We start from the raw sequence: 123105 nt of genomic DNA, 5'->3' as shown, positions 1-123105 counted from the left end.
GAACTGGAAGGAACCCATGTCTGTCATATCACCAGGCCTAAGCCTTTCCCCTCTGCCATGCTGCTCCACCCTCATTCACAAGGGACAATGCCCTTTTAATCCAGGGATACTTATAAAGATGTAATCTCAGGCAAAATGGAGACCCCAATGGGGAGATACCTTGAGGTCTTTGTATTATCACATGGATCATACAGCCATATTTAGGATGCACCACCCAAAGGATCTTCAATGAATGCACCATCTCTTCCTGACCCTGTGGGGTGGTCTCTGGTGAGAGAAAACTTGAATGATGGGGCTCCTGGCAGAGCTACTGATCAGGAAAGTAGTGTGGGGAGGAAGGAGTCCTGACACTGGTAGGATGCTGGGGAGACCCTAAACCTCCTCCCCCAACACTGGCCAGGGGAATCAAGTGGAAGATCCTAAAACTGTCAGTGGGGTTGGGTGCACCCTGCCCCCAGAATTTTCTTCCCCTCCATAGATTTCACCTCCTGACAGTTCCATTTACATCAGAGTTAGGCAGGCAAAGCCAGAATATGATAAGCCAAGCAGCATCCTGGGACATGCAAGAGAAAGAGTCCCTAGTACTCAGAAGAGTCAGCTCACTGCAGACCTACTGTGTGCTGGGAATAGGGAGGCAGCTTAGAGTAGTAATTGTAGCCACCACACCAGCATTTTTCAACATAAGCCACTGAAGCTGTTTTAAGCCCCTTCCCTGGGTAGGGAAGACTCCTGGAAAAGGGACTGGCTGCCCACTCCAGTATTCTTGCCTTGAGAATTCCATGGACAGAGGATCCTGGTGGTCTACAGTCCATAGTGTTGTAAAGAGTCGGACACAACTGAGAGACTAACACACACACAAGTACATTAACTTTTTTCATTTCATACAGTTGAGGAAACTGAGACTTGAAAATCATGTAAGTGACTCACACAAAGCCATATACACCTGGTGGAACCACACTCTGCCCCAGGCTTCACAGTGGGTACTCTGAACCACTAAGCTCTGCCTCTTCCATATCTGTAAATGGGCATTTCATTAGCACCACTTTCCAAGATGGTGGAAATCACTGAAAGAGACCACACGTGTAAAACACATAGGATGGAGGAAGGGCTCAATAGAGGAAGTCATTATTGCTGTTGTCATTGTTTTTGTTGTAATCATCCGACAGCCCTGCAAGATCAAATTCACTACCTGTTTTTACAGAAGAGGAGCTGGAGATTTCAGAGAGGTGAAGCAACTTGCTCCACCTCACCAGCAATTTAGGTAAATGTGATAGGACGGGTGACAGCAAAGCTTGGCACATAGTACCTACTCATTAAATATCTGGGGAAGAAATATTTTTGAACTATGGTTGGTTTTATTGTATATCTTGAAAGGGGTCTTATAAATCCTTCAACTATTATACATTGCTCTTTTCCAGAAATATATTGGCTATTCTGAGTCCCTTGCATTTTCATGTAGATTTTGTGATCAGCTTATCTATTTCTACAAAAAAGTCCTTCTAGGATTGGGATTACTTAGAATTTGTAGATCAGTTTGAGGAGACTTAACATCTTAATGGGGCTTCCTTGATGGTTCAGTAGGTAAAGAATCTGCCTGCAGGAGATGTGGGTTCCATCCCTGGGTCAGGAGGATCCCCTGGAGAAGGAAATGGCAATCCACACGAGTATTCTTGCCTGGAGAATCCCATGGACAGAGGAGCCTGGTGGTCTATAGTCCATGGGGTCACAAAGAGTAGGATACCACTTAGCCACTGAGAGGGTAACAGGCAGGAAGGCCAGGGGTCTCCAAATGGAGGAAATAGGCTGCAAATGTCAGACATTTTTATCTCTCTTAAGTGGCAGGAGGAAACAAACTAGCAATATTTTTTTCCTTCTCTATACAAATTTAAAAGGAGATTTCTCGTAAAATACTGTGTTGCCATAATGACACCTGGTTTCACCTGAAGTTAACTATTCTCAAACCTTGAGTTAACCAATGCATTTTTCTTATGGAAATGTTTGTCTTAAGCTATGTTAATGTGCTATGCATTTACCCCAAACTCTGTCTTCAAATCGGTTCCACCTAATGGCTCAGAACCTACTTGACAAACCAGTATGTTATACACAGATACTGTTCCCCTAATCTATGTAAATGAAACTACTTGTATGGTAATCTGCCTTTCTACAAGATTCAAGTCAATCGTTTTACGGCCTGGGATGAATCATCTGGTGCCAAGATTATCTCAAAATGCCTCTTATGGATGAGGGGCCTGGTGCCATTCTGAGTTTTAAGACATTCCTTTCTTTCATTAATAGACTGTTAGTGACTATATAACATCCAGCTGAAGATTAGCAGGGGGACACTCTTTCTGCCCCCTTCTGATGCCTATGTCAGAAGCTTTCTCTATCCCCTTTATACTTTAATAAAACTTTATTACACAAAAGCTCTGAGCGATCAAGCCTTGTCTCTGGCCCCAGATTGAATTCTTCTCCTCTGGAGGCCAAGAATCCCGGTGTCTTTTTGTTCAGTAACAACCTTTCACTACTAAACCACCACCACCCAACATCTTAATGACATTGAGTCTTCTGCTTTATGAAGGTTTTTAATCTTTCCACTCACTTGGGTATTTATGGATTTCTTTCATCTGTGGCTTGAAGTTTTCATCCTGGAATTCATGAACATATTTTGTTAGATTTATACCTGAATATCCCACTTCTTCCAGTGAATGATTCTTGAAAAATGGTGTGTGAAAACATTTCCCAATTGTTTGCTGCTAGTGTATAGAAAGAGAAAGTGAAAGTGAAAGTGAGGTAGCTCAGTCGTGTCTGACTCTTTGAGACCCCCGTGGACTGTAGCCTACCAGGCTCCTCCATCCATGGGATTCTCCAGGCAAGGATACTGGAGTGGGTTGCCATTTCCTTCTCCAGGGATCTTCCCGACCCAGGGATTGAACCCCGGTCTCCCACATTGCAGGCAGATACTTTACTGTCTGAGCCACCAGGGAAGCCCCTAGTGTATAGAAGGATGATTCTATAATTCCATATAGTAAATATTTTAGTGCTTGCAAGTCATGGTCAGGAACTCCTCCTTCTCTTCCTCCCCCTCTTTTATAATCCTTGAAAAATATAGAAGAATTACTTTCTTGCATATCTTTCAAAGATAAGCCATAAGCCAGGTTTAGTCCATAGACCACAGTTTGATAACTCCTGGAATACAGAAATAGAATTAATTTTTGTATATTGAACATGTATCCTGAAGTCTATTGGATCATTCCTAATGGAATACAAATGATGTTTTTACCTCAATCTTAAAAAAAAAGAACAAAACCACTTTCAATTGACCCTGTAAGAAATAAAAAGCTTTAAGTGGTCTATTTTTAAAAATAGCTAGCTTTGAGTGACAGCTTGCTGATGTAATAGCTGATAGCCATAAGGCTTACAAAACTGGAAAGTCCAGGCAAAAAAAGGGAGGGTGGGATGCCTAGAATTTTCAAAGGGTTCATTCTGTTGGTGACTTCAAAACACAAGAATGGGAATAAGTGCACAGAAAAGGAGGAAACAAGATGTCAGGGAGGGGCCAGGCTTTAAAGAGGAAGGGAACAAACCTAGGAGACATCTGGGAAGATTGTTCACCCCATAATACTCAGCCAGTGAGGAACTGGCAAATCCTGGAGGGATTTGCGTGCTAGGATTACTTGCTCTGTGCAATGACTCTGGGTGTGCCTGCCCACCAGACACCCGATCTTGCAAGACCATCATCAAAGCCTTGCTTCCCGCTGCATCTCATGTCTCCAAGTCCATTCTTTTGAGTTTGGGCTGGTGATCGTCTTTCTCACAACCCCATTTTCCCATCAGTTAATACACTATGTTTTTCCCCCACTGTGGAGATAACCCCTTCAAAGAGTTGTGTATACTTGGGTGTCAAATGTCTCCCCTTTCACTAGACAAAGGCTTCGACTTGCCACTAAAGGCTGTGATGGTGAGTGAATGAGACAGAGGGAGGAGGAGAGGTGTGGCCCCTGTGGGGCCCCAGATGGTGCTGCACCTGTGGGTTTAATTTTCAGTACACATCCAGCCCTGGTTCTGACACTGGCTGCTATGAGGGTGTCCATTCCTCTCCTGAGTGTTTTGGAGGCTCCTTCTGCTGGAAGATTTGGAAACAACAAGCTCTAAGACATTTGGTCTCCAAGTCAAGTTTTCTTTTATGAAACCTTTAAAATTTTGTATTAACGATGTTGTGATAGTTTCAGGTGAACAGCAAAGGGACTCAGCCATACATATTTGTTGTTGTTGTTCAGTCATCAAGTCATGTCCTACTCTTTGTGATCCCATGGACTGCACCACTCCAGGCTGCCCTGTCCTCCACTACACGTATCCATTCTCCCCCAAACCTCCCTCCCATCCAGGTTGCCACGTAATATTGAGCAGGGTTCCCTGAGCTATACTATAGGACCTTGTTGGTTATCTATTTAAAATATAGCAATATATTCATGTCCATCCCAAATTCCCTAACTATCCCTTCCCCTAATCCTTTCCCATGCAACCATAAGTTCTATTATTTTATTCTCTAAATCTGTGAGTCTATTTCTGCTTTGTAAGTAAGTTAATTTGTATCATTTCTTTTTAGATTCCACTTATAAGGGATGTCATATGCTATTTCTCCTTCTCTGTCTAAAGTCATGTTTTCTGGTCCTAACAACTCTTCTCTTAAGTATCGGCCTGTTGTATAGTGAGGAGTATGAGCTTGGAACCAGTAACATCATTGTAGCCCATTTTATTATCCTGGGTCAGTGTCAGGTCCACATGCCCTTGTAGACAGGAGTTTACTCACCTGCTGTATACCTGGCCAGTGCCTTTGCCCATTAACTAAGCAGACACCCGAATTAGGATAAAAATTCTGTCTCTCCCCCTGCAGGCTCCTTCCTCTCCTTTTGAGTGATGGAGAAGGGAATGGCAACACACTCCAGTATTCTTGCCTGGAGAATTCCATGGACAGAAGAGCTTCATGGGCTACAGTCCATGGGCTCACAAAGAGTCGGATATGACTGAGCAACTAACACTACTCTTGCAGCTTACCCACATTCATTTTTTGGGGAGTGGTGGTGAAAAACACCCTTCCTCCTCCACAGGAGGAGTGGGATGCCATTTCCTTCTCCAATGCATGAAAGTGAGAAGTGAAAGTGAAGTTGCTCAGTCGTGTCTGACTCTTAGTGACCCCATGGACTGCAGCCCACCAGGCTCCTCTGTCCATATCTTGCCCCAAACCTCTGCTCTTAAAGCTTGGACTCTGTAACAAGGCTACCTCCTCAGGGAGGCTGTCTTTGATTGCTCCATTCAGAAGAACCCCCTCAGACACTTTCTAGCAGGCCACACTATGACTTTCCATCATCATTACCACCTTCTTCAGCTCAGTTCAGTCGCTCAGTCATGTCTGACTCTAGGCAACCCCATGAATCACAGCACGCCAGGCCTCCCTGTCCATCACCAACTCCCGGAGTTCACTCAGACTCAGGTCCATCGAGTCAGTGATGCCATCCAGCCATCTCATCCTCTGTCGTCCCCTTCTCCTCTTGCCCCCAATCCCTCCCAGCATCAGAGTCTTTTCCAATGAGTCAACTCTTCGCATGAGGTGGCCAAAGTACTGGAGTTTCAGCTTTAGCATCATTCCTTCCAAAGAAATCCCAGGGCTGATCTCCTTCAGAATGGACTGGTTGGATCTCCTTGCAGTCCAAGAGACTCTCAAGAGTCTTCTCCAACACCACAGTTCAAAAGCATCAATTCTTCGGCGCTCAGCTTTCTTCACAGCCCAACTCTCACATCCATACATGACCACTGGAAAAACCATAGCCTTGACTAGACAAAGCTTTGTTGGCAAAGTAATGTCTCTGCTTTTCAATATGCTGTCTAGGTTGGTCATAACTTTCCTTCCAAGGAGTAAGCGTCTTTTAATTTCATGGCTGCAGTCACCATCTGCAGTGATTTTGGAGCCCCCCCAAAATAAATTCTGACACTGTTTCTCCATCTGTTTCCCATGAAGTGATGGGACCGGATGCCATGACCTTCGTTTTCTGAATGTTGAGCTTTAAGCCAACTTTTTCACTCTCCTCTTTCACTTTCATCAAGAGGCTCTTTAGTTCCTCTTCACTTTCTGCCATAAGGGTAGTGTCATCTGCATATCTGAGGTTATTGATATTTCTCCCGGCAATCTTGATTCCAGCTTGTGTTTCTTCCAGCCCAGCATTTCTCATGATGTACTCTGCATAGAAGTTAAATAAGCAGGGTGACAATATACAGTCATGACAAACTCCTTTCCCTATTTAGAACCAGTCTGTTGTTCCATGTCCAGTTCTAACTGTTGCTTCCTGACCTGCATACAGGTTTCTCAAGAGGCAGCTCAGGTGGTCTGGTATTGCCATCTCTTTCAGAACTGTCCTCAGTTTATTGTGATCCACATAGTCAAAGGCTTTCAATAGTCAGTAAAGCAGAAATAGATGTTTTTCTGGAACTCCCTTGCCTTTTCCATGATCCAGTGGATGTTGGCAATTGGATCTCTGGTTCCTCTGCCTTTTCTAAAACCAGCTTGAACATCTGGAATTTCATGGTTCACGTATTGCTGAAGCCTGGCTTGGAGAATTTTGAGCATTACTTTACTAGCATGTGAGATGAGTGCAATTGTGTGGTAGTTTGAGCATTCTTTGGCATTGCCTTTCTTTGGGATTGGAATGAAAACTGACCTTTTCCAATCCTGTGGCCACTACTGAGTTTTCCAAATTTGTTGGCATATTGAGTGCAGCACTTTCACAGCATCATCTTTCAGGATTTGAAATAACTCAACTGGAATGCCATCACCTCCACTAGCTTTGTTTGTAGTGATGCTTTCTAAGTCCACTTGACTTCGTATTCCAGGATGTCTGGCTCTAGGTCAGTGATCACACCATTGTGATTATCTGAGTCATGAAGATCTTTTTTTGTACAGTTCTTCTGTGTATTCTTGCCACCTCTTCTTAATATCTTCTGCTTCTCTTAGGTCCATACCATTTCTGTCCTTTATCGAGCCCATCTTTGCATGAAATGTTCCCTTGGTATCTCTAATTTTCTTGAAGAGATATCTAGTCTTCCCCATTCTGCTGTTTTCCTCTATTTCTTTGCATTGATCGCTGAGGAAGGGTTTCTTATCTCTTCTTGCTATTCTTTGGAGCTCTGCATTCAGATGCATATATCTTTCCTTTTCTCCTTTGCTTTTCACTTCTCTTCTTTCACAGCTATTTGTAAGGCCTCCCCAGACAGCCATTTTGCTTTTTTGCATTTCTTTTCCATGGGGATGGTCTTGATCCCTGTCTCCTGTACAATGTCATGAACCCCCATCCATAGTTCATCAGGCACTCTATCTATCAGATCTAGTCCCTTATATCTATTTCTCACTTCCACTGTATAATCATAAGGGATTTGATTTAGGTCATACCTGAATGGTCTAGTGGTTTCCCCTACTTTCTTCAATTTAAGTCTGAATTTGGCAATAAGAAGTTAATGATCTGAGCCACAGTCAGCTCCTGGTCTTGTTTTTGTTGACTGTATAGAGCTTCTCCATCTTTGGCTGCAAAGAATATAATCAATCTGATTTCAGTGTTGACCATCTGGTGATGTGCACGTGTAGAGTCTTTTCTTGTGTTGGAAGAGGGTGTTTGCTATGACCAGTGTCTTTTCTTGGCAAAACTCTATTAGTCTTTGCCCTGCTTCATTCTGTATTCCAAGGCCAAATTTGCCTGTTACTCCAGGTGTTTCTTGACTTCCTAGTTTTGCATTCCAGTCCCCTATAATGAAAAGGACATCTTTTTTGGGTGTTAGTTCTAAAAGGTCTTGTAGGTCTTCATAGAACTGTTCAACTTCAGCTTCTTCAGCATTACTTGTTGGGGCATAGACTTGGATTACTGTGATATTGAATGGTTTGACTTGGAAATGAACAGAGATCATTCTGTCGTTTTTCAGATTGCATCCAAGTACTTCATTTCAGACTCTTTTGTTGACCATGATGGCTACTCCATTTTTTCTGAGGGATTCCTGCCTGCAGTAGTAGATATAATTGTCATCTGAGTTAAATTCACCCATTCAGACCATTTTAGTTCGCTGATTCCTAGAATGTCGATGTTCACTCTTGCCATCTCTTTTTTGACCACTTCCAATTTGCCTTGATTCATGGACCTGACATTCCAGGTTCCTGTGAAATATTGCTCTTTACAGCATCGGACCTTGCTTCTATCACCAGTCACATCCACAACTGGGTATTGTTTTTGCTTTGGCTCCTTCCCTTCATTCTTTATGGAGTTATTTCTCCACTGACCTCCAGTAGCATATTGGGCACCTACTGAGCTGGGGAGTTCCCCTTTCAGTATCCTATCATTTTGCCTTTTCATATTGTTCATGGGGTTCTCAAGGCAAGAATACTGAAGTGGTTTTCCATTCCCTTCTCCAGTGTACCACATTCTGTCAGACCTCTCCACCATTACCCGCCCATCTTGGGTGGCCCCCCGAGCATGGCTTAGTTTCATTGAGTTAGACAAGGCCATGGTCCTAGTGTGATTAGATTGACTAGATTTCTGTGAGTATGGTTTCAGTGTGTCTGCCCTCTGATGCTCTCTTGCAAGACCAACTGTCTTACTTGGGTTTCTCTTACCTTGGACATAGGGTACCTCTTCACGGCTGCTCCAGCATAGCACAGCCACTGCTCCTTACCTTGGACGAGGAGTATCTCCTCACCGCCACCCCTCCTGACATTGAACAAGGAATAGCTCCTCTAGGCCCTCCTGCGCCCACGCAGTCACCGCTCCTTGGACGTGGGGTTACTCCTCCCGGCCGCAGCCCCTGGCCTTGGGCCTGGGGTAGCTCCTCTCAGCTGCCGCCCCTGACCTTGGACTGGGGTAGCTCCTCTTGGCTGCTGCCCCTTGGGCATGGGGTCCTCCCGGCTTCTACCCCTGACCTCAGACGTGGGGTAGCTCCTCTTGGCCATGCTAAGTGCGCCAGTGGCAGCCGCCCGCGCTAAGACCACCTTCTTACTTGGTCTTATTTCCTATTTGCTTCCCCCATGAGACATGAGCACACAATCCAGAGACCTTGTCCGTCTTGTTCATTCTGTGTTTGGGCCCCAGCGCTGTGCATGGTACAGAGTGAGTGGTCAGGTACAGTTTGTTGCTGAGGAGTGAACGACCTGGGAGGTATAAGCCCACCTCTCTATTTACACAAGAGGACGTGAAGATCAGAGAGGACAGTCGACAGGCCCAAGGTCACACAGCCAGCAAGTGGTAGAGCTTGGATTTGAACTCAGTTCTGCTGAAACTAGTGCTTATTTCTTCACTGCAGCCAAGGAAAGGAGAGATGAAATGCCAGCCAGCAGGCATTCCGCATGCTTACTCTAGAGAGACCCCTGACTGATTCTTGGGAAGTGTGTCTTTATGGTGACACAAAATAAGAACTGCTCACCTGTTTGGGCTCCGAAATCACTGCAGACAGTGACTGCAGCCATTGAAATTAAAAATACACTTGATCCTTGGAAGAAAATCTGTGACAAAACCTAGACAGTGTATTAAAAAGCAGAGATGTCACTTTGTGGACAAAGGGCCATATAGTCAAAGGTATGGTTTTTCCAGTAGTCATGTACGGATGTGAGAGTTGGACCATAAGGAAGTCTTGAGCTATGAAAAATTGATGCTTTTGAATGGTGCTGGAGAAGACTCTTGAGAGTCCCTTGGACAGCCAGGAGATCAAACCAGTTAATCCTAAAGGAAATCAACTTTGAATATTCATTGGAAAAACTGATGCCAAAGCTCCAACACTTTGGCTACTTGATGCAAAGAGCCAACTCATTGGAAAAGATCCTGATGCTGGGAAAGATTGAGGGCAGGAGAAGAAGAGGATGACAGAGGATGAGATGGTTGGATAACATCATGGACTCAATGGACATGAATTTGAGCAAACTCCAGGAGACAGTGAAAGACTGGGAAGCCTGGTGTGTTGCAGTCCATGGGATTGCAGAGTCGGACAAGACTTGGCAGTTGAACAACAACAACAGTTGTACCCCTCACTGTGCCAAATACTTCTTTTTAAGATTGTTTTAGTGATAGAAGTTCTAGCAGTTCAATGTGGCTGAAAAATGTACTAGAGACTTCAATTCTACTTCCTCCAATTCCACCATGATGTGCAGATTCTTCTGGATTTTTTCAATGCATATACAAACACGTTTCCCCCCGCCCCCAACCACACACACACACATTCACAAGTTTTATTTATAGATAGAATCTTTATTCACATACCATTTTGAAACATACTTTCCCCTGCTATTTCTGCCTGTGTCTAATGGGATGCTTGCAACTCTCTGTGAGGTATTATCAGGTCCATTTTAGATTTGAAGAGTGACGTTCAAATGGTTGATGTGTTGTGCCCAAGCTGGTGACTCACAGTGACTGCTCCCACGTGTCTGATACAGGTTTGCCTTCTGCCTGACTCTGAGTTGGGGTGGAAGGACCCATGAAATGGGACAAGAGGCAAGTGGGTCCTCTCTTTCTAGCACTGGCTGAGGAATATTCCATAAGCCAAGCTTGTGTAATTTGGCAGCTGAGATGCTCCTTGTTTTGTTGAAAGTCCTTTGACAATGTCCCAGAACTTTCCTGTCGATGAACAGAATGTCCCTACCTCTGGCTTCCTGCCTCCTGTTCTGGTTCCTTTCCCCTTATACTGAAACCACATACTTCATCTCAGGACTGAAGCTCAGTTTCTTTTATCTTGGTGCAGAAGAATTCTGTGAGAGGCAAAGTAACAGATAAAGAGTGAAATTATTAGCTTCGGATGCTTGTGAGAGATACAAGCGGGCAGGCAGAAGGGCTTTGCCCTTAGAAGCGAGTAAGCTTTAGTTTCATAAATGAAAGAAAAGTGGTGAAGATCCCCTTCTTACTCATTTTTTGAGTAAATGTCAAGTTTTCATCATTAATTTCTCCTACAAGTCTTGAGGGGGAGTTTTTGACCCTATATGGCCCAACTGGGAGTGTCATGGTGCTATGTAAAAGAGCAGAAGGCTGGCAACATACATACATTCATGGTGAATCATCTTAAGTTTCAGTATGATGTCACCTTCCCCTAGTTTCTTTCACCTTTCCCCCACATTCCTATGGAAGCTGTGTATAGGAAAGCGGTTTTTCGGAGTCCATTATCTTATAGACCTCACCAGGCCAAATGCAGATCTCAAATCCATTGTTCTGTGGTATGCCTTATTCCTGATTATATAGACTAGTGGTCTAAGTAAGTCTGTTTAGTTTTAAAATATTTGGATTGTTGTTTAGCTGTCAGATGTTCTGGGCATCTCCTGTTTGGAGTCTAGCTTTTGGTGATCTCCATTAGTCCCTCTCTATCTTCCCCAAGTGGGTTTTCTAAACCAGCAGTGCAACTATCCTCTTCTGTCCCTTTCACTACCACCTGATCTAGGAAATCAGAGGAGCCAGGTGTTAGACGAGGAAGTCCGACACTCATTTATTGCTTCCGTAAGGGGCCAGAATTTGCTGCCCATGTTGGCCTTCCCAAGTGTCAATTACATGATGTCAAATGTTAGACCCAGTGTCAAAAGAATAAAACTCACCTGCTTTTTTTGTGCAGTCTTGGATTTCCACCTTGTTCTGTTCGTGGAGGCTCTCTTTCCTCATTCAGGTCTCTGCTCACCCTGGCTCCTGGACTATGGTAGGACCCCTCCTCAGGCACATAACTCATCACTGTCTGACACATCCTTGGTCATTTGTTCCATCAAAACCCATCTCCCCACAAGATGTGAGCCTCTTGACAGCAGGAATGACATCTGCAGTGCTCACTGCTTCATTTCAAGTGACCAAAATAGTGTCCAGTTCATAATCTTGTTGCTGTTGTTGTTCAGTTGCTCAGTAATGACCGACTCTTTTGTGATCCCATGGACTGTAGCCCCACTAGGCTCCTCTGTCCATGGGATTTCCCAGGCAAAATATTGGAGTGGGTAGCCATTTCCTCCTCCAGGGAATCTTCCTGACTCATGGATCGAAACTGTGTCTCCTGCATTGCAGGTGGAGTCTTTATCTCTGAGCCGCCGGGGAAGCCCAGCTCATAATATGTGGTGCATAATCATATGTTTATAGCCCCAGGAGATATAGATTTTTCTCTTTACTTTATAACTGAAAACAACTCTGAGAACCAAAAGGGTTGAGGCTTTGGCTTCCTGCATCCCTTGCAGAATCCAGACTCCAGAGTCTTAAAGCAACACTTCTAATACTTGAAGAAGTGTACACAGTTCCCCCAGAAGATCTAGTTAGATGCAGTTCTGAGTCTGTGTTTCCACATGGGGGTGTGAGATTCTGCATTTACTGCAAACTCTCAGGTGATACTGATGATGGGAGGTGGGTGGTTCAAGGGTCAGAGTTTCAGCAGCTGAACTTTAGAATTTACTCTTTGAAACTTTTCTATTTTCCCCAGACATTTAATGAACATGTACTACATGCCAGGCTTTTCAGTCACTTGTAATGTGGTATTTACCTACTTTTCCGGGAGGCTGGAGAAAGTTGTTTCACATGTTTGGATTCTCTCTTCTGTAAAAACAGACTCATGGATTTTATCTTGCAGGTCTATTGGGTGATTGCATGAAGAACAACCACAATGACAACAACAGCAAAACAATGGCTTGCATTTATTGGGCCCTTGCTCTGTTCTTTGTTTTTACACTCATGGTCTCCCTGAATGATTTCCACCATCTGTGGAGGTGGTGCTAATGAAATGTCGATTTATAGATATGGAAGGAGCAGAGCTTAGTGGTTCAGGGTACCCAGGGTGAAGCCTGGGCACAGCCTGGTCTGACAGCTGTGTGGCTTTGGGCAAGTCACTCACATAGTTTTTGTCTGTTTCCTCATTTATAAAATGAAAAAATAAAAGGTTAATATACTTAGAGAACTTAAAACAGCTTCAGTGGCTTATGTGGAAAAATGCTGGTGTGATGGCTGTGGTCCTACTATAGGATGCCTGCCTATTCCTGGCACACAGTAGGTCTGCAGTGAGCTGAACCCCTCTGGGCACTGGTTTCTTGTATGTCTCTTGTGTGTCCCAGGACTCTGCCTGGTTTATCATATTCTGGCTTTGCCTGCCTGACCCTGATGTGAATGGGACTGTCAGGTGGTGAAATCTACTCCTGCAGAGGGGAAGGAGATTATGCAGGGGTGGGGATGGGTCCACCCCACACCACTGGGAGTTTTAGGATCCTGCTCTTGAATCCCCTCACCAGGGTTGGGGGGAAGGAGGTTTGGGGCTCCTGATCCTTCCTGTTTTTCCATGAAATCCTCTTTGGTGCCCCTCTCAAGGCTCTCATCCAACAATCCCATTTGTCGGATGGGAAGACTGAGCCCAGGGAAGGTCGGCACAGCCCATAGTCACGGTGAGGCTGCCTACTCAGGATATTTCAGCTCCTCCCTCCCCTATGAGCCCCTTGCAGCCTTACCCTCATGCCTCTAGATGTCCTCTTCTAACTGGGCCCTTTACCCTCTGAATCTGATGAAGGTAATCCACAGCCAGGCTGGATTCTATTCTGTTCCCAAAAGTCATGTTTCACCCCAGGCCCTGGGTTGCTTGGAAATAGGACTTGAGCTCCTGCCAGGCTGTGTGCCCTGGAGACCAGAGGCTTCATAGTTCTGAGCTTCCTGATTTTGCGCCTAGTGGGTCAGTCGCTCAGTCATGTCTGACTCTTTGTGACCCCATGAACTGTAGCCCAACAGGTTCCTCTGTCCAAGGAGTTCTCCAAGCAAGAATACTAGAGTGGGTTGCCATTCCCTTTTCCAGGAGATTGTCCCAACCCAGGGACTGAACCCAGGTCTCTCTCATTGTGGGCAGATTCTTTACCACCTGAGCCACCAGGGAAGCCCATCTGTGCATCATGTCCTTCTGGCCCACAAAGAGTCCAGGAGATGCTTCCCCTGCTCACCTGGCACCCGAACGTTTATGCTTTTGCCTGCTGCACCCTGAGCTTGGAAGGGCAGGGGCGGCTGTTAACTTGAGATTCAGAGTCACCCTTTCCCGCCCCCCATCTTGTTATCATGGGAGGTACTGAGTCCTGCAGATCAATTTTCACACTATGGTACTCTGAGCTGATTTGCAAGACCTCTCTCAGTATAGCCCCTCTTACTCCAAAGTCTATTTGGGCAGCTGCCAGGAATGGGGTGGGGGAGGTAAACAGGCTGTGGGGATTGGCTGGCTGGGCCACCAAGCCCAGCCTCTCCTAGATCAGAGGTCAGGCCAGGGAGAGAGACCTTCTAGGAGGAGGGGCCAGGAAACCCTGTGACAGCAAGCTGCTCCTGACAGAGAGTGCTAGGTTGGGAGACAAGAGGTGGGCAGTGGGTTGGGTGGTGGTGCCATAGCTAGGGGTGGGGCAGACTGCCCTAGGCGGTGGTTCCAGGTAATAAACTGGCCTGGGAAATGAATAGATACCAGTGGGTAACGAATACACACACTCTATCTGTGTGTATGTCTTTCTGTCTCTCTCTCTTTGTTTCTGTCTTTCCTCTGAATTTCTCTGGTTCTCCCTTTCCTCTCCCAGCCTCAGTCTCTCTCTCTCCCTCTTCCTCTAAATTTCTGTTTCTCCCTCCCCTCTCCCAGCCCCTGTCTACCTGTCTCTGAGCCCATCTTGCCCGTCCCCATCACTCCCCATCCCTGCCCCTCATTCCCTTGCTCCTCTCCCTCTTTCCATCTCTGCCTCACAGCTCACCATCACTGTCTCTTCCTTCATCCTCAGGACTCACTCTGCACCCCATCTGACCACAGGATGCTGGAGCTCAGCCTATCCTGGCTGGGACTCAGGCCGGTGGCAGCCTCTCCGTGGCTGCTGCTGGTGCTGGTTGGGGCCTCCTGGATCCTGGCCCACGTCCTGGCCTGGACTTACACCTTCTACAACAACTCTCGCCACCTTCAGTGTTTCCCACAACCACCAAAACGCAACTGGTTCTTGGGTCACATGGGCCAGGTGAGTGTGAGCAGCAGGACAGGTCTCAGGGATCAGGTTGGATGGACTTCATGAATAGGCCTCAGGGTTTGGGCTGGGGTCTAGGACAGCAGAGAAGCCAGGGAGGCCAGGGAGCCCCCTCTTCCCTCCCTCCCTCATTCCTCTGCTCTGCCATTGAGACCTTCCCCACATCCTGTCTTTCCAGCCTTAGCCTGCTTTGGGGTCCATTTCCTGCCTGCCTTGCACACATTAGTGCACCTCAGAGGCTGGGCTGCACAGAATCTGGTCCCTTGGCCTCTCCAGTCTGCATGGTGGCCTTGAGACCTCCTCAAGGGTGCTGTCCAGGGTCTGCTATGTGGCCACTTTCCTGTGTCTTTTCATTCTGGGTTACGGCTTCCTTCCAGGAAACAGCTATCACCTCCCCATCCCCACCTATGGCATAGAGCTACCCACCCCCTCCCTGTTCAGGGACCCCTCCCTCTTCTCTTACTCCCCCCCAACCAAGAGGTCCCACTGGTCCCCTCACCCCATCTGGATAAAGTTGGACAATCATTTCCTCTTTCAAAAGCCTTTTTAGACCTTCCTCTCCTCCACGCCTGCCCACCTTGTGCACCAGACCTTGAACTTTCATTGGCCTTTCTCATGATAATTGAACAGTAAATTGTCCAATTACTTATTAACCACCTCCCAATTTGATGACAGTTCTGGTGAGCAGACACTACAGTGCCAAGTGCGGGGCTGGCATATACTGTAAGCATGCAAAATAAATGCGTGAGGACCTAGGTAATGAACATTCCATCACCTCCCTCGGTCAAAATCAAATGAATGGGTGTCCAGCACCTTCTGCCTAGCAGCCCAGCTAAGAGATGAATGCAACTTTTCTTTCCTGCCTGGGATGAGAACTACAACTTGGGGGAGGACTTACTGCAATTTTATTGTTTATTATGGCAACATTCAGAAGGGAAATACATTCTAAAGCCTGCAGGGAAGATTTCCTGAGATTCTGGGTCTTGAAAGGGTCTCAGCCAAGTCTGGGGAAAGTAGGAATGTTACAAAATCACTGCAGTTCTGCCGTCCCCTCTAACGGCTTGGTGGTGGGGTCTGGTCTTGGTCACTCTTCCTTTCTCTAGCCCCTCTTTCTGTGTGACCTCAGATAAGTGACTCTTCCTCTCTGGACCAATCTCAAGTGCTTTGAGTGCTCAGGTGGCCTTTGGGCAGAGGAAAGCAAGTCACAGAGGTGAGAGTGACTTATGTTCACTTCCCAAGAACATCTGGGGGTATTTGTCAGACTTGAATGGGGCACCCAGACGGGGAGGATTCTGAGGGTTTCACCAGGAGACAACCCTCCACTCTACCCTCTTTGGGGAACATGGCCTCTGTTTCTTCTGTGTAAATGGTACACCCATAGGTTAGACAGGATGCAGAGCCTGGCCAGCAGAGATCAGAGCCGCTTTCCTGATGGTTAAGCAGAGTTCACATCTGTCCCTTGCAGTAGATCAGGACTGGAAGGTCTTAGGTCTGCAGACCCTTCAGCATGCCAGGAACTGGAGACTATGTAGATGGAACAGACTATGAAATAAAGTGAGAACAAACCCAGGGAGGAGTCCTGAGGCCACCCTGCTATCCACAAACCTCCCCGGTGGGCATCTCCTCTATGGCCACCCCCTGGGGCTGAAATCACTCCCAGGTCAAGAAAAACTTGCCTTCTCAAGCCAAGATCAGCCTCCCTGTGGGCAGAAAGCCTGTTTTTTTCCTGTGCTCTGGGGTATATCCTTGGGACTTGGAGATGCTCCAGGACCCTCTCTCCCCCAGAGGGAAGGAGGAAGCAAAAGTTCCCTCCATTTGTGCAGAATCCCACACACTGTCCACTGCGGTGGCTTCTTTAGAAGAGTGATGGCCCTTACTTTGCTTGCAGTACCCCCCCACGGAGAAGGGTTTGCGGGACTTCACCCAGCTGGTAGCCAACTACCCCCAAGGATTTAGGATCTGCCTTGGCCCTGCCATTCCCATCATCATTTTCTGCCACCCTGACATGATCCGGATCGTCGCCAATGCCTCAGGTACCCATGCAGAGCTTGTGATGGTGGGTGCCATGACACACCTCTGGGCTTCCAGCTCCTCCCTGCCAAGCTTCTATGTGGCCCCTACCAACCCCACTCCACTTCCCCTCGTCTGTCTCAGCCATCTTTCTCTTTCCTTCAAATATTCACCAATACTGTTCTTGCTGCCTCTTCCCTCCTCCCAAAGCTGTCTCTACCCAACCCTGGTGTTCTGGGTGAAGGACACCCTTAGTCTTGAGGTCACATATCTGGTGTGGTAGGTCAGGACCTGGCCAGAGGAAGATGTTGGGCTGTGACAATGCAGAGAAGAAGCAAGGCTCTCTGCTGGGGCATGCTGGAAGTCTTCCTGGAGGAGGAGTTTCTGGAACTGGGTCTGGAGCGATGAGCAGAAATTTTTTCAAGCAAAGAGTAGAGGGATGTTATAAGCATCCATGGCCTCCCAGACCCCTTTCCAGGTCTGGCCTCATCCCACCCATCCCCTGTCCGAGAGCAATGAAGGCTCCTAGCTGGTGCAGGATCCAGGTTGCTATTTCCATGACATCTACCTCTCTCTCTCTTTTTTTTTTTTTTCTTTTTTTTAAACGATTCTCGGCCCGTTTGACTTCGTAAGGGCCTTCACCTCGGCCTTTCGGTCAACCACCCAACCACCGCCATCTTGAAACCTGACATCTACCTCTCTGAAGGGTCGGTTTCTTTGACCCAATCCTGGGGCTTGACCACTTCCAGTTCAGTGTCCTCCTTCTCCAGGCCCCAGGAATCTTCCTGAGGAGACTCTACCACACCCTGGCTCCCTTCCTTTGTCCTCTGCCCCTCCCACTCTTCGACAGTCCAAGCAGGCAAGGGGGACAGGAAGCATGTGGCAGAAACCTTGGCTCTGACACCATAATGCTGGGTGAGCCTTGGAAGCACCCTGACTGCCTCTGGCTGCTGAAGTTGTCTTTCATTGTTAGTAGTGGGGAAAAAACCACCCTACTATGAACTTCGCTAAGAAATCAATTGACTTTGAAGTCACCCTCCTTGAGGGTATATTCAGGCCTAGCTGGGCTCCACATACTAAATAATGTCATCAGACATCGGTCTTCATCATTTAGTCCTGAGTTCATCTATGATGGCTTCCCTGTCATCCTGGTTAAGATTAAGCCCAGAAGCTCAATCCCCACAGAAAAATCAGCTCATTCACAACATTTCTAGGAAAATGATAGGATTTCCTTTAATTTCCCTTGCCAGATTCATAGGACCAGTTCCGCAAGCCTCTGAGTGTCTGGTCTTGGAGGCACAGGGTCCTCTGAGCTATTGTTTTGGGATTCAGAGCAGTTTAATGGCTAAGAACTCAAGCTCTGTATTTGGACAGACTTGGACTGCCACCTCAGGCTTACTGTCTTTGAGAATGTTGGCAAATTATTATGTAGAGCCAGAGTTTCTTCACCTGGAATATGGGGATGGAAGAGAAGTTGCATGAAAATGGTGTTTGGGGTCCAAACAGGGAAGTCCCCTTTCTATCATGTATCCTTGCAAGCATGCTGAGTTGCTTCAGTCATATCCAACTCTGTGTGACCCCATGGACTGTAGCCCATCAGGCTTCTTGGTCTGTGGGATTCTCCAGGCAAGAACACTGGAGTGGGGTTCCATGCCCTCCTCCAGAGGATCTTCCTGACCCAGGGATCGAATCCCTATCTCTTACATCTCCTGCATTGGCAGGCAGGTTCTTTACCACTAGCACCACCTGGGAAGGCCATTCTGTACCCAACAGATCCCAGTTCATAAAAGGTGCAGGAGGGACCCTGGGAAGAGACTGAGAACAGAGGAGCAGCTGCTAGAGGTGATCCATGAGTGCAGGTGTCAATTACTGCCTTGCCAGTCTTTGCCTCTGGCAGCCTAGAAGATTGTGAATTGGGTCCTTTTTGTTCCTTTCCAGATTTGGAGCTAAGAGGAAGGTCTCCTGTACACACAGGGCCTGACCAGCACCTATGGGGATGTGTACTGCTAGTGGGTTGGGTCCTGGAATGTGATCATCCGCACCATCCACCCCACCTGCATCAAGCCTGTGCTCTTTGCTCCAGGTAGATGCCTCCCTGGCCACAGCTTGCTTGCTGCCATGGCCAAAGTGTTGCTTTCAGGTGTGTGGGTGACCAGGGTGCAGGCAGAGGGGTGTGTGGCAGAGATACCAATGTCTCTCTCTCACCTGGATCCCTCATCTGCCTGACCTCCAGACATGTCTACTCATGCCTAGGGCATGTCTGTGTGATGTGGGATGCATGGCCATGTCTGGTCAGGTTTATGTTTCTCCCTGAACTCTGGTTACAGCTGGCATACGTTATACTGGTGACACTTGATATATGTTTACACCTGAGGTCAGAGATTCATACCTGAGGTTCAGCTGTGGCCAAAGGTATCTGAGGCATGTTAGGACCTGACTGGTTCTTCTCTGAGATTGTCTGATTCTCCTGCTGGTCATGTTTGGGCCACATTTGGGGTCTGTCTGAGGTCTGGGACTCAGGGTCACTCAGAAATGCTTGAGACCTTATGTGAGTCTTGTCTGATGCAGGTTTTAGGGTATGCTTGGGTCCCCTGGTTCAGGTCATCAGTATATTCAAGTCCTGTCTGGAGCCTGCCTGGGGCACACTGAGGTCAGGTCAGATGGTCTTCAGGTTCATGGCAGAGCTGTTGGGTCATATCAGGTTGTGTCATTCATGTTGGAGCCATGTCAGGACATGTTAACACATGTGGCCATGTCAGATGTCTCAGAAGAGGTCAGTACTGGGGCAGATGTGGTGTCCTTGGTCCCCATAATGATGTTTTGTAAAGTTCTGGGTTATGCCTGTGTCTTCATAACCTGTTGGACCATGTAGGAGCCGTGTCAGGGAATGTTGGGGCATGTTGTGTCATGCTGGGGTGTGTCTAAGCACACAGAGTTGTGTCTATGGACTCTGCTTTGCTCTTTTCTGTTCTGCAGCCTGGTCTGGTCCCTGCCTTCTGTCACATCTCCACCTGGCTTCTGGCTTCCTATGCTCTTGATCCCATTCCTGCTATGGAGGGCTCAGAGTGGGCAGATTCCTGGCTGGGATCCTCTATTCCACACAAAAGATCGTCCCCTCCCCCTCTCCCTGGCCCCTGATGGTCCTCTTTCATGTCAGCTGCTGCTGCACCCAAGGATGTGATCTTCTATGACTTTCTGAAGCCTTGGCTGGGTGAGTAACTGTTTGTGAAGGGGGTTAGGGATGACCCTGGGGACCCAGGAGAAGGTCTTCCTTTGCCCACTCCCCGTGGCTGTCTCTGCTAGGGGATGGGCTCCTGCTGAGTGCTGGTGACAAGTGGAGCAGGCACCGTCGCATGCTGACACCCGCCTTCCACTTCAACATCCTGAAGCCCTATATGAAGATTTTCACCAAGAGCGCAGACATCATGCATGTGAGTCTCTTGAACCCAGGGTCCCAGCTGGATTCTTGGGGATAATGGGGACTCAGAGATATCATTTTGGAATTCTGCCTCTTGTGGGCAGCTTGAGTCCATTGTTCTTTCTGAGCCTCAGTTTCTTCAGCTGTAAAAATGAGTACGCTGTGATCCCTGCTTTGCAGGGGGTTGAGACGTATGGAGCCATGTCTCTGGCACATAGTAGGTTTTAGTTTCTCTGTTTCCATTAGGGAAGCCTTGAAATCTTGGAATATGTTTGGTGATAATGAGGCACACTGTGTAGTGGTTATTCCCAAGTAACAACTTCGAAACAATAAGAGTTTAGTATTGACAACAGGACTGTAAGTCAGTTGGCCGGTCCTTGTGGAGGTGGATGGGGCCGCCCATGTATCTGTGATCAGCTGTGGGTCAGACAGGAAACTTTGCTGAGCCGAAGTTCTGTGCTCTGTCACATTAAGGGCTTGGCTGGCTGCAATTTGATCTAGGATGACCTCGCCTGGGGCAAATGGATTTCCTTTCATGACTGTCTTCCTTTAGAAGGTATCTGAGGCTTGTTTACATCACAGAAGCAGGGTTCCCTCAGATTGAGGGGAACTACAATGTCCTTTGGGATCTAGGTTTGGGATAAGCATCTCATCATTTTCAGCATGGTCTACTGGCCAAAACAAGTCTAGGAGCAGGTCATAAATGAAAGATGGTGAAATAGGCTCCATCTCATAATAGAAGCTTCTGAGAAATTACATTGCAAAGGCTTGGGATATATACATAGGGAAATGAAGGACTAGAAGGCAGGCTTCTGTGAAGTGCTTGGAATTTTTCCTACATACAGGCTTCAAGTGAGCTTGCTACTGTTTCATGGATTCTGCCAGAATACATGAGATCCTGGGTCAGAGACAAAGGACAGTTTCTTACTTTTGGCCCAGCAAACAGCATGTGCTTCTAGTTGGTTGCGTTCTTCCTCCATGTCACCAAATCCCATGCAGATGCCACAAGTGGTCTTCAATTGCTGCCTGCTCATGTAGCATGTTGTATTACTGGGGGTAGGAGTATAGGTTTAGGGACTCTATGAATTTTATAGAATTAGAAGCAAGCTTGATATTTGTCCAGAGGGAGACATAACCTCACCCCTCAAGGTTGTTGCCTATAAATATAACTCTGCAAAATGGTTAAGGTAAAGAATGTAGAGATCTGGCTTTTTTTTTTTTTTTTTTTTTTGCATACCCAACATTAAAGGGCAGGGTTACTCAGAGCTCATGTAAGACTACTTCTTTCAACATAGGGGACATTTTCTTAATCAATTTACAAAAATAAGCAGGAAGAAAGTTAACATTTGCTGTGTACCTACTTTATGCATTAATGTTACCACAGGATACAAAGATGTAGGAAGCAGAGCCAGGATTTAAAAAACCCAGATCTCCTGACTCCTAGCCATGGGGACTTAACGTCCTAACAGTAACAACTTTCACTTCCACCCAAGCCTGGTTCTTCCTGGAAAGGGGATCCCAGGCCCAGGATGCAGGATCTGAGGGAGTCCATCCAAGTGGTTCAGACTGAGGAGAGGCTCAGAGGAACTAGCTTTCAGCCCTAACGCTGTTCCCTTCTCTGTCCAGGCCAAGTGGCAGCGTCTGATCACAGAAGGCCACACCCATCTGGACATGTTTGAACACATCAGCCTCATGACCCTGGACAGTCTGCAGAAATGTGTCTTCAGTTATGACAGCAATTGCCAAGAGTGAGTCTTGGCCAAGGGCCTGGGAACATGAGACATAGATCCAAAGGAGCAGATGAGGGAGGGGAGACTGGCTAGGACAATCAGAAGGGACTTCCTGGAGGAGGCGGGTCAGAGCTCGACATTGAACAACAGGAAGGGAAAGGAGAAGGAGATATCCTTTTATTTTTTCTTCTCTTTTAAAATATAAATTTATTTATTTTAATTGGAGGCTAATTACTTTACAATATTTTAGTGGTTTTGCCATACATTGCCATGAGTCTGCCATGGGTGTACATGTCCCCATCCTGAACCCCCCTCCCACCTCCCTCCCCATCCCATCCCTCTGGGTCATCACAGTGTACCAAGCCCAGGCATCCTGTATCATGTATTGAAACTGGACTGGTGATTCATTTCACATATGATAATATACATGTTTCAATGCCATTCTCCCATTTCATCCCACCCTTGCCCTCTCCCACAGAGTCCAAAAGACTGTTCTATACATCTGTGTCCCTTTTGCTGTCTCACATACAGGGTTATCATTACCATCTTTCTAAATTCCATGTATATGCGTTATTGTACTGTATTGGTGTTTCTCTTTCTGGCTTGCTTCACTCTGTATAATAGGCTCCAGTTTCATCCACCTCATTAGAACTGATTCAAATGCATTCTTTTTAATGGCTGAGTAATATTCGATTGTGTATATGTACCACAGCTTTCTTATCCATTCGTCTGCTGATGGACATTCTAGGTTGCTTCCATGTCCTGGCTATTATAAACTGTGCTGCGATGAACATTGAGGTACACGTGTCTCTTTCAATTCTAGTTTCCTCGGTGTGTATGCCCAGCAGTGGGATTGCTGGGTCATATGGCAGTTCTATTTCTAGTTTTTTAAGGAATCTCCACACTGTTCTCCAGAGTGGCTGTACTAGTTTGCATTCCCACCAACAGAGTAAGAGGGTTCCCTTTTCTCCACACCCTCTCCAGCATTTATTGCTTGTAGACTTTTGGATAGCAGCCATTCTGACTGGCGTGAAATGGTGGTTTTGATTTGCATTTTGCATTGTGGTTTTGATTTGCATTTCTCTGATAATGAGTGATGTTGAGCATCTTTTCATGTGTTTGTTAGCCATCTGTATGTCTTCTTTGGAGAAATGTCTGTTTAGTTCTTTGGCCCATTTTTTGATTGGGTCGTTTATTTTTCTGGAATTGAGCTGCAGGAGTTGCTTGTATGTTTTTGAGATTAATTCTTTGTCAGTTGCTTCATTTGCTATTATTTTCTCCCATTCTGAAGGCTGTCTTTTCACCTTGCTTATAGTTTCCTTTGTTGTGCAGAAGCATTTAATTTTAATTAGGTCCCATTTGTTTATTTTTGCTTTTATTTCCAATATTCCAGGAGGTGGGTCATAGAGGATCCTGTTGTGATTTATGTTGGAGAGTGTTTTGCTTATGTTTTCCTCTAGGAGTTTTATAGTTTCTGGTCTTATGTTTAGATCTTTAATCCATTTTGAGTTCATTTTTGTGTATGGTGTTAGAAAGTGTTCTAGTTTCATTTACAAGCGGTTGACCAGTTTTCCCAGCACCACTTGTTAAAGAGATTGTCTTTTCTCCATTGTATGTTGTTGCCTTTGTCAAAGATAAGGTGTCCATCAGATCAGATCAGATCAGTCGCTTAGTTGTGTCCGACTCTTTGCGACCCCATGAATCGCAGCACTCCAGGCCTCCCTGTACATCACCAACTCCCAGAGTTCACTGAGACTCACATCCATCGAGTCAGTGATGCCATCCAGCCATCTCATCCTCTGTCGTTCCCTTCTCTTCTTGCCCCCAGTCCCTCCATAGGTGCGTGGATTTATCTCTGGGCTTTCTCTTTTGTTCCATTCATCTATATTTCTGTCTTTGTGCCAGCACCATACTGTCTTGATGACTGTGGCTTTGTAGTAGAGCCTGAAGTCAGGCACGTTGATTCCTCCAGTTCCATTCTTCTTTCTCAAGATTGCTTTGGCTATTAGAGGTTTTTTGTATTTCTGTACAAACTGTGAAATTATTTGTTCTGGCTCTGTGAAAAATACTGTTGGTAGCTTGATAGGGATTGCATTGAATCTATAGATTGCTTTGGGTAGTATACTCATTTCCACTATATTGATTCTTCTGATCCATGAACATGGTATATTTTTCCATCTATTTGTGTCCTCTTTGATTTCTTTCACTAGTGTTTTATAGTTATATATATATAGGTCTTTTGTTTATTTAGGTAGATATATACTTAAGTGTTTTATTCTTTTCATTGCAACAGTGAATGGAATTGTTTCCTTAATTTCTCTATTTTCTCATTATTAGTGTATAGAAATTCAAGGGATTTCTGTGTGTTGATTTTATATCCTGCAACTTTACTATATTCATTGATTAGCTCTAGTAATTTTCTGGTGGATTCTTTTGGGTTTTCTATGTAGAGGATCATGTCATCTGCAAACAGTGAGAGTTTTACTTCTTCTTTTCCAATCTGGATTCTTTTTATTTCCTTTTCTACTCTGATTGCTGTGGCCAAAACTTCCAACACTATATTGAATAGTAGTGGTAAGAGTGGGCATCCTTGTTTTGTTCCTGACTTTAGGGGAAATGCTTTCAATTTTTCACCATTGAGGATAATGTTTGCTGTGGGTTTGTCATATATAGCTTTTATTATTTTGAGGTATGCTAATGCTATGCTAAGTCACTTCAGTCGTGTCCGACTCTGTTCGACCCCATAGATGGCAGCCCACCAGGCTCCCCCGTCCCTGAGATTCTCCAGGCAAGAACACTGGAGTGGGTTGCCATTTCCTTCTCCAATGCATGAAAGTGAAAAGTGAAAGTGAAGTCACTCAGTCGTGTCCGACTCTTTGTGACCCCATGGACTGCAGCCTACCAGTCTCCTCCATCCATGGGATTTTCCGGGCAAGAGTACTGGAGTGGGGTACCATTGCCTATTCCTGCTTTCTGGAGGGTTTTTATAATAAATGGATGATGAATTTTGTCAAAGCTTTTCTCTGCATCTATTGAGATAATCATATGGTTTTTATCTTTCAATTTCTTAACGTGGTGTATTACATTGATTGATTTGTGGATAGTGAAGAATCCTTGCATCCCTGAGATAAAGTCCACTTGGTCATGATGTATGATTTTTTTTTTTTTTTTGCTAGTGGTTCTCTATTTATTTATAGTATTTTGCTCCCGCCAATCCCACAAACTACATATTTGATAATAAACGAACATGGAGATCTTTTTAATGTGTTGTTGGATTCTGTTTGCTAGAATTTTGTTAAGGATTTTTGCATCTATTTTCATCAGTGATATTGGCCTGTAGTTTTCTTTTTTGTGGCATCTTTGTCTGATTTTGGTATTAGGGTGATGGTGGCCTCACAGAATGAGTTTAGAAGTTTACCTTCCTCTGCAATTTTCTGGAAGAGTTTGAGTAGGATAGGTGTTATCTCTTCTCTAAATTTTTGGTAGAATTCAGCAGTGAAGCCATCTGGTCCTGGGTTTTCATTTGTTGGAAGATTTCTGATTACAGTTTCAATTTCCGTGCTTGTGATGGGTCTGTTAAGATTTTATATTTCTTCCTGGTTCAGTTTTGGAAAGTTGTACTTTTATAAGATTTTGTCCATTTCTTCCAAGTTGTCCATTTTATTGGCATATAGTTGCTGATAGTAGTCTCTTATGATCCTTTGTATTTCTGTGTTGTCTGTTTTGATCTTTCCATTTTCATTTCTAATTTTATTGATTTTTCTCTCTTTGTTTCTTGATGAGTCTGGCTAATGGTTTGTCAATTTTATTTATCTTCTCAAAGAACCAGCTTTTGGCTTTGTTGATTTTTGTTATGGTCTGTTTTGTTTCTTTTGCATTTATTTCTGTCCTAATTTTTAAGATGTCTTTCCTTCTACTAATCCTGGGGTTCTTCATTTCTTCCTTTTCTAGTTGCTTTAGGTGTAGAGTTAGGTTATTTATTTGACTTTTTTCTTGTTTCTTGAGGTATACCTGTATTGCTATGAACCTTCCCCTTAGCACTGCTTTTACAGTGTCCCACAGGTTTTGTGTTGTTGTGTTTTCATTTCCATTCATTTCTATGCATATTTTTATTTCTTTTTTGATTTCTTCTGTGATTTGTTGGTTATTTAGCAGCATGTTTTTCAGCCTCCATATGTTGGAATTTTTAAGTTTTGTCCTGTAATTGAGATGTAATCTTACGGCATTGTGGTCAGAAAAGGTGCTTGGAATGATTTCAATTTTTTTTAATTTACCAAGGCTGGATTTATGGCCCAGGATGTGATCTATCCTGGAGAAGCTCCCATCTGCGCTTGAGAAAAAGGTGAAATTCATTGTTTTGAGGTGAAATGTCCTATAGATATCAATTAGGTCTAACTGGTCTGTTGTATCATTTAAAGTTTGTGTTTCCTTGTTAATTTTCTGTTTAGTTAATCTATCCATAGGTGTGAGTGGGGTATTAAAGTCTCCCACTATTATTGTGTTATTGTTAATTTCCCCTTTCATACTTGTTAGCATTTGTCTTACATATTGTGGTGCTCCTATGTTGGGTGCATATATATTTATAATTGTTATATCTTCTTCTTGGATTGATCCTTTGATCATTACATAGTGTCCTTCTTTGGCTCTTTTCACAGCCTTTGTTTTAAAGTCTATTTTATCTGATATGAGTATTGCTACTCCTGATTTCTTTTGGTCTCTATTTGCATGAAATATCTTTTTTCCAGACCTTCCCTTTCAGTCTGTATGTGTCCCTTGTTTTGAGGTGGGTCTCTTGTAGACAATATATATAGGGGTTTTGTTTTTGTAACCATTCAGCAAGAGTTTGTCTCTTGGTTGGGGCATTCAACCCATTTACATTTAAGGTAATTATTGATAAGTATGATCCCATTGCCATTTACTTTGTTGTTTTGGGTTTGAGTTTATACGCCCTTTCTGTGTTTCCTGTCTAGAGAATATCCTTTAGCCTTTGTTGGAGAGCTGGTTTGGTGGTGCTGAATTCTATCAGCTTTTGTTTGTCTAAGCTTTTGATTTCTCCTTCATATTTGAATGAGATCCTTGCTGGGTACAGTAATCTGGGATGTAGGTTATTTTCTTTCATCACTTTAAGTATGCCCTGCCATTCCCTCCTGGCCTGAAGAGTTTCTGTTGAAAGGTCAGCTGTTATCCTTATGGGAATTCCCTTGTGTGTTATTTGTTGTTTTTCCCTTGCTGCTTTTAATATTTGTTCTTTGTGTTTGATCTTTGGTAATTTGATTAATATGTGTCCTGCGTTGGTTTACCTTGGGTTTATCCTGTTTGAGACACTCTGGGTTTCTTGGACTTGGGTGACTATTTCCTTCCCCACTTTAGGGAAGTTTTCAACTATTATCTCCTCAAGTATTTTCTCATGGTCTTTCTTTTTGTCTTCTTCTTCTGGGACTCCTATGATTTGAATGTTTGGGCATTTAACATTGTCCTAGAGGTTTCTGAGATTGTCCTTATTTCTTTTAATTCATTTTTCTTTCTTCCTCTCTGTTTCATTTATTTCCACCATTCTATCTTCTACTTACTTATCCTATCTTCTGCCTCCATTATTCTACTGTTGGTTCCCTCCAGAGTGTTTCTGATCTCATTTATTGCATTATTCATTATATACTGACTCTTTTTTATTTCTTCTAGGTCCTTGTTAAACCTTTCTTGCATCTTCTCAATCCTTGTCTCCAGGCTATATATCTGTAACTCCATTTTGTTTTCAAGATACTGGATCATTTTCACTATCATTATTCTGAATTCTTTATCAGGTAGATTCCCTATCTCTTCCTCTTTTGTTTGGTTTGGTGGGCATTTATCCTGTTCCTTTACCTTCTGGTATTTCTCTACCTTTTCATCTTGTTTATATTTCTGTGTTTGGGGTGGGCTTTCCGTATTCTCACAGTTTCTAGAGTTCTCTTTATTGTGGAGTTTCCTCACTATGGGTGGGGTTGGACCCGTGGCTTGTCAAGGTTTCCTGGTTAGGGAAGCTTGTGTCAGTGTTCTTGTGGGTGGAGCTGGATTTCTTCTCTCTGGAGTGCAATGAAGTGACTAGTAATGAGTTATGAGATGTCAGTGGGTGGTGTGACTTTGGGCAGCCTGTATATTGAAGCCCAGGGCTATGTTCTTGTGTTGCTGGAGAATTTGCGTGGTATGTCTGCTCTGGATCTTGTTGGCCCTTGGGTGATGCTTGGTTTCAGTGTCAGCATGGAGGCGTTTGATGAGCTCCTATTGATTAATGTTCCCTGGAGTCAGGAGTTCTCTGGGGTTCTCAGGATTTGGACTTAAGCCTCCTGCCTCTGGTTTTCAGTCTTATTCTTACAGTAGCTTCAGGACTTCTCCATCTATACAGCACTGATGATAAAACATCTTGGTTAAAGATGAAAAGTTTCTCCACAGTGAGGGACACCCAGAGAGGTTCACAGAGTTACATGAAGAAGAGAAGAGGGAGGAGGGAGATAGAGGTGACCAGGAGAAGATGGGGAATCAAAAGGGGCAAGAGCAAGCTAGCTAGTAATCAATTCCGTATGTGCTCTCCACAGTGTGGATCCCTCAGAGATGTTCATGGAGTTACACAGAGAAGAGAAGAGGGAGGAAGGAGACAGAGGTGGCCAGGAGGATAAAAGGGGGAATCAAAGGGTGAGAGACAGGTCCAGGCAGTAATCAGTTCCCTAAGTGTTCTCCACTACCCAGAACACACAAAGAGATTCAAAGTTGAGTAGAGAAGAGAAGGGGGAGGGAGGAGATAGAGGTGACCTGATGGAGAAAAAGGAGAGTCAAAAGAGGGAGAGAGCAGTCAAGCCAGTAATCTCACTCCCAAGTCAAAATGGGTACTGAAGATTGGGTTCTTAAAGGTGCAAAATTGATAACCAATACCAATAAGCAAAGATTAAAAATCTAGAGTAGAGGTTCAGTTCAGTTCAGTTCAGTTGCTCAGTCATGTCTGACCCTGAGACCCCATGAATTGCAGCACGCCAGGCCTCCCTGTCCATCACCAAAATCCCAGAGTTCACCCAGACTCACGTCCATTGAGTCAGTGATGCCATCCAGCCATCTCATCCTCTGTCGTCCCCTTCTCCTCTTGCCCCCAATCCCTCCCAGCATCAGAGTCTTTTCCAATGAGTCAACTCTTCGCATGAGATGGCCAAAGTGCTGGAGTTTCAGCTTTAGCATTATTCCTTCCAAAAAAATCCCAGGGCTGATCTCCTTCAGAATGGACTGGTTGAATCTCCTTGCAGTCCAAAGGACTTTCAAGAGTCTTCTCCAACACCACAGTTCAAAAGCATCAATTCTTCAGTGCTCAGCCTTCTTCACAGTCCAACTCTCACATCCATACATGACCACAGGAAAAACCATAGCCTTGACTAGACAAAGCTTTGTTGGCAAAGTAAATGTCTCTGCTTTTGAATATGCTATCTAGGTTGGTCATAACTTTCCTTCCAAGGAGTAAGCGTCTTTTAATTTCATGGCTGCAGTCACCATCTGCAGTGATTTTGGAGCCCAGAAAAATAAAGTCTGACACTGTTTCCACTGTTTCCCCATCTATTTCCCATGATGTGATGGGACCGGATGCCATGATCTTCGTTTTCTGAATGTTGAGCTTTAAGCCAACTTTTTCACTCTCCACTTTAGATTCTCATAAATACAATATTAAAGAAAAAAAAACAAAGCCACAAAAATTATAATATATATATATATATATGAGGTTTGCTTTAAAAAATAGGGTCTTTTTGTGCAAAGTAATAGTAGGTTATAAAATGAAAATTAAAAGAGTAATAGAGGACTTAAAAATAATTTTATATTTAATTTAAAGAATGATAATAGTAAAGATATATCTAAGACTTTCTCTGGTGTTGTTGTGAACAGTGTGGGGTCAGTTCATTTTCAGATAGTTCCTTGATCCGGCTTATACTTCTCAAGATCTATAGGCCCCTTCCTATGTAGCTGGTGCTAACTACAGGGTTTTAATCTATTGCACCTGTCACTTCCAAGGTGGTTCCCTCTGTTTTATTTAGCTTCTTCTGTTTACTGGTCTCTTCAGTGCCTAATTTCTGCCCTGACACAAGGTGGCGGTGGTGGACACTTTTTTAGGCTCATTCCGTTGTGCTGTGGGGAGCGAGGAACACTGCAAACAAATAACACTGTCGTGTGCTCGCAGTGTCTCAGCCACACTGGGTTTGCCCCAGCTCCCAGCATTTGTGCTTTCCCTGTCTGCACTGCTTAGGCTCTAGGTTGCTCTGCCGGGAACTGTCTGAGGCTGGCCCTGGGTTGTATGCACTTCCCAGGTCTAAGCTGCTCAGGTTCAGGTACTCAGGTGCTCCAGAAAGGTGCAGGCTTGTTTTAGCCTGCATTTTGTGTCTTCCCAGGTCCAAGCAGCTAAGGTACCAGGTGCCTGGCAAGCAGGGTCGCTGCAACTTATCACCTCCCCCGCCCCTGCCACTTGGTTTTCTGGGTGTACAACTAGCGCACCTTCTCAGGTGTGCTGTGTGTCTCTTCTGGGAAGCTGATCTCTGGCTGTGACCCTCCCGGCGGATGTCGACCATCCAGAATATCAAGAAATCTTGGTTAGCAACGAAGCCTGCTTGCAGTTGGTAGATGATGCCTCTCTGGGGCCACGATAGCTCCCTTCCGGCTCTGGCTGCCCTCACCTGCCTGTCTCCAGTGGGGGGTGGGCCAGTCCACAGCCGGCTAGCTCTGCTCAGTCCTTTGTTCTGTGAGTGGGCCTGGTGGTGTCTTAGGTTAGGGCTTTTCGTGGGATAGCTATCCCACAGTCTGGTTTGCTATCTCAAGTTAGTTCCTTCAGATTGCCCTCAGAGCATTCAGGCCTGGTCTTTACCCTAAGCAATGCAGCCCTTGCCTCCCTGCCAAGCCCCTGCTTGCTAGTGGCGGATGCGGGTGTCTGTGCTGCTTGTTCACTGGGGTTACCACTGGGCACATAATCTGTGGCTTTTGATTATTTATTTATTTTTCCTCCCAGTTATGCTGCCCTCTGAGGTTCCAAGGCTTGCCACAGACTTGCCAGTGAGAGTGTTTCCTGGTGTTTGGAAACTTCTCTCTTTTTACAGACTCCCTTCCCAGGATGGATCTCTGTCCCTACCTCTTTTGTCTCTCTTTTTATCTTTTATATATATTTTCCTACCTCCTTTTGAAGACAATGGGCTGCTTTTCTGGGTGCCTGATGTCCTCTGCCAGCATTCAGAAGTGGTTTTGTGGAACTTACTCAGCATTCAAATGTTCTTTTGATGAATTTGTGGGGGAGAAAGTGGTCTCCCTGTCCTATTCCTCCACCATCTTAGGACCCTTCTCCCACTTCTGGAGATATCCTTTTAGGTAGGTAGAATTGCTTGGAAAGTGAAGTTGCTCAGTCGTGTCTGACTCTTTGTGACCCCGTGGACTGTAGCCCACCAGGCTCCTCTGTCCATGGGATTCTCCAGGCAAGAATACTGGAGTGGGTTGCCATTTCCTTCTCCAGGGGATCTTCCCAACCTAGGAATCAAACCCAGGTCTCCTGCATTGCAGGCAGATGTTTTAACCTCTGAGCCACCAGGGAAGCCCTTGATAAAAACTAGCAGGCTAAAATGAGCAAAGTGTGTGCAATAGTGAGGAGACACCTTGGAAATAAGTTTAGAGGAGTGGGCTTAAAACCTTCTGAAACCAAACAAAAAGGATAGGAAATTTATTCTGAGGTTTCCAGAGAGCCAAGGAAGATATTTGAGCACACGAAGGTCATGGTCAAAGTTGAGCTTTGAAGATGTCCAAGAGATCACTTGTCAGATGACTCAAGACCAACTGTGATAGGCACAACACCATTCAACTGTGTTGACACGGGAAGTAAGGAGAGTAAGGAAGCTGTTATCCTCATTGATCAGCTGGGCAAGGTTAAGGTTCTGAATTGAGTGAACACTGTGGGGAAGGAATGGGGAACAGAAACTGGGTGAGAAAGGAGAGAAGCCTGATGTCTAAGCTGTACTCTGGGTGCCTGGGGAATGGAGGCAGCTCACGGAGATGGGATGTGGGTTGAGAAGAGTTTGAAGAGCCACATCTCCTGGCTCATCCCCACACTGTATCTATGAACCATCTGTTTCTGGAGCCTCAGCTTCCTGAAGGGAGGTAGCCCCCAGCTTCTGGGCTTCTGGTATTTTAAGTGGTGGCTTCCCTTCATGCTCTCATCCTTCAGGAAGCCCAATGAATATATTGCCAGCATCTTGGAGCTCAGTGCGCTTGTGGCAAAGCGGAACCAGCAGATCTTCTTGCACATGGACTTTCTGTACTTCCTCACCCCAGACTGGCGGCGCTTCCGCAGGGCCTGCCGCCTGGTACATGACTTCACAGATGCAGTCATTCAGGAGCGGCGCCACACCCTTCCCAGTGAGGGTACTGATGACTTCCTCAAGGCCAAGGTGAAGACCAAGACTTTGGACTTCATCGATGTGCTTCTGTTGACCAAGGTGGGTTCCTCTGGGATCTGAGTTTAGGAAGTAGAATGGACTTTTATCTGATCAGAGAACTTAAATAAGATACAGAGGGTACTGGAGAGTCATGGAAGGTGCTTGAGGAAGGGAAGTATGGGTCAGAGAAAAGTTTTAAAGATGATTGTGTGGAATACTGTCTGCAGGGACTGCTATTTCTGAAACTGTCAAGGGCCTGAGACTTTAGTCTACTTCCAAGTTGATAAGTTAGTCTCTGTGTGTGTGTGTGTTGTATGTATGCAGAACCTTGGATCAGAGCAGAGCATTAATTTCAGTAGTCATAGTAGAATTTAGCTCTGGTTCTCCATTTGTAAATTCTTTTGAGGGCACCATGATACTTGTACTTGTACATGCAGCCATGCTAGCATCACAGCAGAATTACCTCCAGATTTTGAGATTTGGAACCCATACAGGACAGCTAATACTTCTGCCCCTTCTTCCCTAAAGTGGGTAGGGAAAGGTATATGGATAGGCATAGGAAGACGGAGAGAGAGAGGGAGAGAGGAGAGAAGAAAAGAGAGATTGTTTGGAGCTTAAATAAATCATCTTTGGTGAGAAAGCAGTCTATGATTCTATAGGTTTAATACCCATTCCCTATCTCCAGGATAAAAAGATCTTTGAATTTACTCACCAAGCCTGTGAGCAGATGTCTTTGGGGACAAGGCTCAATCTCTAGCTTCCAAAACAAGTTGCTAGTTGAGTTGATCATCCTGTAACCCAGGTGGACATTAACTTTTTTCCTCCAAAATCCCTCATCATATCAAAACATAAAAATATGAATGGATCACTGATTCCTATCACCAGGCACAACATAGGAGGCAAAGAAATAGAGACATTTGGAGTGGGCATAAGAGGTCTAGGAGTTCCGGGTGGGCTTGGGTTTCTGGATCGATGATGGAGATTCAGAGGTTTTTGCAGTTTAGGCTCAGGGACTATGAGCTAGTGTGATTCTGGGGATCTTGCTTTCTCTCCAGGATGAAGATGGGAAGGGATTATCAGATGAAGATATCCGGGCTGAAGCTGACACCTTCATGTTTGAGGGTGAGAGTCCCAGTGTGGGACTACTTAGAAGGCTGGGTCTCTACTCCAGGATGTTGCCAAGGGGACCTTGGACCACTCAACCCCTCCCCATCCTCCCCATGGGAGGGTACTGTCCACCCTCTGGTGCTGAAGTAGCCCAGAGATCCAAACCTCTCTTGATACTCCTCAGGCCATGACACCACAGCTAGTGGCCTCTCCTGGGTCCTGTACAACCTTGCAAAGCACCCAGAATACCAGGAACGCTGCCGGCAAGAAGTGCAAGACCTTCTGAGGGACCGTGAGTCTAAAGAGATTGAGTGGTGAGTGCAGGTCCTCATGGTGTGCTCCTGAACCCCTCTCACTGACTCTGTTTCCTGGCTGGGGATAAGGGAAATTTTGTGTGGATTTTGTCATTATTACTTAGTGGGAATAGTAGCAAAGCTCAGAAGGTGGATCTGTTACTCAGTATGGATAGCAGGGTAAAATTTTCTGGCTTTGAGGACAGAAACTTGGATTTCTGAGATAACTGGTGACAATGTGGGAGGGCAGATGTTGCTACTTAGCACGTATTCACTATGTGAACTTCCCCTTCACTCTGTTACCTTTCTAAAAATCACGTTTTCAAACATCTTCATTCCATGAGTGTTTGCTGATCTCCTGACCCCTATATCCTCATATTATTTAGTCCAGGATTCACATGGAACTCTTAGGGACTAAAGTCATTCACCACCTGTCCAGGGATACCCGCATCTTCCTCCATCCAGTCCCCATTCAACAAACACTGGTACACTGCCTCCTTCTTCTCAGTTCTATGACATCTCCAATTCTTCTAAGTCCCATTCTGTGTCCTGGAGACTCGGGAAGGACCAGACCCAGTCTTGCCTTCCAGGAGCTCTTAGCCTGGTGAGGAATAGTCCCAGGTCAGAACATTACCAGTGTAGATGGCCAGGGTGGGGTTTTTATTTAGAGAGGAAAATCGAGGTTGGAAAAAATGTCCTCAACTTAGATCTTCCAAGATGAGCAGTAGCTATTTTGAGGTGCATTTTAGGTGCTCTGTGGTCAAGAAATAGCAGGGCCAAAATGAAGAGATGGAGAGTAAGAAGGTGTAGGGGAGAAGGGGAGTGAGAGGCAGGAGGGAGGGAGGGGTTCGATTTGTACATGTGACTGACTGTGTAAGGTAGATTAATTCCTAATATCAACACACACTACTCCAGAGTGTGGAGTGGATAACCAATTTTGGATATTAAAATAATGTAGTTTAAATATAGTCTGAGATTTTAGTATGGAGACCGTATGCACATTTTGTTAAATTAACCCTTAAATACTCTCGTTGTTATGGTAAATCATATATTCTACCTGAATAGAGAAACATCTATATGTTCATGTGGCATACAGACACTAACATTTCTTGCTAAATTTAAACCAAATAGTCGATGTCATCATCATCTTTTTTCATCATCTTTTCTATTATTTCTCACAGGAAAGCTAACAATGTATGGATATAAATTTCTTGCCCAGTGAACATGGTAACACTAAAAATATGGAGTGTCATATCAATAGGAAAAATAAAGCCTGTTTAATAAAAGCTCTTGTAACAACTGGAGAGTTAGATGGAAAAAATGAATCCAACTTCTTTCTCAGGTCTTACATGAACGTAACATCGACATGAATCAAAGGCATAAAATATAAAATAAATGTATCTTAAAGGCTCTAGAGGGCTTCCCAGGTGGCAGAGTGGTGAAGAATCCACCTGCCAATTCAAGAGACACAGGAGACATGGGTTCTGTCTCTGGGTTGGGAAGATCCCCTGGAGCAGAAAATGGCAACCCACTCTAGCATTCCTGCCTGGAGAACCCCATGGACAGAGGAACCTGGCGGGCTACAGTCCATGGGGTAGCAAAGAGTCGGACACAACTGAGTGACTGAGGAAGGCTCTAGAGGAAGCCATGGGAAATTATTTGTAGTTCCGCAGAAGAGAAGGCCCTATTCTTGACACAAGTCTAGGAGCTGTACAAGAAGACACTGATATACTGTTACATGAAAAAGATACAGACCAGGGTGTACATTATACAGCATGCTATTAATACTATATAACTTTTAAAATGCAATACACTCTCCTTGGAAGGATACATAAAACAAAGTTACCTAGGGAAACAGTGAGGAGGGGAAATGAGTGTTGGGCCATAGGAGTGTGTAGTTTTCTAATTTTGAACTAGTTAACTGTACCATTTATTAAGAATTTAAATCACCACACAAAATGAAGAGGATTAGGGAAAAAACTCAGTCCCCTTACTGGATCTTATCTTCAAAGTTTATAGAAATTTTCTAGTGAATTCTCTTGTTTTCTAAATATAAAATCATTATCTGCCAAAAATGACACATTTACCCCCACATTCAAATGATATTTCTCTCCTCCCCACCCCCATCTAATTGCATTAACTAGTGTCTGTAGTGCAGTAATAAATAAGAGTAAACATCATTTAATCTGTTTCTTTTGCTTCTTACTCATCTGCCTTTTGATTTCGTTCTTGCTGTAAAGAATAATATATTTCTATACAAATTTTTGAATATTTTTATGGCTAGATTTTGGGTATGTTGCTCAGAAAAGCTGAAAACATCAGACTCAATTTTGTCTGGTTCTTCTGTGATACTGCTTTTCTTTCTATCTTTTTAAAAACCATTTAATTGAGGTACAAGGGATAAAGAAAAAGCTGTATAATTTATGTATATGACTTACTGAGTTTGGAGATATTTGATCCATCTGTGATTTTGTTCTGGGCAGAGAGGATCTTATGGGGCACCAGGAGGGCTGGTGGTGTGTCTCTGTTTTTGCTCCCTGGATAGTTGTCGTGGGGCTTCCTTAGGGACGACCTGGCCCAGTTGCCCTTCCTGACCATGTGCATCAAGGAGAGTCTGCGATTGCACCCCCCGGTCTCGGTCATCTCCCGCCGCTATGCCCAGGACACTTTGCTTCCAGATGGCCGGGTCATCCCCAAAGGTACTCACAATGACTAAGGGAGGAGTTTCCTGGTGAGAAAGAGGGGTCAATGAGGCAGTGAGGACCTAGCCCTGCTGCCCTCTCTTGTTCCACAGGTGTTATCTGCCTCATCAATATTATTGGGACCCACCACAACCCATCTGTGTGGCCAGACCCTGAGGTGATTCCTCCCCCACGTCATACCTCCATCATCCCTGTCCATTCCCCTTGGGAGGCCCAGGGGAGACTACAGAATTCTGATTGGCAAATCAGACATCACCTCCCTCCCATTATACACACATCTGCTTCTCCAAGGATGGATGTCCTGGGAGATCCCATCCAGTAGCCTTGTCTTGTTTTGCCCCCAGGTCTATGACCCCTTCCGCTTCGAGCCAGAAAACATCAAGGGGAGGTCACCTCTGGCTTTTATTCCCTTCTCAGTGGGTCCCAGGTGAGGGTAGTGGGCATCTGAGGTAGGGATGGGGTGGTGTGTTGGAGGTTCTGGGACTGAGATTCCAGACTTGACTCTCTGGTAGGGGAGTGGGGAAAATGAAGATGGTCAGAGTTTTGGTTCTCCTTCCCTCCCCTCCCCTGGAAGTTATAGGAGTGTTTGGGGAATGATAGTGGGTCCAGAAGGGGTCTACATTGTGCTGGGAGTCCTGTTTCCCTGCCTGCTGGTCTGTGTCCCTGAATGGGTTTTCGGTCAGGCTTAGATATTCAAGCCTATGTGGGGGTCCCAGGCAAGTTTCGTATTCTCTATCACTGTGGGTGGGGGTGGGAGTTGTGAGCTAGATTCTAGGAGCGATGGGGCCTGGATGAAGTTTCCCAGCACAGTCAAAGACCTCACTCCGGCCCACAGGAACTGCATCGGGCAGACATTTGCCATGACGGAGATGAAGGTGGTCCTGGCGCTCACGCTACTGCGCTTCCGCGTCCTGCCTGGTGAGGAGCCTCGCCGGAAGCCAGAGCTGATCCTGCGAGCGGAGGGCGGACTTTGGCTGCGGGTGGAGCCGCTGAGCGCAGACCAGCAATGACACAGCAGCCCTTTCTCTCCTGGAATCCTCCCCTGGTCTAGCCACCTCCCTGAAAATTTCCAGGAATAAAAACTATGTGGTCACTTCTGCGCTAGTCTCATCAACAGCCAGCAGGGGGCGCTTGGTACTTTCTAGGTTCAACAGGACCGGAGTGGCTGTGAACTTGGGTGATAGGAGGAATGTGTGCGGGAGGGAACGCTGATGTGGTAGCTGGAGCGCCAACCTGAGTCATGAGGGTAAGACTACTCGTTAGGGAAGGTTGACCAGAGAGCTTGATGTAGCCAGGATCAGATTCACTCCCTGCTATTGTACTGCCAAGGTCACCATCCCTGTCTGCCATTTACTAGCTGTTTTGTTTGGGGGAAATCGTTTCTCTCTCAAAGCCTCATTTTATATTACATAATAGTAGCCATGTCATTGCGCTGTTGCGGAGACTGTATAAACAAGTGTGTGCAAAGTGACTGACTCGATATCTGGTAAGCATCAGTACTCAATAAGAGTTCATTTCCTCCTTTCTTTATGTATCACTTTCTCAAATTTAAAATGCTTCAAAGTCATACAATTCATATTTAAGTTTTGAGACAGGTGGAAACCTGCTGTTGAAGAAAACTATCAGTAGAAGAGTCAGAAAGTAAAAAAATCCCCATAGTTACATCTATTACACAGTTGCCAGGAGCTTTAATGTGAAGCTGACCTGAAGTTAGGTACTGAAAAAACCAACTTTTTCCCTTCACAGAGACGTGACCCAGGATTTCATTTTTGTCTTGCTGTTCTAGGAAGTGGAGGTTAAGCAGGTTCACATTAGTCAGAGAAGATGGAGGTGGCAGGAATGGGACCACTTCCTTCAGCACCTGGGACAGTAGCTGCCCCAGGACTAGGCACACCTTGCCCCACGACTCAGGCCGCAGGGGTTTCTGGGGCAGAGTCCTAGTCTCAGACCCTTTCAGGAGTCTACAAGTTGAGGGACAGAAAACTTAATGGTTAACTAATAAGAAAGAAGCCCTGTAACATAAAAGAGCAAGTATTTAATATATTCTAAGCTGAAAATCACATTTGTTTTTCTTTGCCTTCAGAGTTCTTATTTAAAATGTTTGTCTTGTACCCTAAATGATACCTTATCATAGAAGAAAAATGTGAATAAAAAAATAAGAAGTAAAAATCATGTCCATAGCCCAAACATATCAAAGTAATCACTGTTCATATCCTTTCACACAAATTGCCACGTTTTAAATGTATATGTAATCCTTATATCAGTAAAAATTTGGCTTTACATCTGAATGTATTACAATTACATCATGTAATCGCCTTTAAAAATGCTGTTTTACTGACTACCAAGCACATGAAAGGATGCACAACATCATTAGAGGTTATTGAAATGCAAATCAATGCCAGAGTGTGATACTGAGAGGGTAACAGGCAGGAGGGCCAGGGGTCTCCAAACGGAGGAAATAGGCTGCAAGTGTCAGACATTTTTATCTCTCTTAAGCAGCCGGAGAAAACAAACTAGCGATATTTTTTTCTTCTCTATACAAATTTAAAAGGAGGTTTCTCTTAAAATACTGTGTTGCCATAATGACATCTGGTTTCACCTGAAGGTAACTCTTCTCAAACCTTGAGTTAACCAATGCGTTTGTCTTATGGAAATGTTTGTTTTAAGCTATGTTAATGTACTATTCATTTACCCCAAACTCTGTCTTCAAGCCGGTTCCACCTAATGGCTCAGAACCTACTTGACAAACCAGTATGTTATACACAGATATTGTTCCCCTAATCTATGTAAATGAAACTATTTGTATGGTAATCTGTCCTTCTACAAGATTCAAGTCAATCGTTTTATGGCCCATCTGGTGCCAAGATTATCCCAAAATAAATCTTATGGATGAGGGTTCTGGTGCCATTCTGAGTTTTAAGACACTCTTTTCTTTCGTTAACAGACTGCTAGTGACTATATAACATCCAGCTGAAGACTAGCAGTGGGGGTACTCTTTCTGCCCCCTTTTGATGCCTATGTTAGAAGCTCTCTCTATCTCCTTTATACTTTAATAACACTTTATCACATAAAACCTCTGAGCGATCAAGCCTTGTTTCTGGCCCCAGATTGAATTCTTCTCCTCCAGATGGCAAGAATCCTGGCATCTTTTCGTTCACCAACAACCTTTCAATACCATTTCACACCCACTAGGATCACAAGAATATGAAACAATGGAAAATAAAAAGTTTTGGTGAGGATGTGAGATAATTGAAATCCTTATACACTGTGTTGGGAATGTAAAATGGTACAGCCACTGTGGAAAATAGTCAGTAAGTCAAACCTCGAATTATTATATGATCCAGCCATCTCATGCTTAGGTATATACCCAAAAGAATTGAAAACAGATACTTGTACATGATTCTTTGTAGTGACACTGTCCATAATTGCCAGAAGTTGAATATTTGGGAAACAATCCAAATATCTATTAACAGATGAATGGGTAAACAAAATGAGGTATCATAATAAGGAATATTGTTGGGTCATAAAAACAAATGAAGCACTGATATATACTCCAACATGAATGAACTTTGAAAACATGCTAAATGAAGGGAGCTGGACACAAAGCATCCATATTATATATTTTCATTTATATGAAATGTGCAGAATAGGTAAATCCATAGAGAGAGATTCACGAGATGGAGGGTGGAGTGGGAAATAGAGAGTGACTGCTATTGGGTACCTTACTCCTTTCAGATGATGAAAATATCTTGAAAGCAGAAAGAGGAGATGTGGTGGCTGTACAGTATTGTGAATGTACTAGATGCATGGAATTGAACCTTTTATAGTGGTCAAAATAGTGAATTTTATCTTAAGTGAATTTTGCATCAAGAAAAAAATGCTATTTTATCCTATTTTTTTTCTTGCTAATCTGGGTTTTCATATAATAATATATTATGAACATCCTCCCACAACATACAATCATCATCTGGGGGTCTTTAAAAATCTTTAAGTGTTAAGTATTCAAGTCACTCTTTATTTTTGTAAATGGCACTGTGTTAGGAAAAAGCTTAGTAAGGATTCTCTTTATGCACTTTTTATATCACAAGTTACAAATTGAGTTACTCTTAATTGCATACCTTTGGGTGTAGAAATTTCATTTATATGTAGTAGATACACATACATGAAACACTTTTCATACAGCATGTGGTACCTGGTGACTCTAGACACTGTTCACTTGGTCCTAGTAACAGAGGTAACTAAGACTCATGTAGGTTCACTCCTCCAGTCCCCAAGGGCCTGTGTTTATTACCTTTTTTACTGAGAAAGAATGTGAAGTTCAGAGAGGGCACATCAGCTGGAGAATGGCAAAGACCAGCTTTGACCATGAGCCCTCTGACCCAAAGCCCAGTGTTTGCCCAAGTCCTCATTCTGTTATGAAATCAGGAAACAATGGTAGTTATTCATGCTTGGTGCTGACTCTGAGCCTGGGAGTGTTGTTATAACCATTTAACTCATTTAAATTCATTTAAGAAGAGCATGCCCAAATTTAGTCTGGTGGTCCTGATTTGAATCCTGGAACCTGGAGTCCTTGTATTTTTCTTTTTTTAACGAGCATGCATCTGGCTTTTCATAGTTTGTATATGTTGTATCCTGCTGCATGGAAGGCAGGGCATTAAGTATGCAATAAGCATATTACTACCATAAAACTAAGCATTTTTCTTTTTAATTTTAAAAATTTTGAAAATTAAAAATTTTATAATTTTCAAATTATTTTTTAAATTTATAATCACATAGATTAGCAATTACAATGAAAAACATTTTGCAAGATTCATCTAAGGAAAGAAACAATTGGTTACACATAGACTACTTGTAGTCAAAGGCCAAAGCCTTTGACTGTGTGGATCACAACAACCTGTGGAAAATTCTTAAAGAGATGGGAATACTAGACCACCTTACCTGCCTCCTGAGAAATCTGTATGCAGGTCAGAAAGCAATAGTTAGATCTGGACATGAAACAACAGACTGGTTCCAAATAGGGAAAGGAGAATGTCAAGGCTGTACATTGTCACCCTGCTTATTTAACTTCTATGCAGAGTACATCATGAGAAATGCTGGGTTGGAGGAAGCACAAGCTGGAATCAAGATTGCCGGGAGAAATATCAATAACCTCAGATATGCAGATGACACCACCCTTATGGCAGAAAGCGAAGAACTAAAGAGCCTCTTGATGAAAGTGAAAGAGGAGAGTGAAAAAGTTGGCTTAAAACACAACATTCAGAAAACTAAGATCATGGCATCAGGTCCCATCACTTCATGGCAAATAGATGGGGAAGCAATGGAAACAGTGAGAGACTTTATTTTTTGGGGTTCCAAAACCACTGCAGATGGTGAATGCAGCCAAGAAATTAAAAGATACTTGCTCCTTGAAAGAAAAGTTATGACCAACCTAGATAGCATATTAAAAAGCAGAGACATTACTTTGCCAACAAAGGTCCATCTAGACAAAGCTATGGCTTTTCCAGTAGTCATGTATGGGTGTGAGAGTTGGACTATAAAGAAAGTTGAGCACTGAAGAATTGATGCTTTTGTACTGTGGTGTTGGAGAAGACTCTTGAGAGTCCCTTGGACAGCAAGGAGATCAAACCAGTCCATCCTAAAGGAAATCAGTCCTGAATATTCAATGGAAGGACTGATGCTGAAACTGAAACTCCAATGCTTTGGCCACCTGATGCAAAGAACTGACTCATTTGAAAAGACCCTGATGCTGGGAAAGATCTGGGAGGAGAAGGGGATGACAGATGGTTGGATGGCATCACCAACTCAATGGACATGAATTTGAGTAGGCTCTGGGAGTTGGTCATGGACAGGGAAGCCTGGCGTGCTGCAGTCCATGGGGTCACAAACAGTTGGACACGACTGAGCAACTGAACTGAACTGAACTGAGACACTTAACAGAACCATTGTTCCTTCTACTCCGCCCTCCCATTCCAGGTGTTGGGTGTAATATTTCAATTTTTCTGTGCCTACACAATCAAGGACACTGTCATGGCTGGATTGCTGAGGTGTTCCATCTCTTTGGGGAATGTAATAGTTGGTCCTGATAGGGACCTCAGATGGGCTACTTTGTCGGGTTTAGGTAGGGGCTGTTTACAAAATATGAGCTGTGTAAGCAAGAAATACTTCTCGCTATCTGGTTCTATAAGGATTAAATCATTAGCCACTGCAGTCACTATTCAGCACAGAGAACAGGATGGGGTACTCTGTACATTGGGAAAAGAGGCAAAAAATGCCTTTAGATACTTATACATATATATATATATTTCAGGAAAAAATTTTTATGAGCCTGAATTTTGCATCTTGCCATACTTAGAAAAGTACTTCAATGATTAACTGAGAAATCTGTTCCCTGTGACTGGCAATAACCTTATCCCAAGGTGTATATTGGATTGTCTGTACCCCTTAGCCAAAATCACATGTATGCTGACCTCCCCTCTTACCTCTTTGGAGCAGTTTCTCAGAGCTATGTGAGAGGCTGTATTCTGGGCTACAGTCCCCAGTAGGGTCTCTGAATTAAACTGAAACTCGCTACTCTTACACTGTGTGTTTTTCATTTCAGTTGACAACAGGACCAAGGGGAACCATCAAGTGTAGCACTCTGGGAGCTAGCATCAGTTGAGAGCTGACACAACCCCCAGGACAGGGAGTAGCTGGTCCTGGAATACAGAGAGATGAGCTGAAACTGCAAGCAGGTGGCCACTGGAAAGGATAGATGTCAATCCTCTAACGCTGTCTGATTGCCTGAAGATGCCTTCCACTACCAAATGTCATCTCCTTTCTCGACCCAGAGAGGCTGTAGGTAGATGGCTAAAAACTCCTGTTGTAGCAGGGAAGAACAAACGTGACTTCACATCAGATCTATTCCTTTATCTCTAACCTTTGGTGCTGTGTTGCCAGTGCTTAGGCATGCTGACTCTGCACCTTTGTAAAAGAACATTGCCTATAGCCTGAAATATACATGATATCCCTTTCTCAAGACTTTGCCTCCCAGGATTGACCTTTAAAGCCATAACACTTTTTGTTCACTGGTGTTGTTGTTCAGTCCATAAGTCACTTCTGACTCTTTGCAACCCCATGGACTGCAGCACACCAGGCTCCTCTGCCCTCCACTATCTCCCAGAGTTTGCTTAAATTCAGGTCCATTGAGTTGGTGATGCTATTTAACCATCTCACCCTCTGCCTCTCCCTTCTTTTTTCGCCTTCAGTCTTTCCCAGCATCAGGGTCTTTTCCAGTGAGTGAGCTCTTTGCATCGGGGGCCAAAGTATTGGAGCTTCAGCTTCAGCAACAGTCCTCCCAATGAATATTTAGGGTTGAATCTTTAACTGATTTCTTTTAGGAGTAACTCCTTGCATCCCAAGGGACTCTAAAGAGTCTTCTCCAGCACCACAATTCAAAAGCATCAATTCCTTGGAGCTCAGCCTTCTTTATGGTCCATCTCTCACATCCACACATGACTACTGGGAAAACCATAGCTTTGACTATGTGGACCTTTGCTGGCAAATTGGTGTCTCTGCTTTTTAATACACTGTTTACCTTTGTCATAACTTTCCTTCCAAGGAGCAAGCATCTTTTACTTTCATGGCTACAAGCACCATTTGCAGTGATTTCAGAACCTAAGAAAAGAACGTATGTCCACTTTTCTCTCTTCTATTTGCTGTGAAGTGATGGGACTGGATGCCATGATCTCATTTTTATTTTAAATGCTGTGTTTTAGGGCAGCCTTTTCACTCTTCTTTTTTACCCTTTTCATTCATATACAGATAAAATGCTGCAAAACAGAAAATGCTTGTCTTCTTGTAGGTTTACATAAATATCTTGACAACAGCTGCATGGAGAGCTTTAAGAACAAGGGATTATCACACCTCCTCCAGTGTCTGGCTGGACCCAAGAAGTCTACAACAACCAACCACATTACCTCCCTTTCTAGTGTAAAAGAAGCCTGACTTCTAACTCCAGTAAGATGTTTCTTTGGGTCAGTTGCCCATCTTCTCGGTCTGCTAGCTTTCCAAAAAAGTTACTATTCCGTGCCCCAGCACCTTGTTCTTTGCCTGTCTTGTGGTGAGCAGTAGAAATCTGTACTCAGTAATGCTACTGTAGTCCATTTTCTCAACCTGGGTCAGTTTCAACTCCACATGTCACTACAGATGGGAGTTCACTCACCTCCTGTGTACCTGGCCAGTACCTCTGCCCCCTGACTAAGCAGACACCTGAATGGAGAGCAAAATATTGCCTCTCTCCCTATAGGCACTTTCTTCTCCCTTTGAGTGATGTTTTTGGGGGCTGTCTCCATTGGTTTTTGGGTGAGAAACCCCTCTTTCCCCCTCCACAGGGATGTTCTCTATTGCCCACCCCCCCCCCCCCCCCACCCAGTGAGTGCCTCCACTTCTGAGTGGTTGGAGTGGTCAGAACTAGCATCACCCAATAAATTCCAACCAAGGGAAGTGAATGCAATTTACAATGGGTCTTTTGGACCTTCCTGAAGTTTTCCTTGTGCCTTACCTTTTCCAAAACCAGCTCATTTGTTCTTCTGGTATGTATGCCAAGAAGTTGGCAGCCCCAGTCTACAGATTTGGTCAGCTCAGGCTCCGTGTGCCCTCAGGGGCTGGTTAGGTTTCCTGATCTTTATTATGGTAAGTGAGATGCAATAGTTGCTTCCTGCTTGAGTCTCTGGCCAGATTTCTTCATCAATGTGCCTGTCCAGTACACCTTGTGTGCATGAATTAGTTGTTCAGTCATGTCTGAATTTTTGTGACCCCATTTTCTGTGTAGCCTTTCAGGCTCTTCTGTCCATGGAATTCTCCAGGCAAGTGTTCTGGAGTGTAGCCATTCCCTTCTCCAGGGGATCTTCCTGACCCATGGATTGAACCCAGATCTCCTGCATTGTGGGCAGATTTCTTACCATCTGAACCACCAGGCAAGGCTAATACTTGCTTTTCCCACATAATGACATGGGATGAAACTGCCTCCCTTTCTCTGTGTATTTCAGTGTGTTTGAGGAAGTAAGCAATAATGATACCTTTTTAAAAAGTCTATTTGATTACCCCAACTTGTGCTGGGTCTTTACAGTCCTAGCAAGGCTTTAGGGGGCATGGGTGGTGATCTTTATTCAAGACCCACTACTCCGTGTCTTCAAAGGCTGTGTGCTCATGGAGGACTTCCCTGATTGTCCAGTCTACAGCAGCCCCCTTGGTCACTTTCTAGCACATCTCATGCTGTTGATTTCACTCATTATTGCCACCATCTGACTTGTTCTTATTTCCTGTTGGCCTCCTCCATCAGACAAGAAAGCCATAATCCAGAGATCTTGTCTATCTTGTTTATTCCATGTCGTGAGTTCTAGCAGAGTGTGTGGTACACAGTAGGTGGTCAAGCACAGTTTTGTTGTTGTTGTTGAACAATCAACTACCTGGGAAAATAAACCTACCTTTTGATTTACAGAGGAGGATATGAGACTCAGAGAAGGCAACTGAACTGCCCAAGGTCACACGGTCACTGAGGCAGAGCTGAGACTTTGAACTCAGTGAGTTCTGTTGAAGGCAGAAGTTGTACTTTCCCAAGAGATGAGTGTTGAGTTTAAAAAAAGCAAACAAAAGATGCACAATGTTAGAGCTGTGTGTGAAGGTTTTTGTTTGTTTTTTTTTTGGGGGGGTGTGGAAAAATGAGAACTGCAGCCCTGGAGAGAGCATCTCAGATAGGTCTGAGGAATTTCTCCAAAGAGGTAGTGGGGGAATGAGAATATATGTGATTTTGGTGAAGGGAGAGTTCATGCAATCAAGCGCTTATCTTACAAAAGGTTTTGTGCTAGTCACAAGGAGCTGATGTCACCATGGAGGGTTTAATGCTTTTCTGGATATGAAGAAATACAGGGATTGGGATTATGAAGTCAGTTCCTGAAAATATTTAATTATCTAAGGACCCGTTCCACCAGTTTTCCTGGGGCACAAAGTGCCTCATTCTCCACCGTGAACTCCCTTCAGGGCGTATTGAAGGTCAGCGGTTGTGGCAGCACAGGGTTCAATCTCCACAGAGGCAGCACATTTGCCCTTGGCAAGCCCATTTGCCTTTGACACAAAGAAATGAAATGCTGAGGGCCTGAGGAGAAGGGGGCAACAGAGAGTGAGATAGTTCGGTGGTGTCACCAACTCAATAGACTTGAATTTGAGCAAACTCTGGGAGATAGTGAAGGACAGGGAAGCCTGGCGTGCCACAGTCCATGGGGTCACAAAGAGTCAGACACAATGAGTGACTGAACAGCAACAACATGAGGTAAGAAATGGTGAAATTTCAGGTAGCAGGCAGCCTGCATGCTTGTTCTGATCCTGGGTAGATGGCAGCTGGTGGTACTGAAGCAGAGTTTTAGTTTCTTGCACAGGAATTGAACTTGGATAGCCTGGACAACTTCCCTGGTGGCTCAGATGGTAAAGAATCTGCCTGCAATGCAGGAGACTGGGTTCAGTCCCTGGGTAGAGAAGATCCCCTGGAGGAGGGCATGACAACCCACTCCAGTATTCTTGCCTGGAGAATCCCACGGACAGAGGAGTCTGGCAGGCTACAGTCCATAGGGTCACAAACAGTTGAACACAACTGAGCGACTAACACACATGCAGCCTGGGGGTGGGGAGGCAAAAAAAAAACCCTGGGAATTCTAGCTTCTATACCATCAAGTCTTAGAGACTAAGAAGGAAGATGCCCTATTGTCTCTTGCCCCATTTGAAAAATGAATTTCTCTAAGGCAAGCCTGTAAAACACAGGTACAAAATTTATTATCAGAGACACAGAATAACATGTGGAAAATCACACAGGGAAAGTTTGTTTATTTAGGACAGAAGCAAGGCAGAAGTACACACCCAGAGAGAAACAGTGCAGGTGTCCCCTCTAAAGAGGAAGAGCATGGAAAAGAGGCAGTTAAATCATATTTATGAGCTCCCCTGGTGGCTCAGATGGTAAAGAATCTGCCTGTAATGCAGGAGACTTGGATTCGCTCCCTGAGTCAGGAAAATCCCCTGGAGGAGGGAATGGCTTCCCACACCAGTAAGGCAGTTCTTCCAGGTCTTTATTTACCTTTGGTCCTTTATCTCATTTCTTTGTTTACACCTGACCTTCCCTGTGGTTTTGTCACTCAGTGTCAGACTCTTTGCAACCACATGGACTGTAGCTCACCAGTCTTCTCTGTCCATGGGATTCTCCATGAGTGGATTGCCATTCCATTCTCCAGAGGATCTTCCTGACCTAAGGATTGAACCCTGGTCTCCTGCATTGTAGGCAGATTCTTTACCATTTGAGCTACAGGTAAGTCCTTCCTACAGGGAAGACCTTCACTAGGACCCTCCTCTACACACTTGCACATCTTTTTGTCCGAATGGATACCAGTGCAGAGGCCTGGGGGAGGTTCAACAATACCTATTATGGGGCGGCAACCCCTCCCTTATTGACTCTGTGCGTGTGCAGTGGGGGAGACTTCCTTGACCTCAGGAGCGATAGATTTGCTCATCTTATCTCTTTGTTCTAGCAGAGCTAGTTCCTGCCATTAACTTTGTCCTTGGGGTGTTAGGGAAAACAAAGTTACAATTTATTCTGCTTGACAAAGTCCAGCTGCTCTGCCCAGGGCCCATCTATCTCTTGCCTAAGCTCTAGAGAGATGCCAGGCCGGTTCCTGGGAGACGTGTCTTCATGGCAAGATGAAATAAGAACTGCTCATCCGTTTTATGTGCCAACTGTGTCTTCTCAGGTGGCTCGGTGGTAAAGAATCTGCCTGCTGATGCAGGGGATGTGAGTTTGATCGCTGGCTTGGAAAGATCCCCTGGAGAAGGAAATGTCACCCCACTGCAGTACTCTTGCCTGGAAAAATCCCATGGACAGAGGAACCTGGTAGGCTACAGTCTATTGGGTCCCAAAAAGTTGGACATAACTTAGTGACTAGACAACAATGTGCTCCTCACCATTCCAGATTCCTATTTCTTTTAAAAATTGTGTCTTACTGTTGGTGGGAATGCAAACTAGTACAAGCCATTATGGAGAACAGTGTGGAGATTCCTTTAAAACTGGAAATAGAACTGCCATATGACCCAGCAATCCCATTGCTGGCATACACACCTGGGAAACCAGAATTGAAAGAGACACATGCACCCCAATGTTCATCACAGCACTGTTTACAATAGCCAGGACATGGAAGCAACCTAGATGTTCATCAGCAGACAAATGGATAAGAAAGCTGTAGTATATATACACAATGGAATATTACTCAGCCATTAAAAAGAATACATTTGAATCAGTTCTAATGAGGTGGATGAAACTGGAGCCTATTATACACAGTGAAGTAAGTCAGAAAGAAAAACACCAATACAGTATACTAACGCATATATGTGGAATTTAGAAAGACAATAACGATGACATTATATGCGAGACAGCAAAAGCGACACAGATGTATAAAACAGTCTTTTGGACTCTGTGGGAGAAGGAGAGGGTGGGATGATTTGAGAGAATGGCATTGAAACATGTATATTATCATATGTGAAATAGATCGCCAGTCCAGGTTTGATGCACAATACAAGATGCTCGGGGCTGGTGCACTGGGATGACCCAGAGGGATGGGATGGGGAGGGAGGTGGGATGGGGGTTCAGGATGGGGAACACATGTATACCCATGGCTGATTCATGTCAATGTATGGCAAAACCAATACAATATTGTAAAGTAATTAGCCTCCAATTAAAATAAATAAATTAAAAAAAAATAAAAATCGTGTCTTAGAAATTATAGCAGCTCAGTGTGGGTTATCAATGCATTAGAGTAGGGGGTCCCCAACCCTTTTGGCACCAGGGACCAGTTTTACAAAAGGTAAATTTCGACTGACGAGGTGGCACAAGGGATGGTTTCAGATGATTCATTCGCATGACGTTTTTTGTATACTTTATATGTCCGTTATTATTACATTGTGGAATATAATGAAATAATTACACAACTTACCATAATACAGATTCAGTGAGAGCTCTGAGGTTGTTTTCCTGCAAGTAGATGGTCCCATCTAGGGGTGATGGGATAGCCATGAAAGTGAAAGTGAAAGCAGCTCAGTCGTGTCCGACTCTGTGACCCCACGGACTATATGGTCCATGGCATTCTCCAGGCCAGAAAACTGGAGTGGGTAGCCTTTTCCCTCTCCAGGGGGTCTTCCCAACCCAGGGATTGAACCCAGGTCTCCCGCATTGTAGGTGGGTTCTTCACCAGCTGAGCCACCAGCTGGGAATGCCACGAGGCGTGACTAAATAAAGATGAAGCATCGCTGGCTTGCTCTCCCACCGCTCACATCCTGCTGTGTGGCCCAGTTCCTAACAGGCCAGGAACCAGTACTTGTCCATGGCCAGGGGACTGAGACTACAATTCTACTTCCTCCAATTCCCCCACAGTGAGTGGATTCCTTTGGTTTTTTTCCCAATACATGCGCAAAGTGTGCACACATACACACACGTTCCTGTTTCATTTATGAATGGAACCTTTACTCACATACCATTTTTGAAACATACTTTCCCCTACTCTGTCTTTGCTTAATACGATGTTTGCAACTCTCTGTGACATTCTATCAGCCTATTTAACACATATGAAGAAAGTGGTTCAGAGGGGTGACACCAAGTGACCAGAATAGCTGATGTGATACAAGCTTGCCCACTGAACCATTCTGGATGAGGGTGGAAGAACCCCTGGAGAAGGCACAGTGGGTGAAGTGTTTTCAACACAGGCTGGGGGACATTTCATAAGCCAGGCTTCTGTGATTTGGCAGCTGAGATGTTTGTGTTTGATGAAAAACCATTGGGGATGCTCCAGCCTCCTCAGGTTCTGCACAGAATTTCTTCTTCTGAGTGTGCCTGCCTCCTGTGCTGCCTCCCCTTTCCCTTCTACCACCTGATCCAGGAGTCAGGGGAGCCAGGCCAGTAGACCCTGTCCTTGTGTTGGCTACAGAGACCTGCTGTGGCTTGAGTATTTGGTCCTGGCTACAGAAAGTTAGATACCTGCTTAGAGCTTCAATATGGGGCTAGAATTTGCTCTGCATGTTGCCCTTCATAAGGATCAATTTATTGTTGTCCCATAGCTAAATCACATCTGAGTCCTTGCAGCCCCATGGATTACAGCATTCCAGGCTCCTCTGTCCTCCACTATCTCCCAGAGTTTGTTGAAATTCATGTCTCTTGAGTCAGTAATGCTATCTAATCATCTCATCCTGTGCAGTCTTCTTCTCCTTTTGCCTTCAATCTTTCCCAGCATCAGGGTCTTTTCCAACAAGTCGGATTATTGCATCAGGTGGCCAAAGTATTGGAGCCTCAGCAACAATTCTTCCAATGACTATTTAGGATTGATTTCCTCTAGGACTGACTGGTTTGATCTAGCTGTCCAAGGGAATCTCAAGAGTCTTCTCCAGCACCATAGTTTAAAAGCATCAATTTTTTGGTGCTCAGCCTTTTTTATGGTCCAATGCTTTATGGTCCATAAATGGCTACTGGAAAAAACCATAGCTTTGACTATACAAACCTTTGTCAGTAAAGTGGTATCTCTACTTTTTAATATGCTATCTAGGCTTGTAGATAATTTTAATTTTAGTTTCATGGCTGCAGTCACCATCTGCAGTGATTTTGGGGGCCAAGAAAATAAAATCTGTCATTGCTTCTACCTTTTCCCCATCTATTTGCCATGAAGTAATGGGACCAGATGCTAAAGGTCAATCACATGATCTCAACTTTTAGCACAGATGTCAAAGGACAACACCCACTTGCCATTTTGTGCAGCCTGGATGTTCTACCCAATGTCTGTTCTTGGAGGCTGTTGCTCCTCATTCAGGTCTCTGCCCATCCACACCCTTGGACTAAGGTAGGATGTTCTCTGGACACATCACTCACCACTCTCTGACACATCCTTGGTGATTCATTCAATCATTGCCCATCTCCTCACAAGATGTGAGCCCCTTGACAGCAGGGAAAATATCTGCAGTGCTCACTGCTGCATCCCTGTGCCTGAAATAGTAACAATCATGGTTGTAGGAACAGCTCCAAAGGTATAGATTTTTCTCTTTATAACTGAAAATTAGAATTAGCAGGATGAAGGAAGGCACTGTGCTCCCTGTGTCCTTTTCTGAATCCAGGCTCAGGAGTCTTATGGCAACACTTCCTAAAACTCGAAGCAGTGTACACAGTTCCCCTAGGTATCTATTTAGATGCAGTTTGGAGTCTGTTTCCACACGGGGGTTTCTGTATTTATTTGCAAACTCTCAGGTGATATGGTGGGATGGCAGTTTGAGGACCACACTTTCGGCAGCCTAGCCTTGGAACTGCCTGATGCAAACCTTTCTCTCCTTCCCAGTTTTACAATGAGTGTTATTATGTGTCAGGCTTTGCTATCACCTGTACAGTCTTATTTAACTAATTTGCTGGGGAGCTGCTGCAAGTTGCTTCACGTCTCTGAATTTCCAGCTCCTCCTCTGTAAAACTGGGCCAAGGCTGTTGGAAGATTACGTCAATAACAACGACAACAACAAACAATGACTTGCATTTACTGACCCCTTCCTCTGTCTTCTGTGTTCTGTAAGCATTGTCTCTTAGTGATCCCTCCCATTTTCCATGAGAGGTGATGCTAATGAAATGCCCACTTACACACAGGGAAGAAGGAGAGCTTCATGGTTCAGGCTACCCAGCGTGAGGCCTGGGTCACAGCCTGTTTCCATCACATATATGACTTTGGGTGAGTCACTCACATAGTTTTCAGTCTCAGTTTCCTCAACTCTAAAATGAAAAGCAAACAAAAAAGTTCATACATGAGAAGGCGTCAAACAGCTTCAGTGGCCCCTGTTGGCAAATGCTGGGTGGTGGTTGCCATTGCTGCTCTAGGCTTCCTGCTTATTCCTGGCCCATAGTTGGTCTGCAGTGAGTTGAACCCCTTCAGGCACTGGGGCTCCTTCTATGTGTATGTTGTCATTTCATGGTTTATCATATTCTGGCCTTGCCACTTTAACCCTGATGTGAATGAACTTGCCAGGAGGCAAAATCTACCCCTGTGGAGGAGAAGGTCATTCTTGGGGGAAGATGCACCCCACACCCCTGAGAACATTAGGATCCTCCACTTGAATCCCCCAGCCAGTGTTGAGGGGAAGGATGTTTGGAGTCTCTCTAGCATTCCACCAGTTTCAGGACAGTCCTCTCCCCACTCCCCTGCTCAGTTTCTTTGCCAGGAGCTCCATCCTTCAAGTTCTCTGTCACCTGAGACCACACCACAGGACAATTCTGGACAGGATCAAGGAAGGACCAGGAGGGGACACCAGATCCACTGGGTGGTTCATCCCAGATGTGGGAAGATGATCCACGTGATGATACGAGGACCTCAAGATATCTCTCCACTGGGGTGACCATATTGGCAGAGAATCCACCATTATAAATGCCCCCAGATTAGTAGAGTGTCATCCCTTATGAATGGGAGTGGAACAGTATAGCACAGGAGAAAGGCTTAGGCTTGGCGGTATGACAGACCTGGCTTCTTTCCAGCTTTGCAACTTAGGTTAGAGCTTTACCTCTATGAACTTCAGTTTACTCTTTTGTTAAATAGGTATCTTTCCTTCTGCCATCACTTGGGCCCGTCTGCCTGACCCCAGGGTGCTGGCCCAGAGCCCTGAGGGAAAGGTGATGCATTATCTTGCTGGAAGAACATCCTGCACACAGTGGGATTACTATATGTAGAGCACTGGACATACAGTAGGCATACTATACATGGAGCACTCAGCACACAACAGCTGTGTTTTACATAGATTATCAAAGACACGGTAGGTTTTCTTTACATACCACACCTAACACATAGTAGGTGTGCCTTGTGTAGGGACTCAGCACTTAGTAGGCACGCCTTGTGGAGAATCTTCAGTACACCCTGGCCATGTAGAACACCTCGCATACAGTAGACAGGATTTATGCAGAGTGCTTGGCACACAGTAGGTGCACTTTCAGTAGCCCATCCAGAACATAACAGGCACGCTTTATGCAGAGCTTCTGACACACTGTAGGCATGCTTTTTGAGGGACCCAGCACACAGTATGCACTTCTCATATACAGTTGTCACACAGAGTTGTTTCCTTTATGCAAATCTTATTTCAGGGTCTCATCCAACATCCCATTTCCCAGATAGGAAGGTTGAGATCAGAGAGGGTCTTCAAAGCCCACAGTATGAATGAGGGTGGGTCAGAACTCCACTCCCAGCTCTGCCTCTTCTGTGTGCATACGATTCTCTCTAGGTCCCTTGCAGCCTTACCCTTCATGTCTCAAGATGCCCTCTTCCGACTGAGTCCTTTATTCCTTTGTAATTCTCAGCCGGGGGTGTTTCTCTGCTCCTGCTCCCAGCAGTCATGTCTCAACCTGGGCCCTGGGCTGCTGAGAAGCAGGACTTGAATTCTTGTCAGGCTGTGTCACCAGGAGGTCAGAGAGTTCAGGTCTCCGAGCTCCCTGTTTCTGTACCCAGAAATGTTACATGACACCCTCCTGGCCCAGGCATGGAGAGGAGCCTTGGAAATGACTTCAGACAAGGCTGAGCTAGGCCCTGCTTGCATGATACCTGAATGTTCATGCTTTTATCTGCTACACTGTGCTTAGAGCAGCAGGTATGGCTGCACACCTGGGAGCCCAGAGTCATCTTTACCTGCCCCACGATTTTCCCATTTGGGATGTGATGAGTCCTGAGCATCCAGTGTACAAAATGTGACCCTGAACTTGTTCACAGGCCTCACCCTTTATTTGGACAGCCTCCAGATAGGGAGGAGGTAAGCAGGCAGTGAGGATTGGCTGGCTTAGTGTGGATCCTGGCAGTTTTTTCTTGGGTCAGGGTCAGACCACGCCGTCCCAGGAGGAGGAGGGGAGTTGTGCAGTACAAGCAGCTCTTGACAGAAGGTGAAAAGCTGGGGGTCATGGGGCTGGGGAGCCTGGCCTGGGGTGGGAAAGGCCACTGTTCTAGGCAGGGTGGCTCCAGGGAACAAGCTGGTCTGGGAGATGAGTGGATGTCAGTAGATAACTAACACACAAACATTCTGTGTGTGTGTCTTTCTATCTCTCTCTGTCTCTGATTCTCCCTCTTACCCTGACTTTCCTTTTTTGAGCCCATGTCTGCCCATTTCTGAGCCTGTCTTGCCCTGTCCCCAGCACTGACCCTGCCCTTTGCTCCCTTGCTCCTCCACTCTATCTCTGCTTCACAGCTCACCATCACTGCCTCTTCTTTCACCCTCAGGAGCTCAGCCTTCACCCTGTTTGCCCCACAGGATGCTGGAGCTGAGCCTATCTCGGCTGGGACTCGGGCCGCTGGCAGCCTCCCCGTGGCTGCTGCCGCTCCTGGCTGGGGTCTCCTGGATCCTGGCCCGCGTCCTGGCCTGGACCTACACCTTCTACAACAACTCTCGCCGCCTCCGATGTTTCCTGCAGCCCCCAAAACCGAACTGGTTCTTGGGTCACATGAACCTGGTGAGTATGGGCAGCAGAATGGGTCTGGGGGATCAGGGTGGATAGACTTTCTGAGGGTCAGGAATGGGGCTCAGGTTGGGGGTGGGGTCTAAGACAGCAGACAAGCAAGGGAAGCCAGGGAGCCCCCTCTTCCTCACTCACTCATTCCTCTGCTCTGCCATAGAGACCTTCCCCACATCCTGTCCTTCCAGCCCTAGTCTGTTTTGAGGTCCATTTCCCGCCTGACTTCCATACATTAGTGCACGGAGAAGGCAATGGCACCCCACTCCAGTACTTTTGCCTAGAAAATCCCATGGACGGAGGAGCCTGGTAGACTGTAGTCCATGGGGTCGCAAAGAGTCGGACACGACTGAGAGACTTCACTTTCCCTTTTCACTTTCATGCATTGGAGAAGGAAATGGCAACCCACTCCAGTGTTCTTGCCTGGAGAATCCCAGGGACGGGGAAGCGTGGTGGGCTGCCGTCTATGGGGTCGCACAGAGTCGGACACGACTGAAGCGACTTAGCAGCAGCAGCAGCAGCAGCACATTAGTTCAGGCTGTACAGAGCCTGGTCTCCTGGCCTCTCCAGTCTCCATGGTGACTTTGAGGTCTCCTCAAGGGTGCTGTCCAGGGTCTGCTCTGCTTGTGGTCCATTTCCTGTGTCTTTTCATTCTGGGTTACAGCTGTCCCACAGGAATTGGCTATCAACTCCCCACCCCCACCTATAGGACCACAGCTCCCCATACCCTCTCCCAGGATCCCTTCCTCTAATCTTACCTTCTCTCCTCCCAAGATATCCCAATGGGCTCATTGCCCAACCTGGATAAAGTTCACTTCTTCTTTAAGAAGCCCTCTGTACTTGCCAACTTTGTGCCCAGACTTTGATCTTTGAATTGGTTCTGCTTATGATTAATAAACAGTCAATTGTCCAATTATATATTAATCGCCTTCCAGTGGGGTCACACAGAGTCAGACACGACTGAAGTGACTTAGCAGCAGCAGTTTGATGCTAGTTCTAGGGAGCAGTCACTACAATGTGTACTCCAGGGCTGGCATACTGTAAGCACGCAAAATAAATGTTTGGTTATCTAGGTGACGAACTTGCCATTACCCTCTTCTGTCAAGGTCAAAGGAATGAGTACCCAGCCCTTCCCATCTAACAGCCCGGCTGAGAGATGAGAACATTTTTTCTTTCCTGTCTGGGATGAGAACTACAACTTGAGGGAGGACTTGACTACAATTTTCCTGTTTATTATGGCAAAGTTCAGAAGCCCAGAACAGGGGGCACTCCAAAGCTTGCTGTGTAGATTTCCTGAGAGTCTGGGTCTAGAAATGGTCTCTGCAAGCCCTGGAGGTGACAGGAATGTTATAAAATTACTGCAGTTCTGCTCTTCCCTCCAAGGGCTTGGCTGTGTGGTCTGGTCTGGACTTTTCCTTCCTGCGGCCCCTCTTGCTGTGTGACCTTGGCTGAGTCACTCTCTCTCTCTGGACCAGTTCTCAAAGTGCACTGAACCCTCACCTGAGGTCCTTGGGGAGAGGGGAACAAAGCCCCAAAGTAAAAGTGACGTATGTTCACCTGCCTAGAGCACCTGGAGCACCTTTGTCAAGCTTGAATGGAGCATCCTGATGGACCTGACGCTTCTCTAGGAGCATCATCTTCTTCCCGTTGGGCTGCATATGGTGTCAGTTTCTTCATCTATAAGTGGTGTGATTGAAAGTTGTATCCTGAGGTTGCAGAGGAATAGACAGACAGGATGCACTCTTCACAGAGCCTAGCCAACAGAGAAAGTTTGTAGGTCTGAGATGCTTTCTTGATTAATGTCTGTCCCTTGGGATCTGCCAGGGCTGGAAGGTCCCAGGTCTGCAGACCCTTTACCATGTAAGGAACTGGAGGCCATGTGAACCATCCAGATTATGAAAGGATGTGGGACCCAAACCTAGGGAGAAGTCCTGAGGCCACCCTGCATCCACAAACCTCCCCCATAGGGATCTCCTCCTGTAGGCACTCCTGGAACTGGGACCACTCCCAGGACATGAAAAATCTGACTTCTTAAGTCAAGGTCAACCTCCCTATGGGTAGAGAGCCTGTCTTTTCCCTGTGTCCTGGGGTACATCCTTGGGACTTGGAGATGCTCCATGTCCCTTCTGCCCCCAGAGAAGGAGGAAGCAGAGATTCTCTCCATCTGTACAGAATCTGACATACTGTCCACTGCTCCTTCTGGAAGTGATGGCTCTTCCCTTGCTTGCAGGTGCCCTCCACGGAGCAGGGCCTGATCTACTTCACTCAGATGGCGGCCAACTACCCCCGTGGATATTTGATCTGGTTTGGCCCCATTATCCCAATGGTCATCTTCTGCCACCCTGACATGCTCCGGAGCATCACCAACGCCTCAGGTACCCAGGCAGAGCTTGTGGTGGTGGGTGCCATGACACATTTGAGGGATTCCAGCTCCTCCTTGCCAACATTTGATGTGGCCCCTACAGGACCATGGCCCCTCCTCCCCTCTCTGGCTCAGCCGTTTCCTCCTTTCTTTCATATATTCATCAGCCCCCATTTCACTGTCTCCTTCTTCCTCACTCTGTTATCTATACCCCACTCTGGTGCCCTGTTGAAAGATGTCCCAATCTCAGGACTCAGAGATGGAACAGGATATCCCTGATCTGGTATGGTTGGTCAGGAATTGGCTGGACGGAGATAGGCTGTGGCGACCCAAAAAGAAGCAAGGTCCTCTGTCAGGGCATGTTGGAAGGCTTTCTGGAAGAGGAGGTGCTGGAACTGGATCTGGAACAATGAACAGATATATTTGAAAGCAGAGGGTAGAGTGATGCAGTGGGCATCCATAGCATCCCAGGCCCCCTGGCAGGTCTGCCCTCACTCATCCCCAGATCCCCAGCAATGAAAGTTTATGTCTGGTGCATGATCTGGGCTGCTATTTTTGTGACATCCACCTCTCCAGTGGGTCGGTTTCTTGACTGTATCCTGTGGCTCAGCCACTTCTAATTCTGGGCCTTCCTTCCCGGCTGATCCAGGGTATTCGAAGCGGGGACGGCGTCGGCGACCTATTTATTTATTTAAATATTTTATCAAAGATATAAAGAGTAATAGGATGAGGATAGCTCAGTAGGAAAATTCAGTGGAGAAAAGAGGCTGAGTGGCTTGGTTTACGCCGGAGACCAATAAAACTTCAAGACAAGAAGTTTGCACCACTTACGTAGGCCGCAGGCGTCCTTCCGTTCTCCCGAAGGAGAGGAGACACTGAGGCCTCCCCGGTCGGATCTTAGAAGCCCAGGCATAATTAGTAAGCATGGCGGGTTCCGCGCTCCAGATGGAGACTCAACCAGAGTGAGAGAGAGAGCGACATGGGGAGACCAGTATTTCGAGAAACTGATCCCAATTCTTTATTTTCCAGAGTGTTTTTATACACTGAGATGTTATACAAAAGTCACGTGGGGACAGCAGTCCTGACTTTTATTAAAGTCAGGTGCTTCACACAAATGTATACAGAGGTCTTAGGGATGTTACATCATCTTCTGGCCAGGGGGGCCTGCTGACAATTTACGACCCTCTCCTTGTGACAGTGATCAGTCAGTCAGGACACTTATTTCTCCAGGGCTGATTAGTCTCAAAACAGACGCCACCCAAATAAGGTTACATTCCTACAGGGTGAGGGTGTAGTGGGTTTTAGTTAAGGAAAGAATTTACTTAGCCTAAGGTCTAACGTGATTAATATCAAAGGTTAATACTTATTCCTTCTATATATTCATTAATGTGTGTAAGGGCAGGGGATATGGAGACTTAGCAACAAACGTTGGCTCAACAAATGAAAAACCCTTCACCAACACAATTTCTAATTAGCCCACTATACTTATAGTTTTCTAACTTCTCTAAAGAACCTGTTTTTAGAGGGTTTAAAGCATCTCGTGCCTCTCACGGTTGGGAGGCTGTGAGCAATCACATGTGGCCCGACGAGCCTGTCAGGCAGGCTAGAGAACCTTCAGAGGAGTTTGTAGGTTAAAACACTCTTGTCACACCCAAGAGTTTTTATTGACTGGAGCTCTAGGTTAACTCCTTCTCTGAAAGAGGTGGTGGGGGACAGCCCCCCGTAAAGTCAGAGGTGTAGGTAAGAGCACAAAGTAGTAAAGTAGGCAGGCTCTGGTTATGGGGGTAGATGCTCGAGGAGTTCCAGGGGGACTCCTGAGGCTCGATCCCGCCTTTGCATATGTCGAGCCTCCTTCCTCATGACCTTTGTCACGGGCGGAGTACCTCACTCTGGCCCCCAACATCTCCCCCTTTTTTATTTCTTAAAACAACCAGATGCAGCTCAGTCGCGAGCTTCCGAATGCTCTGCCGGAGAATCCTGACAATACAAGGAAGAATGATTATGAGAAGTAGGATTACAGACTAGGGATATTAGACAGAATATTTTTTCCAGAAATAAAGTTAGAGAAGGTGTTAAAAAAATCATTAGCTGCTCCAGTGGCGGTAAAATCCAGCCAAGAGTGTTCCAAGGTCTGTATTTGATTATGAAGTTTCCCTAAGTCCAGGCCAATATCAGAGCTATTCCAAACACCTGAGACATGATTTTTAATCTTTTCCCATTCATAATCTGTCTCGTTTACCTTCAAAGATGTCACGCATATCCACCTGTAATCAGCGTGGCACGTCAAAGCCATCTTCACCTTTAAAGCCTGTAACTCAATCCCAATATGCATAATTGCCTCTTCTAAGGCATCTACTCTCATCTCTAATTTCCTATCTATAGCTTCCTGAGTTGCTAGAGTTAAAAAGACAATTTTAAACACGGTATCAACATATTGGGCAGTATGCACTTGTTGAGTCAATGATACTGCTGCCGCAGTAACAGAAGTAATTGTTGCTATCAAAGCTGATATTCCTAGGATAAGCAAGACCACAAACCGTCGCGATCGCATTAAATCCTGCAGTTGTTGTAACACAGTAAGACCATAGCTATCAGATAGGCACCATAAGATAGGATGGGCATTGTAACACCACAAAGGAGCAAACATTACATTGAGGGTTTAAACAAGATGAAAGCATACATTGTTCACAAGTCACTACGTTAGGTCCACCTGAATAATTCATGCCTACATTAAGTTTGTTGGAGTCATTAGTAAAAAGGAAAACATAAGGCGAGGGTGGACAAGCTAAAACAGAATAAGTAGAATTATTTTCTGGTTGGAGTTCATGCTGCAGCAGCCCTGTCAGTCTCGCCGGGATCTCGATGTTTATCTTGTCTCCCCTGCTGGCGGGCGTCGCGCTGGTCTGGTCGGCACTTTGCGGGTGCGCTCTCCTCTCTGGCCCTCACTCGCTGCACAAACTTCTTTGCTCTAGGTCGCGGGGTGCAGCGAGGAGGGTGCGGGGCGAGGCTGGAGGCGCAGAGGCGAGGGCTGCCTGGTGGGCGGGGCGAGCGAGTGCACGCCGCGAACCTGGCCTGTCTGGAACCCAAATTGGTGAATCTGCGTCCTGTGGAAAAATACAAGCACATCCTCGACCGCTAATTAATAATGGGTCAGGACCCTTCCATTGTCCGGAAAGGAGGTCCTTCCATTTGACTAATGGTTTTGCATTTAATTGCTCCAGGCACCAATGACGAAGCATTGCAGTAGTTCCAGCTGAATGGTCATTTAACATATTTATTACAAAAAGAGCAAGTTGCAAGATTTGTTGGGGAGAGCTATACTTAAACTCCCCTTCTTTTAATTTTTGAATTTGGATCTTTAATGTTTGATGTGCTCTTTCCACAATGGCTTGTCCCCAGGGATTGTAAGGGTTGCCTGTATTGTGTTTAATTTGAAACTGTAAACAAAATTCCTAAAAAGACTTAGAAGTGTAAGCAGGAGCATTGTCAGTTTTCAGAGCTTTTGGTAGGCCCAAATATGAAAAACAAGTAAAGAGATGTTGTATAACATCTTTAACTGCCTCTCCGGTACGAGACGTTGCAATAAGGACATGAGAAAAGATATCTATAGTTACATGAACAAAGAAAAGTTTTCCAAATGAAGAGATATGAGTTACATCCATTTACCAGAGTATGTTAGGTTTGAGACCGCGAGGGTTAACTCCTATAGGTAGACTATATTATAAACAGTGGGGCAGTGTAAGCAAGAGCGCACAATCTCTTGAGTAGTCTCTCTGGGAATTTGGAATTGATATCTTAAAGCAGTAGCATTTTGATGATGAAGTAAGTGAGAGGCTCTGGCCTCCTCAATCACAGTAGCCACTGTATTTCTGGTTAACAAGTCAGTCAAATCATTAAAGGCATTTAAAGGGCCGGGCAATCCGGAATGAGCCCGAATGTGTCCAATGAAAAATATTTTATTTCTTTTCCAAATTTGTTGCTGTAATTTAGTTAACAAATGAAATATGGTAGTTTTATTTTTAGACAAAAAACGCAGTTTCAATGTGTGGAAACAACCTGACAATATACTGAGAATCAGAATAAAGGTTAAATTCCTCATCTCCAAACACAGCAAAAGCCTCTATGACTGCTGTTATTTCAGCTCTTTGAGCTGAAGTTTCCCGTGTTTCTAAAACCTTTTGGTGATTTTTAGTGACTATGGAGGCTTTATCATTTGCTGACCCGTCAGTAAAAACTATCTGAGCATTTGGAATAGGAGATTGTTTACATCTGACAGGAAAAATAACTGGATGTCTGGATATAAAATTCAGCAAAACATGTGAAGGTAAATGATGCAGAATTTGACCACAATAATTTCCTATGGCAACCTGCCAGTCCTCATCAAACATTAGAAGAGCATCAAGTTGTTCCTTATTATATGGAATTACAATTTCTGATGGCTTTTTACCAAATAATTTAATGCTCCGCTTTTTTCCTTTAATATCCAAGTAGCTATCAATCCCGGATAAGAAGCCACTACCTTTTTAGTTTGAGCGGGAAGATGGACCCACTCTAGGGGGCCGTTTTGCTATAAAACCAATTTTTTGTCTGGCCACCCCAATTACACCTATGGGGGTTTTATGGCAAAGGAATTGTCAAGCAGTTGTCAATTTAATTTTTAAAATTTACATTTTAAATTTTGGGATATGTTAATTTAGGTCTAATGTTTAGTTTAGGTCTGTGTATAAATTTAAATAATAAATGTATAACCTCCTTATCTCATTTTGGTATACAGATATATCTAAATGCAAAATGTATTTATATATGTATTTATACATGGCAACAAATATAAACTTATTGACATAATCAATATACTTGAATTAATCTTCATAATTAATATGTTAATTAATATATATTACAGCAATACAACACGTACACAGCTAATACCAGCCAACACAAACCAATGTACTGTAATAGCACATGTCACACATATATAATATAATTATACAGTATACAGACCATATATCATCACAGCACATCAAACCATACCAATTAATATCAGCCACACACATTATATTATTGTAATATATATTTAATTATACAGTATATATATAATATGCATATATAGTATACATACTAATTTATATACAAATTAATTAAGTATAGATCTATAAATAGAATTAGGTATACCTTTATTATATTTTATTTATACCCTTATCTAATTAGGCAAACTGTAATTAGGCAAATATATTTATATTATGTATTTATAATAATATATATAGTATTAATTGTACAGCCTGTTGATAACTAAGAAATTGAGAAAACCCTTCTCTGAGTATCTCCTATTTGAGATAGCACGTCCCTCCCCCATAGGGTAAAGGGGAGCGTAGGAACTACATAGGGTTGGAAAGTTCCACATGTACCCTCAAAATGCCAATCTAACATTTTTGAACTTTTAACTACTGTGGGGGCTTGAGGGCAAATGAAACAAAATTTGACCCCTGAAATCTATCAGGGCAACTTGCCAATCATCACTACTTTGTAAAAGACTTGTAGTTGATCCTTATTGAATGGAATTACTATATTTGCTACTTCTTTTCTAAAAAGTTCCACACTTCTTTTTTCCTCCTTTTATAATTAATTGTGCCACCAAGCTGGGATAAGATAAAACTATTTTTCTTGGGGTCACTGGTAGATGGAACCAATGGGCCTTTTTGTCACAAGCACCCTGTAGGTGTATGTTTTGTGGCAAGAATAATTTAATCTCATCTTTTGGTAATATTAATCTTAATTAACTGATCATTTAAAGTCTCATCTTCTTTGACAAGAGCCTGTTTCATTAGTCAACTTTTTCTTAGAACTGGAATTAAGATCGCTTTTTAAGCAATCAAATAAAGGCTTTAAATCTGTAGTAGTCAGTTTTAAATGTGGGCGTATCCAATTAATGTCCCCTAATAATTTTTGGAAATCATTTAAAGTTAGTAAACAATCTCTCCGCAGCTTCAAAGGGGCATTGTCAGTTTTCAAAACTTTTGGCACCTAAATATGAGAAGCAAGTAAAGAGGTGTTGCACAACATCTTTATAAGCTTCTCCAGTTTTTGTTTTGTAACCTAAATCTGGTCTATAGCTTTTTAGATGACAAGCAACCATCTAATCTTTGCTTGAATACTTCCAGCAACAGGGAACTCACTACTCTTCAAGGTTTTAAACTCTCCCTCACCTTTTTTTTTTTTTTTTTTTTCTACAGCATTCTCACCCCGCATATCACTTTCTCTAATCTCACCAACTCATTTTTAGTAGTATGTGTGGGCCAGGGACTGGGCCAGTCTTTTCCAGCAATGTTAAGAGACATCTGTTCCTGTGTCTAATAGCCCTGACATTTTATTTTCTTGAATTAAAAGATCTTTTAAAGGCCTTGGAGCTGTAATTCCCTGCACCCAAAAAGCTAGATCACTAAATCTAAATGCTCTGTGGCTCTTAGCTTGAGAAGTCAAGGTTTTTCTTGTCTAATAGTAAGGTAAAAGCAAAAACTGTGTTATTCTTTGACCTTTATTAATTTGCACAGTTTTGGTAGGCAGCGAGATCAAAACTTTAATTTCTCCAATATAATCAGAATCTACTACACCATACACCACCCAAATTCCTTGAAAAGAAAGCGAGCTACACCCTAGCACAAGTCCTACAATGCCCTCAGGCAGGGGGCCAGCCACTCCCATTGGAATCGGAGCAAGTCCGGGGTTAAAATTTTTGCTAAATCCCCTTACCGGTCCGCTTTTTTCTTAGCCTGGGTGAGACCCCCCTGAGGGGGTTTTCTCCAAGGAGCACGCTCTGCATATTGTGCATGCAGTCTGTTTTAAAAGCTCCACTATTTAAAAAACTTTTTATCTTTTTCAGGCTTAGGCAACATTTTGAGAGGCTTTGGGGGCAAAGTGGGGAACTCTTGGGCCCTGGAAGGCGCAAACGGAGGCGGCGGCTATCGCCCCAAATCAGAAAGTGGTGGATAAGTTTTTTTAAAAGTTTGCGCAGAGGGGGAGGTAGCTCACCAGGGCGTCTGGCCACAGTGTCCTGTAAGTCCTCTCCTCTCTCCTCTGCTGATTTTTTCTTCCTTCTTCTCTTTAAATCTTTCTCAAGTTTTCTTTCCCTCACTCTATCTTTTTTCCTTCCTCTTCTCTTCTCTTTTACTTTCTATCATTTCCTTCTTATTTCCCTCTTTCATTCTCCCTTCTTCCTTCTTACTGTCTTCTCTTTCTTTCATTTCTTTCCTTTACCATCTTTCTCTCTAACTTTTTCTTTCCTCCTCCCTCTCTTTCTCTCTGTATCTCTTTTTCTAACTTCCTTTTTTCCTTTTCCTATCTTGCTGCATTCCCTGATTTCTTCCTCCTCCGTTCCTCTCTCCTTTTCACTCTTTAGTTCTTTTTCTATCTTTAGATCTTTCTCTATTTTCTTTCCTTTTTTCTTTTTCACTTTTTTTCTTTTTCTCTCTTTTTTTGCTTGGGTGAAGCCCCCCTGAGGGGGTTTTTCTGCAAGGAGTAGGCTCTGTATATTGTGTATTTTTTAAAAGCTCCTTTCTTTAAAAATAAAACTTTTTAATCTTTTTCAACCTTAGGCAATGCTCTGGGAGGCTTTGGATGTAAACTGGGGAATTCCTAGGCCCTGAGAGGTGCAAGCGGAGGTGGGGTAGTCGCCTTAAATCAGAAATTGTTGGACAAATTTTTAAAGGTTTGTGCAGAGGGAGAGGGGGCTCGCCAGGGCGCCCGGCCGCAGCGTCCTGTAAGCCCTCTCACTCCTCGGGAGGTAGAGCACAGTGTCCCTCCTTTTTCTTGTCAATGGCAGAAAATATGATCTGCGCAGAAGGTGGAGACCCACTACCATCCACCGCTATAGCCTCTCCCATAGGTCATCCCACAGCCTCATGACGAGGGTCCAGAACATTTTTAATCATATTTATAGGATAAGTGTTCAGTTGTTTTTTTCACCTTCACCCAAGTATCTAAATTAACAGTAGCTTTAACAGTTTCAAGATTACTTGTATAAAGAGTTGCCATTCTTAGTTTCAGTGTTATCCATGTCAGAAAGTTAAACATAATAGAAGATAAAGCTTTTAGCTTTCAAAAGATCAGGCTTTTCTTTGGCCTTTTAACTTCAGAAACCGTTTTTTCTCTCTAACTCTTTAACACTTTCAACACTTCCCACTCCTACTCGCCCTGTCTATCCTACAGGGGGGTCCGCGGCACCCTGAGTGGGGTCCTATCCGTCCCTAAAATTCAACACTGGGGGAAAGGGTTGGGGACCTACCTTCGAATTGTCCCTGTTCGGGCGCCACCTGCCGGGGTCCTCCCCTGGCTGATCCAGGGTATTCGAAGCGGGGACGGCGTCGGCGACCTATTTATTTATTTAAATATTTTATCAAAGATATAAAGAGTAATAGGATGAGGATAGCTCAGTAGGAAAATTCAGTGGAGAAAAGAGGCTGAGTGGCTTGGTTTACGCCGGAGACCAATAAAACTTCAAGACAAGAAGTTTGCACCACTTACGTAGGCTGCAGGCGTCCTTCCGTTCTCCCGAAGGAGAGGAGACACTGAGGCCTCCCCGGTCGGATCTTAGAAGCCCAGGCATAATTAGTAAGCATGGCGGGTTCCGCGCTCCAGATGGAGACTCAACCAGAGTGAGAGAGAGAGCGACATGGGGAGACCAGTATTTCGAGAAACTGATCCCAATTCTTTATTTTCCAGAGTCTGTTTTTATACACTGAGATGTTATACAAAAGTCACGTGGGGACAGCAGTCTTGACTTTTATTAAAGTCAGGTGCTTCACACAAATGTATACAGAGGTCTTAGGGGTGTTACATCATCTTCTGGCCAGGGGGGCCTGCTGACAATTTACGACCCTCTCCTTGTGACAGTGATCAGTCAGTCAGGACACTTATTTCTCCAGGGCTGATTAGTCTCAAAACAGACGCCACCCAAATAAGGTTACATTCCTACAGGGTGAGGGTGTAGTGGGTTTTAGTTAAGGAAAGAATTTACTTAGCCTAAGGTCTAACGTGATTAATATCAAAGGTTAATACTTATTCCTTCTATATATTCATTAATGTGTGTAAGGGCAGGGGATATGGAGACTTAGCAACAAATGTTGGCTCAACAAATGAAAAACCCTTCACCAACACAATTTCTAATTAGCCCACTATACTTATAGTTTTCTAACTTTTCTAAGGAACCTGTTTTTAGAAGGTTTAAAGCATCTCGTGCCTCTCACGGTTGGGAGGCTGTGAGTAATCACATGTGGCCCGACGAGCCTGTCAGGCAGGCTAGAGAACCTTCAGAGGAGTTTGTAGGTTAAAACACTCTTGTCACACCCAAGAGTTTTTATTGACTGGAGCTCTAGGTTAACTCCTTCTCTGAAAGAGGTGGTGGGGGACAGCCCCCCGTAAAGTCAGAGGTGTAGGTAAGAGCACAAAGTAGTAAAGTAGGCAGGCTCTGGTTATGGGGGTAGATGCTCGAGGAGTTCCAGGGGGACTCCTGAGGCTCGATCCCGCCTTTGCATATGTCGAGCCTCCTTCCTCAGGACCTTTGTCACGGGCGGAGTACCTCACTCTGGCCCCCAACACAGTGCCCAGGAATCTCCCTGAGGAGACTCTACCTCATCCCACCCTGGCTCCCTAACTTTGTCCCCTGCCCCGCCCATCCACAGACAGACCAGGCAAGCAGGGGAATGGGCAGCTTCTGACAGAGACCTGGTTTCTGACACCAGAATGCTGAGTGACTCTGAGAAGGGCCCTAGCTCTCTCTGGCTGCTGAAGTTTCTTTCAGCTGTTAGTGGTGGAAACTCAACCCTGTATGATCTATACAAAGAAAGAGTATCAGTTGACTGTAAACTCCAAGGAAGATGTCTTCAGGACAGCTGGATCTGGGTCTTAAAATGTCATCAGAAATCTGTTTTCATCATTTAGTTCTGTGTTCATCTGTGATGGCTTCCCTCTTATCCTGGTAAGATTGAATCCTCCAAGCTAAACCTCCATAGAAAAGTGAACTCATTAAAAACAGTTTTAGAAAAAGTTGAAGGTTCCCTTTAATTTGCCTGGCTGGGGTCATAAGACCAATTCCCATGTTCCTGAGAGTCTGATTGCATGTCTTGGCAGGCACAGGGTTACCTGAGCTATTGTTTTAGGGCTCAGAGCAGTTCAGTGGTTAAGAACTCAGACCCTGGATTCAGGCACACCTGGCCTCATGTGTCAGGCATAGTATCTGTGTGACTGTGGGCAAGTCATTTCAATATTCAGAGCCTCAGTTTCCTTATCTGGAATATGGGGGTGGGAGAGAAGTGAGATGAACGTGGTGTTTGGGTCCACACAGGGAAAGACCCTTTCTATCCCTGCACCTGAAGGGACATCCAGCTGTCCTTTATGGAGAGTGTGGGGAAGGAGCCTGAGAAAGCGTGAGGACAGAGGAGCAGCTGATGAAATTGATTCATGGCTTCAGGTGCGGCTCTCTGCCCTGCAGGTCCTTCCCTCTGGCAGCCTAGAAGAGCTTGAATTAGGTCCTAATTGTTCCTCTCCAGATTCAGAGCTGGAAGGAAGGTCTTCTGTACACACAGGGCCTGGCCGGCACCTATGGGGATGCTTGCTGCTGGTGGGTGGGGCCCTGGCACGTGGTCATCTACATCATCCACCCCACCTGCATCAAACCTGTGCTTTTTGCTCCAGGTAGATCCTTGGCCACAGCTTGTCCCCTGTCATGGTCTGTGTTGCTTCTAATTGGGCAGCTGATCATGATGCAGACAGTGGGGGGGGGGGGGGGGGGGCGGGGGGTGTGGCCAGGGTACCACTGTTTCTCAAGGCAGACTCCCACCTGCCTGACCTCCAGTCATGTCTGTGCAGTGTCTGTTGCATGGCTACATCTGGTCACATTTATGTATCCACATGGATTCTGGTTACAATTGGTGTATGTTATACCTGGTGCCACCTAGTATATTTTATACCTGAGCTCAAAGATGTTCTCAGTCATGTCTGGAGCTCACCTGTGGCCAAGGACATTTGAGGCATCTAGGAGTCTCTCCGGTTCTTATCTGAAATGTCATTAGAGATTGTCTGGTTCTCCTGTTAATCACTCCTGGGCCACATGTGAGGTTTGCCTCAGGTCTGGGGCTCAGGGTCACTTTGAGAAATGCCTGAGACCTTGTGTGAATCCTGCCTGTTTTAGGTCTTAAGGTATGCCTGGATCACACTTGGTTCATGTCTGTGAGGTCACTGGATTCAAGTCCTGCCTGGAGCCTGCCTGGGGCACCCTGGGAACAGGTCAGATGGTCTTCAGGTCCATGGCAGCGCTGTTGCATCATTTCAGGTTGTGTCATGCATGTTGGGGCCATGTCAGGCCATGGTAACACATGGGGCCATGTCAGATGTCTCAGAAGAGGTCCCCGTGCTGGGGCAGGTGTGGTGTTCTTGGTCCCTGTAAAGGTGTTTTGTAGAGGGCTGGGTTTTGCTTCCGTGTCAGAATGTGTTGGACTCTGTAGGCTATGTCAAGGAATGTTGGGGCATGTTGTGTCACTCTGGGGTGTGTCTAAGCACACTGAGTTGTGTCTATGGGCTCTACCTTTGCTCTTCTCTGTGCTGCAGCCTGGTCTGGTCACTTCTCCCTTCCCAGCTTCCTGTGCTCTTGGTCCCATTCTGTTATATTGGTCTTGGAGAGGGAATGTAGATTCCTGGCTGGAAGCCTCCATCCCTCAGCAAAAGTCCCTCTCCTTCCCATCTACGTGGCCCCTGATTTTCTTTATTCATTTCAGCTGCCATTGCACCCAAAGACATGCAGTTCTATGGCACTCTAAAACCCTGGCTTGGTGAGTAACTGTGAGTGAAGGGGATTGGGGATGACTTTGGGGATCCAGGGGAAGGTTCCTTTGCTCACTCCCTGTGGCTGTCTCTGCTAGGGGATGGGCTCCTGCTGAGTGCCGGTGACAAGTGGAGCAGCCACCGTCGCATGCTGACACCCGCCTTCCACTTCAACATCTTGAAGCCCTATATCAAGATTTTCACCAAGAGTGCAGAGATCATGCACGTGAGTCTCTTGAACCCAGGATCCCAGCTGGAGCCTTGAGGATAACGGGGACTCAGGAACATCTTGTCTGGAATTCTGGATCTTCCAGTTGACCTTGAGGCCATTGTTCTTCCTTCTGAACCTTAGTTTCCTTGGCTGATAAATAAGTATAATGTGAGCCTTGCTTTGCAAAGTGGTCAACATAATGTAATGGAGCCATGTTCCTGGCACATAGTAGGTGCTCAGAACGTGTTAGTTTCTCTTTTTCTTCACAGAAGCCTTGGAATCTTGAGACATATTTTAGGAAAATAATGAATGTTGTATAGTAGTTATTCTGGAGTAACAAATCACTTACAAACAATAACACAAAAGTGAAAGTCACTCAGTTGTGTCTGACTCTTTGTGACTCCATACAGTCCATGGAGTTCTCCAGGCTCAAATACTGGAGTAGGTAGCCTTTCCCATCTCCAGGGGATCTTCCCAACCCAGGGATTGAACCCAGGTCTCCCACATTGCAGGCGGATTCTTTACCAGCTGAGCCACCAGGGAAGCCCAAGAATACTGGAGTGGGTAGCCTATCCCTTCTCAGATGATCTTGGATCGTTTCACTGAGGTGAAATGGACTTCCTTTTGTGTGATTCTCTCCCTAGAAGACATTTCAGGTTTGTTCACTGGCAGAAGCAATATTCCAACAGACTGAGAAGAAACTGCAATGCCCTTTTATTTTTATTTTAGTTTTTAGTTGGAGTTTAATTGCTTTACAATGTTGAGTCAGTTTCTGCCATACCACAATGCTAATTAGTCATATATAGCAGCTTCCCCGTAGCTATCTGTTTTACACATAATAGTAATATATGCATCAACACTACTTTCTCAATTTGCTCCACCCCCTCTTCTCCCTGTTGTGTTCAAGAGTCTGTTCTCTATATCTGAATCTCCATTCCTGCCCTGCAATTAGGTTTATCAGTGCCATTTTTCCAGATTCTATGAAAAGTGAAAGTGTTAGTCTCTCAGTTGTGTCCAATTCTTTATGACCCCATGGACTGTAGTCCACAGGCTCCTCTGTCCATGGAACTCTCCAGGCAAGAATATTGGAGTGGGTTGCCATTCCCTTCTCCAGGGGTCTCCCTGATCCAGGGATTGAACCTGAGTCTCCTTGCATTGCAAGTGGATTCTTTAATGTTTGAGCCACCAGGGACGCAAATTCCGTGTATATATATATATATATATATATATATATATATATATATATATATAACAAAATATTTGTTTTTCTCTTGGTCAATATAAAACTTACTTCACTCGGTGTAACAAGCTCTAGTTTCATCCACCTCAGTACGACTGATTCACATTTGTTCCTTTTGATGGCTAAGTACATTGTACCTATGTACCTATGTACAACAACTTCTTCATCCATTCATCCATCAATGGGCATCTAGGTTGTTTCCATATCCTGGCTATTGTAAATAGTGCAGCAATGAACATTAGGGTATATGTGACTTTTTGAACTATGATTTTCTCAAGATAATTGCTTAGTATTCCTGGTTTTTAAAGAAATCTCCATACTGCTCTCCACAGTGGCTTGTATCAATTTATAGTCACACCGATAGTGCAAGAGGGTTTCCTTTTCTCCACATACTCTCCAGCATTTATTGCTTGAGACTTTTCGATGATGGAAGTTCTAAATGGGGTGAGGTAATACCTCACTTTAGTTTTGATTTGCATTTCTCTAACAATGAGCAAGACTGAGCACCTTTTTTGTGTGTTTATTGGCCACCTGTATGTCTTTGGAGAAATTTCTCTTGAGGGCCTCTGCCCATTTTTTGATTGTCTTGTTTGTTTTTCTGATTTTGAGCTGCATCGGCTGCTTGTATATTTTGGAGATTAATCCTTTGTCAGTTTCTTTATTTGCAATTATTTTCTGCCATTCTGAGGGTTGTGTTTTCACATTATTCCAGATGGACCTAATTGATATCTACAGGAAAACCCTTCCAAGAGCAACAGAATACATTTTTTTTGTCCTCAAGTGCACATGTGACCCAGGATAGATCACATCTTGGGTCACAAATCAAGCCTTGGTAAATTTAAGAAAATTGAAATTGTATCAAGCATTTTTTTCTGACCCCTATGCTATGTGGTTAGGTATCAATTATAGGAAAAAACTGCAAAAAACACAAACACAATTTAAAAATACCCAAAAACCAATGACACTGAAAACATGACAACTCGAAATCTATGGGATGCAGCAAAAATAGTTCTAAGAACTGCTTTTCAAGCCTACCTCAAAAAACAAGAAAAATATCAAATAAACAACCTAACATTACACCTAAGGCAAATAGAAAGGAAGAACAACAAACCCCCAAAGTTAGTGGAAGGAAAGAAATCAGAGAGATTGGAGCTGAAATAAAAAAGAAATGAAGAAAAAAGTACCAAAGAGCAACAAAATTAAGGTGTTTCTTTGAGAAGATAAATAAATTGATAAACCATTAGCCAGACTTCTCAGGAAAGAAGAGGGAAGACTCAAATTGATAAAATTAGAATTGAAAAAGAAGTTACAACAGACAATGCAGAAATGCAATGCCTTTTCGGGTCTTGGTTTGGGGTACCCTGAAAGTCAAAGTCACTCAGTTGTGCCCGACTCTTTGTGACCCCATGGACTATACAGTCCATGGAATTCTCTAGGGCAGAATACTGGAGTGGGTAGCCTTTTCCTTCTCCAGGGGATCTTCCCAACCCAGGTCTGCCACACTGCAGGCAGATTCTTTACCAGCTGAGCCACAAGGGAAGCCCAAGAATACAGTAGTTGGTAGCCTATCCCTTCTCCAGTGGATCTTCCCGACTCAGGAATCGAACTGGGGTCTCCTGCATTGCAGGTGGATTCTTTACCAAGTGAACTATCAGGGAAGCCTATGGGGCACACTAGTCATCATTTTTCTTAGGTTATTGGCCAAAGCAGGTCCAAGGTCAACTCAGAATCAAAGGATGGTGAAATAAGCTCCACACCCTATTATAATCTACTTAAAAATCACATTGCAAAGGGTTTGAAGATTTTGTGAAGTGCTTGGGATTTTTCTATACTTGCAAATGGACAAGTGAGCTTGTTACTGTTTCATGGATTCTGCCATTAGACATGAGAGTCCTGAGTCACAGACAAAGGATAATTTATGGCATATGCTTCCTGTTGGTTTGTATTCTTCTTCCAAATAATCAAATTCTATGAGGATGACACAGGTGCCTGCTCGTGTAGTATGTTGTATTACAGTGGGTAAAACTACTAGGTTTAGGGACTCTATGACTTTTAGAACTAGAAGCAAGCCTGATATTTTCCCAGGAGGACACATTACCTCACTCCTCAAGGTTGTTTACTACAAACACAACTCTGAGAAATGGCCCAGGTAAAGAACATCAGGGTCTTCCAATTTTTTTAGTATACCAAGCAAGAATATGCAGGGATACTCAAGGCCCATGGAGGACCTTGGCCTTTCTCAACATAGGGGACAGTTTCCAAATCAGCTTTTAACAATGAAGATGATGAAAGCAAGACTTATTGAGCATTGGATTAATGTCACAAATTGATAAAGAATATACAGAGAGCAGGAGGCTGAGTCAGGATTTAAATCCAGGTCTCTTGACTTCCAGCAATGAGAACTTCACGTTCTACAAGTAACAGCTTACACTTCCACTCAAGCCTGATGCTCCCTGGGGATGGTCCTGGAACCAAGAGGCAAGGTCTTAGGGTAGTCCACCCAGGTGGTTGTGAAGGGGCCCCAGCTCTGTCTCCTTCTCTGACCAGGCCAAGTGGGAGCACCTGATCACAGAGGGCCACACCCATCTGGACATGTTTGAACACATCAGCCTCCTGACCCTGGACAATCTGCAGAAATGTGTCTTCAGTTTTGACAGCAATTGCCAAGAGTGAGTTTCATCGCTGGGCCTGGGAACATGAGTCATAGACTCAAGGAAATAGATGGGGGAGGGAGGACTGAGCAGGGCAATTGGAAGGGCCTTCCTGGAGGACGTGGCTCAGAGACGGACAACCCAGGACAGGAAATGCAAAGAGAAGGAGCTATCCTTCCTGGTAGGTAGAATCCTTTGATAAATGCAAGGAGGGTAGGATGAGAAAAGTATGCGCAACTGTGAGGAGACACCACGAAAAAAAGGTTGGAGGAATGAGAAGGTAATATCTTAAGGGAATTCTGAAGTCAGGCTAAGAAGATATGAACTTTATTTGAGGTTTCCTGGAAGCTATGGAAGGTGTTTGAGCACATGAAGGTCTTGGTTAAAGTTGAGCTTGGACATCCGACTCAAGAGAATCCAATAGTCATTTAGACACTGGATGCTGTTGACACTGGATGTAAGGAGACTAAGGAAGGGGCTAGGCCATTGACCAGCTGGGAAAGGATAAGGGCTGAGACAAGTGGACAGTATGGAGAAGGAGAAGGGGGAGATACTGGGTGAGAGAGAAAGGAGAGAAGCATGGTATCTAAGCTGTGCTCTGGGTGCCTGGGGCATGGAGGCAGCTCACTGAGATAGGATGTGGGTTGAGAAGAGTCTGAAGAGTCACATCTTCTGGCTCATCCCCACGCTGTATCTATGGGTTATTTGTTCTTGGAGCCTCAATTCCTGAAGGGAGGTAGATCCTAGCTTCTGGGCTTCAGGTTTTAAGTTGTTGCCTCCCTTATGCTCTCTTCCTCAGGAAGCCCAGTGAATATATCGCCGCCATCTTGGAGCTTAGTGCGCTTGTGTCAAAAAGAAACCAACAACTCTTCCAGTATATGGACTTCCTGTACTATCTCACCTCAGACGGGCAGCGCTTCCGCAATGCCTGCCGCCTAGTGCACGACTTCACAGATGCCGTCGTTCAGGAGCGGCGCCGCACTCTCCCCAAGGAGAATATTGATGACTTCCTCAAGGCCAAGGCGAAGACCAAGACTTTGGACTTCATTGATGTGCTTCTGCTGACCAAGGTGAGTTCCTCCGGGATGTGAGTTCGAGAGGTAGAAAGGACTTTGATCTGATCAAATAATTTGAATGGGATGCAGAGGGTCCTGGGGAGCCGTGGAAGGTGCTTGTAGAAGGGAGGGATGGGTCAGGGATGTTTTAGAGATGATCATTTGCAGTATAGCCTGTAGGGGACTGCTGAGTCTGAAACTGTGAAGGGCCTGTGATTTGATTCTAATGCAAACTGATAAGTCAGTCTACCACTGCGATAGGCTCTACATGTAGGTACAGAATCTATCTATCTATCTATATATATATACAGAATCCTGGAGCAGAGCAGCACATTTATTTCTCATGGCCATAATAGTAGCCTGAGTAGAATTGTAGCTCTGGGTCCCCATTCCCAAATGCCTATTAGGGCACCATGATGCTTTTTTTTGTATATCAGCCATGCTTGGATCTCAGTACAAGTACCTCTAGATTTTGACATTTGGAACTTATACAGGGCAATTGATACATCAGCCCCTTTATCCCTATGGAGAGAGGGAGAGAGGGACTGGAAGAAAGATTATTCTGGAGCTTAAACAAATACTCTGGTGAGAAGGCAAATTCTAAAGGTTCTATAGTTTATAACCCAGGTTGTAACCCAGATTGCCAGAAACTTTTTGCAGAAATCCCCTGTCATGTATAAACATGAAAATATTTACAGATCACTGATTCCTCTCACCAGGGACAACACAGTAGAGAAAGATGTTAAGGAGGAGGCCTATGGAATATGGCCTCTAGTTACAGGCTGAGCAAAGGATTTCTAGGGCTTCAGGTTGGGATTGGGTTCTTATATGCAGTTTTACAGATTGTTTCACATTAGACTCAGGGGCCCTCAGAACTAATGTGATTCTGGGGATCTTTCTTTCTCTGCAGGATGAGGATGGGAAGGGATTGTCAGATGAAGATATCCGCGCTGAAGCTGACACCTTCATGTTTGAGGGTGAGGGTCCCAGTTTGGGGCTAGAGGAAGGGAGGGAACTTGCTGAATTGACCCTGGACTACCCCATCCCTCCCCATGGGCCTTAATGCAAGGGAGCTGTCCATGCTCTAGTACTGAAGTAACCCAGAGACCCAAGCGGTTCTGGATGCCCCTCAGGCCATGATGCCACAGCCAGTGGCCTCTCCTGAGTCCTACACAGCCTTGCAAAACACACAGAATACAGGAAAGGGCAGAGTCTCTCTATCCCAGGGACTTGGTGTGTGGATCCTGGGCTACCTCATCCCTACCAATACCCCCATGGTCCTTACTGTGAGGGTGCTGTTCACCTTTGGTGCTGAAGTAGCCCAGAGATCCAAGTCTTTCTGGATGCTACTCAGGCCATGACACCACAGCCAGTGGTCTCTCCTGGATCCTGTACAACCTTGCAAAGCACCCAGAATACCAGGAGCGCTGCCGGCAAGAAGTGCAAGATCTTTTGAGGGACCGTGAGTCTAAAGAGATTGAATGGTGAGTTCAAGACCTCATGGCCTTTTTTTGAATCCCTCTCCTTGGCTCTGCTCCCTGGTTGGGGAAGAGAGAAAATCCTTTTGTCGATTCTTTCACTTAGTGGGAATAGGAACAGAACGCAGAGGCAAGATCTAGTACTCAGCATGCATAGCAAGGCAAGCTGGCTCTTGGGACAAAAATTTGGATTCTGAGATAATTTGCAACAATGTTTGAGGACAGATGATGACACTTGGCACATATTCAGTAAGTGAACTTCCCCTCCACTCCCTTAATTTTCTCTCTGAAATCACATGTTTTCAAACATCTTCACTCTGTGTTTCCTCATTTCCTTTCCCCTCTAGTTCCTCATATTATTTAGTCCAGGATTCAGAAGGATCATTGAGGGAATAAGGTATTCAACTCTTGTCCAGGGACACCCCCATCTTTCTCCACCCAGTCCCCATTTAGTAAACACTGCCACCCTGCCTCCCTATCCCCAGTTCTATACCATCTCCAATTCCTTCCAGCTTCTTTGTTGTCCTGGAGATTCAGGAAGGTCCCAGACGCCCCCAGTCTTTGCCTTCCAGGAGCTCCCAGCCTGGTGGAGGCATAGTTTCAAGTCAGGACACTTCCAGTGTACATGGGCAGGCCTGGAGTTTAGGCTAAGAGGGACAAAATCGAGGGTGGAAAAAAGTGCCTCAGATGAGACCCTGAGTATTGGTGAGTAGAGTAGATATTTGGGTGCATTTGATATATAATTAGGTCAGGAAGACAGCAGGGAATAAATTAAGAACTAGGAGGAAAGGAGAAGAGAGAGAGAAAGGAAGGATGGAGAGAGGTGGTTGTTGTGAATATATAATTGACCTGTGGGAAGCATAATATTAATACACAGTATCCCAGAGCTTGAAGTGGATATCCATTTTTGGATATCCATGTAATCTCCAGGCTTTTAATGGAGCCTAAAATTTTAGCATGAAGATCATACTCAGATCAGATCAGATCAGTCACTCAGTCGTGTCCGACTCTTTGCGACCCCATGAATCGCAGCACGCCAGGCCTCCCTGTCCATCACCAACTCCCGGAGTTCACTCAGACTCACGTCCATCGAGTCAGTGATGCCATCCAGATATCTCATCCTCTGTCATCCCCTTCTCCTCTTGCCCCCAATCCCTCCCAGCATCAGAGTCTTTTCCAATGAGTCAACTCTTCGCATGAGGTGGCCAAAGTACTGGAGTTTCAGCTTTAGCATCATTCTTTCCAAAGAAATCCCAGGGCTGATCTCCTTCAGAATGGACTGGTTGGATCTCCTTGCAGTCCAAGGGACTCTCAAGAGTCTTCTCCAACACCACAGTTCAAAAGCATCAATTCTTCGGCACTCAGCCTTTTTCACAGTCCAACTCTCACATCCATACATGACCACAGGAAAAACCATAGCCTTGACTAGACGGACCTTTGTTGGCAAAGTAATGTCTCTGCTTTTCAATATGCTGTCTAGGTTGGTCATAACTTTCCTTCCAAGGAGTAAGCGTCTTTTAATTTCATGGCTGCAGTCACCATCTGTAGTGATTTTGGAGCCCAGAAAAATAAAGTCTGACACTGTTTCCACTGTTTCCCCATCTATTTCCCATGAAGTGATGGGACCAGATGCCATGATCTTCATTTTCTGAATGTTGAGCTTTAAGCCAACTTTTTCATGCTCCACTTTCACTTTCATCAAGAGGCTTTTTAGTCATCTGCATATCTGAGGTTATTGATATTTCTACCAGCAATCTTGATTCCAGCTTGTGCTTCTTCCAGCCCAGTGTTTCTCATGATGTACCTGCATATAAGTTAAATAAACAGGGTGACAATATACAGCCTTGATGAACTCCTTTTCCTATTTGGAACCAGTCTGTTGTTCCATGTCCAGTTCTAACTGTTGCTTCCTGACCTGCATACAGATTTCTCAAGAGGCAGCTCAGGTGGTCTAGTATTCCCATCTCTTGAAGAATTTTCCACAGTTTATTGTGATCCACACAGTCAAAGGCTTTGGCATAGTCAATAAAGCAGAAATAGATGCTTTTCTGGAACTCTCTTGCTTTTTCCATGATCCAGCAGATGTTGTCAATTTGATCTCTGGTTCCTCTGCCTTTTCTAAAACCAGCTTGAACATCAGGAAGTTCACGGTTCACATATCACTGAAGCCTGGCTTGGAGAATTTTGAGCATTACTTTACTAGCGTGTGAGATGAGTGCAATTGTGCGGTAGTTTGAGCATTTTTTGGCATTGCCTTTCTTTGGGATTGGAATGAAAACTGACCTTTTCCAGTCCTGTGGCCACTGCTGAGTTTTCCAAATTTGCTGGCATATTGAGTGCAATTCACATGTTGTTAAATTAACCCTTAGATACCCTTGTTGCTATGGTAAACCATATAGTGTATCTGGATTGAAAAATATTTATAAGTTTATTTGGATAATACACATTCACATTTCTTGATAAGTTCAATTCAGATGCTTTATATCATGGAGATGGGAATGGCAACCCACTTCAGTATTCTTGCCCGGAGAATCCCATGGACAGAGGAGGCTGGCGAACTACAGTCCATGGATTCTCAGAGTCAGACATGACTAAGATACCAACACACACACACACTTTGTATCATCACCATCATCTTTTCTTTTATTATCTCTTCTAACTGACTGCTATTTCTAATAGAAAAACTAATAATTTAAGGATAAAGCTTTCTTGTCCACAGCAAGCAACAGCAAATGCTAAATATTTAGTCTCTTATCATTAGGGAAAATAAAGGTTGTTTAATAAAAGCTCTGGGTCAACTAGGGATGTATATGGAGAAAAGTTAATTCATCCTGCTTCTTGGGCATTGTAAGAAAATAACATCCACACGAATTAAAGATTTAAATGAAAAATAAAGAAGTCTTAAAGTCTGTAGGATAAACCATGAAACGTTATTTTCTAGCTCCAGAGTGTGGAAGGCTCTGTTTTTGACACAAATTCCAAGAGATGTATAAGACATTGGTATAAGTTACTTGAAATGAACAGCAGTGTGTATGGTATTCAGTATGCTACTATATAATTTTTTTTTAATGCAAAAAGGTACCTCTGGAAGGATACATAAAAAATAATCACTAGGAAAACTGAGGAGGGGAAGTGAGTGCTGTTGGAACATAGGGGGTTTGTCTTGAAGTTTTCCAGTTTTGAGCTAGTTAACTGTGTCAGCTATGAAGAATTTAAATCACCACACAGATAGGGGGGGATTTAAAAAAAAGAATTCAGCCCCCCCTTACTGGATCTTGTCTTCAATGTTTATAAAAGTTTTCCAGTGAATTCACTTGTTTTCTAAATATAAAATCACTATCTGCAAAAAATGACACATTTGCCCCACATTTCAAATGGCATTACTCTCCCCCCCACCCCGACATAAGTGTATTAGCTAGCATCTCTAGTCCTGTAGTTAAGAATAAACACTGAATCTGTTTCTTAGTCATTTGTCTTCTGATTTTGTGGTCTTGCCATAAAAATGTTTTACATTTACAAAATTGTAAAAGTTTCTATGATTGACTTTTAGGTGAGTTGTTCAGAAAATCTAAAAATATCTGGCTAAGTTTCTTCTAGTACTTTTTTGATCCTGCATTTCTTCCTTCCTTCCTTCTTTCTTTCTTAAAACTTATACTGAGTCATGATGGTCAAAGAAAGAGCTATCTATATTTACGTATATGACAGTCAATTTGGAGATATTTTATCGATCTGGGATTTTGTTTTAGGAAGAAGGATCTTAAGGAACAGTCGAAGGGCTGAGGAGTGTCTCTGTTTTTGTTTCCTGGATAATTGTCATGAGGTTTCCATAGGGACGACCTGGCCCAGTTGCCCTTCCTGACCATGTGCATCAAGGAGAGTCTGCGGTTGCACCCCCCAGTCACCAGAATCTCCCGCCGCTGTACCCAGGACATTGTGCTCCCAGATGGCCGGGTCATCCCCAAAGGTGCCCACAATGATTAGGGGAGGAGGTTCCTGGTCAGAAAGAGGGGCCAATAAGGCAGGAAGCACCTAGTCCTGACTGGTCCCTCCTGTTCCACAGGTGTTGTCTGCCTCATTGATATTTTCGGGACCCACCACAACCCATCTGTGTGGCAAGACCCTGAGGTGATGCCTCCCCCACTCCCTGCCTCCATCATCTTTGTCCATTCCCTTTTGGAGACCCAAAGAGGGCACAGGGTTCTGGCAAATCAGACATCACTCTCCCTGTGATACACACATCTGCCTCTCCAAGGATGGACGTCCTGGGAGATACCACCCAGTAACCCTGTCTTGTCTTGCCCCCAGGTCTATGACCCCTTCCGCTTCGACCCAGAAAACATCAAAGGGAGGTCACCTCTGGCTTTTATTCCCTTCTCAGCAGGTCCCAGGTGAGGACATTGGACATTTGAGGTGGGAATGCGGTGGTGGGGGTGGCAGCATCTGGGACTGAGATTCCAGGCATGACTGTCAGGCAGGGAGGTGGGAAAAATGAAGATGGTCAGAGTTCTGGCTTTCCTTCTCTCCCCTGCCCTGGAGGTGACAGATAAACGTTTGGGGAATGGAGGTGGGCCCAAGGAGGGGCCTGCAGTGTGCTGAGAGCCCTTTTCCTCCCGCGTTCAGAACTGGAATCTGGACCAGGCCCAGGGGATATGCAAACCCATGTCCGCAGTCCCAGGCATTGTTCGACTTCTCTGTCTCTGCAGATGGGGATGGGGGTTGTGGGCCAGATTTCCGGCTTGGTGGGGCTGGGATGAAGGTTCAGGGAATAGTCAGAGACACCACTCCTGCCTGCAGGAACTGCATTGGGCAGACATTCGCCATGACTGAGATGAAAGTGATCTTGGCGCTCACCTTGCTGCGCTTCCGCGTTCTGCCGGACAAGGAGCCGTGCCGGAAGCCAGAGCTGATCCTGCGCACCGAGGGAGGACTCTGGCTGCGGGTGGAGCCGCTGAGCGCAGGCCAGCAGTGACCCAGCACCTTCTCTCCTGAGATCCTCTCTGACCCTAAACACCTCACGTGCAGATTGGAAATCAAACTTCGTGGTCACCTCTGCCCTAGTCTCGTCTAGAAGACAGCAAGGAGCACATGGGATCTGCTAGGTTCCAGGCAGGTGGGGGTTGCTGTAAACCTGGTGGCCTTTAGCGGGGCGGCTCAGAAGGGAACTTGGATCCTAAGTGTAAGACTACTCATTAGGAAAGTCCAACTGCTTGATGCAGAGAGGGTCAGATGACCTTGGATTTGCTCCCTGACATGGTAATATAAAGGTCACCGTCCCAGTCTGCCACTTACTAGTTGTTTGGCTTAAGAAAATTGTTTACCTCTCAGTTCCTTTATTACATAATTGTAGCCACTTTACTGGGCTGTTGGGGAGATTGAATAAACAAGCATATGCAAAATGACTGACTCTGTGTAGTAAGCGTTAGTAATCGATAAGAGTTCATTTCCTCACTTCTTTCTGCATTGCTTTCGTAAATTTAAAATGTTTTAAAGTCCTCATAGGTATATTTAAATTTGGGGACATGTGGAAACCTGCTGCTTCAGAAGACTATCATTAAAAGATTCAGCAACTTCAAAATTCCCATATTTACATCTATAGCAGTTTCACAGGGCCTTGCTGTGATGCTGACCTGAAGTTGGGAACTGAAAAAAATTTTTTTTCCTATCACAGAGTCATGACCAGGACTTCATTTTCATCTGGATGTTTTAGGGAGTGGAGGACAAGTGGGTGGAAGTGGATGGGGCAGGAGTGGGGCCACTTCCTTCAGCACTCAGGACAGCAGCTACCCCAGGACTAGCTGCACCCAGGTTGCAAGGATAGAGTCTTAGTCTCAGACTTTCAGGAGCCAGAGGACTTAATGGTTGCAAAATAAGAAAGAAACCCTATATCATAAAATAAGTGAATATTTAACATATTCTAAGCTGGAATCAAGATTGCTGGGAGAAATATCAATAACCTCAGATATGCAGATGATACCACCCTTATGGCAGAAAGTGAAGAAGAACTAAAGAGCCTCTTGATGAAAGTAAAAGAGGAGAGTGAAAAAGTTGGCTTAAAACTCAAAATTCAGAAAACTAACATCATGGCATCCGGTCCCATCACTTCATGACAAATAGATGAAGAAACAGTGGAAACAGTGGTTGACTTTATTTTTGGGGGGGCTCCAAAATCACTGCAGATGGTGATTGCAGCAATGAAATTAAAAGACGCTAACTCCTTGGAAGGAAAGTTATGACCAACCTAGACAGCATATTAAAAAGCAGAGATGTTAATTTACCAACAAGGGTCCGTCTAGTCAAGGCTATGGTTTTCCAGTAGTCATGTATGGATGTGAGAGTTGGACTATAAAGAAAGCTGAGTGCAGAAGAACTGATGCTTTTGAACTGTGGTGTTGGAGAAGACTCTTGAGAGTCCCTTGGACTGCAGGGAGATCCAAGCAGTTCATCCTAAAGGAGATCAGTCCTGAATGTTCATTGGAAGGACTGATGTTGAAGCTGAAACTCCAGTACTTTGGCCACCTGATGCAAAGAACTGACTCATTTGAAAAGGCCCTGATGCTGGGAAAGATTGAAGGCAGGGGCAGAAGGGGACAACAGAGGATGAGATGGTTGGATGGCATCACCAACTCAATGGAGATGAGCTGGAGTAGACTCTGGGAGTTGATGATGGACAGAGAGGCCTGGTGTGCTGCAGTCCATGGGATCTCAAAGAGTTGGACACGACTGAGCAACTGAACCAAAGCTGAAAATCACAGTTGTTTTTCTTTGCCTTCAGAGTTGTTATTGAAGATGTCTGTCTTTTACGATAAATGATACCTTGTCATAGAAGAAAATACAAATAAGAAAAAAAGAAATAAAAGTAATATCCTTAATCCAAACATGTTAAAGTAATCACCATTCATATTCTCTCACACATACTGCCAAGTTTTCATTATATTAATATTTGAAATCCTTATACCAGTAAAAATTTGACTTTTCATCTGAATGTATTACATTTACATCATGTAATCTCTTTTTTAAAAAAGTGTTATTTTACTGACTGCCAAGCACATTGAACCTGAAACTCCAATACTTTGGCCACCTGATGCAAAGAACTGACTCTTTGAAAAGACCCTAATGCTGGGAAAGATTGAAGGCAGGAGGAGAAGGGGACAACAGAGGTTGAGATGGTTGGATGACATCACCGACTCAATGGACATGAGTTTGTGTAAACTCCAGGAGTTGGTGATGGACAGGGAGGCCTGGCGTGCTGCAGTCCATGGAGTCGCAAAGAGTCAGACACGACTGAGCGACTGAACTGAACTGAACTGAATCCTATTGTATAATAGTTGTATAATCCTCATACATTGCTGTTGGGGATATAAAATAGTGCAGCCATTGTAGAAAATAATCTGATATTTTTCAGTAAAAAACCCTAGAATTATTATATGATCCAGCCATTCCATGCCTAAGTATCTACCCAAAAGAATTGGAAACAGGTACTTGTATGTAACTCTTTGTAGAGGCATTATCCACAATTGCCAGAAGTTGGATATTTGAGAAACAATCCAGATATCCATTAACAGATGAATGGATAAATAAAATGAGATATGTCCATAATAAAGAATATTATTGGGTCATGAAAAGGAATGAAACACTGATACATGCTGCAACATGAATGAACTTTGAAAGCATCATGCTAACTGAAAGGAGCAAGACACGAAAGGTCATATATTGTATGATTTCATTTATACAAAATGTCCAAAATAGGCAAATCCATAGAGATAGATCCCAGTAGCTGGAGGGTGGAGGAGGAAATGGACAGTGACTGCTAATAGTACAGATATCCTTTCAAGTGATGAAAATATCTTGAAACCAGAGGAGAAGTGGTGGTTTCACAATACTGTGAATGGTGAATTGGTCAAATGGTGAATTTTATCTTATGTGAATTTTGCCTCAAGAAAAAAATTATTCTTTTATCATACATTTTTTCCTTGTTCATCTGAGTTTTTCATATAATAATGTATGTTGTGAACATCCTTCCACAGCATACAATCAACATCTTAGGGATCTTTAAAATCTTTTGTGTCAAGTATTCAAGTCACTTTATTTTTGTGAATGGCATTATGCTTGGAAATAATTTAGTTTGGCTCACTTTGTAAGAATTCTCTTTATGAAATCACAACCAATTTCAAACTGAGTTACTCCTAATCACATTCTCTGGGTGTAGAAAATTCATTCCTGTAGCGATAGATACCTTCCCCTTGGTATATCTTAAGCTCTTAGAGATAGGAGTACCAGACCATCTTACCTGTCTCCCAGGAAACCTGTATGCCAGTGAAGAAGCAACATGACCGTTGCTTCTAACGAACCTTTTATGTAACAACCGACTGGTTCAGGATTGAGAAATGAGTACAACAAGGCTGTTTATTGTCACCTTGTTTATTTAACTTATATGTAGAGCACATCATGAGAAATGCTGGGCTAGATGAGTTACAAGCTGGAATCAACATTGGCAGGAGAAATATCAACAGCCTCAGATATGAGAATCAGATCAGATCAGATCAGTTGCTCAGTCATGTCCGATTCTTTGCTACCCCATGAATCACAGCACGCCAGGCCTCCCTGTCCATCACCAACTCCCGGAGTTCACTCAGACTCACATCCATCGAGTCAGTGATGCCATCCAGCCATCTCATCCTCTGTCGTCCCCTTCTCCTCCTGCCCCCAATCCCTCACAGCATCAGAGTCTTTTCCAATGAGTCAACTCTTCGCATGAGGTGGCCAAAGTACTGGAGTTTCAGCTTTAGTATCATTCCTTCCAAAGAAATCCCAGGGCTGATCTCCTTCAGAATGGACTGGTTGGATCTCCTTGCAGTCCAAGGGACTCTCAAGAGTCTTCTCCAACACCACAGTTCAAAAGCATCAATTCTTTGGCGCTCAGCCTTCTTCACAGTCCAACTCTCACATCCATACATGACCACATAGCCTTGACTAGACGAACCTTTGTTGGCAAAGTAATGTCTCTGCTTTTGAATATGCTATCTAGGTTGGTCATAACTTTCCTTCCAAGGAGTAAGCATCTTTTAATTTCATGGCTGCAGTCACCATCTGTAGTGATTTTGGAGCCCAGAAAAATAAAGTCTGACACTGTTTCCACTGTTTCCCCATCTATTTCCCATGAAGTGATGGGACCAGATGCCATGATCTTCGTTTTCTGAATGTTGAGCTTTAAGCCAATTTTTTCACTCTCCACTTTCACTTTCATCAAGAGGCTTTTGAGTTCCTCTTCACTTTCTGCTATAAGGGTGGTGTCATCTGCATATCTGAGGTTATTGATATTTCTCCCAGCAATCTTGATTCCAGTTTGTGTTTCTTCCAGTCCAGCGTTTCTCATGATGTACTCTGCATATAAGTTAAATAAACAGGGTGACAATATACAGCCTTGACGAACTCCTTTTCCTATTTGGAACCAGTCTGTTGTTCCATGTCCAGTTCTAACTGTTGCTTCCTGACCTGCATACAGATTTCTCAAGAGGGAGATCAGGTGGTGTGGTATTCCCATCTCTTTCAGAATTTTCCACAGTTTATTGTGATCCACACAGTCAAAGGCTTTGGCATAGTCAATAAAGCAGAAATCGATGTTTTTCTGGAACTCTCTTGCTTTTTCCATGATCCAGTGGATGTTGTCAATTTGATCTCTGGTTCCTCTGCCTTTTCTAAAACCAGCTTGAACATCAGGAAGTTCACAGTTCACATATTGCTGAAGCCTGGCTTGGAGAATTTTGAGCATTACTTTACTAGCGTGTGAGATGAGTGCAATTATGCAGTAGTTTGAGCATTCTTTGGCATTGCCTTTCTTTGGGATTGGAATGAAAACTGACCTTTTCCAGTCCGGTGGCCACTGCTGAGTTTTCCAAATTTGCTGGCATATTGAGTGCAGCACTTTCACAGCATCATCTTTCAGGATGTGGAATAGCTCAACTGGAATTCCATCACCTCCACTAGCTTTGTTCATAGTGATGCTTTCTAAGGCCCACTTGACTTCACGTTCCAGGATGTCTGGCTCTAGGTCAGTGATCACACCATCGTGATTATCCGGGTCGTGAAGATCTTTTTTGTAGAGTTCTTCTGTGTGTTCTTGCCATCTCTTCTTAATATCTTCTGCTTCTGTTAGGTCCATACCATTTCTGTCCTTTATCGAGCCCATCTTTGCATGAAATGTTCCTTTGAGAATGATACCACTCTAATGGCAGAAAGCAAAGAGGAACTAAAGAACCTCTTGATGAAGGTGAAAGAGGAGAGTGAAAAATCTGGCTTAAAACTAAATATTAAAAAAGCTAAGATCATGGCATTCAGTCCCATCACTTTCTGCCAAATAGATGGGGAAAATGTGGAAGCAGTGACAGATTTCCTCTTCTTGGGTTCCTAAATCCCTGTGGATGGTGACTGCAGGCATGATATTGCAAGACGATTGCTTCTTGGCAGGAAAGCTATGACAAACCTAGACAGCATGTTGAGTTGCAAAGCAAAGACATTACTTTGCTAACAAAGGTATGTATAGTCAAGGCTATGGTTTTTCCAGTAGTAAAGTTGTGCAAATTAGATGATAAAGAAGAAAAAGTGCTGAAAAATTGATGTTTTCCAACTGTGCTGCTGGAGAAGACCCTTGAGAGTCTCTCGGACGGCAAGGATATGAAACTAGTCAATCCTAAAGGAAATAACCCTAAATACTCGTTGACTCATGCTGAAGCTGAAGCTCCAATACTTTGACTACCTGATGCAATGAGCTGATTCATTGGAAAAGACACTGATGCTGGGGAAGATTGAAGAAGAGGGCAACAGAGAATGAGATGGCTGGGTGGCATCACTGATGCAATGGACATGAACTTTGGCAAACTCAGGGAGATGATGAGGGACAGGGAAGTCTGGCATGCTTGTAGTCCATGGGTTGTGAAGAATTGGACATGGCTTGGTAAGTGAACAACAACAAACAATAGATACACATGCATTCATGTAAGATGTGGGTGTAGTTAGACGCTTTTTATACAACACATAAGGCTTGGTGACTCCACAGACTGCCGGGGTCCAGCCCTGGCTGATCCAGGGAGTTCGAAGCGGGGATGGCGTCGGTGAGGATCGGGATACAATAGCTTCAATTAGATATTAATTAGAGATGTAAAGAGTAATATAATGAGGATAGCTCAGCAGGAAAGTTCAGTGGAGAAAAGAGGCTGAGTAGCTTGGTTTACACAGGAGACCAATAAAACTTCAAGACAAGAAGTTTGCACCACTTACGTAGGCCGCAGGTGTCCTTCCGTTCTCACGAAGGAGAGGAGACACTGAGGCCTCCCCGGTCAGATCTTAGAATCCCAGGCATAATTAGTAAGCATGGCAGGCTCCGCACTCCAGATGGAGACTCAGCCAGAGTTTGAGAGAGAGAGCGACATGGGGAGACCAGTCTTTCAAGGAACTGATCCCAATTTTTTATTTTCCATGGTCTACTTTTATACACTGAGATGTTATGCAAAAGTCACACGGGGTCAGCAGTCCTGACTTTTATCAAAGTCAGGTGCTTCATACAAATGTATACAGAGGTCTTAGGGATGTTACATCATCTTCTGGCCAGGGGGCCTGCTGACAATTTATGACCCTCTCCTTGTGACAGCGGTCAGTCAACTAGGACACTTATTTCTCCAGGGGTGATTATTCTTAAAACAGACGCCACCCAAATAAAGTTACATTCCTATAGGGTGAGGGTGTAGTGGGTTTTAATTAAGTAAAGAATTTACTTAGCCTAAGGTATAATGTGATTAATATCAAAGGTTAATACTTATTTCTTCTATATATTCATTAATGTGTGTAAGGGCAGGGGATGTGGAGACTTAGCAACAAACATTGGCTCAACAAATGAAAAACCTTTCACCAATACAATTTCTAATCAGCCCACTATACTTATACTAATGGTTTTCTAACTTTTCTAAGGAACCTGTTTTTAGAAGGTTTAAAGCATCTCGTGCCTCTCATGGTTGGGAGGCTGTGAGCAATCGCATGTGGCCGGACAAGCCTGTCAGGCAGGCCAGAGAACCTTCAGAGGAGTTTGTAGGTTAAAACACTCTTGTCACGCCCAGGAGTTTTTATTAACTGGAGCACTAAGTTAACTCCTTCTCCGAAAGAGGTGGTGGGGGACAGCCCTGCATAAAGTCAGAGGTGTAGGTGAGAGCACAAAGTAGCAAAGTAGGCAGGCTCTGGTTATGGGGGTAGATGCTCGAGGATTTCCAGGGGGACTCCTGGGGTTCGATCCCACCTTTGTGTATGTCGAGCCTCCTTCCTCATGACCTTTGCCACGGGTGGAGTGCCTCACACTGGCCCCCAACAACAGACACTGATGCTTTTGGTCCTGTTAACAGAGATAGACCACTGGAAGCAAGAAGATGATGACACTTCAGCTCCCCAAGGTAAAGACCAAATTTCATCCTCACACCAGTCTTATGGATTAGGAAGATTAACTCATTTGCTCAAGGTCACTCAGTTGATGAGTGGTTGGAGTGGGGGTAAATTTGGTCAGCTTGTCTTCAGAAGTCATGCCTTGTCTTCGAAGGGAGTGATTTTTCAAGGTCTATCTCAGCCCTAGCTGCATCAGATCACCTGGAGAATCCCTGTAGGTTTACTAGATGAGAACCTTTGATGACTGATGCCTAAATCTTTAAATGTAATATTTTGACATGAAATACATCCACTCACGTAAAAAATGTACAGGGAAAAAATTGGTTCTCCATATGTCCTTGGTTTTCCCAGTTTTTTCATCTTTTAAAATATTTTTTATTTATCATTTCATATATATTTATGCAAATAATATATATGCTTAGCTACCCTCTGCTTCATCTTAAAATGGTATGTAAACTTATAAAATACAGATAGCAAAGTTTTCTGTACTTGGTGTACAGCCTTGAGTTTTGACAAATTCCTAGAGTAGTGTAACCATCACTGCTGTTGGTAAACAAAAGCCTTTCACCTCACCCCCTGAGAAACACTGATCTATTCTCTATCCCTAGAGTCTGGCTTCTTTCACTTAGCAATGTATTTACGATTCACCCATGTGGCATGTATCAATGCTTTGTTTCTTTTTATTGCAAGGTAACATTCCATAGTAAGGATGGGCCATGTTTTCTTTATCAGTTGGAGGACATGGGCATTGTTTTCAGCTTTCTGCTGTTATGAATAAAGCTACTATGAACACTCTCATACATGTGTTCATTGGACTTGGAGTGGGATACTAGGTCTTAACAAATGTGCATGTGTAACATTAGAAGACACAATAAAACAATTTCCAAACTGTGCCATTTAAAATTCTTAAATAAATAAAAATTCTCAGGACTTCCCTGGTTAAGTCCTGTGGTTAAGTGGTTAAGACTTCATGTTCTAATTAAGGGGGTGTGGGTTCAATCCCAGGTTGGGTAGATAAGATCCCACATGCCTTGCAGCCAAAAAACCAAAACATTAAAGGTAAAAAGAAAATTGTAAGAAATTCAATAAAGTCTTTAAAGATAAATAAGATCCCCAGCTTTATTGAGATATGATTAACACGTAATACTGCATCAGTTTGAGGTGTACAACATAGTTGACTTGATACACTCATAACTTAGGAAACCATGATCACTATAGTATTAGGTTACCACCTCATCTCATAGTTGCCATTTTTTTTTCCCTATGGTGAGAACATTTAAGATATACTCTCTAGGCAACATTCAAGTGTGTGATGCAGTACTATTAGCTCTAATCACCATACTGTATATTAGATCCTCAACTTGTTAATTTTATAACAACCATTTGACCAACATCTCCCATTTCTCCCATTGCTATATCTCATGATAACCACCACTGTATTCCTTTTCTTTTGAGTTTGTCATTTTTTGGATTCCACATATAAGTGATATCATACAGTAGAGTTTTCATCAATGTCTGTGTCAGGCATTGGTTCTAGGACTCCCTACAGACACCAAAATCTTGAGATGCTCAAATCCTTCATTGAAAATGGTGTCCTATTTGCATGTAACCTATTCATCTTCTCCTGTTTGGTTTAAATCATCTCTAGATTACTATAAACCCTAATACAATGTAAATGCTATGTAAATAGTTGCTGGTGAGCAGCAAATTTAAGATTTGTTTCTTGGATTTTTCCATTGTGAATATTTTTTATTACGATTAATTGAATCTGAGGATACAAATCTGGAAACAGGGCCACCTACATATTTCTTTCTCTAAATTATTTCACTTAGCATAATGCTTTTGAGGTCTATCCTCCTTGTCACAAATGGGCAGGTTTTCCTTCTGAATAATGCTCCATTGTATATATACACGGAGAAGGCAATGGCACCTCACTCCAGCACTCTTGCCTGGAAAATCCCATGGACGGAGGAGCCTGGTGGGCCGCAGTCCATGGGGTTGCTAAGAGTTGGACAAAACTCAGCGACTTCACTTTCACTTTTCACTTTCATGCATTGGAGAAGGAAATGGCAACCCACTCCAGTGTTCTTGCCTGGAGAATCCCAGGGATGGGGGAGCCTCGTGGCTGCCATCTTTGGGATCGCACAGAGTCGGACACAACTGAAGCAACTTAGCAGCAGCAGTATATATACACACATCTTCTTCATCTACTGGTGGACAGTTAGATTGTTTCCATATCTTAGAATTGCAAATAATGCTGCAGTGAACATGAGAGTGTAGATCAGATTTCAATTTTGCTGGAGTGTATGTCAGTTTTAGGTTTTCTTGAGTGGTTCAGCAGTAAATAATCTGCCTGCAGTGCAGGAGACCTGGGTACAATACCTGGGTTAGGAAGATCCCCTAGAGGAAGGCATGGAAATACAGTCCAGTACTAGAAGAGAATTCCATGGACAGAGAAGCCTGGAAGGTCACACAGAATTGGACACAACTAAGCAGCAGCAGCATGTTAGTTTTAAAAATTTGAGGACTTTCCATACTGTTTTCCATTGATGTCCGTATCATTTAAGATTTCTGTCTTTGGTGGGGGGTGGCCCCAAGATGGCAGAGGAATAGGATGGGGAGACCACTTTCTCCCCCACAAATTCATCGAAAGAACATTTGAGTGCTGAGCAAATTTCACAAAACAACTTCTGAATGCCGGCAGAAGACGTCAGGCACCCAGAAAGGCAGCCCACTGTCTTCAAAAGAGATGGAGATGTCTTGAGGCCAATGTAAGAACAAGACTGAAAACCAGAGGCAGGAGGCTTAAGTCCAAAAACCTGAGAACACCAGAGAACTCCTGACTCCAGGGAACATTAATCAATAAAAGATCATCAAAAGCCTCCATACCTACACTGACACCAAACACCACCCAAGAGCCAACAAGTTCCAGAGCAAGACATACCACACAAATTCTCCAGCAACACAGGAACAAAGCCCTGAGCCTTAATATACAGGCTGCCCAAAGTCACACCAAACCCATCGACATCTCAAAACTCACTACTGGACACTCCATTGCACTTCAGAGAGAAGCAATCCAGCTCCACCTACCAGAACACTGACACAAGCTTCCCTAACCAGGAAACCTTGACAAGCCACCTGTCCAACCCCACCCACAGTGAGGAACCTCCACAATAAAGAGGAACCACAAACTTCAAGAATACGGAAAGGCCACCCCAAACCCAGAAATATAAACAAGATGAAAAGGCAGAGAAATACCCAGCAGGTAAAGGAACAGGATGAATGCCCACCAAACCAAACAAAAGAGGAAGAGATAGGGAATCTACCTGATAAAGAATTCCAAATAATGATAGTGAAAATGATCCAAAATCTTGAAAACAAAATGGAGTTACAAATAAATAGCCTGTAGACAAGGACTGAGGAGATGCAAGAAAGGTTTAACAAGAACCCAGAAGAAATTAAAAAGAGTCAATATATAATGAATAATGCAACAAATGAGATAAAAAAACACTCTGGAGGAAACCAATGGTAGAATAACGAAGGCAAAAGATAGGATAAGTGAGGTAGAAGATAAAAGGGTAGAAATAAATGAAGCAGAGAGGAAAAAAGAATTAAAAGAAATGAGGAAAACCTCAGAGACCTCTGGGACAGTGTCAAACGCCCCAACATTCTAATCATAGGAGTCCCAGAAGAGGAAGACAAAAAGAAAGACCATGAGAAAATACTTGAGGAGATAATAGTTGAAAACTTCCCTAAAATGGGGAAGGAAATAGTCACACAAGTCCAAGAAACCCAGAGAGTCCCAAACAGGATAAACCCAAGGCAAAACACCCCAAGACACATATTAATCAAATTAACAAAGATCAAACACAAAGAATGAATATTAAAAGCAGCAAGGGAAAAGCAATAAATAGCACACAAGGGGATTCCCATAAGGATAACAGCTGATCTTTCAATAGAAACTCTTCAGGCCAGAAGGATCGGCAGGACATACTTAAAGTGATGAAAGACAAAGACATACAACCCAGATTACTGTACCCAGCAAGGATCTCATTCAAATATGAAGGAGAAATCAAAAGCTTTACAGACAAGCAAAAGCTGATAGACTTCAGCACCACCAAACCAGCTCTCCAACAAATGCTAAAGTATCTTCTCTAGACAGGAAACACAGAAAGGGTGTATAAACTCAAACCCAAAACAACAAAGTAAATGGCAGTGGGATCATACTTATCAATAATTACCTTAAATGTAAATGGGTTGAATGCCCCAATCAAGAGACAAAGACTTGCTGATTGGATACAAAAACAAGACCCCTATATATGTTGTCTATAAGAGACCCACTTCAAAACAAGACACATACAGACTGAAAATGAAGGGCTGGAAAAAGATATTCCATGCAAATAGAGACCAAAAGAAAGCAGGAGTAGCAATACTCATATCAGATAAAATAGACCTTAAAATAAAGGCTGTGAAAAGAGACAAAGAAAGACACTCCATAATGATCAAAGGATAAATCCAAGAAGAGGATATAGCAATTATAAATATATATGCACCCAACATAGGAGCACTGCAATATGTAAGGTAAATGCTAACAAGTATGAAAGGGGAAATTAACAATAACACAATTATATTGGGACACTTTAATACACCATTCACACCTATGGATAGATCAACTAAACAAAAAATTAACAAGGAAACACAAACTTTAAATGATACAATGGGCCAGTTAGATCTAATTGATATCTATAGGGCCATTTCACCCCAAAATAATGAATTTCACCTTTTTCTCAAGTGCACATGGAACTTTCTCCAGGATAGATCACAGCCCGGGACATAAATCTAGCCTTGGTAAATTCAAAAAAATTTAAATCATTCCAACCATCTTTTCTGACCACAATGCAGAAAGATTAGATGTCAATCACACGAGAAAAACTCTTAAAAATTCAAATATATGGAGGCTGAACAAGATGCTGCTGAATAACCAACAAATCACAGAAGAAATCAAAAAAGAAATAAAAATATGCATAGAAATGAATGAAAATGAAAACACAACAACCCCAAACCTATGGGACACTGTAAAAACAATGTTAAGGGGAAGGATCATAGGAATACATGATTACCTTAAGAAACAAGAAAAAAGTCAAATAAATAACCTAACTCTACAATCAAATCAACAAAATTAGAAATGAAAATGGAGAAATCACAACAGATGACACAGAAATACAAAGGATCATAAGAGACTACTATCAGCAACTATATGCCAATAAAATTGACAACTTGGAAGAAATGGATGAATTCTTAGAAAAGTATAACTTTCCAAAACTGAACCAGGAAGAAATAGGAAATCTTAACAGACCCATCACAAGCATGGAAATCAAAACTGTAATCAAAAATCTTCCAACAAACAAAAGTCCAGAACCAGATGGCTTCACAGGTGAATTCTACCAAAAATTTAGAGAAAAGCTAACACCTACCCTACTCAAACTCTTCCAGAAAGTTACAGAGGAAGGTGGGCTGCCAAACTCATTCTATGAGGCCACCATCACCCTAATACCAAAGCCAGACAAAGATGCCACATAAAAAAAGAAATCTACAGGCCAATATCACTGATGAACATAGATGCAAATATCCTTAACAAAATCCTAGCAAAGAGAATCCAGCAACATATTGAAAAAAATCATACATCATGACCAAGTGGGCTTTATCCAAAGGATGCAAGAATTTTTTAATATTCAAAAATCAATCAATGTAATACACCATATAAACAAACTGAGATAAAAACCACATGACTATCTCAATAGATGCAGAGAAAGCCTTTGACAAAATTCAACATCCATTTATGATAAAAACCCTCCAGAAAGCAAGCATAGAAGAAATATACTTCAATGTAATAAAAGCCATATATGATAAACCCACAGCAAACATTATCCTCAATGGTGAAAAATTGAAAGCATTTCCCCTAAAGTCAGGAACAAGACAAGGGTGCCCACTCTCACCAGTCCTACTCAACATAGTTTTGAAAGTTTTAGCCACAGCAATCAGAGAAAGAAAAGAAATAAAAAGAATCCAGGTTGGAAAAGAAGAAGTAAAACTCTCACTGTTTGCAGATGGCATGATCCTCTTTATTGAAAACCCTAAAGACACCAGCAGAAATTTGCTAGAGCTAATCAATGAATATAGTAAAGTTGCAGGATATAAAATTAGCACACAGAAATCCCTTGCATTCCTATACATTAACAAAGAGAAAACAGAAAGAGAAATTAAGGAAAAAATTCCATTCACCATTGTGATGAAAAGAATAAAATACTTGGGAATAAATCTACCTAAAGAAGCAAAAGACCTATATATAGAAAACTATAAAACACTGGTGAAAGAAATCAAAGAGGACACAAATAGATGGAGAAATATACCGTGTTCATGGATCAGAAGAATCAATATAGTGAAAATGAGTATACTACCCAAAGCAATCTATAGATTCAATGCAATCCCTATCAAGTTACCAGTAGTATCTTTCAGAGAACTAGGACAAATAATTTCACCATTTGTATGGAAATACAAAAAACCTCGAATAGCCAAAGCAATTTTGAGAAAAAAGAATGGAACTGGAGGAATCAACCTGCCTGACTTCAGACTATACTACCAAGCTACAGTCATGAAGACAGTATGGTACTTGCACAAAGACAGAAATATAGATCAATGGAACAAACTAGAAAGTCCAGAGATAAAGCCATGCACCTATGGACACCTTATCTTTGACAATGGAGGCAAAAATTACAATGGAGGAAGGACAATCTCTTTAACAAGTGGTGCTGGGAAAACTGGTCAACCACTTGTAAAAGAATGAAACTAGAACACTTTCTAATACCATACACAAAAATAAACTCAAAATGGATTAAAAATCTAAACGTAAGACCAGAAACTATAAAACTCCTAAAGAAAAACATAGGCAAAACACTTTCTGACATAAATCACAGCAGGAGCCTCAGTGACCCACCTCCCAGAGTAATGGAAATAAAAGCAAAAAAAAAAAAAAAAACAAACACACAAAAAAACCAAAAAACAAAACAAATGAGACCTAATTAAAAGCTTTTGCCCAGTGAAAAAGGTGAAAAGAAAGCTGAAAAGATAGCCTTCAGAATGGGAGAAAATATTCAGTTCAGTTCAGTTCAGTTGCTCAGTCGTGTCCGACTCTGAATAAACTGACAAAGAATTAATCTCAAAAATATACAAGCAACTCCTACAGCTGAATTCCAGAAAAATAAACGACCTAATAAAAAAATGGGCCAAAGAACTAAACAGACATTTCTCCAAAGAAGACATACAGATGGCTAACAGACACATGAAAAGATGCTCAACATCACTCATTATCAGAGAAGTGAAAATTAAAACCACAATGATGTACCATCTCATGCTGGTTAGAATGGCTGCTATCAAAAAGTCTACAAACATTAAGTGCTGGACAAGGTGTGGAGAAAAGGGAACCCTCTTACACTGTTGGTGGGAATGCAAACTCATACAGCCACTATGGAGACCAATGTGGAGATTCCTTAAAAAAACTGGAAATAGAAAGGCCATATGACCCAGCAATCCACTGCTGGGCATACACACTGAGGAATCCAGAATTGAAAGAGACATGTGTACTCCAATGTTCATCGCAGCTCTGTTTACAATAGCTAGGACACAGAAGCAACCTAGATGTCCATTGGCAGATGAATGGATAAGAAAGCTGTGGTATATGTACACAATGGAATATTACTCAGCTATTTAAAAGAATACATTTGAATCAGTTCTAATGAGGTGGATGAAATTAGAGCCTATTATACAGAGTGAAGTAAGTCAGAAAGAAAAACACCAATATAGTATATTAGTGCATATATATGGAATTTAGAAAGATGGTAATGATAACCCTATATGCAAGACAGCAAAAGAGACACAGATGTTAAGAACAGATTTTGGACACTGTGGGAGCAGGCGAGGGTGGGAAGATTTGAGAGAATAGCATTAAAACATGTATATTACCATATGTTAAATAGATCGCCAGTCCAGATTCGATGCATGAGACAGGGTGCTCAGTGCTGGTGCATTGGGATGACCCTGAGGGATGGGATGGGGAGGGAGGTGGGGAGGGGTTCAGGATGGGGGACACATGTACACCCATGACTGATTCATGTCAATGTATGGCAAAAACAACTACAATATTGTAAAGTAATTCAGTTCAGTTCAGCTGCTAGTCATGTCTGACTCTTTCCAACCCAATGAACCACAGCACGCCAGGCCTCCCTGTCCCAACTGCCGAGTTTACCCAAACTCATGTTTACTGAGTCAGTGATGCCATCCAACCATCTCATCCTCTGTCATCCCCTTCTCCTCCTGCCCTCAATCTTTCCCAGCATCAGGGTCTTTTCAAATGAGTCAGTTCTTCATATCAGCTGGCCAAAGTACTAGAGTTTCAGTTTCAGCATCAATCTTTCCAATGAATATTCAGGACTGATCTTTAGGATGGACTGGTTGGATCTCCTTGCTGTCCAAGGGACTCTCAAGAGTCTTCTCCAACACCACACTTCAAAAGCATCAATTCTTCAGTGCTCAGCTTTCTTTACAGTCCAACTCTCACATCCATACATGACCACTGGAAAAACCAAAGCTTAGACTAGGTGGATCTTTGCTGGCAAAGTAATGTCTCTGCTTTTTAATATGCTATCTAGGTTGGTCATAACTTTTCTTCCAAGGAGCAATCGTCTTTTAATTTCATGGCTGAAATCACCATCTGCAGTGATTTTGGAGCCCCCCAAAATAAAGTCTGACACTGTTTCCACTGTTTCCACATCTATTTCCCGTGGAGTTACGGGACTGGATGCCATGATCTTAGTTTTCTGAATGTTGAGCTTTAAGCCAACTTTTTCACTTTCCTCTTTCACTTTCATCAAGAGGCTCTTTAGTTCCTCTTCACTTTCTGCCTTAAGGGTGGTGTCATCTGCATATCTGAGGTTATAGATATTTCTCCCAGCAATCTTGATTCCAGCTTGTGTTTCTTCCAGCCCAGCGTTTCTCGTGATGTACTCTGCATATAAGTTAAATAAGCAGGGTGACAATATACAGTCATGACAAACTCCTTTCCCTATTTAGAACCAGTCTGTTGTTCCATGTCCAGTTCTAACTGTTGCTTCCTGACCTGCATACAGGTTTCTCAGGAGGCAGATCAGGTGGTCTAGTATTCCCATCTCTTTAAGAATTTCCCACAGTTTATTGTGATCCACACAGTCAAAGGCTTTGGCATAGTCAATATAGCAGAAACAGATGTTTTTCTGGAACTCTCTTGCTTTTTTCATGATCCAGCAGATGTTGGCAATTTGATCTCTGGTTCCTCTGCCTTAGCCTCCAATTAAAATAAAAAATTAATTAAAAAAAGAAGACCTAGAAGACCTCCTAGTAGTAAAACCTAAAAAAGATGTTTTATTCATTCATATTTGGGGATTGGAATGCAAAAGCAGAAAGCTAAGATATACTTGAAGTAACAGGCAAGTTTGGCTTTGGAGAACAAAATGAAGCAGGGCAAAGGTTAACTGAATTCTACTAGGAAAATTCACTAGTCATAGCAAATAACCCCTTTCAACAACACAGAAGATGACTTTACACATGGACATCACCAAAATGGTCAATATTGAAATTAAATTGATTGCTTTCTTTTTAGCTGAAGATGGAGAAGCTGTTTCACTGTTGTTTCAGTCAGTGAAAGCAAAACCTGGAGCTGACTTTGGCTAAGATCATCATCTTCTCATAGCAAAATTCAGGTTTAAGCTAAAGAAAATCAGGAAAAACACTAGGCCAGACAAGTATGACTCAAATTAAATTCCGTATGAATTTGTGGTAGAAGTAATAAATAGATTCAAGGGACTAGATCTAGGTAACAGTGTGCCTGAAGAATAATGGACAGAGGTTCATAATATTGTACAAGAGGTGGCAAACAAAACCATCCCAAAGAAATAGAAAAGCAAGAAGATAAAGTGGTTATCTGAGAAGGCTTTACAAATAGCAGAATGAAGAGAAGTGAAAAGCAAGGGATGGGAAGGTACGTCCAATAAAACGCAGAGTTTCAAAGAATAGCTAGGAGACATAAGAAGGCCTTCTTCAATGAAGAATGCTTAATAATAGAAGAAAACAACAAAAGGAGAAAGACTAGAAATCTCTTCAGGAAAAATGGAAACATCAAAAGAGCATTTTGCCCAAAGATAAGCACAATAAAGGATAAAAATGGTAGAGACCTAGTAGACACTGAATAGATCAAGAAGAGACAGAAAGAATACACGGAAGAACTGTATAAAAAAGACCTTAATGATCTGGATTACTACGATGGTGTGGTTAGTCACCCAGAGCCAGACATTCTGGAGTGTGAAGTCAAGTGGGTCTTAAGAAGCACAGCTGTTAATAAAGCTAATGGATGTGATGAAATTCAAGCAGAACTATTCAAATCCCTAAAGAATGATGCCATCAATGTTTTGCATTCAATATGTCAGCAAATCTGGAAGACCCAGCAGTGGCCACAAAACTGGAAAAGGTCAATTCTCATCACAATTTCCAAGAAGGGTAGTATCAAAGAATGTGCTAACCATTGGAGAACTTCACTCATCTCCCCTGCTAGTAAGGTCATGCTTAAAATCTTGCATGCTAGGGCTTCAGCATTATGTGAACCAAGAACTACCAGATGTCCAAGCTGCATTTAAGAAAGGAAGAGGAACTAGGGATAAAGTTGCCAACATCTGCTAGATTATAGAGAAAGCAAGGGAATTCAGAAAAACACCTCTGTTTCATTGACTATGCTAAGCCTTTGACTGTGTGGATCATGACAAATTGTGCAAAGCTCTTAGAGAGATGGGAATACCAGACCACCTTACCTGTCTCCTGAGAAACCTGTATGCAGGTCAAGAAGCAAGAGTTCGAACCCTGTATGGAACAACTGATTGGTTCAAGATTGAGAAAGGAGTGCAACGGGGCTGTCTGCTGTCACCCTGTTTGTGTAACCTATACACTGAGCACATCATGAGAAATGCTAGGCTGGAGGAATTACAAGCTGGAATCAAGATAGGCAGGAGAAACATCAACAACCTCAGATATGCAGATGATACCAGTCTAAGGACAGAAATTGAAGAGGAACTAAAGAGCCTCTTGAGGGTGAATGAGGAGAGTGAAAGAGCAGGCTTAGAATTGATGCCTTCAAACTGTGCTGCTGGAGACTTCTGAAAGTCCCTTGGACAGCAAGGAGATCAAACCAGTCAATCCTAAAGGAAATCAACACTGAATAATCACTGGAAGGACTGATGCTGAAACTGAAGCTCCAGTATTTTGGTCATCTGATGCGAACAGATGATTCATTAGAAAACTTCCTGAGGCTAGGAAAGATTGAGGGCAGAAGGAGAAGAGGCTGAGATGACTGGAAGGCATCACTGATGCAATGAGCATGAACTTGGGCAAACTTCAGGAGACGGTAAGGGACAGGGAGGCCTGGCGTGCTGCAGTCCATGGGGTCACAAAGAGTTGGACACTACTGGGTGACTGAACAACAACAAATTTCACTTTTTATGATGCATGATAGTTGAAAATGACATTTGAAAACATTTTCCAATTGTTTATTACTAGCGTACAGCAGGGTTGGCATACCTTTTCTATAAAGACTCATATAGTAAATATTTCAGGCTTTAATACAGTCCATATTTAAAATTTTCTCCTCTTCCCCCCACTCCCTTAGAATCCTTTTAAAATATAAAACAATTTTTGTGTGTGTATTTATCTTAGAAAGATAGGCCATAGCACAGATTTGGTCCATAGACCATGGTTTGCTGACATGTAGAATATAGAAATAGTGAAAGTGAAAGTCACTCAGTCGTGTCCGACTCTTTGCGATTCCATGGGCTGTACAGTCCATGGAATTCTCCAGGCCAAAATACTGGATTGAGTAGCCTTTCCCTTCTCCAGGGGATCTTTCCAATCCAGGGATTGAACCCAGGTCTCCTGCATTACAGGCGGATTCTTTACTAGCTGAGCCACCAGGGAAGCCCAAGAATATTGGAATGGGTAGCCTATCCCTTCTTCAGTGAATCTTCCCTAGCCAGTAATCTAACCGGGGTCTCCTGCATTGCAGGCAGATTCTTTACCAACTGAGCTATCAGGGAAGCCTAAGAAATAGACTAAAATTTTTTTGGTACACTGACCATGAATCATTCCATGGATATTCCAGGTATATTGACAATGGATCATTCCTGTTGGAATACAAATAATGTTGCTATTACCTCAACTTTAAAGAAAAAATCCCTTTCCTTGATGCAGTTTTCCCACCAGTTAATGCATTATTTCTTTCTGCCACCATGGAGCTAACCCCTTCAAAGGGTTATCTATACTTGGGGGGTCAAATGTTTCCTTCCCACTTAAAAGCTTTCTCTTTTCACTAAGGGCTGTGATATGAATGAATGCGAGGAGGAGGAGAGAGGCCTGGGGGCCATAGAGTTGCAGATGGTGCTGCACCTGTGAGTTTATTGTTGGTACACACCCAGCCCTGATCCAGCCCACTGGCTGCTGTGGGGGTTGGGGGAAGTATCCTTTCCTCTTCTGAGTGTGTTGGAGGCTCTGTCTGCTGGAGGACATGGAAATAACAAGTTCTAAGACATCCGGTCTCCATTCATCGACCGTGTTGAGTGGCTGTGTGATTCTGTGTGTGATTGTGAGTAAGTGTATGTGTGGCTCTGCGCACACATGTGTTATGGTATGTGTATATGAGTGTATGCATTTAATTGTCTGCATGGGTAGATGCATATGTGTATGTGTACATATGAAATGTGTGTTGTTGTACATAGCTTTTTGGTGTGCCTAAGTGTATGCAACTGTAAGGGCACGTGGGTGTATGTAGTCCTGGTTTTGTGTGTCTTTATGCATATGTGACTGTGCATGTAATTGTGTTGCAAGTGTGGGTGTACATGTGTGTAAAGGTGTGAATGTTTGTGTCTTGAAGTAACCGAACTATATGTAACCATGTGTGCACCAATCAGGCTGTATTCCTGACCACAACTGCTGTGGGTGGCCTCTTCCTCTGTCCCCAGACCTCAGCTGTGCGGTGTATGCAGGATATCTGGAAAAATAATGCTTTTGAAGGAAGGAGCCCCGTCTAAGAACTGGTGGGTGCATGTTCTCTGCTGTCCCCCAGAGGAACTGAGCCCCATGTGCCCAGAGTGTGAGCTTCTTGATGAAGCAGACTTTTCCTTCTGCCTTCCCTTCCCAGCCTCACTTGTACAGTGCCTTACTGGCCTTTCCTGGCATCACTTTTCAAAGAAACAAATCACATTAACCCTTGCCTAGGGTCATTAGCAAATAAAGTAGTTGCATTTCAATCCTTGAATCAAGGTCTGCTTTCAAAGGATGCAAACTAAGAAACACACAGACTTACTTTTCCAATTGCCAAGGGTCTGTTGAAAAGTGAAAGTGTTAGTGACTTAGTCATGTCTGATTCTTTGAAACTCCATGGACTGTAGCCCACCAGGCTTCTCTGTCCATGGAATTCTCCAGGCAAGAATACTGGAATGGATAACTATTCCCGTCTCCAGGGAATCTTCCAGACCCAAGGATTGAATATGGGTATCCTGCATTGCAGACAGATTCTTTATCTTCTGAATCAACAGGGAAGCCCCAAGGGCTTGTTATTATTCCTTTTTTAATGAGGAGGAATGTGAAGTTCAGAGGGCACATCAGTTGCCCAAGGTCATATAGCTGGAAAATGGCAAACCTAGCTTTGATCTAGAGCCCTCTGACCCCAACCCCAATGCTTGATCTTCTCCTAGGAGCTTCTACCCTGCTAAGGTCAGAGGGAATGAACAGGGGATGTTCATAGTCTGCAAAATAACTGATGTCTGTACAAGGGGGACCTATGGCTCATGGCTGGTGCCCAAATCCTCATTCTGTTGTGAAATCAGGAAACAGTGGCAGTTTTTCAAGCTTGGTGCTGACTGTGAGTCTGGGAGTGTTGTTATAAGCACTTAACTCTTTTAAATTAGTTTGATTTTCACAACTAACTTGAAAATACCCTCAGTTTTCAGGCAAGAAAATCGAGACACAGAAAGGTAGAGAGCTACCCAGATTAACTTAGCTGGTCCTGATTTGAACTTTGGCACTTGGAGTCCTTTTTCTGAATTGGGTTACTTTCTGGCTTTTCACAGTTTGTATATATTAAGTCCTGCTGCATGCCAGGCACGGCACTAAGCATTTACTCAGTATGGTACTATGCATGACATTAAGCTTTCTCCTTTTAAAAATACAGTTTTTGTAATTACATGGATTAGTAATTGTGGTGAAAAGTGCTTTGCAGGTTTCATCTAAGGAAAGAAAACAGTTGGTTAAATGTAGACATTTAACAGAACCAAGGAGCTCAAACCAGTCAATCCTAAAGGTAATCAGTGCTGAGTATTCACTGGAAGGACTGATGCTGAAGCTGAAGCTCCAATACTTTGGCCACCTGATGCACAGAGCCAACTCATTAGAAAAGACCCTGATGCTGGGAAGGATTGAGGGCAGGAAAAGGGAATGACAGAGGGTGAGAGGGTTGGATGGCATCATGGACTCAGTGGACCTGAATTTGAGCAAGCTCTGGGAGACAGTGAAGGTAAGGGAAGTCTGGTGTGCCACAGTTCATGGGGTCACAGAGAGTCAGACACCACTTACTGACTGAACAACAGAAATATTGATCCTTCTACTTCACCCTCCTGTTCCAGGATGTGGGTATAATACTTTATTTTTTGTGTGTGCCTACACAAACAGGGACACTCACATAACTGGTTTGCTGAGATCTCTGAGGTGTCCCATCCCTTTGGGGAACGGAACAGTTGGGTCCTTCCAGGGACCTCAGATGAACTACGTGAGAGTGGGTTTACGTAGGGGCTGTTTACAATGTACAGACTGTGTAAACAAGAAATGTTGCTCACCATCTGGTTCTACAAGGTAAAATCATTAGCCGCTGCAGTTGCCAACTCAGGACAGGGAAGAGGGTGAGGCCCTGCATACATGGAAAAATAGGAAAAATTGCCTTTAGATAGTTTCAGGTAAAATTTGCATGAGCCTGAATTTTTGTATCTTGCCATACTTAGAACAGTACTAAAATTATTAACTAAGAAATTTGTTCCTCATGACCTTCTCCCATGATGTGTACTGGATTGCATATTCCCTTATCCAGTCATATATATGCTGACCTCCCTCCTTAGCTCCTTGGAGCAGTTCCTCAGAGCTATGTGAGAAACTGTATCCTGGGCTATAGTCCTCAGTAGGGTCTCTGAATCAAACTGAAACTCACTGCTCTTACGTCGTGTGTTTTTTATTTCAGTTGACAACAGGACAAGGGGAACCATCAGGTGTAGCACTCTGGGAGCTAGCAGCTGAGAGCTGACACCATCCCCAGGCCAGGGCGTAGCTGACCCTGAAACCCAGAGAGATGAGCTGAAGCTGAAAGCAGCAGTGGCCATTGGAGAGGAGGGATGTCAATCCTCTAACCTCTCTGATTGCCTGCAGGGCCTTCCACTGACCAAATGTCATCTCCCAGAGAGATGACATTTTCTCTACCCAGAGAGGCTGCAAGTAGGTGGCTAAAAACTCCTGTTGTAACAAGGAAGAACAAATGTGACTCGACATTGGATCTGTTCCTCTAACATTTGTGCTAGGTTGGTGTGCTTACTCATGCTGGCTCTGCATCTTTGTCAAATATGTTGCCTAGAGTCTGAAATATATGGGCTTCCCAGGTGGTTCAGAACTAAAGAACCCACCTGCCAGTGCAGGAGATGTGGGCTTAATCCCTGGCTTAGGAAAATTCCCTGGTGAAGGAAATGGCAACCCATTCCACTATTCTTGCCTGGGAAATCCCATGGACAGAGAAGCCTGGCCGGCTATGGTCCATGGGGTGGTAAAAGAATCAGACACGACTTAGAGACTAAGCAACAACAACAACAAATAGCCTGAAATATGCATGATCGCACTTTCTCAAGACTCTGCCTCTCAGCTTGACTTTTAAAGTCATAACACTTCACATTCATATAGCAATGAAAAGTTGCAGAACAGAAAATAACACCATACTGGGGGCTTTAGGATCCTCCACCTGAGTCTCCCAGCCAGTGTTGAGGAGAAGGAGGTTTGGGGTCTCCCCAGCATCCTACCAGTGTCAGGACACTACCCCCACTCTCCTGCTCAGAAATTCTGCCAGAAGCCCCATCCCTCAAGTTCTCTTACACCTTCGAACACCCCCATAAGGCAGTTCTGGACAGGATCAAGTAAGGGCCAGGAGGGAAGCACCAGATCCTTTGGGTGGTTTATCCTGGATGTGGTAAGATGATCCACCTGATGATGAAAGGACCTCCAGGTATCCCTCCACTGGTGTCACCATATTGCCTGAAATTCCACCTGTGTAATTGGATTAATAGGGCATTGTCCCTTATGAGTGGGGGGTGGAAGAGCATGGCAGAGGGAGAAGACGTAGGCTTGGTGGTTTGATACACCCAAGTGCCTTTCAGAAGGGCAACTTAGGCTAGAGGCTTGTTCTCTTTGAACCTCAGTTTGCTCTTCTCTTAAATAGTATCTTCCTTCCTGCCCTCATGTGGGAACCTCTGCCTGATCCCAGGGTGCTGGCCCAGAACCCTGAGGGGAAGGTGATGTATTATCTTGCTGGCAGAACATCCTGAACACAGTGTGATTACCTTATGTACAGCACGTGACTCACAGTAGGTGTGCTTTATGTAGGACACCTGATGCACACTAGGCATATATACATACAGCACTCCGCATACAAAAGCAGTGCTTTACACAGAGTGCCCAACACACCGTATGTGTCCTTTGCGCAGCGTACCACACACATAGTAGGTGTTCCTTATGTAGACACCCTGGCATGTAATAGGCATGACTTATGGAGAGTTCCCAGCACTTGGTAGGTGTGCTTTATGTACAACCTCTGGCATACAGTAGGCAGGATTTATGTAGAGTCCTTGGCATGCAGTAAATGCACTTTCTGTAGCCCACCTGGAACGTAGCAGGCACACTTTATGCAGTTTCTGACACACTGTAGGCTGCTTCTTCAGGTACCAGCACATACAAGGCACTCTTCAAATATAGCCTTGTCTGCACTGAGTAGGCTTGCTCTAGGCGGACCACTGGCACACACTAACACGAGCACTGGTAGCCATCACTTTGCTTTCATTCCATCTCTTTTGAGGACTCCAGATTCTTCCAATTTTCCTATGAGATCCTCTTTGGCCCCTCATCTCAAGGTCTCATTCAACATCCCACTGAGGATGGTCCGCACAGCCCACAGTCAGAGCGAGGGCGGGGCAGACCTCCACTCCCAGTTCCTTCCCCCCACCCCAGCCTGGCCCCTCACACCTCCAGGTGCCCTCTTCTGATTGGCTCCTTTATCCCTGGACTCAGTCCAGTTCAGCCGCTCAGTCGTGTCCAACTCTTTGTGACCCCATGGACTGTAGGATGCCAAGCCTCCCTGTCCATCACCACTTCCCAGACTCAGATAAAGGTAATTTCTACTCAGACTGGTTTCTCTGCTCCTGTTCCTGGAAGACATGTTTCAACACAGGCTCTGGGCTGCGTGGAGGTGGGAGTTGAACTGCTGCCAGGCTGTGTGCCCTGGAGGCCAGGGGCCTCAGGGCTCTGAGTTTCCAGGGCCTCAGAAATTTCTGAGAAATGGTCCATGATGTCTCCCTGGTCCACCTGGGGAAGGGAGCCTTGGAGATGACTTGGGACAAGGCTGACCCTCTGTCTGTCCTGAGAATCCAGCGTCTGTTATACTGAACTGGTTCCCAGGCCTCACTTCATGTTTGGGCAGTGTCCAGGTGGGGAGGAAGTAAGCACGCTGGGTGAATCAGCTGACTTAGTCTGGAGCCTGGCAGTATTTTCTAGGGGAGGGGCTGGGTAAAGGCTTTGCACAAAAAGGGGAGAGGTAGTTGTGTGAGAGACAAGCTGCTCTAGAAAGAAGGTGCCAGGCTGAGGGTCAAGGGGCTTGGGGTTTTGATCTGGTGTGGGGAAGACCACTGCCCATGGCAGGGTGGCTCTAGGGAATGAGCTGGCTTGGGAGAGGAGTGGATACCAGTGGGTAACACACACACACACACACACACACACACACTGTGTGTATCTTTCTGTCTCTTTGTCTCTATCATTCCCTCTTCCTTTGAATTTCTCTGGTCTCCATCCCCTCACTCAGCCTGTGTCTGTCTGTCTCTGAGCCCTTCTTGCCCGTCCCCAGCACTCACCCTGCCTCTCACTCCCTTGCTCCTCTCACTCTTTCCTTCTCTGCCTCACAGCTCACCATCACTGCCTCTTCCTTCATCCTCAGGATTCACCCTGCACCCCATCTGACCACAGGATGCTGGAGCTGAGCATGTCCCGGCTGGGGCTCGGGCTGGTGGCAGCCTCCCCATGGCTGCTGCTGCTGGTGGTCAGGGCCTCCTGGCTCCTGGCCCACATCCTGGCCTGGACCTACACCTTCTTCAACAACTGTCGCCTCCTCCAGTGTTTTCCACAGCCCCCAAAACTGAACTGGTTCTTTGCTCACCTGTACCTGGTGAGTTTCCTGGGAGATCCTGGGAGATCAGGAATGGGGCTCAGGGTTTGGGCTGGAATCTAGGATAGCAGAGAAGCCAGGGAGGCCTGGGAGGCCCCTCTTCCCTCCCTCTATCATTCCTCTGCTCTGCTGCCGAGACCTTCCCCATAAGCTGTCTTTCCGGCCCTAGCCTGCTTTGGGGTCCATTTCCTGCCTGTCTTGCACACATTAGTGCACCCCTGAGGCCGGGCTGCACAGAACCTGGTCCCCTGGCCTCTCCAGTCTCCATGGTGGCCTTGAGGTCCTCTCAAGAGTGCTGTCCTGGGTCTGCTCTGCATGTGGTCCTTATCCTTGTGACTTTTCACTCTGGGCTACAGCTTCCCCACAGGAATTATCTATCACTGCCCATCACCACACCTCCTCTTTCCAGGATCCCTCCTCTTATCTAATTCCCCTCCCTCTACCAAGATGCTCATAGCCCAACCTGGATAAAGTTGGCTAATGACCACCCATTCCAAGAAGCCTTCTTAGACCTCTCTCTCCTCCACGCCTGCCCACCTTATGCCTCAGATCTTGACTCTGGCTTGGCCTTGCTCTTGATTAATCAAACAGCTCAACTGTCGAATTGCTTAATAAGCAACTCCCAGTTTGACAATGGTTCTGGGAAGCAGACTACAGTCCTTGGCTGGCTAATATTAGAATGCAAAATAAAGGTGTGATGACCTAAGTGATGAGCATGCCATCCCTTCCCTCTGTTAGGGTCAAAGGGATGGGTAACCAGCTCCTCCCATCTAACAGCCTAGCTAAGAGAGGTGTCCATCTTTTCTTTCTTATCTTGGACAAGAGCTACCACTTGGTGGAGGATTTACTGAAATTTTACTGTTTATTATGGCAAAGTTCAGAAGGCAGGGGAATTACATATCTTCATGTGAAGATTTCCTAAGATTCTGGGTCTTGAAAGCATCTCAGCGAGTCTTTCCAGGTGGCCCTGGTGGTCAAGAACCCTGCCTGCCAATGCAGGTTAGATGGAAGAGAGGCGGGCTTGATCCCTGGGTTGGGAAGGTGCCCTAGTGGAGGGCACAGCAACCGACTTCAGTATTCTTGCCCAGAGAATCCCATGGACAGAGGAGCCTAACGGGCTGCAGTCCATGGGGTCGCCAAGTCGAACACGACTGAAGTGGCTTAGCACACAAGGCACAGTGAGTATTGGAGGCAGCAGAAATGTTGCAAAGTTACTGCATTTCTGCCCTGCCCTCTAAGGGCTTGGTCATGGAGTATGGTCTTGGTCATTTTTCCTTCCTGTGGTCCCTCTTGCTGTGTGACCCCGGCTGAGTCACTCTCCCTCTCTGGACCAATCTCACAAAGTGCTTTGAACCCTCAATTTGGTACTTGAGGAGGAGGGAGTGAAAGGTTATTGCTGAACTATGAAAAAACGCCTGGATTCTTGGCCTCCGGAGGAGAAGAATTCAATCCGGGGCCAGAGACGAGGCTTGATTGCTCAGAGCTTTTGTGTAAAGCTTTATTAAAGTATAAAGGAGATAGAGAAAGCTTCCGACATAGGCATCGGAAGGGGGCAGAAAGAGTACCCCCCCCCCCCCCCCACCCCGCCGCTAGTCTTCAGCGGGATGTTATATAGTCACTAGCAGCTTGTTAATGAAAGAAAAAGTGAAGTGAAGTCGCTCAGTCGTGTCTGCCTCTTTGTGACCCCATGGATAGCCTGCACCAAGCTCCTCCGTCCATGGGATTTTCAAGGCAAGACGTACTGGAGTGGGTTGCCATTTCCTTCTCCAATGAAAGAAAGGAATGTCTTAAAACTCAGAATGGCACCAGGCCCCTCATCCATAAGACGTAGTTTGGGATAATCTCAACACCAGACAATTCATCCCCGGCCTTGAAATGATTGACCTGAATCTTGTAGAAGGGCAGATTACCATACAAATAGTTTCATTTACATAGATTAGGGGAACAATGTCTGAGTAAAAATACTCGTTTGTCAAGTCAGTTCTGAGCCATTAGGTGGAACCGACTTGAAGACAGAGTCTGGGGTAAATGCATAGCACATTAACATAGCTTAAGACAAACATTTCCATAAGAAAAAGGCATAGGTTAACTCAAGGTTTGAGAATAGTTAACTTCAGGTGGAACCAGGTGTCGTTACAGCAACACAATATTTTAAGAGAAACCTTTTAAAATTTGTATAGAGAAGGGAAAAAAATATGTATGTGTGTATCTCTCTCTCTCTCTCTCTCTCACTAGTTTGTTTCCTCCTGCCGCTTAAGAGAGATAAAAAATGTCTGACGCTTGAGCCTATTTCCTCCATTTGGAGACCCCTGGCCTTCCTGCCTGTTACCCTCTCAGGATCAGGTCACAAAGGTGAACGTGACTTATGTTCACCTGCCAAGAGCCCCTGGGGGTATTTGTCAGGTTTGAATGAGGCATCCTGAGGGAGAGGATACTTTACCAGGAGGCAACCCACCCTTCTTTTCCTTTGGGTGCATAAGGTGTCAGCTTCTTCATTTATAGATGGCATAACTGAAAGTCATGTCCATAGGTCGCAGAGAAATAGGCAGGACATACTCTGCATGGAGCCAGTTGGAGGAGGGGGTTTCATGGGTCAGAGCTGCTGTCATGAGTGAGGGGCAGAAGTCACATCTGTCCTTTGGGATTGGCCAGGGATGGAAGGCCCCAGGTGTGCAAGTGATTTATTACAAGGGACTGCAGGCTGCATGGACCAGCCAGAATAGGAGAGGATGTGGGACCAAAACCCAGGGACAAGCACTGAGGCCGCCCTGCTACCTACAAACCTCTCCAGTGGGGATCTCTTTCTGTGGCCACCCCTGGGGCTGAGACCATTCCCAGAACAAGAAAAAGTTTGGCTTCTCAAGATAAAGTCACTACACCTGTGGGCAAAGAGCCTGTCTTCTCCCTGTGCTCTGGGGTATCTCCTTGGGACTTGGAGATGCTTCAGGGCCACTCCTCCACATGAGGGAAGGAGCAGGAGGAAGCAGAGACTCCTCCATCTGTGCGGGGTCTGACACACTGTCCACCGCAGTGGTTTCTTCTTGGGAGTGATGTCCTTGCATGCTTTCAGGTCCCCACGACAGAGCAGGGCTTGAGAAAATTAACCCAGCTGGCAGCTAACTACTCCCATGGATATATGATCTGGTTTGGCCCCATCACTCTTATGATCGTTTTCTGCCACCCTGACATGCTCCGGAGCATCACCAATGCCTCAGGTACCCATGCAGAGCTTGTGGTGGTGGGTGTCATGACACATTTGAGGGATTCTAGCCCCTCCTTGCCAACTCTTTATGCGGCCCCTACAGGACCCTGGTCCCCCTTCCTTTCTTCTCTCTCAGCCACTTCCTCTTTGCTTCATGCATTTATCAAGCTCCATCTCACTGACTCCTGTTTCTTCCCATGGCCGTTTGGACCCCAACCTTGTACCCTGCTGAAGTTCATCCCCAATCTCAAGATCTCATATCTGGACAGAGAGATCCTTGACCTGGTATGGTTGGTCAGGAACTGGCCAGCAAGAGATGGGCTGTGGCAATCCAGAGAAGAAACAAAATTCTCTGCTGGGGTGTGCTGGAAGGCTTCCTAGAAGAAGAGGTGCTGGAACTAGGTCTCGAACAATGAGAAGAAAATATTTCAAACCAGAGGGCAGAGTGACGCAGTGGGCATCCGTAGTATCCCAGGCCCCCCGCCAGGCCAGCCCTCAGTCTCACTCATCTGCAGACCCAGAGCAATGAAGGCTTCTGGCTGGTGCAGGATTGGGGGCTGCTCTTCCTGTGACATCCACCTCTCTGGTGGGCCCATTTCATTTATCCTATCCTGTGGCTCAGCCACTCTAGTTCAGTGCTCTCCTTCTCCAGTCCCCAGGAATCTCCCTGAGGAGACTCCACCCCACCCTGTCTCCCTTCCCTTGCTCTCTGCCCCTCCCATCCGAGACAGACCAGGGGAATGGGTAGCTTCTGATGGAGACCTGTGTTCAGACACCAGAATGCTGAGTGACTCTGGGAAGGGTCCTGGCTCTCTCTGGTTGCTGAAGTCTCTTTCAGCTGTTAGTAGTGGAAATGCCACCCTGTATGGTCTAAGCAAAGGAAGGAAATAAACTGACTGTAAACTCCAAGGAGGGCTGCCTTCAGGCCCAGCTGGATCCAGGTCTTAAACAATGTTATCAGAAATCTGTTTTCATCATTTAGTGTTCATCTGTGATGGCTTTACTCTCATCCTGGTAAAACTGAATCTCAGACACTCAAACTCCATGGGAAAGGGAGTTCATTTACAACAGTTCTAGGAAAAGTTGAGGATTCCTTTTAATTTGTCTGATTTGGGTCATAGGACCAATTCCTGCAAACCTAAGATTCTGAGCATCTGGTCTTGGCACCATAGGGTCCACTGAGCTATTGTTTTGGGGCTCGGAGCAGTTGGATAATTAATAATTCAGGCCATGGATTAAAGAGTCTTGGGCTGGTGTCTCAGGTTTACTGTCTGGGAGAATGTTGCGCAAGGGACTCCATCATTGAGAGCCTCAGTTTCCTTATCTGCAGTACAGGGATTAAAGAGAAGTCAGGTGAACATGGTGTTTGGAATCCAAACAGGGAAAGAACCTCTCTATCCCTGTATCAGAGGGACCACAAAGGTTGTATATGACCAATGTGGGGAGGGAGCCCAGGAGAAAGCTCAGGACAGACGAGGAGCTGCCAGAGGTGACTCATGGGCTCAGCTGTGGATCTCTGCCCTGCAAATCCTTGCTTCTTGCAGCCTAGAAGAGTGTGAATTGGGTCCTTTCTGTTGCTCTCCAGATTCAGAGCTGGGAGGAAGGTCTCCTGTACACACAGGGCCTGGCCAGCACCTATGGGGAAGTGTGCTGCTCGTGGGGCGTGGGGGGCTGGCATGTGGTCATCTGCATCTTCCACCTCACCGCTCCAGGTAGACATGCTCTTGGCCATGGCTTGCCTGCTGCCACATCCTCCGTGTTGGGTGCAGATATGGGGGCTGTGGTAGAGATGCCTCTGCCTCTTTCTTACCTGGACTCTAACCTGCCTACTTCTGGTCATGTCTACTCACACCTAGGGCATATCTGTGTGCTGTCTGCTGTAGGCTATGTCTGGTCAGCTTTATGTTTCTACCTGGTTTTTGACTACAGCTGGTACCTGTTTCACCTGGAGACACCTGGTATATGATTAAACCTGGGCTCAAATAGACATGGTCTGGAGTTGCTTCAGCTGTGGCCAAGGACATCTGAAGCATTTTGGGGTCTGTCTTTTTCTTGCCTGAGATGCTGTTAGTGATTATCTGGTTCTCCTGCTTGTCACATCTGGGTCATGTTTCAGGTTTGTTTGAGGTCTGAGACTCAGGGTCACTTTCAGACATGCTAGTGACCTTATGTGATCTTGTTTGATGCCCGTCTTAGGGTATGTCTGAGTCCTGTCTGGGGCCCAGCCGGGGACACACCTGGTTCAGGTCTGTGACATCAGTGTATGTAAGCCCTGTGTGGGACTCATGTGGGGCAAATTCAGGTCAAGTTAGATTGTCTTCAGGTCCATGCCAGAGCATGTTGTGTCATGCATGTTGGGGCCATGTCAGGACATGTTAACACATGAGGCCATGTCACATATCTCAGGAGAGGTCAGAGTGCAGGGGCAGACGTGGTGTTCTAGGTGCCCATAAAGATGTTTCGTAGAGTGCTGGGCTATGCCTGTGTCTTCATAACATGTTGGACCATGTAGGAGCCATGTCAGGGAATGTTGGGGCATGTTGTATCTTGTTGGAGTGTTTCTGAGCACCTGAGTTGTGTCTATGGGCTCTGCCTTTGCTCTCTGGGGGAGAACCAGACCCCCACTCCTGTCACCTCTCCACCTGGCTTCTGGCTTCCAGTTCTCTTGGCCCCATTCCTGCTATGTAGGGCTCAGAGCGGGAATGCAGATTCCTGGCTGGGATACTCTATTCCACACAAAATTTCCTCCTTTCCCCATCTCCCTGGCCCGATGGTCCTTCTTCATGTCAGCTGCTGTCGCACCCAAGGACATGGATTTTTACAACTTTCTGAAGCCCTGGCTGGGTGAGTAACTGTGTGTGAAGGGGATTGGGGACAACCCTGGGGGCCCAGGGGAAAGTTCTGCCCTTTGCCCACTCCCCGTGGCTATCTCTGCTAGGGGATGGGCTCCTGCTGAGTGCTGGTGACAAGTGGAGCAGGCACTGTTGCATGCTGACACCCACCTTCCACTTCAACATCCTGAAGCCCTATATGAAGATTTTCACCAAGAGCACAGACATCATGCACATGAGTCTCTTGAACCCAGGGTCCCATCTGGAGTCTTGGGGATAACGGGGACTCAGAGACACCTTGTCTGGAACCTGGCTCTTGTGGGTGGCTTTAAGGCCATGGGCTCTTCCTTTCTGAACCGTGGTTTCTACAGTTGAAAAATAAGGATTATGTGATCCCTGCTTTGTAGGGTGGCCAAGATGACCTAATGGAATCATGTCTCTGGCACATAAGAGATGCTCAGAAGGTGTTAGTTTCTACATTTTCCTCAAAGAGGCCTTGGAAGCTTGAGACATGTTTGGTAAAAATGATGGATATTTTGTAGTAGTTATTCTAGAGTAACAAGTCACTTAAAAACAGTAAGTGCTTGGTATTGAGAAGTCTGTGAGTCAGTTGGCTGGTTCTTCTGGATGTAGATTGGGCCACTGGTGTATCTGTGATCAGCTAGGAAGTTTTGCTGATCTAGGGTCATTCTTCTCACATATTTTGGGCTTGGCTGGTTGCAGGCTGATCTCAGATGGCCTTACTCCGGGCAAAGGACTTCCTTTCATGTGATTCTCTCCCTTTAGAATGCACCTCAGGTTTGTTCACATGGCAGAAGCAGGGTTCCAACAGCCTGACAGGAAGGTGCAATGCTGCTTGGGAGCTTGGTTTAGGACGATCTACTCATCATTTTCACCAGAGTTTATTGGGAAAAGCAGGACTTACCCTGGTGGTTCAGTGGTAAAGAATTTGCCAGCAATGTAGGAGACATGGGTTTGATCCCTGGGTTGGGAACATCCCCTGGAGGAGGGCATGGAAACCCATTCCGGTATTCTTGCTGGGAGAATCTCATGGACAGAGGAGCTTAGAGGGCTGTGTTCCATGAGTTCTCTAAGAGCTGGACAGGACCAATCAACTAAGTATAGCACACTTTGGTGAAAGTAGATTGAAGGCCAGCTCAGAATCAAAGTAGGCTCCACCTACTAATAGAAGTTACTGAAAAAGCACATTGCAAAGGGTTTGGATATATATACATGGGGAAGGTCAGGAATTTGTGACGTGGTTGTGTCTTTTCCATACTTGCAAGCTGACAAGGGAGCTTGTTATTGTTTTGTGGATTCTGTCAGAAGACATGAGAGTCTTGGGTCACTGACAAAGGATAGTTTTTTACTCTTGGCATAGCAAATGGCACCTTCTTCTTGCTGGTTTGCATTCTTCCTTCAAGTCAACAAATCCCATGTGGATGACAAATTTGGACTTTGGTACCTACTCAAGTAGTATGTTTTATTATAGGGTGGAAGAATTCTAGATTTAGGGTGTCTGTGGCTTTTAGAACTAGAAGCAAGCCTGATATTTTAGGTTGTTTGCTGCAAACACAACTCTGAGAAATAGTCCAGATAAAGAACATCATGGACTGACAATTTTTTGGCATACCCAGCAAGATTATGCAAGAGTATTCAGGGCCCATGGAGAACTACATCTCTACACATAGGAACAGTTTATTCATCAGTTTCCATCAGTGAAGGTGATGAAAGCTAAAATTTGCTTAGCACTTAACTTTATGCAGTAAGTTGACCAAGGGTACAGAGAGAGCCGGAGGGTGAGCCAAGATTTAAAACCAGGTCACCTGATTCCCAGTCATGAGAACTTCATGTCCTAGCAGTACAGTAACAGCTTCCACTCCCACTCAAGCCTCATACTCTCTGGAGATTGTTTCCTGGGGCCAAGAGGCAGGATCTGGGGGAGCCCACCCAGGTGGTTGGGAATGGGCCCTAACTCTGTCTCCTTCTCTGTCCAGACCAATTGGGAGTGCCTGGTCACCCAAGGCCACACCCGTCTGGACATGTTTGAACATGTCAGCCTCCTGACCCTGGACAGTCTGCAGAAATGTGTCTTCAGTTTTGACAGCAATTGCCAGGAGTGAGTCTCGGCCAAGAGCCTGGGAACATGAGTCATAGACCCAGGGTAGTAGATGGAGGAGGGAGGACTGGCCAGAGCAATCAGGAGGGCCTTCCTGAAGGAGGTGGCCCAGGGAAGGACAACCCGGGACAGGAACAGGGAAAGAGAAGGAGCTATCCTTTCAGGTAGGCAGACCTGTTTGATAAAGAACAGAAGGCTAGAATGAGAAAAGTATGTGCAATAGTGAGGAGAGACATTGGAAATAAGGTTGAAGGAGTGGGCAGGTAATACCTTAAGGATATTCTGAAGCCTGGCAAAGCGAATCTGACTAAAAGAATCCAACTGTCATATAGACATTGGATGTAAAAAGACTAGAGAAGGGACTGGGCCACTGACCAGCTGGGAGAGGATAAGGTATGAACTGGGTGGACGGTTCTGGAAAGGAGACGGGGGTGGTGAGAGAGACAGGAGAGAAACATGATATCTAAGCTGTGCTCCAGGTGCCTGGGGCATGGAGTCAGCTTATGGAGATGGGATGTGGGTTGAGAAGAGTCTGAAGAGTCACATCTTCTGGCTCATCCCCACACTGTATCTGTGAACCATTTGTTCTTGGAGCCTCAATTCCTGAAGGGAGGTAGCCGCTGGCTTCTGGGCTTCAGGTGTTTTAAGTTGTTGCCTCCCTTCATGCTCTCATCCTGTAGGAAGCCCAGTGAATATATCACCACCATCTTTGAGCTCTGTGAGCTTGCGGCAAAGCGGAACAAGCAGATCTGCCTGCACACCGACTTCCTGTACTTCCTCACCCTGGATGGGTGGCACTTCCGCAGGGCCTGCCGCCTGGTGCACAACTTTACAGATTCCATCATCCAGGAGCAGCGCTGCACTCTCCCCAGTGAGAATATTGATGACTTCTTTAAGGCCAAGGTGAAGACCAAGACTTTGGACTTCATTGATGTGCTTCTGCTGACCAAGGTAGGTTCCTCTGGGATCTGAGTTCAAGAGGTAGAATGGACTTTGATCTCATCAGAGAATTTGAATGGGATGTAGAGGGTCCTGGGGAGCTATGGAAGGTGCTTGTGGAAGGGAGGGATGGGTCAGGGATAAGTTTTAGAGATGGCCATGTGGAATATTGCCTGTGGGGGACTACTAAGTCTGAAACTGTGAAGGGCCTGAGATTTCACTCAAATGGGAAACTAATAAGTCAGTCTACCACAGAGATAGACTGTGTACATATGTATGTGTATGTACAGTATACACACAGAATCCTGGATCAGAGCAGCCCATTTGTTATTCATGGCAAAAACAGTAACCAGAGTAGAACTGTAGCTCTGCTACCCCATTCCTAAATTCCTTTGATGGCTCAAGTATGCTATTACCTGTACATGCCATCATACTTGCATCACATACCTCCAGATTTTTAAATTTGGAACTTATACAAGTCAGCTGATACATTTTCCCCTTTCTCCCTATGGAGAGAGGGAGAGAGAGAGACACAGGGAGAGAGATTATTCTGGAGCTTAAACAAATTCTTTTTGTTAAGAAGGCAAAGTCTAAAGTTTTTATATTTTTAAAACCCAGGTTCTAACCCAGGTTGCCAGGAACTTTTTATTTCCTTTCAGAAATCCCTCATTATTTTGAAATATAAAAATATTTATGGGTGACTGATTATTTTTTCACCATGGACAACATAGGAGACAAAGAGGTCAAGGAGGAAGTCTCTGGGGTGGGGCCTCTGGTGACAGAGTGCACAGGCGGTTTAAAATTTCAGGGTTGGCTTGGGTCTCTGGATGGATAACGGGGCTTCAGAGATTGTCTCAGTTTAGCCTCAGAAACCCTCTGAGCTAGAGCAATTCTAGGTATCTTGCTTTCTCTCCAGGATGAAGATGGGAAGGGATTGTCAGACGAAGAATCCGGGCTGAAGCTGACACCTTTATGTTTGAGGGTGAGGCCCCAGTGTGAGAAAACGCAGGGATAGGGTGTCTCTAAGCCCAGGAACTAGCCCAGTGGACCCTGGACCACCCCATCCCTCTCCATCCTCCTCATGGGCTTTACTATGGGGGTGTTGTCCATCCTGTGGTACTGAAGTAGTCCAGAGACACAAGTCTTTCTGGATGCCCCCAGGCCATGATACTACAGCCAGTGGCCTCTCCTGGATTCTGTACAACCTTGCAAAGCACCCAGAATACCAGGAGCACTGCCGGCAGGAGGTGAAAGAGCTCCTGAGGGACCGTGAGTCTAAAGAGATTGAATGGTGAGTGCAAGTCTTCATGGCCTTTTTCTGAGCCTTTTTCATTGCCTCTGCTCCCTGGCTGGGGAAGAGAGAAATTTTTTTTTGCATTCTGTCACTTAGTGGAAATAGGAACAGAGCCCAGAGGCAGGATCTCATACCCAGCATGTGTGTGTGTGTGTGTGCACGCGCGCGCGCGAGCTAACTTGCTCCAGTTGTGTCCGACTCTGTGCGACCATATGGACTATAGCCCCGCCAGGCTCCTCTGTCCATAGGCTTCTCCAGGCAAGAATACTGGAGTGGATTGCCATGCCCTCCTTCAGGGGATCTTCCCAACCCAGGGAATGAATCTGCATCTCTTATGTCTCCTGCACTGGCAGGCAGGTTCTTTACCACCAGAGCCACCTGGGAAGCCCACTCAGCATGGATAGGAGGACAAAATTTGCTGGCTTTTGGCAGAGAAACCTGGATTTCTGAGATAATTAACAACAATATGTGAGGACAGATGATGCCACTTAGCACATATTCAGTAAGTGAACTTCGCCTCCACTCCCTGACTGTTTTCTCTGAAATTACATGTTTTCAAACATCTTCACATCCTCAGTATTTGCTAATCTCCTGCCCCTTAATTCCTCATATTGTTGAGTCTAGGGTCCACTAGGATCACCTGCGTATTAAAGTCACCCAACTCCTTTCTTGGAACATCTGCAGCTTCATCCATCTAATCCCTACTTAGGAAACACTGCCATACTGCCTCTCTGTCCCCAGTTCTATGCCATCTCCAATTCTTCCCAGCCCAATTCCGTATGCTGGAGACTCAGGAAGGACTAGATCCAGTTTTTGCTTTTAGGAGCTCCTAACCTGCTGTAGAAATAGTCCCAGGTCAGGACACTCCCAGTGTACATGGGCAGGGCTGGGATTTGGAACAAGAAGGGCCAAGTTGAGGGTGGAAAGAAGTGCCTCAGCAGAGACTCTGAGATATAGGCAGTAGATTTTTGGGTGCATTTGAGGTACATTTAGGTCAAGAAGACAGCTGGGAGAAAATGAAGAACTTGGGGGAAGGGATGAGAAAGAGGGAAAGTGAGAGAGAGAAAGGAAGGAGGGAGGGAGGAATTTGACTTGAATATATAACTGACCTGTGGAAAGCAGATTACCTCATAATATTAATACACAGTATCCCAGAGTGTGAAGTGGATATCTATTTTTGGATATTCAAAGAATCTTTAGGCTTTTAATTGAGCCTAAAATTTTAGCAAAGAGATTGTATTCACATGTTGTTAACTTAACCTTAAATACTCTTGTTGCTATGGTAAACTATATATTCTATCTGGATTGAGAAATATTAGAAGTTTAATTGGAAAATATGCATTCACATTTCTTGGTAAGTTTAATTCAGGTATTTTATATCATCACCATCATTTTTTCTTTTATTATTTTTCTAATTGTTATTTCTAATAGAAAAACTGATAATTTATGAATATAAATTTCTTGCCCAGTGAACATAGGAAATGCTAAATATTGAGTCTCATATCCATAAGAAAAAAAAGATTGTTTCCTAAAATCTCTGGAACAACTGGGAAGCTACATGTAAAAAAGCTAATTCATCCTGCTTCTCATGTCTTATAAGACAGTAACATCCACATGAATCAAAGATTTAAAAAATGATGGTGTCTTAAAGGATCTAGAAGAAACCATGGGAGGTTATAGCTCCAGAGTAGGGAAGACTCTATTTTTGAGACAAATCCTAAGAGACATACAAGAAAAGATTGATATACTATTTCATGAAATAGATAAAGAGCAGTGTGTATGGTATTCAGTATGCTAGTACATAATTTTTTAACGCAAAAAATACCTCTGGAAGCATACATAATCACTAGACAAACTATAAGAAAGGGAGAGGAGTGCTATTGGTCCATAGATTTGGTGTTTTGTAGTTTTCCACTTTTGAGCTAGTTAACTGTATTTCAGTTCAGTTCAGTTCAGTCACTCAGTCATATCCGACTCTTTGTGACCCCATGGACTGCAGCACGCCAGGTTTCCCTGTCCATCACCAACACCTGGAGTTTACTGAAACTCATGAACATCGAGTCAGTGATGCCATCCAAACATCTCATCCTCTGTCATCCCCTTCTCCTCCTGCCTTCAATCTTTCCCAGCATCAGGGTCTTTTCCAATGAGTCAGTTCTTCGCATCAGGTGGCCAAAGTATTGGAGTTTCAGCTTTAGCATCAGTCCTTCCAATGAATATTCAGGACTGATTTCCTTTAGGATGGACTGGTTGGATCTCCCTGCAGTCCAAGGGACTCTCAAGAGTCTTCTCCAACACCACAGTTCAAAAGCATCAATTCTTCGGTGCTCAGCTTCCTTTACGGTCCAACTCTCACATCCATACATGACTCTGGAAAAAACATAGCTTTGACTAGACAGACCTTTGTTGGCAAAGTAATGTCTCTGCTTTTTAATATGCTGTCTAGATTGGTCATAGTTTTTCTTTTTTTTTTTAATTTTATTTTATTTTTAAACTTTACATAATTGTATTAGTTTTGCCAAATATCAAAATGAATCCGCCACAGGTATACATGTGTTCCCCATCCTGAACCCTCCTCCCTCCTCCCTCCCCATACCATCCCTTTGGGTCGTCCCAGTGCACTAGCCCCAAGCATCCAGTATCGTGCATCGAACCTGGACTGGCATCTCGTCACATGTAAAATATCATGTAAGAAACGAGTTGGTCATAGTTTTTCTTCCAAGGAGTAAGTGTCTTTTAATTTCATGGCTTCAGTCACCATCTGCAGTGACTTTGGAGCCCAAGAAAATAAAGTCTGTCACTGGTTACCCCATCTATTTGCCATGAAGTAGTAGGACTGGATACTTAGTTTTCTGAATATTGAGTTTTAAGCCAGCATTTTCACTTTCCTCTTTCACTTTCATCAAGAGGCTCTTTAGTTCTTTGCCTTGGCTTCCCTGGTGGCTCAGAGGGTAACTGTATTTAATTATTTTTAATTGGAGAATAATTGCTTTACAATGTTGTGTTGGTTTCTGCCATACAACAACATGAACTGGTCATAACTACAGACACACACACACACACACACCCCCTCCCTCTTGAGCCTGCCTCCTATCAGATCCTTATCCCACCACTCTAGGTCATCACAGAGTGCTAGGCTGGGCTCCTCATGTTATATAGCAGCTTCCTCTAGCTATCTATTTTACACACAGTAGTGTATATTTCGGAGAAGGCAATGGCACCCCACGCCAGTACTCTTGCCTGGCAAATCCCATGGATGGAGGAGCCTGGAAGGCTGCAGTCCATGGGGTCGCTGAGGGTCGGACATGACTGAGCAACTTCACTTTCACTTTTTACTTTCATGCATTGGAGAAGGAAATGGCAACCCACTCCAGTGTTCTTGCCTGGAGAATCCCAGGGATGGGGGAGCCTGGTGGGCTGCCATCTATGGGGTCACACAGAGTCGGACACGACTGAAGCGACTTAGCAGCAGCAGTGTATATTTGTCAATGCTACTTTCTAAAGTCTATTGGATCTTATCTTCAATGCTTATAAAAACTTTTCCAGTGAATTCTCTTTCACTGTCTGCCAAAATGATGCATTTACTCCCACATTTCAAATGGCATTACCCTCCTTTTTTTCTCCTGTTTAATTGCATTAGCTAGTATCTCTAGTCCTGTAATAAATAAGATAAACATTGAATCTGTTTCTTGCTTTACCTTTTGATTTTGCAATCTTGCCATAAAGAATGTTCCACATTCATACAAATTTGTAAATATTTCTATGGTTCACTTTTTGTTGATTTATTCAGAAAAGCTTCTAAAAATATCTGACTAAATTTTGTCTAGTACTTCTGTGATATTGCTTTTCTTTCTCTCTTTTTAAAAACCATTTTATTGAGGTATGATGATCAAAGGAAAAGCTGTATATATTTATGTATATGACTTCATGAGTTTGGAGATATTTGATCCATCTGTGATTTTGTTCTAGGCAGAGAGAATCTTATAGGGCACTAGGAGGGCTGGTGTGGTGTCTCTCTTTTTTCACCCTAGATAATTGGCATGGGGTTTACTTAGGGATGACCTGGCCCATTTGCCCTTCCTGACCATGTGCATCAAGGAGAGTCTGCGGTTGCACCCTCCAGTCACGTTCATCTTTCGCTACTGTACCCAGGACATTGTGCTCCCAGACGGCCAGGTCATCCCCAAAGGTGACCATAATGATTAGGGGAGGAGGTTCCTGGTAGGAAGAGGGGCCCATCAGGTAGGTTGGACCTAGTTCTGACTGGTCCCTCCTCTTCCACAGGTGTTGTCTGCCTCATTGATATTTTCGGGACCCACCACAACCCATCTGTGTGGCCAGACCCTGAGGTGATGCCTCCTCCATGCCATACTTCCATCATCCCTGTCCATTCCCTTTGGGGGACCTGAGGGTGACTACAGAATTCTGACTGACAAATCAGACATCACCTCCTTCCCACACATCTGCCTCTCCAAGGATGGACGTCCTGGGAGATACCATCCAGTAACCCTGTCTTGTCTTGCCCCCAGGTCTATGACCCCTTCCGCTTCGACCCAGAAAACATCAAAGGGAGGTCACCTCTGGCTTTTATTCCCTTCTCAGCAGGTTCAAGGTGAGGGCATTGGGCATTTGAGGTGAGGATGGAGTAGTGGGGGCGGGGGTCTGGGGCTGAGATTCCAGGCGTGACTGTGGGGGCAGGGAAGGGGCAAAACTGAAGATGGTCAGAGTTCTGGCACTCCTTCTCTCCCATCCCCCTGGGAATGGTAGTGGGCGCAAAGCAGAGTCTGCAGTATGCTGAGAGCGGGGTTCCTTTGCCTGCTGGTCTGCATTCTAGACTGAGGTCTGGGCTAGGCTCAGGGGATATGCAAGTCCACGAAGGGGGGTCCCAGGCATGGTTAGCTTTCTCTATCTCTGCCAGTCAGATTTCAGGCCCTTTGGGGCCGAGATGAGGGTTCCCCTGACTCTGAGTGTAGTCAGAGCCCTGACTCCTTCCACAGGAACTGCATTGGACAGACGTTTGCCATGACTGAGATGAACGTGGTCCTCGCTCTCACCCTGCTGCGCTTCCGTTTTCGGCCAGACAAGGAGGAGCCACGCAGGAAGCCGGAGCTGATTCTGCGCGCGGAGGGTGGACTTTGGCTCCAGGTGGAGCTGCTGAGCGCAGGCCCTCAGTGACTGAATGATCCACTACCACCCTGCCTGGGACTTTCTATCGTCAAAAGGGTCCAGAGCTCCCCTTGCTGGCTCTCGGTGAGACTCAGGCAAATGTGACGACAGCATTTTATTCCTGGGAATCTGCCACGGCCTCACCCAAGTTCCGTTCACGTTAGCTTGAGTCTCACCGAGAACCAACAGGGGGCGCTCTGGGCGCTTTTGAAGATACAGAGGGTGGGCGTGGTTGATTGGAGGCGGGACCAGTTGCCATGTGCCCCATATTTTCTCTTTAGCTGGCTGCCAGACTCGCATGGTGGTAGAGAATCTACCTGCCAATGCTGGAGATGCAACAGATGGATCCCTGGGTTGGATCCCTGGGTCGGGAGTGTCCCCTGGAGAAGGAAATGGCAACCCACTCCAGTATTCTGCACTGTAAAATTCCATGGGCAGAGGAGCCTGGAGGGTTACAGTTCATGGGGTCACCCTGAGGACGCATGGCTGACTACAGGACCCTATACTGATGGCTGATTCTCCCAGAACCCAAACATGGGCAATAGGAAGCCACATGAGGTGTTTG

The 123105-nt window shown here is 44.5% G+C and overlaps 2 protein-coding genes and 1 pseudogene across 12 annotated transcripts; all 3 read left to right on the top strand.

The window, feature by feature from the left end:
• Nucleotides 1–14253: 14253 nt before the first annotated feature.
• On the top strand, nucleotides 14254–37764 carry LOC109561473 (cytochrome P450 4F2-like). 4 transcript variants are annotated; one of them, XM_019963945.2, is made up of 13 exons: nucleotides 14254–14350; nucleotides 14756–14983; nucleotides 16878–17022; nucleotides 20157–20210; nucleotides 20303–20430; nucleotides 22044–22165; nucleotides 32355–32625; nucleotides 33621–33687; nucleotides 33857–33986; nucleotides 36531–36664; nucleotides 36760–36824; nucleotides 37012–37094; nucleotides 37503–37764. In XM_019963945.2, exons 2-13 carry the CDS (start codon nucleotides 14786–14788, stop codon nucleotides 37675–37677), a joined length of 1572 nt encoding a protein of 523 aa, XP_019819504.2. In that variant the 5' UTR covers nucleotides 14254–14350; nucleotides 14756–14785; the 3' UTR covers nucleotides 37678–37764. The 4 variants fall into 4 exon arrangements, with proteins under 4 accessions (XP_019819504.2, XP_019819507.2, XP_019819506.2 ...); XM_019963947.2 differs by having other exon boundaries at nucleotides 14287–14335; XM_019963946.2 differs by having other exon boundaries at nucleotides 14325–14419.
• Nucleotides 37765–46790: 9026 nt separating this feature from the next.
• Nucleotides 46791–81379, top strand: LOC109561472 (prostaglandin E2 omega-hydroxylase CYP4F21-like). 8 transcript variants are annotated; one of them, XM_019963944.2, is made up of 15 exons: nucleotides 46791–46973; nucleotides 48436–48575; nucleotides 54977–55175; nucleotides 56741–56838; nucleotides 57406–57550; nucleotides 69300–69353; nucleotides 69444–69571; nucleotides 73344–73465; nucleotides 74247–74517; nucleotides 75413–75479; nucleotides 75857–75986; nucleotides 79811–79944; nucleotides 80041–80105; nucleotides 80286–80368; nucleotides 80775–81379. In XM_019963944.2, the coding sequence occupies exons 4-15, from the start codon at nucleotides 56770–56772 to the stop codon at nucleotides 80947–80949; spliced, it is 1443 nt and encodes a 480-aa protein (XP_019819503.2). In that variant the 5' UTR covers nucleotides 46791–46973; nucleotides 48436–48575; nucleotides 54977–55175; nucleotides 56741–56769; the 3' UTR covers nucleotides 80950–81379. The 8 variants fall into 8 exon arrangements, with proteins under 8 accessions (XP_019819503.2, XP_070648714.1, XP_070648717.1 ...); XM_070792613.1 differs by lacking the exon at nucleotides 56741–56838 and having other exon boundaries at nucleotides 46795–46973; XM_070792614.1 differs by lacking the exons at nucleotides 46791–46973; nucleotides 56741–56838 and adding an exon at nucleotides 47832–47996.
• Nucleotides 81380–113941: 32562 nt separating this feature from the next.
• The window catches only part of LOC109561471 (prostaglandin E2 omega-hydroxylase CYP4F21-like), an 11213-nt pseudogene continuing 2049 nt past the window's right edge, over nucleotides 113942–123105 (top strand).

This window comes from Bos indicus, chromosome 7, assembly GCF_029378745.1.
Source record: "Bos indicus isolate NIAB-ARS_2022 breed Sahiwal x Tharparkar chromosome 7, NIAB-ARS_B.indTharparkar_mat_pri_1.0, whole genome shotgun sequence".
Taxonomy (NCBI): domain Eukaryota; kingdom Metazoa; phylum Chordata; class Mammalia; order Artiodactyla; family Bovidae; genus Bos; species Bos indicus.
The sequence above is the reverse complement of the archived record's forward strand: the minus strand, read 5'-3'. Positions and strand labels throughout refer to the sequence as shown.

Coding starts and splice junctions, on each gene's coding strand:
- LOC109561473 (XM_019963945.2), top strand. CDS start 14,786: ATGCTGGAGCTCAGCCTATCCTGGCTGGGACTCAGGCCGGTGGCAGCC. Junction 33,987..36,530: donor GAGTCTAAAGAGATTGAGTG/GTGAGTGCAGGT, acceptor GGGCTTCCTTAG/GGACGACCTGGCCCAGTTGC. Junction 36,665..36,759: donor TGGCCGGGTCATCCCCAAAG/GTACTCACAATG, acceptor CTTGTTCCACAG/GTGTTATCTGCCTCATCAAT.
- LOC109561472 (XM_019963941.2), top strand. CDS start 54,629: ATGGGGCTGGGGAGCCTGGCCTGGGGTGGGAAAGGCCACTGTTCTAGG. Junction 57,551..69,299: donor GAGCATCACCAACGCCTCAG/GTACCCAGGCAG, acceptor TATTCATTTCAG/CTGCCATTGCACCCAAAGAC. Junction 73,466..74,246: donor TTTGACAGCAATTGCCAAGA/GTGAGTTTCATC, acceptor TCTCTTCCTCAG/GAAGCCCAGTGAATATATCG.